The sequence below is a fragment of the Loxodonta africana genome, chromosome 11 (genome assembly GCF_030014295.1).
Source record: "Loxodonta africana isolate mLoxAfr1 chromosome 11, mLoxAfr1.hap2, whole genome shotgun sequence".
Lineage (NCBI taxonomy): Eukaryota > Metazoa > Chordata > Mammalia > Proboscidea > Elephantidae > Loxodonta > Loxodonta africana.
Window position 1 is genome coordinate 21,834,334 of NC_087352.1, and position 142,792 is coordinate 21,977,125.

The window sequence follows — 142,792 nt, forward strand, 5'->3', positions numbered from 1 at the left end:
CTTAAGCGCTGCACCACCAGGGCTCCCCTAGATCCCTAGATGTCTTCTTTTTCCAGGTTTGGAAACCTTTGAATGTCTTTGGAGTGGAGAAGGGTTGCTTTCTGCCTATTTTAAGTTAATGTTTCCAACAGTTTAAGCTAAAAGCTTAGAGTTGTGTGGGACGCTTAGATTGGAAGCCGCGATGTTTTATTCGTAATAATTTACAAGCGGTTTAAGTGGAAGTATTTATGGAGCGAATGAGGCGGTGGAGACTCAGAGGTCAGGGCCCAGAGACGTCGGGGGGAGGTGCGTGAGTGGTTGGAACAAGAGTGTCTTCAATTGGAATTTAATTTAAGCAGTTTAATTAAGAGGGGCTAGAGTTTTAGAGTTACATGTATCAGGGATGCGAGTGAAAATGTGAAGTGCAAAACTGTGCCTGTGCGGATGCAGTTCCATCCTGATGCCCCTCAAATCATTTTCATTTCTATCCTTTCATGCACCGCACTGGCAAAAACTCAATCCTATGCTCAGTTGCCGGGACTTTCAATTTATGGGATGTGCAGCCTGGAGGGCTAAGTCATGTGGTATTTTAGGTTAACAACTTTTGCTTAAAAATCACAATACCTTTTTTTTTTTTAACCAATAACTTTAAAAAATAGATACAAATTATTTTATGTTTCTTCATTTTATTCCTAACTTCAGGTGAATAATGAACTCAAATACCATTGAGCTAAATTTGGTGGCATCATATTTTGCTTAAATCTTTTATTTCTGTAGTTCCAAATTTCCTTGACATTTATTCTGAGTAACAAGAAAGCTTATTTTTTAACTTAAAGTTGTTATCAATTTTCTTTGATTTATATTTTGAAATATTCTGTGAGTTCTGAATAACAAAGCCTGTAAAGTGCATTTGTATTCCCTTTCACCTAAAGAATAATTAATTTTACAGTATTTTAAAACGAATTTGATAGGGAGGTCTATTCTTCTTTATACAAACCATGAAGAAAGTAAAAGTAGATTATAAGTTTCCAGTAGCCCCATATTTACCCTCAATAATTTGTAAGGCATGACCGGTGAATTAAGATCTAGTATGAAGTATGCATGCTGAGCAAACAAACCGAGAAGCTGGACTATATGAAGAAGATTGCAACAGCAGGCTTGGAGGAAGACTCACTAACAACCTGTGATATGCAGATGACACAAATTTGCTCGCTGAAAGAAAAGAGGACTTGAAGCACTTACTGATGCAGATCAAAGACCACAGATTTCAGTATGGATTACACCTCAACAAAACAAAAATCCTTACAACTGACCCAATAAACAACATCATGATATACGGAGAAAATACTGACATCGTCAAGGATGTTGTTTTACTTGGAACCACAATCAATGCCCATGGAAGCAGCAGTCAAGAAATCAAATGACGTATTGCATTGGCCAAATCTGCTGCAAAAGAACTCTTTAAAGTGTCAAAAACCATAGATGTCACTCTGAGAACTAAGGTGTGCCTGACTCAAGCCATGGTATTTTTTTAATAGCCTTATATGCATGTGAATGCTGGACAATGAATAAGGAAGACTGAAGAAGAATTGATGCCTTTGAATTAACTGAGTTGGCAAAGAATATCGAACATACAATGGACCCCCAGAAAACAAATCTGTCTTGGAAGAAGTACAGTCAGAATGTTCCTTAGAAGCAATGATGTCCAGAGTTCATCTCAAGTACTTTGGACATGTTATTAGGAGGGACCAGTCCCTGTGTAACCAAACACGGGTTCTTGTCCTGTCTTATTAGCTGATCAAAATAAGGCAGACACCACACCACCAGTTGCAAAGGAAACAGAAAGTGGCAATTTATTCTTCGCACAAACTAGGAGCAATGTGGGACCTAGCAGCTGAAAGACCAACTGCTCCCTGTCTGAGGGGTTTGGGGAGCTTTTTATTTCCAGTGGTATCTGGGGGTTGGGATTGGTGCCCGGAACTCTCTGCCCTTAGCCTCGCCATGTCCACATTTGAAGGTCCGGATGCTGAATCACGTCAGTGAAGCTCAGGTCCAAGGACAGACTGAGAACACAGCGCTTCAGGTCCTGCGCATGCCCCAAAATCCTGGTTCACGCATGCGTCGGATTCTGACGCTGACTTCAAACTGTGGTTAGGGCCCCAGCGTGGTCGGGCTACGTCACAGTTAGAAGCCTTGGTCTGGTGGGTTACGAGGGTGGGGGGACTGCAGCGGAGTGGGGGAAGCCACAGTGGAGGCTTCACTTGGAGTAGGACATCATGTTTGGTGACATGAAGTACAGGGTCAGTGAAAAAGAGGAAGACCCTCAAGGAGAAGGATTGTCACAGTGGGTGCAACAATGAGCTCAAACATAGCAGCGATTGTGAGGATGGCACTGTACCAGGCAGTGTTTCATTCTGTTGTCCATAGGGTCACTGTGAGTTGGAACTAACTTGACAGCACTTAACAACAGCAACTTCAACAATGAAATATGTGTTTTTCTCAAATCCAAACTCATGGAAGATTACTTCCAGTAAGAATTCTTCGATGAGATAAAAGTCTTTTGGATAAAAAGGCTATTCACATAAATTACACTTACAAGGTCTCACTGCAGTATTTTGTGATGGTTCATACGTTTGAAGCATTGGTTGCAGTCTTTGTGATGTTCATCACATTTAAATTATCTGATATATAGTAAAGACTGAACATCATTAAAGTCTTTGCCACAGTCATAAAATTTGTAAGATTTCATCTGGAAATTAATATTCTGATAATTCCCAAGGATTGAATTATGAATGATAACATTGCCGCACACAGTCTATTTTTAACGTGTCTCTCAGGTATTTACTTTGTGTTGTTTATCAAGCTTGACTGTTGGATAAATACATTGCCCCACTCATTATAATTTTAAGATCTCCCCCAGTAGGAATTTCCTAGTGTTTTGGATTTCGGACGTATGATCTTGATCAGCAGCTCCGTGGCTTTCATTCTGTACAGTCACAAACAACAGATTCAACACATTCATAAGAGTAACATCTCTACGAGATCCTCCCCTGAGACCACAGCTACCCAAGGAATTCTTTCTATACATGGGTGTCTTAGGCTGGGTTCTCTAGAGAAGTAAAACCAGCAAAGCATATATAATTATATATAGAGAGAGAGATTTATATCTAGGAAATGGCACATGGAATTGTAGAGGCTGGAATGTCCCAAGTCTGTGAATCAGCTTTTCCTGATTCACATAGCTGCAGGGGCTGGTGAATCCAAGATTGGCAGATCAGAGAGCAGGGGTTTTGCTCACAGGCTGTGAAGATCAACAAATCCCAAGATCAGCGGGCAAGACAACAGGTAAGCTGCTAGCTCAAGTTCCAAGAACCAGAGGTCAGTTGAGCAGGAGCCAGGTGCAGGATCCAGAGTGAGCAAAAGCCCACAAGCCTTGCCAGAAAGTCCACTTATATTCAATCCAGGCCACATCCCCAAGGAAACTTACCTTTGACTGATTGGCTACTCGTAGCAAGTTCCATCATGGAGGTGATCACATTAGAGCAAATCTCATCATGGAAGTGATCACATTATCATACGACTGCCAAGCTACATCATAACTGCCAAACCACTAAGAATCATGGGCCACCCAAGTTGACACACAACCTTAACGATCAGAGTGGGTTTGAGTGGGGAAGTGTCAGTCCTGCCCACATGCCCACTGCTGTAGTAGAACTTAGGGGTGTCTCTGGGAAGGCACTTGAAGACAGGAAGGAGAACTCACATTTGGCCTCTGTGGTGAAATGAGTTCTTTTATGTAGCCTTTTGTCTTGGTTCATTGGAAAAAACAGCTTTTCCCCCTAAGCGCTGAGGAGTTACCTTTGCCCTAGTCTTCTACTCCAGAGAGTTTGTTATGCTTCTTTGATAAGATGTAAACAACTTGGTTTTATACTTTTTATCTGGCCCTGGGCTACAGACTGCCTATGATTAGTATGCACCTTGGTCAATATGCTACATAAATGAAGTGACTACAAACTATGCAGTGAAGTTTCTGAAGCCTACTACACAAATGAAGTGTGTGTGGCCTACTCAGAGGGGATTGGTCACTTCATCACCCCCTGATGGGAGGGCCATGCCTTGAAATCAATGTGTGTACATATGCAGCCAACCCCACAGAGGTTTTTCAAAGAGGAAGCAGGAAGAAGCAGAGATGGGAAAATGCAAGGGAGAAAAGAAGCAGAGAGGAGGCAGGGAACTTGCTAAAATAGCAGTAACATAGGTCAAGGGCTGTAACACTGAAGACAGTGACAGGCCTGGAAGGTGCCCTGTGGCACAGTCAGTGATGACAATCGACAAAGCCAAGAGGAGCCTGTCCTGAGGGAGCCAAGAGGAACCTGTCCAGAAGAGCCAAGAGGAACCCGTCTTTAGGGGGCCAAGAGGAGGTTTTCCTAAGGGGTGTGAAAGGAACCTGTCTTGAAGGGGCCTAGAGAGGTATGTCCTGAGGGGGCCAATGAAAACCTGTCCTAAGGGCCAAAAGGAACTGTCCTGAGGGGGCCAAGAGGAGGCCTGCATGGCTGAGAGGGGGCATGCACAGTAGAGAGAAGGGCCTGCTTACTTCCACAGCCCAGAGTAGCTGAGAGAGCTGTCCTGCACTGAGTAAGGGAATGACGTGCTCTACTTTTCAGGGGAACCTTCCAGACTTTGCCTGTGTGCTTCCTGATCCTGAGTTGTAGCCTGTTGATCCTGATTGTGAATTTTAAACTGTTCTTTTCTTAATACACTGCTTAACTTTAAGAATGGTCCATGACCTATCTGTGGCCATTGCAATGGATTATAGAACCCAGAAGAGAAATAGTGTTGTGGGAGGGAAGGCTGGTGGCAGAATTGGTTAAAAGTTTGGAGAATGGAGGTATGACTGATGTCCACCTCATGGGAATCAGCTTTGGGCTGACACTGGTCATTATGCCCCCTGAAGTTAGACAGGTTCTGATGCTACTGCTGCTGTTGCTACTACTACTAGCATTTTACAGATTCTATGAATCTCACTGCATCTCTCCTGTGGCAAAAGTTACAGAAGGGCCTGCTTACAATTCAATGTTCTTCTGCCTGGGGGTATGGTGGTGGCATGGGAAGGGGTATGTTGATGCCATCAAAAAGCATATTTTCAAAACAAGCATGTGTTTTGTGAAGGTAGTCTTGTCTGTGCCACAAGAGCAAAGAAGGAAGAGGAAAGAAAGGGAATTGCTGCTTCTCAGGTGAATTTGGTTTCCCAGGTCAGGGCTCTCTCTTCCTCCTGAAAGTCCTTGAATTTAGAATGTGACTATCTTTCCTTCTCCACATATGATGTGTCTGCCTAACATGTTTGTTTTCAACTACTTTGTTTCTTTGCTTTATTTTGGCCAAGAAGAGCTTTATAGAATATTTCTCTACTATGCTGTTTTTTATGCTGTAGAGGTTTCTCTCCATTCTATCTTCTTTTATTCCCTGTAGAACTCTCTATGAATTAACATCCTGGAACTATTGAAAAGGTCCCTTTAGGGCAAATTGATCTGGGAAGGCCTTGATACACAAGATTCCTATCAAAGAGAGGGTAAGGTGTTGGTATCATTGAGAAGGGATGGAATGTAGTTTAGGGCCCTTCTGGAGGTGTGATCAGCTCTAGGTTGAGCAGGATTGAAGAAACTCCATACTTAAATGGAATGGTATTAATGGACCAGAATGAAATTCTGAAAAAGATGAGTAATAAGGAAAACTTGCACTGACAGATTTTAAAATGATAAGACATCTAAAGAAAGCGATTCACACTGTTACTGGAAACAAAATAGTGGAATTCAATGCATTAGAATAAATAATTACATTAATGAAGATCAGTGAAATATAATGTATGCCTTTAAAACCAGATGACTCATTTATTTGGTGCATAATTAAAAAGTAAAATGGAATCAACCTAGAGATAAATATAGAAGGTTCTTGAAGTAATCTATACCTCAGTCATCCAACTGAAGAGGAGTTATGTATTGAGTAACTTTTCTGTAGCATTCATTATAATACAAAATACTGTTTTAGCACCATTTATTTAAAAGACTTCCCTGGCTCCATTGAATTGCCAGTCTCCTTGGTCAAAGACCAGTTGAATGTATTGGTGTGTGTTTATGTCTGGGCTCTGTATTCTGTTCCGCTGATCTATTTTTCTGTGCTTTCCCCAATACTGTACTATCTTGATCACTGTAGATTTATATAAAAAGCAGGTTTTTATAAATTTCCAGTGGTTTTTTTCTACTTTTATTTCTTGATTAACATGGCAATATTTTGTTCATTTTATATTTTCTCAAATCTTCATTTATCTGTAACATTTATTGTTGCATATTATAGATAATAACTTATAGAAGGACATAGTCCTTCTACCTTACAACCTAGTACCAGAGGATAGAAGAAGGGTAGATGAACTGGGGTAAAATGCAAGAAGTTTTACAGATTCCTCAGCCTGGTATCAGGCTGGTCCCTGATACTCTGGCCCTGGGTGGCCAGGGATGTTTTGACCAGGCTCAGTGTAGCCGGGGATGAGATCTGATCAAACTCTGAGTGGTAAGGATCGGAGAGAGGAATAACCACGGAAGTGGCTGGCGACAAAGAATGGAGATGTGGGACGATGCAGTGCAATAGGTTTCTCATATATGGCCTTTCTGGTCCTGGGTTTGTAATTGCGTCACAAACGATTGGTTAGGTAACACTCTGCTCTGTGATTGGCCTATTTTACGCACCTTGCCAGGACTGGTTGATTTACTATTCAAATAGTGGTGTGAAAATCCACCCAATAGGATTCTCTGACTTGTGGTACTTGAGAGGACTATTCAGTTTGTGGTTCTTTTGGGAGGTCCACAACTTCAAAATGACAAGGAATTTGCTTATATAGGTGGCCAACCCCACACACAAATTGAGGGGGACTTTTTGTGGGTTTTTACTATCTGGAGCGAGCAAATTCTTTGGATCCAGCGTTCCTGTGCTGAGAACTTCGTAGACCCAGAAGAGAAAGCTGTAACACTGAAGGCAGCGAGAGACACAGAAGGGGGCCTAGTGGCAGAGAAACAGCAACAAGCACAGAAGAGCTGAACAGAAGGGAAATGGCAGCAACAGTAGGAGCAGCAGGAGACATGAGACAGGATTAATGTAGGGTGTATCTTGAGTCAACCTCTTTTGAGATAAAAGAGATCAAACAAGCAAGTGAACAAGTGCAGATGGGGGAAGCTAGATGCGAAGCCACATGGTGATCTCCAAGGAACGAGGAAGCAAGCTGAACACACAAGGGCCTTCCCCCAGAGCTGCAGAGAGAGAAATCCTTCTCCTAGTGCTGGGGCCCTGATCTCAGACTTCTAGCCTCCTAAATTGTGAGAAAATAAATTTCTGTTTGTGAAAGCCACCCACTTGTGATATTTTTGTTATAGTAGCACTAGATAACTAACATAGAATTTCGTACCAAGAAGTGAGGGTGCTGCTCTAACAAATACCTACAATATAGAAGTGGTTTTGGAATTGGGTAATGGGTGGAAGCTGGAAGAGTTTTAAGGTGCCTAATAGTAAAAGCCTAGATTGCCTTGAAGAGACTGTTGGTAGGATAGCATCTCTAGATAACTAAGAAACCACCAACCTTTTGGTTAGTAGCCGAGGGTAAACTGTTTGCACCACTCAGAAACCTTAACACCTATGATACATTCTGAATAAAACAGTAGCAAAATGTGATGCTAGTGGACAAATGTGAAGGCAACACATACACAATGTATTTTGGTTCTTTTGATTAAGCCCTCCCCAATAATTGCTTTGACTTCAGTTTGCAAGAACAAGACTAATGTTTCATTCACCTTTGATAGACAACAGCTATTGCAATCCAAATGAGGTAATTATCAATAGCCTTCAAGTATTTCTACTATGTAAACTGTCCTTATTAACTTTATCAATCTGCCTCCATGAAAATGTCTGACTCTCAATGTCCTGGTCTGCTCTGTTTCATGGTCTCTTGGTAGGATAATCCTTTCCTATAACTCACAAGAACACTCTGTTGGAGGTGGCTCCGAACACACTTATCATAATGATTTAGTCATTGTTTTACATTGATTCTTCACTCATCCCCATACTCTCATTCAAATGGTCACCATAACGTATTTTATGTTTGTGCCCTGGGTGGCACAAACAGTTAAGCATTCCACTACTAGCCAAAAGGTTGGCAGTTCGAAATCACCCAGAGGCACCTCAGAAGACAGACCTGGTGTTCTGCTTTCAAAAGGTCACAGCTTTTAAAACCTTATGGAGCAGCTCTACTCTGCATACATGGGGTCACCATGTGTCAGCATCGACTTGATGGCAACTAACAGCAACATATATGTTAAAATTCAGGGTCCTTGTTCTTTGAGGGAACATGAATATGAATGATCCCCATTGTAAAGAATAATGTGGTAGAGTCTGAACTCCTCTATCTTCAGGAGGGGGAGGAGAGAGAATCACCATCAGCATAAGCCCTAGGTGGATTCCTATGAGTTAGAGATCAGACACACCTCCTCTCTCCAAACTTTATACCAATTCTGACACCAGCAGTCCCTCCCACAACACTCTCTACTTCTCTGCTGGGTTTGATAATTCGTAGCAATGACTACACAGAACTTACAGACCATACAGTTATGAGGTTTATTAGTGAAGTAATAGGTTACAATGGACATGTCCTCATTCCTCTTCAATTTGTCATTCCCTGCATGGTAGACCATGTGATTGTCTGATCCAACACCAGTCCATTTCAGCTCACTAATGCCTACGATACTGATTTTTATGCATTCCATTTCATTCATGATGACTTACAATTTTCCTAGATTCATATTTCATACATTCCATTAACCAATTATTATTGAATGTCTGCAGCTGCTTCTTCTCATTTTGAGCATGCCACATCAGCAAATGAAGGTTCAGAAAGCTTGACTACATCCATGTCATTAAAGTCGACTCTACTTTGAGGAGGCAGCTCTTCCCCAGTCATATTTTGAGTGCCTTCCAACCTGAGGGGCTCGGCTTCCAGCACTACATCAGACCACGTTCTGCTGCTATTCATAAGGTTTTCGATGGCCAATTTTTTCAAAAGTTGACTATCAGGTCCTTCTTTCTAGTCTGTCTTAGTCTGAAGCTTAGCTGAAACCTGTCCACCAAGGGTGACTGCTGATATTTGAAATACCAGTGGCAAAGCTTCCAGTAACACAGCAACACACAAGCCACCACAGTGTGACAAACTGACAGACACATGGTGTCAGTGAAAGGATAATATCCATAAACCTACGAGGAAGACCAGTTAATACAACTATTATTACTCAAAAAATTATTTAAATTTATGCACCAACCACTAAGGACAAAGATGAAGAAACTGAAGATTTTTACCAACTTCTGCAGTCTGAAATTGGTCAAACATGCAATCAAGATGCATCGATAATTACTGGCAATTGAAATGCAAAAGCTGGAAACAAAGGACTGGTAGTTGGAAAATATGGCTTTGGCAATAGAAACGATGCCAGAGATCTCACGATAGAATTCCAAAAGACCAACAACTTCTTCACTGCAAATACCTTTTTGCAACATGAATGGTGACTATACCCATGAACCCTGCCAGATGGAATACACAGGAATCAAATAGACTACATCTGTGGAAAGAGACAATGAAAAAGCTCAGTATCAGTCAGAACAAGGCAGGGACCTACTGTGGAACAGATCAATTGTTCATATACAAGTTCAAGCTGAAGTTGAAAAAAATTAGAACAAGTCCACAGGAGTCAAAATACAACCTTGAGTATATCCCACCTGAATTCAGAGACCATCTCAAGATAGGTTCAATGCATTGAACACTAATAATAGAAGAACAGACAAGTTGTGGAATGACATCAAGGACATCATACATGACAAAAGCAAGAGGTCATAAAAGACAGGAAAGAAAGAAAAGCCAAAATTGATGTCAGAAAAGACTGTGAAACTTGCTCTTGAACGTGAAGTAGCTAAAGCGAATGGAAGAAATGAAATAAAAGAGCTGAACAGAAGATTTCAAAGGGCAGCTCTAGAAGACAAAGTATTATAGCGAAATGTACAAAGACCTGGAGATAGAAAACCAAAAGGGAAGAACACACACAGCATTTCTCAAACTGAAAAAACTGAAGAAAAAATTCAAGCCTCAAGTTGCAATACTAAAGAATTCTTTGGGGAAAATATTAAACAACAAAGAAAGCATCAAAAGATGGGAGGAATACACAGAGTCACTGTACCAAAAAGAATTGGTCAATGTTCAACCATCTCAGTAGGTAGCATATGATCAAGAACCGATGGTACTGAAGGAATAAACCCAAGCTGCACAGAAGATAGTGGTGAAAAACAAGGCTCCAGGAACTGAAAGAGTACCAACTGAGATGTTTCAACAAATGGATGCAGCACTGGAAGTGCTCATTTTTCTATGCCAGGAAATTTGGAAGACAACTACCTGACCAACCAACTGGAAGAGATCCATGTTTGTGCTCATTCCAAAGAAAGGTGGTGCAGGAGAATGTGGAAATTATGGAACAATATTATTAATATCACACACAAGTAAAATTTTGCTGAAGATCAGTCAGAAGGGGTTGCAGCAGTACATTGGCTGGGAACTGCCAGAAATTCAAGCCGGATTCATATGAGGATGTGGAACAAGTGACAACATTGCTGATGTCAGGTGGATCCTGGCTAAAAGCAGAGAATACCAGAAAGATGTTTACCTGTGTTTTACTGACTATGCAAAGACATCTGACTTTGTGGATCATAACAAATTATGGATAACATTGCGAAGAATGGGAATTCCAGAATACTTAATTGTGCTCACCTGTACTTAAACCAAAAGGCAGTCGTTTGAACAAAACAAGGGGATGATGCGTGCTTTAAAGTCAAGAGAAGTGTGCTTCAGGGTTGTATCCTTTCACCATACTTATTCAATCTGTATGCTGGGCAACTAATCCAAGAAACTTGACTATATGAAGAAAGCAGCATCAGGATTTGATGAAGACTCATTAACAACCTGTGATATGCAGATGACACAATCTTGCTTGCTGAAAGTGAAGAGGACTTGAACCACTTACTGATGATGGTCAAAGACCACAGCCTTCAGTAGGGATTATGCCTCAACATAAAGAAAACAGAAATCCTCACAACTGGACCAATAGGCAACATCATGATAAATGGAGAAAAGATTGAAGTTGTCAAGGATTTCATTTTGCTTGGCTCCACAATCAATGCCCATGGGAACAGGAGTCAAGAAATCAAAAGACTCATCGCATTGAGCAAATGTGCTGCAAAAGATCTCTTTAAAGTGTTAAAAAGCAAAAATGTCCGTTTGAGGACTAAGGTGTGCCTGACCCAAGCCATGGTGTTTTCAGTGACCTCATATGCATGTAAAAGCTGGCAATGAGTAAGGAAGAGAGAAGAGTTGACGCCTATGAATTATGGTGTTGGAGAAAAATATTGAATAGACCATGGAGTGACAGAAAAATGAACCAATCTGTCTTAGAAGTAGTATAACCAGAATGCTCATCAGAAACAAGGATGGCAAGACTTCAACTCATGTACTTTGGACATGTTATCAGGTGGGACCAGTCCCTGGAGAAGGACATCATGCTTGGTAAAGTGGAAGGTCATTAAAAAACAGGAAGTCCCTCAACAAGATGGACTGACACAATGGTTCCAACAGTGTGCTCAAGCATAACGATTGTGAAGATGGTGCAGGACTGGGCAGTGTTTCGTTGTGTTGTACAAAGGGTCAGTATGAGTCGGACTCAGCTCAATGGCACCTAACAACAGCAGGTTACAATTCAGGATCAAGACGACACAGAAAACAGTTCTTCATTCAAGACAACTTCTCAGATGTGCCTGCAGGTAGGCCTCCCTTGGACCTTCTGTCTGGACTCTTCCCTGCTCCAGCAAGTGTTAAAAAGCTCTTTTGTTCTGTTGATAAGTGCCCAGAGGCACTCCACTCTACCAGTAAGCCTCCGTTTAAAGGCACTCCTCTCTCTTGATCCACGAGCTGGCAAGCCAAGCTCCACCACCAAGTGCCCAGAGGCACCCCTCTCTGCCAGGAAGCCTCCTGCCCAAGGGTACTTAGCTCTCTCACTCCATCGGTTGACATGCCCACTGTAGCTGCCTTGCTCTGTGGGCTGGGAAGCCCAATGCTGTCTTTCACTGGTCTCCTGATTCTGCTACCTCCATTTCTCTGCCACTGCATCTTGCGCTGTCTCCGATATTATGGTTCTGTCTTCTGGGTCTAGAAGATTCTCAGCACAGGGAACCCAGCTAAAAATGATGCACTCCACTCCTGGCTCCTCTTTCTTAGTGACAATGATGTCACCTCTCTGCTTTGGAATTGGTTCTTTTAAGACTAACCAGATGGCAGAAATGATCAATCCCTTCTTTAGGGTTCCATCCATCTTATTTGCATGATCCTAGCCCTGAAATGATTCCATTCACCTTATTTGCATTAGTAGCAGGCCATCCAATCCCCTTTGTGTGCCACAAACACCTTATTTGCATAGACCCACCCAATCATTATGTGGGAGTCACAAAGACTATGTCTAGAAGGGTCGTATTAAGTCATTCACTGCACCACACCCACCTAATGAAGGAGACCTTTCATTCATTACTTCCCTGAGACCATCACGTCACGTAAAAGGCCAGAAATGAAGGTATAATGGCAAGACTTGAAACTTTAGGTATAAAGTCATGAATAGTAATGTAGCCTTTTTAAGAAATCTCAAATAATTGAACAAAAATATTTTACTGAATGAAGATAAATGGATCTTTCCACACATCATTTCTCCTTTGACACACATCTGAGTCTGAAGAGATTTTCTTACCTTTAATTACACTGTAGAGTGTAACATCTGAGGCTGATTTATCTTTAAAGACCAGAGACACAGTTCTCCATAGTATGAATTCTGCTGTGTACTGTATCTTTATACAAGATGCACATTATACACTTTTTGCCAACTGCCCAACCCTCCCCATTATCGTCTGAAGTGTACTATGTCAATTTTATTTTTTACGTGTTGCTGACGCCAATTTCTATTTCTGGTCACATGGGAACTTCACTTAAGGTAGGCATTGATTTTATATTACTTGAAGTTTAACCAGAAATATTTACCAGTAGATCAAAGATGATAATCAAAAGTTAACTTTTGTAATGTCCTGACAAAATATCCGTCATTCTCGTGAATGGAGCAGTAAGCAGCCATGTTGAAACCAAAGATTATAAATGCACAAAGAATTATAAAGTAAGAAATGATCCTAAGACTAAAACCAAAAGAAGGTGTTGTTCACATTTTATTGCCTTCATAAAACTTAAAGTGAAACATAAGTTTGGATAATCAGTCTTTGAATTCAACAAATAAGTCTCTAGGAGAAATTGTGTTTCCATTTTAAAAAGAGGCCATTTTAGTGTATTCAATTATCATTATTCTCTGACTCCTGGAAGCCTTCAAAGTCAGATTCCTCATCACTATCCTCACTGAAGTATCTCAGAGCTGCTAGCAGATACTTTTTTGTGTCTTCTGAACTGATGCCACCATCATCGCTGCCTTTGGCATCTTTATCTTTGTCATTGGTATTCGGTCATTCCTCATTCTGCTGGTATATAATCCCAGCCTTTCTGAAGTTGTTTCAGATGGATTCTGGAGTTATTTCTCCCCAAACAGAAGCCACCCACTTGCAGATTTCTGTAAAAACTGCTTGCTTCAGTCATCCTCATGGTGTGAACTTGTGAGTCCGAAACTGTATCCATCCATCCTACTGTCTTCTGACAAAAGTCTTGAATGGGTTGTTAACAGCTGCAGCTTGTAGGTAAAGCCACCAGGCATGACTGCTAGGTGGGCACCAGTTAACATAACTGTGAATGTTTCTTTGTGGGCAGCTATGGCATCAAAATTTAGCAAAAACTTCAAAAAGCATACCCCCTGCCTAGCCCTATAACATTTATCTACCAGTACTTTCCAAGCCCTGGTGGAGCAATGGTTAAGTGCTCAGCTACTAAGTGAATAGTGGGCTTTGCGGGGGAAAAAGATTTAACAGTCTTCTTCTGTAAAGATTACAGCTTTGTAAACCCTATGGAGTTCTGCCGTGTCCTACAGGATCGCTGTGAGTGGGAATCAACTTGATGGCAGTGAGTTTGGTTCTTGGGTACCCATACTTTCTTAAAGCCCACTTTCTCCACAGTTCGTTCATGTGTTCTTATTACGATGCACCACCAAACTGGTGGGCGGTTTTTGAAGGGAGTGGTAATTCACTTAAAAATCATCACTGCCTTTAAAATTTCATGCTACTCACAGTGCAACGAAGGAATAGTGAAGCAAACCTCCTTGTTCCCAGTGGTTGTACGTAATGGTTTTTGTAACTGAAGCAGCTACAGTCATGGTGGCCAGAATGTCAAAAGACATTGGAACCTTGTCCATATTAATTACGTTCATTGCAGAGCTACTGAGTTCAAAGATTTTCTTTATTGATGAATTTGCAGAAGTCAACCATCTTTTGCTCCCAGTCACTGGAAGCCGCTGGCCTACAGTAGTTTTCATTCTCACAGGAAGGCCATTTGTTTTCATGAATTTAAAAATCCAAATAAAATCCACCTTGAAATCTGGGATTCCTCTTTCATTTGCTGGAAGCTTCACTTTGATGTGAATTGCAACAGTAGATACAGCTTGATTTTGTTCTCTTTGAGAAAGAATGCACTCTCTGAAGTCATTCTCCAGCTGAGGCTATTTCGCTTTGGGTCCACGACGTGCACGTTTTCACGGGTGCGTTTTCTCTAACTCCTATTTTTTTCTTTCTCTGTTTGCTAACGGACAAATCTCCAACCTTGAACTCTCTCGCTGACAGCCTGTTGCTCATTTCTTCCACCTTTACAACAACTTTCAGTTTGTAGTCAGTGGTGTTAAGACTTGCTTTTAATTCCTGGTATAATTCTAAAGCATGCAGGAAATAACGTATAGACCTGTGTTAATTTAACCTACATAGAAAACTTAAAGTCCCACACCTATGGTTAATATACTTCATTTTAGAATAAGACCTGTACCACAACCTATAAAATAAGGGTATTATGAGATCTTACCCAAAACTTCAGAAAATTAAAATTGTCATTGTTGTTTAAGAAATAGAACTATAAACTGAAAAAAGATGCACAATATAATTGGTAACTGATTCTAGCAGAGATTGCAAGATTCACATGTGAGGTGCACAAGAAGCAAGGGTCCTTTTATAGGCCTATGCTCTCAAGCATGTGACTTCTGATCATTGATCAAAAACAGATACTAAGAAGACATAATTAAGCTCATAATTAAACAATGAAATAAGCAGACTTAACCTAAAGGAGCCTTGGTGGTACAGTGGTTAAAGCACTCAGCAGCTAACTGAAAGGATGGCAGTTTGAACCCACCAGCTGCTCCACGGGATAAAGATGTGGCAGTCTGCTCCCATAGACTGTGTCTTGGAAACCCGACAGGGCAGTTCTACTCTGTCTTACAGGGCTGTGATGAGTCAGAATCAACTCAATGGCAACGGGTTTTGGAACACAACCTGATAATTTCACTTCAGATCATCCAGTAAGGTTTTTGCATTCAACTGTTGAGCTAATGCACTATAATTATCAACTTAAATTCACAGAAACAAACAGTTTTGATTGTTTATTTTAGGACTACTGAGGTACTAACAAACTTGATCCATGACATCTTGAAATTTGGTCAAGAATATGATCAAAAGCAGTATTTTCAGAATACTTTGATACACGCAGAAGATTAATGAAAATAAATGGAATGATATGATTTATCTGTAATATGGGAAGATGGGTGAATGAGGCCAAAATTCAATTCTGGAAATGTCAGGAGACATGTGCAGCACATGCATGGGCATACTATGCCAGAACTGTTTTACTTAATTCCATCATTTCTGCGTGTTACATTTGTTAAGTTTATCTCCAGAATGAATGCTCAAATGATTTGCAACCTGCAAATTTTAAATAATCACCTTGCCTTACATAGTTCACTTACAATTTCACTCCCATGTGAATTTTCTGGTATTTAGTGAGGACTACCACAAGACCTCTGTCAGCTGTTTCACTGTGGTAGCTTGCATATTGTTGTGATATTGGAAGCTATGCCATTGGTATATCAAATACCAGCAGGGTCACCCATGGTAGACAGGTTTCAGCAAGCTTCCAGGCTAAGAAAGACCAGGAAGAAGGACTTCTGAAAAAACTGGTCATTGAAAACCTTATGAACAGCAGTGGAACAGTGTCTGATACAAAGCTGGGAGATCAGCCCCTCATGTTGGAAGGCACTCAAAGTACAACTGGAAAAAAGTAGCCTTCTCAAAGAAAAGCCAGCCTTCATGATGTGGATGGAGTCAAACTTTTGGGGCCTTCATTTGCTGATGTGGCATGACTCAAAATGAGAAGAAACAGCTGCAAACATCCATCAATAATCGGAACGTGGAATGTACTAAGTATACCAGAAAATTAGAAGTTGTCAAAAATGAAACAGAATGAATAAAGATCGATATGGAAATGGACTGGTATTGGCCATTCTGAATCTGACAATCATATGGGCTACTATGCTGGGAAAGAAAAATTGGAGAAATGGTGTCACATTTATTGTCAAAAAGAATACATCAAGATCTATCTTGATACAAGGCTATCAGTGACAGGATAATACCCATATGCCTACAAGAGATCAGTTAAAACAACTATTCAAATTTATGCACCAAGCACTAATGCCAAAAATGAGGAAACTGAAGATTTTTACCAACTTCTGCAGTCTGAAATTCATCAAACATGCAACCAAGATGCATTCATAATTACTGATGATTGGAATGCAAAAGTTGGAAACAAAGGATTTGTAGTTGGAAAATATGGCCTTGGTGATAAAAATGACACCGGAGATCACATGATAGAATTTTGCAAGACCAAAGATTTATTTGTTACAAATATCTTTTTAAAACAACATAAACAGTAACTATACATGTGGATCTCAGCGGATGGAAAACACAGGAATCAAATCGATTCCATCTGTGAAAAGAGATGATAGAAAAGCTCAATATCATCAGAACAAGGCCAGGGGGTGACTGTGGAACAGAGCATCAATGGCTCACATGAAGTTCAAGTTGAAGAAAATCAGAACAAGTCCACGAGAGAAAAAGAACAACCTTGAGTACATCCCACCTGAATTTAGAGGCCACCTCAAGAACAGATTTGATGCACCGAACACTAAGGATCAAAGACCAGACTAGTTGTGGAATGACATCAACGACATAATACATGAAAAAAGGAAGAGCTTGCTATAAAGACAGGAAAAAAGGAAAAGACCAAAACGGATGACAGAAGAGACCCTGAAACCTGAACTTCAACTTCGAGCAGTTAAGGCAGAAGGAAGAAACGATGAAGCAAAAGAGCTGAATCAAAGATCTCAAATGGCAGCTTGAGAAGACAAGGTAAAATATCAATGAAATGTGCCAAGACCTGGAGTTAGAAAACCAAGAGAGAACATGCTTTGCATTTCTCAAGCTGAAAGAACTGAAGAAAAAATTCAAGACCCAAGTTGCAATACTGAAGAATTCTATGGGCAAAATATTGAACGATGCAGGAAATACCAAAAGAAGATGGAAGATGGTCACTGTACCAAATAGGGCCCTGACAGAAACTCAAGCCCAATTCAGAAGAGGATATATGGAATGATGGATATCATTGCTGAAGTTGTTACCACAAATTGTGGGTTTGAGCCACCTGCTGCAAAGTCCATTCTGAGGAGGTAAGCAGTAAGAGGGCTTTATTGAATATCAGTATTCAAGAGACAGAAGGGGTTAAATTTCTCCCAAATTCTGTCTAATTTTAAAGAGCTAGCAGGAGAGTTTTATAGGCAGAAGGTCAGGGTTACCTAATGTTTTGAGCACGCAGTCTACAGATGGTTTATACATCACAAAACAACTACAAGAAACTCTTTATTAAACTAAAGATATGCCTGTCAGGCATCTGGACTCTAATCAGTATGTTTGTAACAGGCTGAAAAAATTGATAAGAATCTCTCGGCTAGTGGAACTGTTCTGCCAAGTCCACTCTGGCTGAGATAGGGAGCAAGAAAGAAAGTTGTAGATTAAAAATGTCAGGAGGCTTTTCTAGTTGCCGTCTTACAGGCTGAAGGCCGTTTCTCAAGAGAACAAAGAAGAGAAGAGAGACCAAGGCCACAGGAGCTGAGAGAGCTCCGCACCCCTTTGGAAGAGACCAGTGTAGCTGGTGCAATAGAGATGTTTTTAGAGATTACTTAAAGCATCACTATGGCGTTAGTTATGTCAAGTTCTCAGTCACCCGTTGTGAATAGGAGAAAACACGTTGTAGGGTATTAGGGTGCTTGTCAAGAGTGGAACAGGCTGTTCAGCCATATCTTGAACAGAACCTGCACCATTTTCTAAAGACTAGAGATTAATCACAGCTTATACAGCTATGCTAAAACAAACGAGGAAATATATTCTAATATTAAAACACTGGAGAAAATGTATTTTCGCTACTTCAAAGTGAGATGGATTTTGGCTGAAAGCAGAGAATACCAGAAAGATGTTTACCTGGGTTTCATTGACTATGCAAAGGCATTTGGATCATAACAAATTACGGATAACACTGCAAAAGATGGGAATTCCTGTATATTTAATTGTTCTGATGTAAAGCCTGTACAGAGACCAAGAGGCAGTCATTGGAACAGAACAAGGACATACCACATGGTTTAAAATCAGGAGGAGTATGCATCGGGGGTGTATCCTTTCACCACATTTATTCAATCTCTATGTTGAGCAAATAATGTGAAAAACTTGACTATATGAAGAGGAGCTGAACTACTTCTGATGAAGAGCAAAGACTACAGCCTTCAATATGGATTATAGGTCAATATAAAGAAAACAAAAATCCTCACAACTGAATCAATAAGCAATATCCTGTTAAATAGAGAAAATACTGAAGTTGTCAAGAATTTTGTTTTACTTGGATCCACAAGCAATGCCCATGGAAGCAGCGGTCAAGAAATCAGACGACGAACTGCACTGGGAAATCTGTTGCAAAAGCCGCCTTAAACCAAAAACCAAACCCAGTGCCGTAGAGTCGATTCTGACTCATAGCGACCCTATAGGACAGAGTGGAACTGCCCCATAGAGTTTCCAAAGAGCGCCTGGCGGACTTCAACTGCTGACCTTTTAGTTACAGTTGCAGCACTTAACCACTATACCACTAGGGTTTCCAAGAGGCTCTTTACAGTGTTGAAAAGCAAAGATACCACTTTGAGAACTAAGATGCACCTGACTCAAGCCAGTATTTTCTTTTTTAAATTTTTATTGTGCTTTAAGTCAAAGTTTACCAGTTAAATCAGTCTCTCGTACAAAAATTTATATATACCTTGCTATATATTCCTAATTGCGTTCCCCCTAATGAGACAGCACACTCCTTCCCTCCACTCTCTTTTCATGTCCATTTCAAGCCAGTTTTCAATCACCGCACATGTATGAAAAAGTTGGACAAAGAATAAGGAAGACCAAATAAAAACTGATAGCTTCGAATTACGGTGTTGACACGGAATACTGAATATACCGTGGACCGCCAGAAGAACAAAAAATCTGTCTTAGAAAGTACAACCAAAGTGGTCCTTGGAAGCAAGGATGGTGAGACTTTGTTTCACATACTTTGGACATGTTATCAGGAGGGACCAGTCCCTGGAGAACGACATCATGCTTGGTAAGTTAGATAGTTGAGAAGAGGAAAACTCTTGATTAGATAGGTTGACACAGTGACTGCAACAATGGGCTCAAACATAGCAAGGATTGTGAAGATGGTACAAGACTGTGCAGTGTTTCTGTTGTACATAGGGTCAGTATGAGTGGGAACCGGCACCTAACAGTGAGCACCGAGCCCCAGTTAAAGGTTTATGCCACTTTTTACATTTGTAAGCTTTCTCTCCCATATGGATTCTCAGATGAATTGTAAAATTTGAATTCTGACTAAAGTCCATGCCACATACATTTATAGGCTTTTTTACCAGTATGGATTCTCTGATGTGTAGCAAGTTGTGAGGCAGAATTACAGACTTTGCCATACACATTTGTAAGGTCTCTGCACCAAGCGAATTCTCTGATGTTGTATAAGGTTTGGTCTTTGGGTAAAAGCCTTCCCACATTTATTACATTTATAAGGTTTCTCTCCAGTATGAATTCTCCGATGTTGCACAAGTTCTGTTCTTCGGATAAATGCCTTCCCACATTCAATACACTTGTAAGGTTTGTCTCCAGTATGAATTCTCTGATGAATTGTAAGGCCTGAATTTCGACTAAAGAACTTACCACATACATTACATTTATATGGTTTCTCACCAGTATGGATTCTCTGATGTCTAGTTAAGCTTGAGCCTTTTGTTAAGGATATTCCACATACATTACATGTGTAAGGTTTCTGTCCAGCATGAATTTTCTGATGTTCTGCTAGTTTTGATCTTCGGGCAAAAGTATTACCACATTCAACACATTTGTAAGGTCTCTCTCCAGTATGAATTCTCTGATGGGCTGTAAGGCCTGAAAGTCGACTAAAGGTTTTGCCACATGTATTACATTTATGTGGTTTTTCACCAGTATGTGTTTTCTGATGTGTAGTCAGGTTTGATCCAAAGTTAAAGGCTTTGCCACAAACATTACATTTGTAAGGTTTGTCTCCAGTATGAATTCTCAGATGATCTTTAAGATATCCATTTTGACTGAAGACCTTCCCACATACATTACATTTATGTAGTTTCCTTCCAGTATGGGGTCTTTGATGTTTAGTGAGGTTTGAGCCACTGTAAAAGGCATTGAGAATTTTGTTATGGGTTGTAATCACTCCTTGGCCATTTCTTTTATCATTTCCCCACTGACCCTCAAACTCATGCATATTTTCCCCTGACTTGCCTGAAGTCAAAATCCTCGATGCCATGACTTTCATGTCTTTCCAACACCACTCTTTGGAATAATTCTCCGTTATTAATGATCTCTTTTGGTGATAATTCCTGGACCACAGATACTGAAAAGATACAGATATAAAGAAAAACAGGATTTCTATTAAAACCTGTTGGGAAATATTTTACATTTAAAAACATAATTTTCTGTCAACAAGAATACTTACAATTAAGAGTTTTGAAACTTCTACCTACAGGACTTCAAATGATTAGGGACACAGAATAGGATTTCTCATTTAGAATAGGCATTTGCAACAGTAACAACTGGTGTTTGGCAGTTATATTTCATAATAGATACTGAAAAAAAAATCTGTAAATAATAATCAAAGTTAATTCACAACACAAACTAGTAAAACATTAACAATCCAAGAAGTATGCAACAAGTAACAGCTAAAACAGAAAACTATAGTCTGTGGAATTATCAGGGATTCTCCTCTAAGAGGATTAAAGAAAAATTCCAGGAGGAGGATGCAGTAAGAGAAAGTCTGTTGAGAATACCCGAATTCTGAAATATCATGTTCATGTAAATATATAATATTAACGGAATAAATACAATGATTGGCTCTTAATGGGTAAATATCTAAATGAACCAAAGCACAGAACGGCTTGTATAGAAGGGTTGTGTTAGTAGCAGCAGTTAAGTGTAAAAACATTTTTTGGTAGTTCCACTGAGACTCATGGGGAAACAGGTGGTCAGCAACACAAGCATCCAAAAATGGGCAGAAAGCAACAAAGCAGCACCAGGATATGAATCAATAGGGAATAGGTGAACATTATGCTAAAAAACATTGTAACGAAAGAAGAGGAACATATCAGTCTTCAAATGTTAAGAATGTAACTTCCACAGAGAACCCCTAAGGGAGCAGGAGAGCAGTGAGATGCAGACCTGAAATTCTCATAAAAAGACCAGACTTAATGGTCTGTCTGAGACTAGATGGACCCTGGTGGTCATGGTCCCCACACCTGTTAGCCCAAGACAGGAACCATTCCCAAAGCCAACTCTTCAGACAGGGACTGGAGTGGACAAACGATGCTGGTGAAAAAAGACCTTCTTGGATCAAGTAGACACATGAAACTATGTTGGCCTCTCCTATCCGGAGGGGAGATGAGAGGGCAGAGGGGGTCAGAAGCTGGCACAATGGACACGAAAAGAGAGAGTGGAAGGAAGGAGAGTGCTGTCGCATTAGGGGGAGAGCAATTAGGAGCATATGGCAAGGTGTACATAAATTTTTGCATGAGACTGACTTGATTCGTAAACTTTCACTTGAAGCACATTAAAACTTAAAAAAAAAAAGTTTTTTTACTGATTAATTAGCTGAAAAGAACTGCTTTAGGTGAAGGGAAGGACAACACTCAATACATGGAAGGTCAGCTCAACTGGACTGGACTGGACCAAAAGCAAAGAAGCTTCCGGGATAAACTGAATACTTCAAAGGTCAGCGGAGCAAGGGCGGGGGTTTGGGAACCATGGTTTAAGGGGACTTCTAAGTCAATAGGCAAAATAATTCTATTACGAAAACATTCTGCATCCCACTTTGAAATGTGGTGTCTGGGGTCTTAAATGCTAACAAGCGGCCATCTAAGATGCATCAACTGGTCTCAACCCACCTGGAGCAAAGGACAATGAAGGACACCAAGGTCACACGAAAACTAAGAGCCCAAGAGACAGAGAGGGCCACATGAACCAGAGACCTACATTATCCTGAGACCAGAAGAACTAGTTGGTGCCCGGCCACAATTGATGACTGCCCTGACAGGGAGCACAATAGAGAACCTCTGAGGGAGCAGGAGATCAGTGGGATGCAGACCCCAAATTCTCATGAAAAGACCATACTTAATGGTCTGGATGTGACTAGAGGAATCCCAGCGGTCATGGTCCCCAAACCTTCTGTTGGCACGGGACGGGAACCATCCCCGAAGACAACTCATCAGACATGAAAGGGACTGGACAGTGGGTGGGAGAGAGATGCTGATCAAGAGCGAGCTAATAATATCAGGTGGACACTTGAGACTGTGTTGGCATCTCCTTTCTGGGGAGGGGATGGGAGGATAGAGAGAGTTGGAGGCTGCCAAAGTTTTCCCGAAAGGAGAGACTGGAAGGGCTGACTCATTAGGGGGAGAGCAAGTGGGAGTAAGGAGTAAGATGTATATTAACTTATATGTGACAGACTGACTTGATTTGTAAACGTTCACTTGAAGCTCAATAAAAGTTAATTAAAAAAAAAGAATGTAACTTCCAAACCTTTATTAGTTTTGTGGAAAATGCAGGCATTAAAAGCAGGTAAAACACAAAAAATTGGCTAAGTTTCTTGTAAAATAGAAGATATTTATGTATTAGTTTGCTACTCTAAGATGTGTAAGATGAGTCTAGACAACAGAATTAACAGAATAATGCATTTGCAGCAAAAGAAAACCTCATTAAAATGTAAACAAAACTCAACAAGCTATGTTTAAAGAAAACCTGAAATATACTGTAGAAAAAGCAACATATTTCATGTAACAAATTATGGCATGTTAATTTTATGGTATTTGTCAGATTAAGGACAGTCACTTAACACAAAAGATATATTCTAAAGAAACCCAAAATTCCTAATGTAAAAAATTCAATTAATTTAAATGGGAAAAGTAAACTTTCATAGTACGGTGCCATGAACTGCTATTACATGGACCTTCTAGCTCTTGTCTTGTAACTCCCACAAATTAATGGGGTTGTCCCACCATGAGGATTGGATGGTTTTCTAATGCAAATAAAGTGCATGGAACTGTTGTAGGGGACTGGTCAGTTTTGTTATCCTGCTAGGCTTAAAAGAAGCCAATCTCATAGGCTGGGGGGGACCTCAGTGCCATCAAGAGCTAGGAGTGGAGCGTGTCCTTTTATACCCATGGTGTCATGGATTGAATTATGCCCCCGAAAAATGTGTGTATAAACTTGGTTAGGCCATGATTCCCGGTATTGTATGGCTGTCCTCCGTTTTGTGATTGTAATTTTATGTTGAGAGTATCAGGGTGGGATTGTAACACCACCCTCACTCAGGTCACCTCCTTGATCCAAGGTAAAGGGAGTTTCCCTGGGGTGTAATCGGCACCATCTTTTATCTCTCAAAAGATAAAAGGGAAGCAAGCAGAGAGCGGGGGACCTCATACCACCAAGAAAGCAGCCCCAGGAGCAGAGCGTGCCCTTTGGACACTGGATCCTTGCACCTGAGAAGCTCCTCGACCAGGGGAAGATTGAGGAAAAGGATCTTCCTCCAGAATTGACTGAAAAAGCCTTCCCCTGGAGCCAAAGCCTTGAATTTGGATTTGTAACCTACTAGACTGTGAGAAAATGAATTTCTCTTCGTTAAAGCCATCCACTTGTGGTATTTCTGTTATGGCAGCACTAGATGACTACGGCAGAATTTGGTACAAGAGTAGGGTGCTGCTCTAACAGATACCTAGAATGTGGACGCAGTTTTGAAACTGTGAATGGATAGAGGAGCGGCAGTGGCAGTGGACCAGCGCAGCAGAGAGCCTGCAGCATCAGAGAAGCGACAGCCAGAGAACCAACAGCGCAGAGCCAGGAGACCAGCACCAAACAACACTGGAGCCGACCCATGGAGCAAGACAGCTGAGTGCATGTCCGCAGAAGGCTTCCTGGCGGAGTGTGGTACCTCCGGGCACTTATCGGTGGAGCTAGGCTTGCCAACCCATGGAGCAGGAGAGCTGAATGTCTGTGTGCAGGACGCTTCCTGGTGGAGTGGTGTGCTTCAGGACATTTATTAGTGGAGCTACAGAGCTTTGGAACAATTGCCCCAGTAGGGCAGATGCCGGCATGAGGCCCAAGGAGTCGAGAGGCCAAGAAACCAGGAAGCAAAAGCTGAAGAGACAGCACAAGAAGCCAAGCTGCCTCAGTCTCAGAAGATATGGCTATGACCTGAGGGTTTCAAAGGGTGGAGCCACAGCCTCTGGTGTTTCTAAGGATGGAGTTGCCGCTCAGATGGACTAGGAGAATGGTGCTCCTAAAGCCGAGGGAGCAGAGTTGCTGTACCAGTGTGCCTGGAAGGTGGAGCTGAAGCCCAGGGCCAAAGGGCCTCCACTCAGAATCTGGAGAGTGTGGCCAATACCTAGAGTCCGAAGGGCAGGGTTATTGTGTAAATTGTCTCAGGGAACACAGCATTATTTTCAAAGCTTTGAAGGCTAATGTAATGTGTTCTGACTTGCTTGGTGCTTGTTATGCCTTCTTTCCCTTCAGTTTCTTCCATTTGTAATGGAAATGTCTAGCTTGTGTTCTGCCATTGTACCCTTGGAAGCTGATAAGCTGTATTCTAAATTTCACAGATGAAGAAGAATTTTTGGCTTTTGGACTTGGAGTTAAGACTTTTGCTATGATATGATAGGCATGAATATGTTTTCCATGTTGCAAGAATGTGATTAATTTGGGGGGCCAAAGGGTGGAATGTCATGGATTGAATTATGTCCCCCAAAAATGTGTGTATCAACTTGGTTAGGCCGTGATTCCCAGTATTGTGTGGTTGTCCTCCATTTTGTGATTGTAATTGGATTGTAACATCACCCTCACTCAGGTCACCTCCCTGATCCAACGTAAAGGGAGTTTCCCTGGGGTGTGACCTGTACCATCTTTTGTCTCTCAAGAGATAAAAGGAAAGGGAAGCAAGCAGAGAGTGGGGGACCTCATATCACCAAGAAAGCAGCACCAGGAGCAGAGCACATCCTTTGCACACAGGGTCCCTGCACCTGAGAAGCTCATCAACCAGAGGAAGGCTGAGGAAAAGGACCTCCGTCCGTGGTTGACAGAAAAAGCCTTCCCCTGGAGCCAAAGCCCTGAATTTGGACTTGTAACCCACGAAACTGTGAGAAAATAACTTTCTCTTCATTAAAGCCATCCACTTGTGGTATTTCTGTTATGGCAGCACTAGATGACTAAGACACATGGTCTCTGCGCTGAGAACATCCTAGACCTAGGAGACAGAGAGCTGTAAAACCAGAGATGGTGTGATACAGCAAGAATGGCGGCAGTCCAGTGGCAGTGAAACAGCAACAGCAGTACAAGGAGACTGGTGTGAGAAGACATGGTGGTCTTCCTGGCCCACAGAGTGAGGTCACTACAGTGGGAGTGCTGATCCATGGCGCAAGAAAGCTGAGCACTTTGAGCAGGAAGACTGCTGGTAGAGTAGGGTGCCTCCTGGCACTTGCTGGTAGAGCTAGGCTTGCCAACCCATGGAACGATAGGGCTGAGCACCTTCAGGCAGGAGGCTTGTTGGCAAAGTGAGGTTCCTCCTAGCACTTACTGGCAGAGCTATAGAGCTTTGTTAACACTTGCCCAAGCAGGGCAGAGGGCAGGCCTGAGCGGAGACCAAGGCCAAGAGCGAGGATCCAGGCCAAAACTGGTGGCAGCAGCCAAAAACTGTTCTGATCAAAGAACTGTACTCTGAGTTGTTTCTGTTACCTCCAAATTGATCCTGATTCTAAACTGTAACCTGTTACTTCCCTAATAAACCCCGTAACTGTGAGAATGGTGAGTTCTGTGTGGTCACTGCAACAAATTATCAAAACAAGAAGGGAAGTAGACACTGCTGTGGGAGAGATGGCTGCTGTCCGAATTGGTAAAAAACTTGGCCAGCTGATGTATGTCTGACATCCACCTCACAGCAATTAGCTTTTTAGGGTGCTGGCAGAGTTGGGTGCCTCTGAGCACTTGTCTGTGAAGTGAAAGAGCTGTAACAGTTACAAACAGGGGAGGGGCCAACATGAGGCCTTTCCTGAGGGGGCCAAGAAAAGCCTGTCCTGAGGGGGCTGAGAGGAGCCTGTCATCAGGGGTCATGTGGCTTCTTCTCAAAGGACTGAGAGGAGGCCTGTAGAGCCAAAAGGGGGTGTGCATGGCAGAGAAAACAGCCTGCTTGCAGAGAGGAGCCGAGAGAGCTGTGCTGCACTGAAGAATGGAGACTTTGCCTACGTGCTTCCTGAGCCTGAGTTGTAGCCTATTGATCCTGATCCCATGTTACTTACCTAATAAACCATTTAACTGTCAATAGGGTCTGTGAGTTCCATGTGGCCATTACAATGGATTACAGAACCCAGGAGAGAGGTAGAGTGCCCCGAGGAGGACGGCTGGTGTCAGAACTGAAAAAAAGGATGGAGAATGCAGGTATGTCTAACCTCACCTTAGAGGAATCATCTTTGGGCTGACTTGATGGTGACTCTCATTCTCCCTGAAGTTAAACAAGATCTAACACTATTGCCACCACACTGCTGCTACTGCACTGCAAACAAGATACAATGAAGAGACGCATAGGAACAGGTCTAGGAGGAGTTCTGACCTAACCTGTGCAAAGGAGTGGTCCCCATATAAGGGTTCGGTGTCCCCAGGGACTGTCCCAGGAAACACAATCCTCCCAGGAATAGATGTTCCTGAGAACCAACATGCCTCTCGAACTTCCAAGTACAAAGCCTTTTATTGGCTTCACTGTATAGTCGTGCCTGAGGCCTCAATGCATAGTCATGACTGATATATTCATGCATGACTGATTAATTCAAGTCCCCTCCCTTTCTGAGGTTAGTTGGTAACGTGGGGTCTTGTGGCCCTCACGCATACGCACAAATTCTGAAGTGTTGCCTGCCATTTTTAGATAACAAAGACACCCTGCCTACTCAGAAAATTCCAAGGGTTATCTTTCATGAACCAAACACAAAGGTCAAATTGAGTTCTTTGTCTAACCAGAGCCTGAACAGACAGGGAGGTCTTGTAAAAAGCCTTATGTAGTTTCCCGAGCCTCATATGTAACGGAAGAACAGGCAATGTTGTGCTGTCTCTTGAGAAAGTCTCCCACGTATATGGAATAAGAATGACAGGTGGATAGATATTTGAAGACAACGGAGGCCTCAGCTCTGACCTATATGAATGAACTGAGAAATGAGGATGAGATGGAATCAAGTACAGAAAGTGAAACCAAGAGGGCAAGAGGACACTGAAATAGCCCTCTTTGTCCCTCTCAAGGCCAAGGAACCAAAGGCCTCACAGGGACCACATAATGGTGTGTTGCAGGTCATAACAGATTTTGCCTTTGTCTCTGCTGGTGCTAGAACAGCACTGGGGAAGGAACTCTTACACATCTGAAAAGAGTGACAGGTGCAGGGGGGCAGGCAGGACAGCGAAGAAGAAAAGTTTACTTTGAGACATTACAAGAAATAAGCTCATGTTTTCCCATTTGAGGGGGTTTGCAAACAATATTTACCGATGTGGTTTCTTCTCTAACTATCTGAGCTCTTACCTATGTTCATATCTTGATACGTTCTCCCCTACCTGGGTCGTTCGCTTTATCCATCTTGTTGTCCATAGTCCAGGGCTCTGTCCCTTTCTTCCAAATGGAGATAAAATTCATCTCAGGAGAGAGTCCTGCTTATAAGAAAAAAAAAATGATATGCTATAGCTTGTCCAAAACAAAATCCAAGCTATGGATTCAGCTTAGAACATCACAGATGACTCTAGAAAATTATTTCAAAAGTTTTCATCCACTGACTACTTCCTTCGAAGTGCTTAAGGAAGATATTAAATATGGAGATATGCAGCTCCCTTCCAAAAACTACTGAATCGAAAGCACAGAAGGAAAGTAACAGAATTGGATATATTAAAAGCCGTAAGGTACATGTAGAAACTTGAAGTGGTGTATGTTTTTGCTGTGTATATTCTCAATAAGAACAAAATAAAAATTTTATTAAAAAAAAAAAAATGCTCCTAGTAAAAAAAGCCATTTAGCCGTTTACTTATGTTTACATTTTAACTGTTGTTCCTAGATTAACGTGATTAAAAAGTTAAGCTTTTGAAAAATGTATAATTAAGCATTTTTAACATGAAAGAGAATAAAAACATTATTTGTTAAGGGAAAGGAAAACAAATAACGTATCCTTTCACCAGCTTTAGCTAACATGTATTATAAACGTTTATCAGAAAATACTTCTTTTGCCAATAAATTAATAAATATAGAAAAAACAAATAAATAAAGTAAGCCAGGTTTTGTGCTCACGGAAGCTCAATGAAGCTCTAGTGTGAAACAGGCAGATCATCTGAAGAAAGAAGACTGAAGTCCAGATACTGCATTATGAAGCTTTTTATTTCCAAATCAACAGAGACTGCAGCACACAGCAAGCAATACAATGCCCACCAAGAGACTCAAAACGGAAAATGCAGAGGCACACACGTCAGATCCAGGTATCTAAAGGCAAGTTATGCTCACCTACGGAGACGAGGTTCCTGAAGTTCTCCAACATCACGTCCCTGTACAAAGCCCTCTGAGCAGGGTCCAGGCGTTCCCACTCCTCCTGAGAGAATTCTATGGCCACGTCTCTGAATGTCAACATTCCCTTGCAACAGAAAACACACCTTACCAAATACACAAGAAAAAGATCTAATTCTCAAGAAAATGACAGGAGAAATGTATACAAGTCAATTCTGTTGATGTGAGCGTTTTGACAGATCCACATATGATAACATTATGCATGTTGTAGGTCCCTAATTCTGTTCTGTCATATGTGTCCACCAGAGGATATGAACTCTGTTCAACCATTTTTTGTGGGCAATAAAAGAAAGGAACTTGCCTCAGTTCTAACTGCTACTAAGTGGCAGAGCCAGCACCTGAACACAGGTGGACTGGCTGCAGCACTGAATGTAAAGAATCAGTTACGTAAGAGATACAGCATTGAAAGGATGTTCACAAAGGGATCCCAAACAGCTCTAAGGAAATTTATGAGAGGCATTATGGAGGAAATGTCCATACTTATCAGAATAACTCTCTTTCAGGACTGGAAATTAACTGGAACTTGCAAGTAGATATCCTGATGTGCTTGTTTGAGGCGACTACTTGGGTCCAGGAAATGAATGGAAATGGAGGCGGAGATGGACTGAATCTAGATATGTTCCTCTTTCACCCCCTGAGGCACAGTAAAAACTGTTCTGTCTGCCAGCAAGAGAGACACAGATTGGAGGTGGCTGTGGGGCAGGCTCCTAGGGGGAAGGCCCTACACATAGTTGGCATGTCAGGCTGATGCAAATACAGTACTATTAAAGAACCAGAAGAGATTCTGCATCAATTTGGACTGCTGAGTCGTATTTCCTCAGACAAAGGAACATGCTTTCATCTTCAGAGTAACAGTTTGATAGAAAATTGGAACAGGGAATTGAAACACTGCTTCTCTAAAACAGAGAAGAAGGCAGGAAGGGTTGGCTTACATATCTTCACAAGTGTGTGCTCACACTCAATATGAGGACAGAAAGAGAGAATCTCCAATGGATAGATTCTTCTGACTTTTCTGGTAGATCTGGCCAAGAAAGGATGGCGGAGGATGCTGGTATGACTATACAATTCTTCCCCACATCATTTCTATTTTTGTCTCTTTTCCCTATATAACCTCAACTTTTTTTCCTCCTATCTGATGCTGTGGTCCAGGACCTGGGCTGCAGCCAGAGTGAATAATGGAAGCAGGGATGATTCCTAAGCAAAAACTCTGACTGTGAGTGGACTGAGGGGGAGGCAGTTTCTGGAGCAGCACTGCTGCTGGCAATCTAGACCAGGACAGTGGCTGCACCTAAAGTCCCTTCCAAAGGTGGAAAATTTGTATATAAATAGAGAAAAGGAAAAAGGGTAGCTGTGTGTAAAGGAATGAATGAATGGGTTAGACAATGAGGGAAATACAAAATTATATTAATGCTTTGAAAGAGACTTAGAATAAGAGGTGATGTTGTCCCTTAGCTCAATTATATGATGCCTGAAAGGGTGACCAGGCCATTCCTGCTTTTGGAACCTGACAAGATCAGATGAAAGCATGTTACAAATCTGCAAGACATGGGAGTAGTTTTACTGAGTCTAAATACTAATGCCAAATAGCTGACGGGAACTCTAGCAATATGTCAGTTTCTTTTGACTCATTTTTTGGATTATGGTGTAACACTGGCACTGCTGAATAACGATATTGATGGTTCAATGTACTGGGAAATTGAGTTAAAGCCTCCTCCACAGATAATAAGTAACTATGCTGAGGAAGAACTAGATGGAGATAAATGTACAAACAATGGGAATGAGGGGAGGGAAAAGAAATCCTCCAAATGTTAGGTATATAAAGGAAACCTATGGCCAAAGGTCAGCGGGTGGTTGTGAGGTAATGAATCAGCTCTTGTTGTTGAGTGCCCAGAGGATTCTGACTCCCAGTGACCCTTTAAAAGAGGAGTACTGCCCCATGGGGTTCCCTTGGCAGTAATCTTTATGAGAGCAGATCACCATTTCTGTTACACAGCCACTGGTAGGTTTGAATCACTGACCTTTCAGTTAACAGCCAAGTGCCTCACTATTGCACTACCAGGGTGCTTTATTCCTGACAGATAAACCCACTGAATTTCCTGAGTAACTGAGGTGCCTTTATCATCTAAAATCTGAAAAGGCTGCTGCTGGCGTCTGAGGTGTTGGGAAGAGTTGGCAGTCTGGACACGCCTTTAACCTGTGAGATGTGGCCTAGCTTTGGACGCGCCTTTAACCTGTGAGATGTGGCCTACCTCTGGACACGCCTTTAACCTGTGAGATGTGGCCTAGCTCCGGACGCGCCTTTAACCTGTGAGATGTGGCCTAGCTCCGGACACGCCTTTAACCTGTGAGATGTGGCCTAGCTCCGGACACGCCTTTAACCCGTGAGATGTGGCCTAGCTCTGGACACGCCTTTAACCTGTGAGATGTGGCCTAGCTCCAGGCAATTGGGATCACCGTAAGAAGTGACAGATGTGCAGCCAGTGTTGGAACAGAAGTGAATCAGCGAAACAAAAATGACAGGGGATTGCTCTGCACTGATCAACATATCTGCTATCAGAGAAGTGAGAGCTGGGATTTGATTTTCCCAGCAGACGCGCTGTGAATGATTTAAAGACCCTCATAGTGTAGACATTTAGGTGGATTCCATATTTTCAATCTGATTATGGAATAAAGGATCACTGATGGCTGTTCTGAGACTTTCCATTCCATTCCAAATCCTTAATATTTTGGAACCAAAAACACACCGATTCCCACGTTGAGCTTCAAATTTATTATAAAACCAGGCACAGCAGGTTTCCCACCATAAATCTACTTTTTCAGAATTTTCAGCTTTTCCTCCAGATTAACATGGCACATAAGTGTATGATTTCTTTAATGCTGCTTCACAGAGAGCTCACAGGGCTTCCAGATGTGAACCCAAAACCTTCCCTGGTGCCAACCCTAACTGCCCCAATGGAGCCTCTTCCTTTCTCCAGCCCAAGCCTGGTATGAAGCTCTTCCCATAAGACTCCCTGAACAGAGCCTTTTCACAAGTCCCATGTCACTAGGTTGCACCATGAGATGGAACCTGCATGAAGGTGAGAGGGGATGGAAGGAAGGCCAATGATGAGTACAAATGAACGTCAGGCAGGACACGTCAGACAGAGGAGATGAGAAAATTCTCAGGACAGCATTTCAGGAACCAGACAGAGGAACCAACAAAGAATATGACTTACCTGGGGAAGGGCCATTCCAGATGCCTCTTTCTTTCCTCCTATTCCTCCTGGCTTCATTCTTGGGCAGGACCAGCATTGAGAGGTCAATCCTGAGTGTCAAAAATACGCTCTTAAATTCTTAAAATCAGCACACCCCCTTCCTGTGCCATAATCACAGATGGGGAGGACCTCACTTGGGGAAAGATGGTCCCTGCTGCCCACTGCCCCAGGAGGTACTCGGGGACAATAACCTCCTACACAGAGACCAAAGGGTGTTTATAGCCCTCCCTCCTGGTGAAGCCCACACGCAGCAGGGGGATGAGGGGTGCGCAGATCCCCCCACATCCAGGTCCCAGACCAGCCCTGATAACACACCCCATGCACAACAGAGCCTTCCCACCTCCCCTGGATTAGGGACTAGTTTCACCCTCAGAAAAGGAGGACCCAGAGTCCTGGTGCTCAATGCTGTATGCAGATTAGAATCACCTGGGGCACTTTAAACATTCCTGAGCTTGTACACCACCCAGAAGATTTGAAGGGGAATCTCTAAGGAGGAGTCACAAGTGATGTATTTGCAAAACGCCTCAGTAATCCAGAGTGAAGCCAGGGCTGAGCCCAATCAGAGCAGGCAAGGCCAGCACGTGCATCTTCTACCTGTGGCTCTGCGCTGCCTAGAGGCCATGATGTCTCATGGACCCAGCCAGTGCAAAGGCAGGAGCAGAGAGAAACTTGCAAAACATGTACCATGGGCCAGGGGCTGGGGGTGAGGCTGTAGCTGAAATGTTAAATGGGGTCAGAGAAGACTGCCCTGAGAGGGGGTGTTACAACAAAGAACTAAGAAATAAAGGGTGTGTACCAGGTGCGTGCATGGGACCAGGGAGATCCAGGCAGAGGGACTGACCAAGTGAAGGCCCTAAGGCAGTAGTGATCCTGGCTCCAGGAAAAGGCTTGTGTGGCTGAAGCAGAGGAAGTGACCAAGGAGTCAAAGAGGACATGAGGTCCTAAGGAAGCAGATCAGGAAGGGCCTGGAGTCCTCAGCTGTTTTTCTTCCACACCTCAAGAGAATTTTGGAAACCGTGCATTCCCTCATTCATTTTAACAAAATGCAAAATTTTTTTCCTTCATTTTATCCTAAGTAAACCACTTATGAATACTGCACTGTCCTATCTATTTAAAAAACAAATTCCAAGATATTTACTGGAGCACCCCTTAACTGAGACCTGGAAGAATGCAAGGTAAACACGTTTAGGGTTTAAGGTGGAGGAGACGTCTGTGAGAGGCCCCAGCAGAGATGTCGAGGAGCTGGTTAGACACGTGAGTTTGGAGTTCAGGGGAGAGGTCCGGCTGGAGGTAAAAATGGGAGACATCAGGGTGTTTAAAGCTGTGAGATGAGACGACATGGGAAGGCCCTGGGTGTAGACAGAAAAGAGAAGAGCAAGAAGGACTGTACCCTGGGATGCTACTTCCTTTAGAGGCCAGGCAGTCCAGGAGAAACCAGAAGAGGAAACTGAGGCGTCATGAGGGAGAAAAGTCAAAAATGAAAGAAATACACACGCAGGTAGATTTTTAAAGAATACTGTGTGATATCCTGAAAACCAAGAAAAATGATTTCCCAAAGAAAGGGAGTGATCAACTGCAACGTGTTGTGACTGAATGAGGGTTCAGCTTAGGAAAGAATCTCTGAGCAAATTTCTTCACCGTGAATAGATGGGCCTTGTTGGAACAATGTTTTAAATCAGTCCAGCACAGCCTCTGACATCTGCACAGAAAGAACAAAAGGGATGAGAAGGGAACATCTACTTACAACTCAGAGCTCACTATTCTACCAGATTGCACAGGAAAAAAAATTGAGTATTAGATTAACTGCTTAAGCTAAGTTTTCTCTATTAATGTCAAAGTTCGTTAACATGCCTACAAAGCATACAATGAAATAGTCTAACATTATTACTAGGTACCAAAGAATGTTCCCAATACATGACAAAGACTAGAACTCATGCAGTTCTAATAACCTGGACCTTACCTAGTAAATTTCAAAGGAAAAACAATTTTGGAAAAAAAATTAATGACGGCTAGGGTCAAAGTTAGGTACTAGAAAAAAAAAAAAAAAAGGGTCAAAGTTAGGAGCCCTGGCGGAGCAACAATTAAGCACCGGGCTGCTGACCAAACAGTTGGTGGTTTGAGAATGTTCACGCATTGTAAAGAATATAATCAATGTCACTGGATATCTTGTATAGAAGTTGTTGAATGGGCATCTAAACTGCTATGTAAACCTCCACCAAAAACACAATAAAATATTAAAAAAAAAAAAAAAGGTTGGCGGTTCAAACCCACCCAGGGGCTGTGCTAGAGAAAGACACAGCAATCTGCTTCTGTAAAGATTACAGCCAAGAAAACCTTATGGGGCAGCTCTACATTTTCACAAGGGGTTGCTATGAGTCAGAATTTACTCCACGGAACCCAATAATGACAATTATTTAAAGAAAAGTTGAAATTCAATAAACTAAGATTAATCACAATAGTGCTGAAAAAGAACAATGTAGTATGAAAATGAGTAAATCCATTAAAAAAACAAACACTTCTAATGTTCCTATAAAAAGGCACCCTGTATGGACAGACAGACCCCCCTGGAGGGCACAGGGTGAAGCCAAACTGAGACAAGACACTGCCTTCTGGCTGAGTAGCAGTTGCAATCGGGGTTATCCTTTGATGCAAATAATGATAAAATGAACAAACCTTAAACACAGGAGTTTTTGCCCTTTTCATTCTCATCTGCGTGATTTAAACAAACTTTAGATTACAAAGCCACAAATATATTACAACTTAATCAATAATGCCCCATCAGCTCACCACTCATCTGGATCTGAGTCCCCTCTTTCTCCATGACTATGTGTTTCCCGTTCTCATTCTTAATGCCATTTGTCTTTCTGGCTTTCCTTTTCTCTTGTTCCTCTCTTTTTTTTTTTTTTTTTAAACGTTGTGTTTCCTCCTCACTATCTCCTCTCCTGCTGTTTCTCCCCTTCTCTCTAGTCCTCCTAAACCTGTTCAGCCCCACTGTTTCATCTAGTTGCTCTTTCGCCCCAACCTCTCTGATGTGACCTCATCTTCATGTATTTCTTTCTCTCTCCCTGCATCTCTGTCCCCTTTTGCTCTGTTAAGCTCCCTCTGTCCCCACTCTCTGGCACCCCCAACTGGCTGAGTTCCCTCCCTGCTGTTTCTCCCTCTTATCTCCATGTCACCCCTTGCACCCCAAGTCACTCTGTCTCACATGGTTCCAACTGTTTTACCCCGCCCCCTTCTACTCCCACTCTGTTGAAATGCCTCTCCCTTTTGTCTTCCCACTCCTAGTACTGTGGGCCCCTCTCCTCTTTGTTCCCTTCACTCTTGGATGATTATCCTTTTTTGCAGTTATCTTTTTTATTTTATTCCCTGCTACTTTTCTTAGTTTATTCTCTTTCACTGTTAAGAGTCTCTCTGCAAGTCCTTCCCCAGGCCTCCATTTTGCCATCTGTTTATGGTTTTCCATAATGTTTGTTTTCTAACTTTCAATACTTGTAGTTCACTCACAGTTGCTCTGTGACTTTGTCCCAATCCCCTTGCCCACATGTACACAGGGATGGAATGAAGTGCCCGCTGCCCAGAAAAAGCACTTTCCAGTGGGTGGGACCAAGACCAAACAGCGGGTGCCACAGGACAGACACGGATCTCCTCTACCGACACGGGTTTCAGGAAGGAAGCGGTGACAGTGAAGGGGAAGTCGAAGAGACAGCAGGACCCAACTAAAAGACGTAAGGTTGAGCTCAGGAGAGGTGGGATCTCAGAGTCCCAGGGCCAAGGAGAGGATGGGTGGCCCAGGCTGCCCTCCAGAGGCGACACGGAGGGGGGAGGGGCGGGAGGTCGCCAGAGAATCTCCCTGTTAGGACTTGACCCGACACAGAGGGGCGGGGTCAGGGAAGGGTTTTAAGCAGGAAAAAAACGCGGCAGGTGGTGTCTGCACGGCCCGAAGGCAGAAAGCCCAGGGCGGGGATCCTAAGCGCGATTTTACACCGAAACTGACGCGGACGCCCGGCCGGCGGCGGAGCGACCAGGGCTCGGAACGTCTCACGCCCGCTTCGGGATCTCAGGGAAAGGACAGGTGCAGGGACTTTAATGTCCAGAGTGACACCCGGGCCTGGGTATGGAGGGCAACAGCTGGTCTAAACCAGAAAGACGCACTCTCACGCACCTGGGTCTTGGAGCAACGCGCTTCCTCATCTGCAGTAAACTGCGCAGGCGCCCGCCGGAAAAGGCCGGCACCGTGGGGGCGTGGCCAGGGCGGGGCGAGGAGAAGAACAAGTTCCGGCGGGAACACGGTGGGTCGGCTGGACAGGGTGTGTCCGTGGGCCGGGGCTTTTCGGCGACTTGATTCCGGTAGATCTCCGTTTCCGGGTTTAAAGCTTTTGAGTGTCTTTGGTCTGTGCATAAGGGATGCTCTCTGCCTATTTTAACTTCATGTTTCAGACAGTTTAAGGAAAAGCCAAGAGTATGAGGACCACTTACATTGGAAAATGCGATTTTCCTCAAGTTGGAATGGCTTAAATCGAAAGTTTTTACAAGCTAGTGGAGGCGCGTTTCCTAGGACAAACGCGACGGAACTTAGGGGTATGGGCTTGGGACCTTGAAAGAGGGAGGCTGATGTGCAGAAGCGGTTGGACTCAGGAATTGCTCCGGATATTAGAATTTAAGCCATTTAGTTAAGAAAGCACTGGAATGTCAGCGTAGGAGATCCAAACTAAAATGTGAAATGCAAAACTGCCTGTGCGAATGTGTAGTTTCATCCCGACACCCTACGAGTGCCTCATTTCCATTTCTATCGCTCATGCACCAGGGAGGCAGAGACTCTTACCGTGATTCCTGAGACTTTCTCTGGGCCAGACCTGGCGTAGGGGCATAAAAGACAGTCATGTAGTAATTTGGGTCACCAACCTTTGCTTATAAAATACTAATAACGGCTAAAATAAAAAAAAATAGTAAATATTTGCAAGAATGAGAGGATACTGGAATTCTTTTGCTGGCGTGGATGCAAAATGGTACGGAGTAGTGGAAAACTGGAAATTTCTCAAACATCTATGAATAGAACAACCTTATGACCCAGAAATCCCACTGCTTGGAGGTGAGATAGTGGCTCCTGGATGAGGCCTGGGCCGAGCCAGGTGGCAGAAACCAAAACAAAAAAGTGTTGCTAATCAATGCAGTAGGACTCATGGCGCTCCAGTGTGCCACAGAGAATGGCTCTCTAAGGTTTCTATGGCTGGGACTTCTGGGGAGCAGATCAGGCATGTCTTCCTTAGCACCTTGGTACTTGGTAACCCTTGAATGTCTTTGGTGTCCTGTGGAAAAGGCTTGCTTTCTGCCAATATTTAAGTTACTGTTTCAGACAGTTTAAGGTAAAAGCTTAGAGTTGTGTGGTACCACTTACAAGCTACGATGTTTTCCTCTTGACAAGTTGAAAATGGCTTAAGCTGAAAGGTTTTTTGTTTTTTTTTTTTCCGCAAGCTGGTCCAAGGAGTGAGGCAGAAGCTACTCGGGGCGCAGAGACTGGGCTGGAGGAGGTGTGATGTGTGGCGGTGGTTGGATCCAGGAGAGTTTGCAATGGTGACAGTTCAAGCAATTTGAGTAAGAGGAACTTGAATTCTCTGTGTCACTGTTAGGAACCCTCGAGTTGGTTCTGTGTTGTTGTTAGCTGCCATCAAGTTGGTTCCGACTCATAATGACCCCATGTACAACAAAGTGAAACACTGCCTGGTCTTGTGCCATCCTCTCAGTCCTTGCTATATTTGAGCCCATTGTTGCAGACACTGTGTCAACCTATCTTGTTGAGGGTCTTCCTCTTTTTCCCTGACCTTCTACCTTTCCAAGCATAATGTTCTTTTCCAGGGACTGATTCCTCCTGATAACATGTTCAAAGTACATGAGATGAAGTTTCACTGGTCCAGATGTGAGAATTTTTTTCTTTTATGTTGAGTGGAATCCATACTACAGGCTTTAGTCTTGGTCTGCATCAGTAAGTGCTTTAAGTTCTCTTCATTTTCAGCAAGCAAGGCTGTGTCATCTGCATATCACAGGTTATTAATGAGTCTTCCTGCAATCTTGATGCCATATTCTTCATATAGTCCAGTTTTTTGTATTATTTGCTTGCATACAAATTGAATAAGTATGGTAAAAGGATACAACCCTAACCCACACCTTTTCTGATTTTAAATCACTCAGTATTCCCTTGTTCTGTTTGAACACTGGGTCTTGATCTATGTCCAGTTTCCTCATGTGCACAATTAAGTGTTCTGGAATTCCCATTCTTTGCAATGTTATCCATAACTTGTTATGATTCACACAGTTTATGTAACATTATGAAATTGATAAAGAATAAAATGAGAGTTTCTCAGAGTGTAAGGTGGTGGTGAACACTGATTTCATAGACACAGGAGGGAAACGGGGGGGCGGGGGATGAGAAAATGTCAATAGTTAGATTGTGGTAGTGCTTACATGACTATATATTTGTCAAAACTAGTATGCTTGTACACCTAAAAAGTGCACATTTTATGTTAGGTAAATTGTCCATGCAATACCAGTACCAGGTGCCCTTGAGTTGATTCCAACTCATGGTGACCCCATGTGTGTCAGAGTAGAACTGTGCTCCAGAGAGCTTTTAATGACTGGTTTTCCAGAAGTAGATCACCAGATCTTTCTTTTAAGGCACTTGTAGGTGGACATAAACCTCCAACCTATTGGTTAGCAGCTGAGCACATTAACCATTTACACCATCCAGGGACATACCTCAATAAACCGTACTAAAATAAAACCTGTTACATAATTACAAATACGCCCAATGGAATTTGATGATATAGGGTGGTTACCGGTAAAAATGGCATGGGGGCTGTGTCTAACCTCCTCTAACTTCACAAGGGGGAAGGAGAATCAAGATCAACAGCCCAAGGCTGATTCCTAGGAGGCAGAGGTTAGACATGCCTCCTCTCTCGACCACCTTTACCAGTTCTGACACCAGCTGTCCCTCCCACAGCACTCTCCCCAGCTGGGCTCAATAATTTGTTGCATTGGCCACACAGATCTTGCAGACAATACTCATGATTATGTGGTTTATTAGGGAAGTAACAGGTCATAATTCACGTTCAGGGACATTCAGGATACAGTTCTTCCCTCAGGTCAGGACAGCCTCTTGTTAACCATGCCCGCACGGCACACTCTCTCTGGCACTTGACCTCTGCCTCCTTGCACAAGAATTACAAAGCACTTTTAGCTCTGCCAGTAAGTGCCCCCATGCACCCAGCTCTACCAGGCAAGCCTCAGTCCCAGGGCACTCAGCTCTAGCTTGGTAGGTCAGCATATCTAGCTCCACCAAGTGCCTGGAGGCACCTTACTCTGCTCCCAAGCTTCCTGCCCAAAGGTATTCAGCTTTCTTGCACCATGAGCTGGGAAGTCCACTGCGCAGTCTCCTACTGATCTCTCTTGCCGCCGCTTCTCTGCCACCACTTCTCGCCATCCTCAGTGTCACAGCCCTTTCTGTCTCTCATTCTCCTGGTTCTAGGAGCTTCTCAGGGCAAAGATCCTAGGTCCAAAGGACACACTCTGCTCTTGTCCCTTCTTCCTTGGTGAGGGTGATATCCTTTCCTCCTACCTCTAGGATGACTCATTTTAAGCCTAGCAGGATGGCAAAACTGACCATTCCCCTTGGTGGGCCATAATTACCTTATTTGCACAGTCCCACCCAAGCACTTGAGTGGGAGTTACAAGACCATGGTGAGAAAGTTCACACAAAAGTGATCCATTGGAGAGGCGGAGCCAAGATGGCGGACTAGGTAGACGCTACCTCGGATCCCTCTTGCAACAAAGACTCAGAAAAACAAGTGAATCGATCACATACATAACAATCTACGAACCCTGAACAACAAACACAGATTTAGAGACGGAAAACGAACAAATATGGGGAAGCACAAATACGGGGAAGCAGCGATTGATTTAGGAGCCTGGAGCCAGCGTCCCAGTCAGGTAACCTTGGCGCCTGATTTAGGGCAGGGCCCAGGGGAGCTGACGGCGCAAACAAGGGGCGCAGCCCTACCCCCCTGAACTCACCCCGGGAGGGGGCCCAGCTGGTCCTCGTGGGCGGCGTGGAGACACAGCCGATGGGAGAAGTCCCCGGGAGGCAGTGACTGGTCTTGGAGCTGGGAGTGCAGCGTCCCAGCCGGGGAATCTTGCCGCGGGGCTTTTGACTGGGCGCTGTCACGGAGCAAGCACGGGGAGCAGCTCCACTCCCCTGAACTAACCCCGGGAGGGGGCCCAGCCGGTCTGCGAGGGTGCGCGGCGACGTGGCTGGCGGGACGAGAAGTTCCTGGGAGGCAGCGACTGATTTTGGAGTCGGGAGTGCACCGTCCCAGCAGGGGAACCTTGACGCTGGGTGTGGGACTGGCAGCGGAGGATCTGACCGCGGCTTCAGTGGGCCAGATCCCTGGGGGACAATCTCCACACAGCCAGCACACATAGGCGACACGCCCCTCGGGAATCTCAGATAAAATAGTCATTCCAAGCAAGACAAGCAACTCTGGCTATATACTGAGGTGCTACTCTCCTATCCCTCTGATCCCTCCCCCACCCTCCCCAGGTGGCGTCATTAACATTGGAATTTCCTGAGCCAGAGGGAGAACGGGTCCAGCTCCGCGGCGGCTTTGCTTCCCCCCCCCCCCTTTTTTTTTCTTCTTTTGGTCTTTTCCTAACCCACTCTTCCGGCCTGAGAGAAGGAAACACAAAAAACCCAGGGACCAAAAATCCACCCCTAATTGGACTAAAAACACAGAACCAGCTACAGTCAAGCATATATGATCCAAATCTCAGACTTTCATCCTTACAGGGAACAAGGTGGTGGTTATAATCCAAAGGCAGTTCTGATAGGGATCTGACTACATTTTTTTTTAGCGGATTTTCTGGAAAAACTGGTTTCCCAGTGATGGCTCGGAGACAGCAGTCCATATCAAACCACATAAATAAGCAGACCATGACAGCTTCTACAACCCCCCAAACAAAAGAATCAAAATCTTTCCCAAATGAAGATACAGTCCTGGAATTATCAGATACAGAATATAAAAAACTAATTTACAGAATGCTTCAAGATATCAGAAACGAAATAAGGCAAACTGCAGAAAAAGCCAAGGAACACACTGATAAAACAGTTGAAGAACTCAAAAAGATTATTCAAGAACATAGTGGAAAAATTAATAAGTTGCAAGAATCCATAGAGAGACAGCATGGAGAAATCCAAAAGATTAACAATAAAATTACAGAATTAGACAACGCAATAGGAAGTCAGAGGAGCAGACTCGAGCAATTAGAATGCAGACTGGGACATCTGGAGGACCAGGGAATTAACACCAATATAGCTTAAAAAAAATCAGATAAAAGAATTAAAAAAAATGAAGAAACCCTAAGAATCATGTGGGACTCTATCAAGAAGGATAACTTGCGTGTGATTGGAGTCCCAGAACAGGGAGGGAGGACAGAAAACACAGAGAAAATAGTTGAAGATCTCCTGACAGAAAACTTCCCTGACATCATGAAAGACGAAAGGACATCTATCCAAGATGCTCATCGAACCCCATTTAAGATTGATCCAAAAAGAAAAACACCAAGACATATTATCATCAAACTCGCCAAAACCAAAGATAAAGAGAAAATTTTAAAAGCAGCCAGGGAGAAAAGAAAGGTTTCCTTCAAGGGAGAATCAATAAGAATAAGTTCAGACTACTCAGCAGAAACCATGCAGTCAAGAAGGCAATGGGATGACATATATAGAGCACTGAAGGAGAAAAACTGCCAGCCAAGGATCATATATCCAGCAAAACTCTCTCTGAAATATGAAGGCGAAATTAAGATATTTACAGATAAACACAAGTTTAGAGAATTTGCAAAAACCAAACCAAAGCTACAAGAAATACTAAAGGATATTGTTTGGTCAGAAAACCAATAATATCAGATACCAGCACAACACGAGGTCACAAAACAGAACATCCTGATATCAACTCAAATAGGGAAACAACAAAAACAAATTAAGATTAATTAAAAAAAAAATGCTCATAACAGGGAATCACTGAAGTCAATATGTAAAAGATCACAATAATCAAAAAGAGGGACTAAATACAGGTGGCATAGAACTGCCATATGGAGAGTGATACAAGGCGATATAGAACAATACAGGTTAGGTTTTTACTTAGAAAAATAGGGGTAAATAATAAGGTAACCACAAAGAGGTATAACAACTCCATAACTCAAGATAAAACCAAGAAAAATGTAATGGCTCAACAAACATAAAGTCAAACACTACGAAAATGAGGATCTCACAATTTACTAAGAAAAACGTTTCAGCACAAAAAACTATGTGGAAAAATGAAATTGTCAACAACACACATAAAAAGGCATCAAAATGACAGCACTAAAAACTTACTTATCTATAATTACGCTGAATGTAAATGGACTAAATGCACCAATAAAGAGACAGAGAGTCTCGGACTGGATAAAGAAACACGATCCGTCTATATGCTGCCTACAAGAGACACACCTTAGACTTAGAGACACAAACAAACTAAAACTCAAAGGATGGAAAAAAATATATCAAGCAAACAATAAGCAAAAAAGAAGAGGAGTAGCAATATTAATTTCTGACAAAATAGACTTTAGACTTAAATCCACCACAAAGAATAAAGAAGGACACTACATAATGATAAAAGGGACAATTGATCAGGAAGACATAACCATATTAAATATTTATGCAATGACAGGGCTGCAAAATACATAAATCAAATTTTAACAGAACTGAAAAGTGAGATAGACACCTCCACAATTATAGTAGGAGACTTCAACACACCACTTTCGGAGAAGGACAGGACATCCAATAAGAAGCTCAATAGAGACACGGAAGACCTAATTACAACAATCAACCAACTTGACCTCATTGACTTATACAGAACTCTCCACCCAACTGCTGCAAAGTATACTTTTTTTTCTAGCGCACTTGGAACATTCTCTAGAATAGACCACATATTAGGTCATAAAACAAACCTTTGCAGAATCCAAAACATCGAAATATTACAAAGCATCTTCTCAGACCACAAGGCAATAAAACTAGAAATCAATGAGAGAAAAACTAGGGAGAAGAAATCAAATACTTGGAAACTGAACAATACCCTCATGAAAAAAGACTGGGTTATAGAAGACATCAAGGAGGGAATAAGGAAATTCATAGAATGCAACGAGAATGAAAATACTTCCTATCAAAACCTCTGGGACACAGCAAAAGCAGTGCTCAGAGGCCAATTTATATTGATAAATGCACACATACAAAAAGAAGAAAGAGCCAAAAGCAGAGAACTGTCCCTACAACTTGAACAAATAGAAAGTGAGCAACAAAAGAATCCATCAGGCACCAGGAGAAAACAAATAGTAAAAATTAGAGCTGAACTAAATGAATTAGAGAACAGAAAAACAATTGAAAGAATTAACAAAGCCGAAAGCTGGTTCTTTGAAAAAATTAACAAAATTGATAAACCATTGGCTAGACTGACTAAAGAAATACAGGAAAGGAAACAAATAACCCGAATAAGAAACGAGAAGGACCACATCACAACAGAACCAAATGAAATTAAAAGGATCATATCAGATTATTACGAAAAATTGTACTCTAACAAATTTGCACACCTAGAGGAAACGGATGAATTCCTGGAAAAACACTACCTACCTAAACTAACACAATCAGAAGTAGAACAACTAAATAGACCCATAACAAAAAAAGAGATTGAAACGGTAATCGGAAAACTCCCAACAAAAAAACCCTGGCCCGAATGGCTATACTGCAGACTTCTACCAAACTTTCAGAGAAGAGTTAACACCACTACTACTAAAGGTATTTCAAAGCATAGAAAATGACGGAATACTACCCAACTCATTCTATGAAGCCACCATCTCCCTGATACCAAAACCAGGTAAAGACATTACAAAAAAAGAAAATTACAAACCTATATCCCTCATGAACATAGATGCAAAAATCCTCAACAAAATTCTAGCCAATAGAATTCAACAACATATCAAAAAAATAATTCACCACGATCAAGTGGGATTTATACCAGGTATGCAAGGCTGGTTTAATATCAGAAAAACCATTAATGTAATCCACCACATAAATAAAACAAAAGACAAAAAGCACATGATCTTATCAATTGAGGCAGAAAAGGCATTTGACAAAGTCCAGCACCCATTTATGATAAAAACTCTAACCAAAATAGGAATTGAAGGAAAATTCCTCAACATAATAAAGGGCATCTATGCAGAGCCAACAGCCAAAATCACTCTAAATGGAGAGAGCCTGAAAGCATTTCCCTTGAGAACGGGAACCAGACAAGGATGCCCTTTATCACCACTCGTATTCAACATCGTGCTAGAAGTCCTAGCCAGGGCAATTAGGCTAGACAAAGAAATAAAAGGCATCCGGATTGGCAAGGAGGAAGTAAAATTATCTCTATTTGCAGATGACATGATCTTATACACAGAAAACCGTAAGGAATCCTCCAGAAAACTACTGAAACTAATAGAAGAGTTTGGCAGAGTCTCAGGTTATAAAATAAACATACAAAAATCACTTGGATTCCTCTACATCAACAAAAGGAACATCAAAGAGGAAATAACCAAATCAATACCATTCACAGTAGCCCCCAAGAAGATAAAATACTTAGGAATAAATCTTACCAAGGATGTAAAAGACCTATACAAAGAAAACTACAAAGCTCTACTACAAGAAATTAAAAAGGACAATACTTAAGTGGAAAAACATACCTTGCTCATGGATAGGAAGACTTAACATAGTAAAAATGTCTATTCTACCAAAAGCCATCTATACATACAATGCACTTCCGATCCAAATTCCAATGTCATTTTTTAAGGTGATAGAGAAACAAATCACCAATTTCATATGGAACGGAAAGAAGCCTCGGATAAGCAAAGCATTACTGAAAAAGAAGAAGAAAGTGGGAGGCCTCACTCTACCTGATTTCAGAAGCTATTATACAGCCACAGTAGTCAAAACAGCCTGGTGCTGGTACAACAACAGGCACACAGACCAATGGAACAGAATTGAGAACCCAGATATAAATCCATCCACATATGAGCAGCTGATATTTGACAAAGGCCCAGTGTCAGTTAATTGGGGAAAAGATAGTCTTTTTAACAAATGGTGCTGGCATAACTGCATATCCATTTGCAAAAGAATGAAACAGGACCCATACCTCACACCATGCACAAAAACTAACTCCAAGTGGATCAAAGACCTAAACATAAAGACTAAAACGATAAAGATCATGGAAGAAAAAATAGGGACAACACTAGGAGCCCTAACACAAGGCATAAACAGAATAGAAAACATTACCAAAAATGACAAAGAGAAACCAGATAACTGGGAGCTCCTAAAAATCAAACACCTATGCTCATCTAAAGACTTCATCAAAAGAGCAAAAAGACCACCTACAGACTGGGAAAGAATTTTCAGCTATGACATCTCCGACCAGCGCCTGATCTCTAAAATCTACATGATTCTGTCAAAACTCAACCACAAAAAGACAAACAACCCAATCAAGAAGTGGGCAAAGGATATGAACACACACTTCACTAAAGAAGATATTCAGGCAGCTAACAGATACATGAGAAAATGCTCTCGATCATTAGCCATTAGAGAAATGCAGATTAAAACGATGATGAGATTCCATCTCACTCCAACAAGGCTGGCATTAATCCAAAAAACACAAAATAATAAATGTTGGAGAGGCTGCGGAGAGATTGGAACTCTTATACACTGCTGGTGGGAATGTCAAATGGTACAACCACTTTGGAAATCTATCTGGCGTTATCTTAAACAGTTAGAAATAGAACTACCATACAACCCAGAAATCCCACTTCTCGGAATATACCCTAGAGAAACAAGAGCCTTCACACAAACAGATATATGCACACCCATGTTTATTGCAGCTCTGTTTACAATAGCAAAAAGCTGGAAGCAACCAAGGTGTCCATCAACGGATCGATGGGTAAATAAATTGTGGTATATTCACACAATGGAATACTACGCATCGATAAAGAACAGTGACGAATCTGTCAAACATTTCATAACATGGAGGAACCTGGAAGGCAGTATGCTGAGTGAAATCAGTCAGAGGCAAAAGGACAAATATTGTATAAGACCACTATTATAAGATCTTGAAAAATAGTATAAACTGAGAACACATACTTTTGAGGTTACGAGGGGGGGAGGGAGGGAGGGAGGGAGAGGGTTTTTTACTGATTAATTAGCAGATAAGAACTGCTTTAGGTGAAGGGAAGGACAACACTCAATACATGGAAGGTCAGCTCAACCGAACTGGACTGGACCAAAAGCAAAGAAGTTTCCAGGATAAACTGAATACTTCAAAGGTCAGCGGAGCAAGGGCGGGGGTTTGGGAACCATGGTTTAAGGGGACTTCTAAGTCAATTGGCAAAATAATTCTATTATGAAAACATTCTGCATCCCACTTTGAAATGTGGCGTCTGGGGTCTTAAAAGCTAACAAGCGGCCATCTAAGATGCATCAATTGGTCTCAACCCACCTGGAGCAAAGGAGAATGAAAAACACCAAGGTCACACGACAACTAAGAGCCCAAGAGACAGAAAGGACCACATGAACCAGAGACCTACACTATCCTGAGACCAGAAGAACTAGTTGGTGCCCGGCCACAATCGATGACTGCCCTCACAGGGAGCACAATAGAGAACCCCTGAGGAAGCAGGAGATCAGTGGGATGCAGACCCCAAATTCTGATAAACAGACCATACTTAATGGTGTGGATGTGACTAGAGGAATCCCGGCGGTCATGGTCCCCAAACCTTCTGTTGGCACAGGATGGGAACCATCCCCGAAGACAATTCATCACACATGAAAGGGACTGGACAGTGGGTGGGAGAGAGAAGCTGATGGAGAGTGAGCTAATTATATCAGGTGGACACTTGAGACTGTGTTGGCATCTCCTGTCTGGAGGGGGGATGGGAGGATAGAGAGAGTTGGAGGCTGCCAAAGTTTTCCCGAAAGGAGAGACTGGAAGGGCTGACTCATTAGGGGGAAAGCAAGTGGGAGTAAGGAGTAAGATGTATATTAACTTGTGTGTGACAGACTGACTTGATTTGTAAACGTTCACTTGAAGCTCAATAAAAGTTAATTAAAAAAAAAAGAAGTGATCCATTGCACTGCAGAAGTCAATGCCTGGCTTCAAAACTTCAAAGAACAGACTGACTCACTTATTAGAGGCTAATTTAAGTTGAAGCCAACGCTCATTTACCATTCCAAAAATCCTTGGGCCCTTAAGAATTATGCCAAATCTACCCTGCCTGTGCTCTATAAATGGGACACCAGAGCCTGGATGGCAGCACATCTATTTACAACATGGTTAACTGAATATTTTAAGCCCACTGTCGAGAATTACCATTCAGAAAAAAAAAAGAAGAAAGCCTAAGAATTATGTGGGATACTACCAAGAGGAAAAACCTATGAATGATTGGAGTACCAGAATGAGGGGGAGGGTGGAGGCAATAAGTTGGGGGGGGGGTAGAGAGAATAACAGAAAACACAAAGAGAATTGTTGATTTGTTGGCAGAAAACTTCCCTAACATTATGAAAGATGAGTAGATAGCTATCCAAGAAGCCAAATGAATGCTATACAGGAGAGACCCCAAAAGAAAGTCACCAAGATGTACCATAATCAAACTTACCAAAACCAAAGACAAAGAAAGAATCCTGAAGGCAGCTAGGGATAAACAATAAGTCAGCTACAAAATAGCAGCCATTAAGACTAAGCTCAGATTGCTTAGTAGAAACCATGCAGACAAGAAGGCAATGGAATGACATATATATAGCCTTGAAGGAAAAAACTGCCAACCAAGAATTAAATATCTAGCAAAATTTCACTCAAGTATGGTGGCAAATTTAGGTCATTTCTAGATAAACAGAAATTAAGTGAATTGTAAAAACCACAGCAAAATTACAAGAAATATTAAAGGAAGTCCTCCAGTTAGAGAACCAACAACATCAGACAAAAATACAAGATTAGGACATAGGATAGATCAACAAGATATCAACCCAGATAGGGAATTCACAAAAACAAATCAAAGCTAAAAGACTGAAAAACAGGGAACTAGAGACATCAATGTGTAAGTGACAATGTCAAAACAAAAAAGACAGAATAAACGGTGTAGGCACAGAATTTCCATATAGGGAGGAAGTCAAGGCAATATCAAAAAATAAAAGACTTGTTTAAACTTAGAAAAATGAAGGTAAATTTCAAGGCAACCACAAATAAAGCTAACAGACTTACAGATCAAAATAAAAAAACAAAACATAAGGACTCAGCAAACACAAAAGCAACAATAATGAAAGAAATAAAAAGAAAATATATAAACAAGAAGAATTCAGCACAGAAAATTAACCAGAACAAAGAAACCATCAACACCACACACACACACACACACACACACACACACACACACAAATCAAAATGCTAGCAGTAAACTTACACCTATCAATAATTACACTGAATGTAAATTACCTAAACACACCGGTAAAGAGACAGAGTAGCAGAATGGATTTAAAAAATGAACCTTCTATATGCTGTCTACAAGAGACACACCTCAGACACAAAGATATAAACATAAAAAAGTCAAAGGATGGAAAAAAAAATATATATGCAAAAAACAGCCAAAAAAGAGCAGGTGTGGCAATAATAATCTCTGATAAAATAGACTTTAAAGCAAAATCCACCATAAAGGATAAGGAAGGGCATTATATAATGATTAAAGCATCCATACATCAGGAGGACATAACCATAGTAAATACATACGCACCCAATGACAAAAAAAAAAAAAATTGTCATTGAGTCAATTCCAACTCATAGTGACCCAATATGACAGAGTAGAACTCCCAATAGGATAAGTTCCAGGTACATGAAACAAACTATCAGCACTGAATAGAGAAATAGACAGTTCCACAATAATAGCAGGAGATCTCAACACCTTTGGTGAAGGACAGAACATCTAGAAAGAAACTCAATAAAGATACAGAAAATCTAAATGTCAAAATCAACCACCTCAACCTCATAGACATATATAGGATACTCCACCCAATAGCAGCAAAGTATACGTTCTTTTCCAAAACACATGGAATATTCTCTAGAATAGACCACATTTTTTGGCCACAAGGCAAGCCTTAAAGAAATTCAGAACATCAAAAACATCAAAATAATACAAAGCATCGTCTCTGATCATACACTTAACTGAACAGCAGCCAAGTATACTTTCTTTTCTAGTGCAAGTGGAACATTCCCTAGAATAGACCACATATTAGGTCATAAAGCAAGCCTTAGTAGAATTCAAAACATCAAAATATTACAAAGAATCTTCTCTGTCCATAAAGACATAAAAGAAGAAATCAATAACAGAAAAAGCAGGGAAAAGAAATCAAACACCTGGACACTGAACAATACCCTGCTCAAAAATGACTGGGTTATAGAAGACATAAAGGATGGAATAAAGAAATTCATAGAATCCAATGAAAATGAAAACACTTCCTATCAGAACCTTTGGGACACAGCAAAAACAGGGCTCAGAGATCAATTTATATCAATAAAGGCACACATACAAAAAGAAGAAAGGGCGAAAATCAAGGAATTATCCCTACAACTTGAACAAATAGAAACAGAGCAACAAAAGAAACCCTCAGGCACCAGAAGAAAGCAAATAATAAAAATTAGAGAAGAATTAAATGAAATAGAGAACAAAAACAACTGAAAGAGTTAACAAGACCAAAAGCTGGCTCTCTGAAAGAAATTAACAAAATTGATAAACCACTGGCCAAACTGACAAAAGAAATACAGGAGAGGAAGCAAATAACCTGAATAAGAAATGAGATGGGCGATATGACAACAGACCCAACTGAAATTAAAAGAATCATATTAGGTTACTATGAAAAATAGAGCACTCTAACAAATTTGAATACCTAGAAGAAATGGATGAATTTGTAGAAACACATTATCTATCTAAACTAACACAAACAGAGGTCGAACAACTAAATAAACCGATAACAAAACAAGAGATTGAAAAGGTAATCGAAAAATTCCCAACAAAAAAAAGCCTTGGCCCGGAAGGCTTCACTGCACAGTTCTACCAAATTTTCAGAGAAGAGTTAACACCACTACAGCTAAAGGTATTTCAGAGCTTAGAAAAGGATGGAATATTCCCAAACTAATTCTGTGAATGCAGCATATCCCTGATACCAAAACCAGGTAAAGACAGCACAAAAAAAAGAAAATTACAGACCTGTATCCCTCATGAACTGAAAAGCAAAAATTCCTCAACAAAATTCTAGCCAATAGAATTCAACAACATATCAAAAATATAATTCACCATGACCAAGTGGGATTCATACCAGCTATGCAGGGATGGTTCAACACTAGAAAAACAATTAATGTAATCCATCACATAAATAAAACAAGACAAGAACCACATCTGGGTTTATGTAGGGATGGTTCAATATTAGAAAAACAATTAATGTAATACACCACATAAATAAAACAAAAGACAAGAATCACATGATCTTAGCAATTGATGCAGAAAAGGCATTTGACAAAGTTCAACACTCATTCATGATAAAAACTCTCAGCAAAATAGGAATAGAAGGATAATTCCTCAACATAATAAAGTGCATTTATACAAAGCCACGAGCCAACATCATCATGAATGGAGAGAGTCTGAAAGCATTCCCCCTGAGATCAGGAACCAGACAAGGATGCCCTCTATCACCACTCTTATTTGACATTGTTCTGGAAGTCGTAGCCAGAGCAATTAGGCTACATAAAGAATTAAAGGGCATCCAGATTGGTAAGGAAGAAGTAAAAGTATCTCTATTTGCAGGTGACATGATCTTATACACAGAAAACCCTAAAGTATGCTCAAGAAAACTACTGAAACTAATAGAAGAGTTCAGCAGATTATCAGGATGCAAGATAAACATACAAAAATCAGGTGGATTCCTCAACACCAACAAAAAGAATATTGAAGAGGAAATCACCAAACCAATACCATTTACAGTAGTCCCCAAGAAGATAAAATACTTAGGAATAAATCTCACCAGACAAGAAAAAGACCTATATAAAAAACTACAAGATGCTACTCCAAGAAACCAAAAGACACATACGTAAGTGGAAGAACATACCTTGCTCATGAATAGGAAGACTTAACATTTTAAAAATGTCTATTCTACCAAAAGCAACCTATAGATACAATGCAATTCTGATCCAAATTCCAATGACATTTTTTAATGAGATGGAGAAACAAATCACCAACTTCCTATGGAAGGGAAAGAGGCCCTGGATAAGTAAGGCATTACTGAAAAAGAAGAACAAAGTGGTGGGAGGCCACACACCACCTGATTTTAGAACCTATTATACTGCCACAGTAGTTAAAACAGCCTGGTACTGGTTCAACAACGATACATAGACCAATGGAACAGAGTTGAGAATCCAGACATAAATCCATCTATATATGCCCAATTGATACTTGACAAAGGCCGCAAATCAATTACATGGGGAAAAGATAGTCTTTAATGAATGGTGCTGGCATAGCTGGATATCCATCTGCAAAAAAATGAAACAAGACCCATACCTCACACCGTGCACAAAAACGAACTCAAAATGGATCAAAGACCTAAATATAAAATCTAAAACGATAAAGATCATGAAAGGAAAAATAGGGACAACGCTAGCAGCCATAATACATGGCATAAACAGTATACAAAACATTATTAGCAATGCACAAACACCGGAAGAGAAACTAGATAAATGGGAGCTCCTAAAAATCAAACACCTATACTCATCCAAAGACTTCACCAAAAGAGTAAAAAGATTACCTACATGCTGGGAAAAAGTTTTTAGTTATGACATTTCCGATCAGTGTCTGATCTCTAAAATCTATATAATACTGCAGAAACTCAACTACAAAAAGACAAATAACCCAATTAAAAAATGGACAAAGGATGTGAACACACACTTCACTAAAGAAGACATTCAGGTAGCTAAGAGGTACATGAGGAAATGCTCATGATCATTAGCCATTAAAACAAAACCCAAAATTAGAGAAACACAAATCAAAACTACAATGAGACATCATCTCACTCCAACAAAGCTGGCATTAATCCAAAAAACACAAAATAATAAGTGTTGGAGAGGTTGTGGAGAGACTGGAACACTTATACAGTGCTGGTGGGAATGTAAAATGGTACAACCACTTTGGAAATTGATTTGGCACTTCCTTAAAAAGCTAGAAATAGAACTACCATACGATCCAGCAATCCCACTCCTTGGAATATATTCTAGAGAAATAAGAGTCTTTACACGAACAGATATATGCACACCCATGTTCACTACAGCACTGTTTACAATAACAAAATGATGGAAGCAACCAAGGTGCCCACTGATGGATGAATGGATAAATAAATTATGGTATATTCACACAATGGAATACTATGCATCAATAAAGAACAAAGATGAATCCGTGAAACACTTCATAACATGGAGGAATCTGGAAGGCATTATGCTGAGTGAAATTAGTCAGTTGCAAAAAGACAAATATTGTATGAGACCACTATTATAAGAACTCAAGAAATAGTTTAAACAGAGAAGAAAATATTCTTTGATGGTTACGAGAAGGGGGAGGGAGGAAGGGAGAGGAGTATTCACTAATTAGATAGTAGACAAGAACTATTTCAGGTGAAGGGAAAGACAACACACAATACAGGAGAGGTCAGCACAATTGGACTTAACCCAAAACAAAGAAGTTTCCTGAATAAATGGAACGCTTTGAAGGCCATAGTAGCAGGGGCGGGGGTTTGGGGACCATGGTTTCAGGGGACATCTAGGTCAACTGGCATAATAAAATCTATTAAGAAAACATTCTGCGTCCCACTTTGGAGAATGGCGTCTAAAATCTTAAATGCTAGCAAGTGGCCACCTAAGATGCATCAATTGGTCTCTACCCACCTGGAGCAAAGGAGAATGAACACCAAAGACACAAGGTAATTATAAGCCCAAGAGACAGAAAGGGCCACATAAACCAGAGACTACATCAGCCTGAGACCAGAAGAACTAGATGGTGCCTGGCTACAACCAATGACTGCAATGACTGCCCTGACAGGGAACACAACAGAGAACTCCTGAGGGAGCAGGAGAGCAGTGGGATACAGACCTCAAATTCTCATAAAAAGACCATACTTAATGGTCTAGTTACCGGAATAAGGTTCTTGTCTCTCACTAGTCAAGAATGAGCAGATAAGGCACGTAGTTTTCCACACTAGCAAAGCTTTATCGAAGAGGCTTACAAGCAGAGACGAGGAGGGCATAGAGCAACGCTTACCCTCATCTCACAGAACAAAAGATGGGCCAAGTTTTTAAAAGTTCTTGGGCAGGAGAAGATTCATGTTTATTCATAGACACAGGTGGGGATATGTTAACTAAGGTGCGCATGCAGCAGCTTTCCAAGATGGCTTCTGTCCTGGAGGCCTCTGGGATTCGTAGCAGGACTTATTATGGGGTGTCACACCTGCACAGTCTCTTGCTCCCTGGGTTCAATTCCCCGGCTGGGGCTGTAGCCCCTCACTGCCCCTGGTGGGAGGTCACACAGCGGTCACAGGTAGATGTTCTGCGCATGTCCCTGGGCCTGGTTTTCCCCAGCTGTTTCTGAAAGGCAACTTTAAAGAAGTTTGTGGGCTGTTTTTAGATACCCTGCCCGAATGTTCTGGGGAATGGCTTTGTTTCTGTGCCCTGGCCCATTTATTGTTACTTTGTTTGCAATTTGGGGGCACCTCTGTTCTGTCTTACTAAGTCTCTAGGTTCCACACTCAACCCCCGCCCAGTACTTCTCTTATAGTATAGCCTATTTCTCTTTTACTTGCTTCTCCTCTAACCACACCAATCTCTTTGCTGTTCCTCAAACAGGCACTCTCCAATCCCAGGGTCTTTGCTCCCTGTATTAGTCTGACTGAGACTAGAAGGGCCCTGGAGGTCATGATCCCCAGACCTTCTGTTAGCCCAAGATGGGAACCATTACCAAAACCAACTCTTCAGATGGGGATTGGACTGGACTATAGGATAGAAAATGATACTGGTGAGGAGTGAGTTTCTTGGATCAAGTAGACACATGAGACTATGTGGGTGGCTCCTGTCTGGAGGGGAGATGCGAAGGCAGCAGGGGTTAGAAGCTGGCTGAATGGATACGAAAATAGAGGGTGGAGGGAAGGTGTGTGCTGTCTCATTAGGGGAGAGCAACTAGGAGTATATAGCAAGGTGTGTATAAGTTTTTGTATGAAAGACTGACTTGATTTGTAAACTTTCGCTTAAAGCACAATAAATTTTTTTTTTACATGGGCAAAGGATATGAACAGACACTTTACCAAAAAAGATATCCAAGTGGCTAACAGATACAAGAGGAAATACTCACAATCATTAGTCATTACAGAAGTGAAAATCAAACTATATTGAGATACCATCTCACTCCAAAATACTGGCACTAATCCAAAAAACAAAAAATAACAGGGACCCGGGGCCAAGATGGCAGACTAGGTGGACGCTACCGCAGATCCCTCTTGCAACAAAGACTTGGAAAAACAAGGGAATCGATCACATACATAACAATCTACGAACTCTGAACAACAAGCACAGACTTAGAGACGGAAAACGAACAAATACGGGCAGACAGCGACTGTTTTCAGAACCAGGAGCCAGCGCACCAGGCAGGTGACCTTCGGAGCCCGATCTGGGGCAGAGCCCAGGGGGGCAGACGGCACAGAAAGGGGGCCCACCCCTTCCCCCCCGAACCCATCCCGGGAGGAAGTCTAGCAGCTTGGCGCGGGCGGCGTAGAGGCGCAGACCAGAGGGAGAAGCACCCGGGAGGCAGTGACTGATCTGGGAGGGGGGAGAACAGCGTCCCAGCTGGGGTGCTGTCCCGCCGGGAGTTAGGCGAGAAGCCGACGGGGCGCGAGCGGGGGGGGGGTCAACTATATTTCTCTAAAGTGACCCCAGGGTGGGGCCCACATGTTCGTGCGGGAGGACGCACACCCAGTCTGCGCGTGTGGCGCGGCACACCAGAGGGAGAAATCCCCGGAAGTGTCTGGTCTCAAAGCAGGGAAAGCAGCATCCCAGACGGGGAGCCATTCCGCTGGGATCTGGGCGCGCGCGCGCGCAGGCGGGGCGTGAGCGCGGGTCCATTTTTATTACCCTGAATTGACCCAGGGGGCGGGCCCACCTGGCCGTGCAGGTGACGCCAACCCAGTTCGCGCGAGAGGTGTGGCGCACCGAAAGGAGAAGTCCCTGGGAGGAAGTGACTGGTTCCGGAACGGGGAAAGCAGCGTCTCAACCCGGAAGTCATCCCGCTGGGATTTGGGCACGTGCACGGGCGGGGCGTGACCGCGGGACCCAATTATAATCGCCTGAATAGACCTTGGGGGCAGGCCCACCCGTTCCTGCGGGAAACGCCCACCCAGTGCCCACGAGCGGTGCCGCGCACCGGAGGAAGTCCCCAGGAGGAAGTGACTGGTTTCCGAGCAAGGAAAGCAGTGTCCTAACCAGGGACCCGTCCAGCCCGGATTTTGGCGAACGGGGGCGGAGCGTGAACGTGGTGTTCAGCTCTATATTCTGTGGTGCTACACTCCTAGCTCTCAGATCCCTCCCCCACCCTCCCCAGGCGACCCCATTAACATCCAAATACCCGGAGCCAGAGGGAGAATTCAGATAGGGATCTGACCGCATTTTTTTTTAGCCGACTACTTGGAAAATCTAGTTTCCCAGTGATGGCTCGGAGACAGCAGTCCATATCAAACCACATAAAGAAACAGACCATGACAGCTTCTCCAACCCCCCAAACAAAAGAATCAAAATCTTTCCCAAATGAAGATACAATCCTGGAATTATCAGATACAGAATATAAAAAACTAATTTACAGAATGCTTAAAGATATCACAAATGAAATTAGGATAAATGCAGAAAAAGCCAAGGAACACACTGATAAAACTGTTGAAGAACTCAAAAAGATTATTCAAGAACATAGTGGAAAAATTAACAAGTTGCAAGAATCCATAGAGAGACAGCATGTAGAAATCCAAAAGATTAACAATAAAATTACAGAATTTGACAACGCAATAGAAAGTCAGAGGAGCAGACTCGAGCAATTAGAATGTAGACTGGGACTTCTGGAGGACCAGGGAAACAACACCAACATAGCTGAAAAAAAATCAGATAAAAGAATTAAAAAAAATGAAGAAACCCTAAGAATCATGTGGGACTCTATCAAGAAGGATAACTTGCGAGTGATTGGAGTCCCAGAACAGGGAGGGGGGACAGAAAACACAGAGAAAATAGTTGAAGAACTCCTGACACAAAACTTCCCTGACATCATGAAAGACGAAAGGATATCTATCCAAGATGCTCATCGAACCCCATTTAAGATTGATCCAAAAAGAAAAACACCAAGACATATTATCATCAAACTTGCCAAAACCAAAGACAAACAGAAAATTTTAAAAGCAGCCAGGGAGAAAAGAAAGGTTTCCTTCAAGGGAGAATCAATAAGAATAAGTTCAGACTACTCAGAAGAAACCATGCAGGCAAGAAGGGAATGGGACGACGTATACAGAGCACTGAACGAGAAAAACTGCCAACCAAGGATCATATATCCAGCAAAACTCTCTCTGAAATATGAAGGAGAAATTAAGATATTTACAGATAAACACAAGTTTAGAGAATTTGCAAAAACTAAACCCAGACTGCAAGAAATGCTAAAGGAGATTGTTTGGCCGGATGACCAATAATATCAGGTACCAGCACAATACAAGGTCACAAAACAGAACGTCCTGATATCAACGCAACTCAAATAGGGAAAGCACAAAAACAAACAAATTAAGACTAATTCTAAAAAATAAATAAACAAAATAATACACAACAGGAAATCATGGAAATCAATAGATAAACGATCAAAATAATCAAAAAGAGGGACTAAATATAGGAGGCATTGAACTGCCAGATGGAGAGTGATACAAGGCGAAATAGAAGGATACAAGTTAGGTTTTTACTTAGAAAAATAGGGGTAAATAAAAAGGTAACCACAAAAAGGAATATCAATCCCATAACTCAAGGAAAAAGCCAAGAAAAACGTAACGACTCAATAAACACAAAGTTAAACATTATGAAAATGAGGATCTCACAAGCTACTAAGAAAAACGTCTCAGCACAAAAAAGCATGTGGAAAAATGAAATGGCCAACAACACACATGAAAAGGCATCAAAATGACAGCACTAAAAACTTACTTATCTATAATTACGCTGAATGTAAATGGACTAAATGCACAAATAAAGAGACAGAGAGTCACGGACTGGATAAAAAAACACGATCCATCTATATACTGCCTACAAGAGACACACCTTAGACATAGAGACACAAACAAACTAAAACTCAAAAGATGGAAAAAAATATATCAAGCAAACAATAAGCAAAAAAGAAGAGGAGTAGCAATATTAATTTCTGACAAAATAGACTTTAGACTTAAATCCGCCACAAAGGATAAAGAAGGACACTATATAATGATAAAAGGGACAATTGATCAGGAAGACATAACCATATTAAATATTTACGCACCTAATGACAGGGCTGCAAGATACATAAATCAAATTTTAACAGAATTGAAAAGTGAGATAGACACTTCCACATATATAGTAGGAGACTTCAACACACCACTTTCGGAGAAGGACAGGACATCCAGTAAGAAGCTCAATAGAGACACGGAAGACCTACTTACAACAATCAACCAACTTGACCTCATTGACTTATACAGAACTCTCCACCCAACTGCTGCAAAGTATACTTTTTTTTCTAGCGCACATGGAACATTCTATAGAATAGACCACATATTAGGTCATAAAACAAATCTTTGCAGAATCCAAAACATCGAAATATTACAAAGCATCTTCTCAGACCACAAGGCAATGAAGCTAGAAATCAATAACAGAAAAACTAGGGAAAAGAAATCAAATACTTGGAAACTGTACAATACCCTCCTGAAAAAAGACTGGGTTATAGAAGACATCAAGGAGGGAATAAGGAAATTCATAGAATGCAACGAGAATGAAAATACTTCCTATCAAAACCTCTGGGACACAGCAAAAGCAGTGCTCAGAGGCCAATTTATATCGATAAATGCACACATACAAAAAGAAGAAAGAGCCAAAATCAGAGAACTGTCCCTACAACTTGAACAAATAGAAAGTGAGCAACAAAAGAATCCATCAGGCACCCGAAGAAAACAAATAATAAAAATTAGAGCTGAACTAAATGAATTAGAGAACAGAAAAACAATTGAAAGAATTAACAAAGCCAAAAGCTGGTTCTTTGAAAAAATTAACAAAATTGATAAACCACTGGCTAGACTGACTAAAGAAAAACAGGAAAGGAAACAAATAACCCGAATAAGAAACGAGAAGGACCACATCACAACAGAACCAAATGAAATCAAAAGAATCATATCAGATTACTACATAAAATTGTACTCTAACAAATTGGAAAACCTAGAAGAAATGGATAAATTCTTGGAACAATACTACTTACCTAAACTAACACATTCAGAAGTAGAACAACTAAATAGACCCATAACAAAAAAAGAGATTGAAACGGTAATCAAAAAACTCCCAACAAAAAAAAGTCCTGGCCCAGATGGCTTCACTGCAGAGTTCTACCAAACCTTCACAGAAGACTTAACACCATTACTACTATTGAAGGTATTTCAAAGTATAGAAGAAGACGGAATACTACCCAACTCATTCTATGAAGCTACCATCTCCCTGATACCAAAACCAGGTAAAGACATTACAAAAAAAGAAAATTTTAGACCTATACCCCTCATGAACATAGATGCAAAAATCCTCAACAAAATTCTAGCCAATAGAATCCAACAACACATCAAAAAAATAATACACCCTGATCAAGTGGGATTTATACCAGGTATGCAAGGCTGGTTTAATATCAGAAAAACCATTAATGTAATCCATCACATAAATAAAACAAAAGATAAAAACCACATGATCTTATCAATAGATGCAGAAAAGGCATTTGACAAAGTTTAACACCCATTTATGATAAAAACTCTAACCAAAATAGGAATTGAAGGAAAATTCCTCAACATAATAAAGGGCATATATGCAAAGCCAATGGCCAATATCACCCTAAATGGAGAGAACCTGAAAGTATTTCCCTTGAGAACGGGAACCAGACAAGGATGCCCTTTATCACCGCTCGTATTCAACATCGTACTTGAAGTCCTAGCCAGGGCAATTAGGCTAGACAAAGAAATAAAGGGTATCCAGATTGGTAAGGAGGAAGTAAAGCTATCACTATTTGCAGATGACATGATCGTATACATGGAAAACCCTAAGAAATCCTCCAGAAAACTACTGAAACTAATAGAAGAGTTTGGAAGAGTCTCAGGATATAAAATAAACATACAAAAATCACTTGGATTCCTCTACATCAACAAAAAGAACACCGAAGAGGAAATAACCAAATCAATACCATTCACAGTAGCCCCCAAGAAGATAAAATACTTAGGAATAAATCTTACCAAGGATGTAAAAGACCTATACAAAGAAAACTATAAAACTCTGCTACAAGAAATTCAAAAGGACACACTTAAGTGGAAAAACATACCCTGCTCATGGATAGGAAGACTTAACATAGTAAAAATGTCTATTCTACCAAAAGCCATTTATACATATAACACACTTCCAATCCAAATACCAATGTCATACTTTAAGGGAATAGAGAAACAAATCAGTAATTTCATATGGAAAGGAAAGAACCCCCGGATAAGCAAAACATTACTGAAAAAGAAGAAGAAAGTGGGAGGCCTCACCCTACCTGATTTCAGAACCTATTATATAGCTACAGTAGTCAAAACAGCCTGGTACTGGTACAACAACAGGCACATAGACCAATGGAACAGAATTGAGAATCCAGATATAAATCCATCCATGTATGAGCAGCTGATATTTGACAAAGGACCAGTGTCAGTCAATTGGGGAAATGATAGTCTTTTTAACAAATGGTGCTGGCATACCTGGATATCCATTTGCAAAAGAATGAAACAGGACCCATACCTCACACCATGCACAAAAACTAACTCCAAGTGGATCAAAGACCTAAACATAAAGACTAAAACGATAAAAATCATGGCAGAAAAAATAGGATCTACCCTAGGAGCCCTAATACAGGGCATAAACAGAATACAAAACATTACCAAAAATGATGAAGAGAAACCAGATAACTGGGAGCTCCTAAAAATCAAACACCTATGCTCATCTAAAGACTTCACCAAAAGAGTAAAAAGACCACCTACAGACTGGGAAAGAATATTCAGCTATGACATCTCAGACCAGCGCCTGATCTCTAAAATCTACATGACTCTGTCAAAACTCAACCACAAAAAGACAAACAACCCAATCAAGAAGTGGGCAAAGGATATGAACACACATTTCACTAAGGAAGATATTCAGGCAGCCAACAGATACATGAGAAAATGCTCTCGATCATTACCCATTAGAGAAATGCAAATTAAAACTACGATGAGATTCCATCTGACACCAACTAGACTGGCATTAATTCAAAAACACAAAATAATAAATGTTGGAGAGGCTGCGGAGAGATTGGAACTCTCATACACTGCTGGTGGGATTGTAAAATGGTACAACCACTTTGGAAATCCATCTGGCGTTATCTTAAACAGTTAGAAATAGAACTACCATACAACCCAGAAATCCCACTCCTTGGAATATACCCTAAAGATACAAGAGCCTTCACACAAACAGATATATGCACACCCATGTTTATTGCAGCTCTGTTTACAATAGCAAAAAGCTGGAAGCAACCAAGGTGTCCATCAACGGATGAATGGGTAAATAAATTGTGGTATATTCACACAATGGAATACTACGCATCGATAAAGAACAGTGACGAATCTCTGAAACATTTCATAACATGGAGGAATCTGGAAGGCATTATGCTGAGCGAAATGAGTCAGTTGCAAAAGGACAAATATTGTATAAGACCACTATTATAAGATCTTGAGAAATAGAAAAAACGGAGAAGAACACATACTTATGTGGTTACAAAGGGGGGAGGGAGGGAGGGAGGGAGAGGGCTTTTTATTGATCAATCTGTAGATGGGAACTGCTTTGGGTGAAGGGAAAGACAACACTCAAAACAAGGAAGGTCAGCCTAATTGGACTGGATTAAAAGTAAAGAGGTTTCCGAGATAAAATGAAAGCTTCAAAGGTCAGCGAAGCAGGGGCTGGGGTCTGGGGAACTTGGTTTGAGGGGACTTCTAAGTCAATGGGCAAAACAATTCTATTATGAAAACACTCTGCATCCCACTTTGAATTGTGGCACCTGGGGTCCTAAATGCCAACAAGCGGCCATCTAAAATACATTAATTGGTCTCAACCCACCGGGAGCAAAGGCAAAGGAAGAACACCAAGGCCACACGACAACTAAGAACCCAAGAGACAGAAAGGGCCACTTGAACCAGAGACCTACATTATCCTGAGACCAGAAGAACTAGTTGGTGCCCGGCCACAATCGATGTCTGCCCTGTCAGGGAACACAACAGACAACTCCTGAGGGAGCAGGAGACCAATGGGATACAGACCCCAAATTCTCATTAAAAGACCACACCTAATGGTATGATTGCGACTAGAGGAATCCCAGAGACAATGCTCCCCAGAACTTCAGATGGCACAGGACAGGAACCAACCCCGAAGACAAATCATCAGGCATGAAAAGGACTGGTCAGTGAGGGGGAGAGAGATACTGATGAAGAGTGAGCTAATTAAATCAGGTGGACACAGGAGAGTGTGTTGGCAACTCTTGACTGGAGGGGGGATGGGAAGATAGAGAGAGAGGGAAGATGGTAAAATTGGCACGAAATGAGAGACTGTAAGGGCTGACTCAATAGGGGGAGAGCAAGTGGGAGAAGGGAGTAAGATGTATGTAAACCTACATGTGACAGACTGATTGGAATGGTAAATGTTCACTTGAAGCTTAATAAAAAAAAAAAAAAAGTATATAAAAAAAAATAACAGAAGTTGGAAGGGTTGTGGGGAGATGGGAACTCTTATGCACTGCTGGTGCAAATGTAAAATGGTATAACCTCTTTGGAAAACTATATGGCACTTCCTTAAAAAGCTAGAAATAGAAATACCATACAACCCAGCAATACCACTGCTAGAAATATACAGTAGAGAAGTAAGAGCCATCACATGAATAGACATAGGCACACCCATGTACACTGTAGCTCTATTCATGATAGAAAAACCTGGAAACAATCTAAATGCTTATCAACAGATGAATGGATAAACATATTACCGTACATACACACAATGGAATACTATGCAATGATAAAGAGCAATGATAAATCCGCTAAACATCTCACAGCATGGATTAATCTGGAGGGCATTATGGTAAGTGAAATAAGTCAGTCACAAAGGGACAAAGGTTGTATGAGACCATTACTATAAGAACTCAAGAAAAGATTTACACATAGAAAAAAAGCATTCTTTGATGGTTACGGGGCAGGAGGAGGAAAAATCACTAACTAGGTAGTAGACAAGTGTTGATTTTGGTGAAAGGAAGGCCAATACACAATATACAGGAAGTCAGCACAACTGGACCAAAGCAAAAGTACAGAAGTTTCCTAGACACATACAAATACTTTGAGGGACTGAGTAGCTGGGGCTGGGGGATGGGGACCATAGTCTCAGGAGGCATCTGGGTCAATTGGCATAATATAGTTCATAAATAAAATGTTTTACATCCCCCTTTGGTGAGTAGCGTCTGGGGTCTTAAAAGCTTGCAAGTGGCCATCCAAGATACATCTATTTGTCCCATCCCATCTGGAGCAAAGGAGAATGAAGAAAACCAATGACACAAGGAAAATAATAGCCCAAAGGAGTAAAGGACCACATGAGCCAGAGACTCCACCAACCTGAGACCAGACGAACTGGACGGTGCCCAGCTATCACCAGTGAGAGTTCTGACAGGGATCACAACAGAGAGTCCTCGACAGAGTGGGAGAAAAATGTAGAACAGAATTCAAATCCATGAAAAAAGACCAGACTTCCTGGTCTGACAGAGATGGGAGGAACCCTGAAACTATGGTGCCTGGTGACTCTGCTAACCCAGAATTGAAACCATTTCCAAAGCCCACTTTTCAGTCAAAGGTGGTTGTTGTTAGGTATCATCGAGTCGGTTCCAACTCATAGCGACCCTAGGTACAACAGAATGAAACACTGCCCAGTCCTGCACCACCCTTACAATCGTTGTTATGCTTGAGCCCATTGTTGCAGCCACTGTGTCAATCCATCTTGTTGAGGGTCTTCCTCTTTTTTGCTGACCCTCTACTTTACTATGCATGATGTTCTTCTCCAGGGACTGATTCCTCTTGATAAGATGTCCAAAGTATGTGAGATATAATCTCACCACCTTGTTTCTAAGCAACATTCTGGTTGCACTTCTTCCAAGACAGGTTTGTTCGTTCTTTTTGGGAGGCCATGGTATATTCAATATTCTTCGCCAACACCACAGTTCAAAGGTGTCAATTCTTCTTCACATGCATATGAGGCAACTGAAAACACTATGGCTTGGGTCAGGCACACCTTAGTCTTCAAGGTGACATCTTTGCTTTTCAACACTTGAAAGAGGTCTTTTGCAGATTTGCCCAATGCAATGACTCTTTTGATTTCTTGACTGCTGCTTCCATGGGTGTTGATTGTGGATCCAAGTAAAATGAAATCCTTGACAACGCCAATCTTTTCTTCATTTATCATGATGTTGCTTATTGGACAAAGATTAGACGGCCCTATAAAACAAAGAATAATTCACAGAGGAAGGTGCTTCTTGGTTCAATCGAATATACGAGACTAAATGGACAACTCCTGTCCAGAAGCAAGACAGGAAGCAGGAAGGGATAGGAACTGGACAAATGGAGACAAGGAACACAGGGCAGAAAGGGGAAGCATGCTGTCACATTGTGGGGATTGCAACCAATGTCACAAAATGATATGTGTATAAAGTTTTGAATGTGAAAGTTTTGAGCTGTAAACTTTCACCTAAAGCACAAGTTAAAAAAAAAAAAAAAAGAAGAAGAAACAGTCGTTGGAAAATACAGCCTTGGTGACAGGAATAATTCTGAAGATAACCTGATAGATTTCAGTGAATGACTTGTTCATCAGAAACATTTTTTTTCCAACAATAAAATGTCGACTGTACACAAGGACTTTGCTGGATATATCACACAAGTATCAAATCAACTGCATCTGTTGAAAGACGTGATGAAAGAAGCTCAATATTATCAGTCAGGCAACAACTGTGGAACAGACCATAAATGCAGGTTCAAGTTGAAGCTAAAGAAAATCAAAGCAACTGCACTAGAGCAAAAGTGCGACCTTGAATAAATCTCATGTGAGTTTAGAAACTATCTCCAGAACAGATTTGACCCATTGAACACTAATAACCGATGATCAAAGAGTAGGAGGACATCATAAATAAAGTAAAAAAAGTCACTGAAAATACAGGAAAGAAAGAAAAGACCAAAATCGATGCTAGAAGAGACTCTGAAACTTACTTTTAAGCACAGAATAGTGAAAGTGAACATAGAAATGTTGACATAAAAGAGCCAAACAGAATATTTCAGAGGGAGGCTCAAGAAAACAAGGTAAAGTATACTAATGACACATGCGAAGACTTTGAGTTAGGAAACCAAAAGGGATTCAGAAGAGGACATGAAACGAGGGATGTCACTGCATACATATATCAGATAGATCTTGGTCCAAATCAGAGACTATCAGGAAGATGTTTACCTATGTTTTATTGACTACTTGAAGGCATTTGACTATGTGAATGATAACAAATAATACATAGTATGACCAAAAATGGTAAGTTCAGAGCACTTAATTGTACACATAGGGAACCTGCACGTGGATCAAGATGCATTCTAAAAGAATAAAGGGACATTACGTGAATTCAAATTTGAAAAGGTATGTGGGAGGGTTGTATTCTTTCACCTTACATATTCATTCTATATGCTGAACAAATAATCCAAAATTGGACTATATGAAGAAGAACCCGGCATGAGAATGGGGGAAAGACTCATTAGCAACCCGTGATATGTAGATGACACAATTTTCCTTGCCGAAAGTGAAAATGACTGTAGGCACTGATGAAGGTAGAGACTACAGGCTTCAATATGGATCATACCTGAAATTAAAAAAAAAAAAAAAATGAGAATGCTTACAACTGGATCAATAAACAACACCATGATAAATGACAAAGAAATTGAAGTTATCAAGGATTTCATTAATCAGCAAAAGACCTCCTTTAAAAAAGCAAACATGTCACTTTGATGACTAATTTGTGCCCGACCTATTGATGGTCATTTTAATCACCTTGGAAAACCTGATGGCGTAGTGGTTAAGTGCTACAGCTGCTAACCAAGGGATCAGCAGTTCGAATCTGCCAGGCGCTCCTTGGAAACTCTACCAGGCAGCTCTACTCTGCCCTATAGGGTTGCTATGAGTCGGAATCGACTCGACGGCAGTGAGTTTTTTGGTTTAATCACCTCATATGCATAGGAAAGCTGGACACTGATACGTCAAGACAGAAAAAGAACTGATACATTTGAATTGCAGTGTTGGCTAAAAATATGCAATATACCATGGCCAGAATGGTCCTTAAAAATGAGGATGGCATGACAATGTCTTGCTAACTTTGGACATATCATCAGGAATTTTTATTTTTATTCACGTACCCTGTCATTGGTGTCTCAAAGGGGATGATCATGAGTGTATTTGATGATCAATGCTGCCACGCTACTCTTGACACTGTGACATTCCACGAAAAGCCTTGAAGTGTAATCCGTTTCTCTTACATAAGGCCTTTCTGAACTTGGGTTTATAATTCTGCCATAAATGACTGTGCTGGGCCACAGTCTTGGAAGGGATTGGTCCATTACTATGCAAATTGAGTGATTTGTTGTCTACCGATGGGATTGGTCAGCTTGTGGTCTGGCTGGGAGTGTTATGTCTTAAAACTGAATATAAAGTTCAATCCCACATAGGTTGATGGGGCCCTCACTACCATCAAGAACAGTCTGGAGCAGAGCACATCTTTTGGACCCAGGGTCCCTGTGCTGAGAACCTCCAAAGCCCAGAGAGAAGGGCATTGAGAGAGAAAGAAAACCTCCTAAAAGAGCTATAACATGGGTCAAGAGCTGTAACTGAGGTGAAGATGACATGAGACTACTGCATGAGATGGTGGCAGGAACCAGGAGACTAGTGTGATGTTGCTGTGGTGGGCTTGCCAGCACACATAAAAGGAGAACTGTTTTTCAGGCAGAAGGCTTGCCGAAGAACTAAAGAGCTGTAATACTTGCCTGAGTAGCACAGGTGGGATATTGGCTGGCGGGGCCAAGACAAGGGTGGCCTGCTTGTGTGTATGGCCTAGAGCAGCTGAGAGCTGTCCTAATTGATAAACTGCATCCGGTCTCCTAAGTCATTCCTGTTACTTCCAAGTTGATCCTGATCCCAAGTTGTAATCTGTTACTTCCCTGATAATCCAAGTGACTGTAAGTATAGTCTGTGAGTTCTGTGTGGCTGCTGCAATGAATTATCAAACCCAGCAAAGAAGTAGAGTGCCCTCAGGTGGATGGCCGGTATGAGAAACAGTGAAAAAGTTGGAGAGTGAAGGTATGTCTGACCTCCACCTCATAGAAACCAGCTTTGTGCTGATCCTGATTTTCATCACTACTCCTGAATGTAGACAAACCCTAATTCTATTCAGTATTGCAATTCAAGCCTTGAATTTTTCCTTCAGCTCGAGAAATGCTAAAGCACTTTCTTCCCTTTTGGTTTTCTATCTCCAGGTCTTTGCACATTTCATTATAAAACTTTATTTTGCCTTCTGGAGCCACCCATTGAAATCTTCTGTTCAGCTCTTTTACTTCATCATTTCTTCCTTTTGCTTTAGCCACTCTACGTTCAAGGGCAAATTTCAGAGTCTCTTTTTGACGATGAAGGAAAAGCCATTTATTTCCAATTTGTCATTCATGGCATAGTATACCATATGATTGTCTGATTCAAAATGGCCAGTACCTGTCCATTTCTGCTCACCAATGCCCAGGATATTGATGTTTATTTGTTCCATTTCATTTTTGACAATTTCCGATTTTCCTAGATTCATACTATGTACACTCCACGTTCCGATTACTAACAACTGTTTGCAGCTGTTCTTCTCATTTTGAGTCGTGCCACATCAGCAAATGAAGGTCCCGAAAGCTTGACTGCATCCACGTCATTAAGGTTGACTCTACTCTCAGGAGGCAGCTGTTCCCCAGTCGTCTTTTGAGTGCCTTCCAACATGAGGGGCTCATCTTCTGGCACTGTATCAGACAATACCCCACTGATACTCATAAGGTTTTCACTGGCTAACTTTTTTCAGAAGTAGACCATCAGGTCCTTCTTAGTCTGTCATAATCTGGAAGGTCAGCTGAAACAAGTCCACAGTGGGTGTCCTCCTGGTATTTGAATACCAGTGGCAATGCTTCCAGCATCACAGCAACACGCAAGCTCTCACAGTAGGACAGACTGACAGATGTGGGGGGGGGATTTATGATAGAAATGGATATTATAGATAACGGAGTGTGAAACTCCACCTTCAGTCAATAAATACTTAATCGGATACGCTAAAAGGGGAGCCAGAAGTTTCCCGAAAGAAATACAGGCTGTTGGTTTGAATGCAGTAGTTCTGTGTATAGAGTATGGAGTCCTTGGGTCAAAAACCTGAGCTCCCAGGAATTTTGCATTTGAAAAGACATGCAGATCTACCCAGAACTGGACTTTGCTTTTGGCTGCAGGTGCTGAAAGTTCTAACAGGAACAGAAGATTCTTCAAGAGCAAGAAGCACGCTTGTCTCCTCAGAAAACAGAAGATTTGCATTTGAAGGAAGGACCTGCACACACAAAAAGTGACTGCTTGCTTTTTGAATTTTGAGCAAGCAGTTTGCCTTTGGATGCATTCAGGTAGGAAAAGGTAGTGCCCTTCAGAAGATTCTTCAAGACCAAGGAACATGCTTGTCTCCTCAGAGAACTGGTTTGATAGGGAAGGGCAATTTAAACATTGGCTATCTAAAATAGGGGGGATAAAGGTATAAAGTGGCTGGCCTACAAGCTTTTGTCGGTGTGCTTACACTAAAATTGAGGGGGTTAAGGGAAGATCCTCACTGAATAGACTCCTCTCTTCCTGATGAGTCTGGGAAGAAAGGGTGGGGAAGACACTGATAGGATTATGTGATTCAGCTTTGAGTGTTGATTGTTAACAGCATCGTAATTGTAAAATCTGTAATTGTAGAGGCTGGAAATGTGAGAGTGGACTAAGGGGGAAGCACTGCTGGAGTGGAGTAGTGGCGAAACCCAAAGTACCTTTTGCTATGCTGATCCATCATGAGGCTCAGAGCAAGGGAATAATCTTCACTCAGTTAAATTTTCCCCAGGCCAGAAAGCGTGATGTTGAGATGACTTTTGGAAAAAAACCTAACCATATCATATGGACACCTGTTGCAGACCTGAGTGGCTGGTACCTGAGTAACCAACCTCAGCCTGAGGACTCTCTGCGCTACTGAAGGGCTTACTGTTAGTGACTGTTTTGGACTGGTAAAATGACTGGCAGGGATAAGTTAATCGTTCATGTATGAAAGGGCCAACGGCTAGAAGAGCCAGGGGTGGTCTGTGGTGCAGTGAATTACTAAATACAGCCCTTCTAGCCATAGTCTTTGTAACTCTCACCAAATGATTGGGTGGGACTATCCAAATAAAGTATATAGAACCCTAATGAGTGGACTGTTCAGTTTTGCCATCCCACTAGGCTTAAAATGAACCCATCCCAGAGGTGGGATGAGAGGATCTTACCACCACCAAGAAAGAAGAGCCAGGAGTGGAGCACAACCTGGGATCCCTGTGCTGAGAAGCTTCTGGAACCAGAAGGCCAACAGAGAGACTCAAAGAGACAGCAAGCTGTAACACCGAAGAAAGAAGCGGCAGCAGAGAAACGGTGGCAGCAGAGACAGGAGTCAAGCAGGAGATGGCGTAGTGGCCTTCTCGGCCCATGGAATGAGAAAACTGAGTGCCTTTGCTGGCAGAGTGGGGTGCCTCCACGCACTTACAGGCAGAACTAAAAGAGCTTTGTAACACTTGCCCAAGCAGGGCACAGGCTGAGGGGACAGAGAGGTGTCCCTGCAGGCAAGGCCGAGAAGAGGCTGTCCTGGCTGAAGAGCTGTATCCTGAGCCTTCCTGAAGGTGAATGGTAACCTGTAACTTACCTAATAAATCCCATAATCGTGACTATAGTCTGTGAGTTCTGTGTAGCCACTGCAATGAATTATCAAACTCAGCAGACAAATAGATAGTGCTGTGGTGGGGATGGTTGATGTCAGAATTGGTAAAGATGGAAGAGAGGCCGCAAGTCTGACCTCTGCCTCATAGGAAACAACCTTGGGCTACTGATCTTGAATCTCCTGAGTCATTGTTAAATCAGAGGCCAGACACCACCACCATGCCATTTTTTACACTTCCTCTATAGCTGGCACCCTGAATTCAGACTTCTAGCCTCCTAACCTGTGAGAAAATAAATTTGTTTGTTAAAGCCAATCTACTTGTGGTATCCAGCTATAGCAGCACTACATAATTAAGACAGAATTTGGTACCGGAAGAGTGGGGTGCTGCTCTAACAGATACCTAAAATGGAGAAGCAGTTTTGAATTGGTTAACGGGCAGGGGCTGGAAGAGTTTTAAGGTGTCTAATGGCACAGTGGTTAAGCGTTTGGCTGCTAACCAAAAGGCTGGCAGTTTGATTCCACCAGCCGCTCCTTGGAAACCCTATGGGGTAGTTCTACTCTCTTCTATAGGGTCACTGAGTCAAAATTGACTTGATGGCAACAGGTATAACTGGTAGCAGTAAAAGCCTAGATTGCCTTAAAGAGACTGTTGATAAAATTATGGATATCAAAGACAATTCTGGTCAGGGTTCAGAAGAAAGCGAGGAGAGCTATAGACAAAGTCCCTATCATTTTACACAATACATATGACGCCAGAAACAGAATGTTGCTAGACATATGGACATTAAATGTGCTTCTGGTGAGGCTTTAAAAGAAAATGATTAACGTGAGATTAGAGAATGGAGGAAGGGTGATGCTTTTTATGCAGTGGCAAAGAACTTATCTGAATTATGTTCAAATATTTGGCGGAAGGTAGAACTTGTGATGAACTTGGATTATCTGGCTGATGAGATTTCTAAGCAAGATCTTAAAGGGCCTGCATGGTTTCTTCTTGCTGTTTATAGTAAAATGTGAGAGGAAAGAGATGGACTTAAAAATGAACTGTGTAAAATGAAAACAGAACTTAAAGATTTGGAAAGTTCTCTTGTACAAACTAATGTCACATGTCCTAGAATGTACACCAAGGACCTGTCTATACTAACTTTGGTTAAAGAGATTACGCCTGTGATTGATAGTTCTAACCAACTATCCCCAGCAGAAAACCCATCAGTTTAGACTGAAGGGGACAGAGAAAGAATGAAAGGAAAGAACATTGTCTGCTCCTTGGATTTCAACAGGCAGAAAGCAGGCCCAAGCAGCTCTATCTGTTGTCCTCCAAGAAAAGAAAAGGACTATCCCTGGAGCAGCTGGGAGATTAGTAGAACTGCTGGAGGTAGCATGGGAAGCTGGGCTCTCTTGGTTTCAAAGGTTGGGCCACAGCCTCCTAGGTTTCAAAGAGTTGGATTTTTGCCAGCTCCATTCCATACTGTGGGGCTGCTGTTTAGGTGCACTGGGAGGATAGGACAGCCTTCTCAGGGGTCGAGGCAGCCGTGCCCAAGGGACAGAAGAACAGGGTCTGCTGGGGCTGAGGTGCTGGTGTCGCCATTCAGATGGACTAGGGGAATGGAGCCACCTAAAGCTGAGGGAGCAAAGTTGCCGTCCCAGTGGGCCTGGAAGGTGGAGTTGAAGCTCAGCGTGGAGAGGCCTCCACCCAGAATCCAGAGGGTGTTGCCAATACCCAGAGTATGGAGGGCACAGCCACTGCACAGATGGTCTCGGAGAAGACAGAATTATTTTCAAGCCTTGAGAGCTAATGTGATTTGTTCTGCTGGGTTCAGGACTTGCTTTGTGCCTGTTATCCCTTCTTTCCCTCCAATTTCTCCCATCTGTAATAGAAATGTCTCCCTTGTGCCCGTTCCACCATTGTACTTTGGAAACAAAAATATTGTACTTTGGAAACAAAATTATTCTAGATTTTTCAGGTTAACAGATGAAGAGGAATTTTGCCACAGGATGGAATATGCATAAAGTCTCGACCATATTTGATCTGGATGATTCACAAGATGAGATATTGGACTTAAGAGTTTTGAGATGATGTGATAAGGTGAATGTGATTTGCATGAAACAAGAACATGAATTTTAGGTGGCCAAAAGGTGAAATGCTATGGACTGAATTGTGTCCCCTCAAAATATGTTGTAAATCCTAACCCCTATGCCTGTGGTTATAATCCCATTTGGGAATGGGTTGTCTTTGTTATACGAATGAGGCAGGATTAACGTAGGATATATCTTGAGCCAATCTCTTTTTAGATATAAAAAAGATTAAACAAGACAGCAGAGGTGGTGTAAGATAAATGCCAAGACATGGAGATATCCAAGAAACCAGGAAGCAGAAGCTGAAGAGTCAACGACCTTCCTTCAGAGTCAACAGGGAGAGAAATCCTTCCCTCAGAGCTGGTGCTCTGAATTCAGACTTCTAGTTTCCTAATGTGTGATAGAATAAATTTGTAAAAGCCATGCACCTGTGGCATTTCTGTTATAGCACCACTAGGTAACTAGACCATGTGTCTAGGAGGTTCTCAGTGCAGGGAGCCTCACCCAAAGGATTCACTCTGCTCCTGGCTCTTCTTTCTTTTTGGTAGTGAGGTCTGCCCTCTGCTCTGGAATTGGCTATCTGTTTAATACTAGTGAAATGGTAAAACTGACCAATCCCCTTGTTAGAGTTCCATACAACTTACGTGCATAGTCTTGCCCATTCAGTGTGGGAGTAACAAAGCTCATGGCTAGAAGGGCCATACTAAGTAATTCACTGCACTGTAAACACACCCCTTACACTAATACTGTGTAATTAACGTAACAAAGTAAACACACTGCCAAATGGGATTATAATCACAGGTATAGGGGTTAGGATTTAGAACACGTATTTTGGGGGGACATCATTCAATCCATAACATTCTACCATTTGCTCCCCCCACCCAAATTCATGTCCTTGCCACAGTCAGAACACATTCACCCCATCACATCACCCACAAAGTCTTAAATCAACTCCAAGTCCTAAATCTCATCTTTTGAACCGCTGAAATCAAATATGGGTGAGACTTTATGCATACTACATTCTGTGGCAGAGCTCCTCATCTGTTAACCTGTGAAATCTAGAATACAAGTTATCTGTTTCCAAAGTACAATGGGGGAACAGGCACAAGGTAGACAATTCTATTACAAATGGGTGAAACTGGAGGGAAAGAAGGGATAACAGGCGTGAAGCAAGTCCTGAACCCAGCAGAACAAGTTACATTAGTTCTCAAGGCTTGGAAAATAATCTTTTCTTCTGTAAGATCATCTGGACAATGGCTCCACCTTCTAGACTCTGGGTATGGATTCTGGGTGAAGGTCCCCCGGCCCTGGGCATTAGCACAGCCTTCCAGGCCCACATGATGGCAGCCTCGCCCCCTCAACTGTGGGCAGCAGCTCCATACTGTTGGCCAAACTAAATGGTAGCCCAACTTCCAGAACCTCCAATAGTTGTGCTGATAGTCAAACTTTTCCAGGGATAGTTCTTTTCTTGGAGGACAACAGATATAGCTGCTTTGGCTTGTTTTCTGCCTGCAGAAATCCAAGAGGCAGACAGCATTCTTTCCTTTCATTCTTTCTCTGTCCCCTTCAGTCTAAACTGATAGGTTTTCTGCTAGGGTAGTTGGTTAGATCCATCAATCACAGGCTTAATCTCTTTAACCAAAGTTTGTATAGACAGGTCCTCGTTGAACATTCTAGGGCACATGACCTTAGTTTGTACAACAGAATTTTCCAAATCTTTAAGTTCTGTTTTCATTTTGCACAGATCATCTTTAAGTCCATCTCTTTCCTCTCACATTTTACTATAAACAGCACGAAGAAATCATGCAGGCCCTTTAAGATCTTGCTTAGAAATCTCATCAGCCAGATATCCAAGTTCACTTACATGTTCTACCTGACATTTGAACATAATTCAGTTCTTTACCACTGCATAAAAAACATCACCCTTTCTTCATTGTCACATTTATCATTTTCTTTTAAAACCTCATCAGAAGCATATTTCATGTACACATTCCTAGAAACATCCTCTTGAAGGTGCCGTATGTATTCTCTAAGATAGAAACTTTTTCTCTGGCTCTCTTCACTTCCTTCTGAGCCCTTACCAGAATTTCGACATGCATAATTCTGTATTTATTAAATATATTGAGTCAAAATTAATAACCTTCAAAAAAAAAAAAGCACCAGGCCCAGCAATTTCCCTGGTGAACCCTAACATGTATTTAAAATTAATGAAACCAATTCTCTATAATCTCTTCCTAAACATAGGAGATGAAACATTTTCTAACTTCTTTAATGAGGCCAGCATTCATCTAATAACACAGCCAGATTAAGACATTACAAGAAAACTATAGACCGATATCTCTCATGAGATCTATGGCAAGGGAGACCCAGAATAGCTAACACAACACTAAAGAAGAAACACAGCACTGCAGGACTAACACTACCAGACTTCAACACTTTCTATGAAGCTACAATAAGCAACAGTCCTATTGATGAAAAATGTAAAACCCCCCAAAATAGTAGCATATGGACAACAGTATATGAAAAGGATAATACACCACGACCAAGTGGGACTTACTTCACATATGTAAGGGTGGTTCAATCTCTGAATGTCAATTAAGGTAATCTAGGATGGCAACAGGTTAAAGAAAAAAAATCATATGTTCATATCAACGGTCGGAGAAAAGTCATTTGGGAAAGCTAAGGGTCCCTCTAACTCAGAGTCCTTCAGAAGGAACCAACACTGCAGATTTCTTGATTTTAGGTTTCTAAGGTTTCTTTTTTTTTAGCACGAGAAGTGAAAATAAATCTCTGTAGCTTTACCACCCATTTTGGGTAGTTTGTTACAGCAGTCCTAAGAATCTAATACAGAATCCATCCTGTCCTGTGGATCGGCTACCAGTGGAAATTAATAAAAGGTTTGGGACATGAACATGTCGTTTCTTGTTTATCTACAAGAAAAATTACCAGTGTATGTTAACTCTTAAGGGGAAACTCGTGAACGCTGATCTTTTCAAAATTATTTCAATGAGTACTCCAAGCAGAGACAATTATTATTCTTGGTATTTTATTTCCTAACATTTTTTTTCATTGTTTTTCACATGTATATCAAGTCTGATGGAAGCCATGGATATTTAGCACAAAAATATGCATTCAGATTTATAATTCTATAGTGCATGTCATGGGTGGAATTGTGTCCCTCGAAACTGTGTATCAATTTGGCTGGGCCATGATTCCTGGTATCGTGATTGTCCACCATTTGGCCATCTCATGTGATTTTCCAATGTGTTGTAAATCCTCCCTCTATGATGTTAATGATGGGGGATGTGTGGCAGTTGTGTTGATGAGGCAGGACTCAATCTACAGGGTTGGACTGTGTTTTGAGCAGGTTTCTTTTGGGATATACAAGAGAAGTGAGCAGAGAGAAAGGGGGACCTCGTACCACCAAAAAAGCAGTGCCAAGAGCACAGCATATCCTTTGGATCTGGGGTTCCTGCACAGAGAAGCACCTAGTCCAGGGGAAGATTAATGAGAAAGATCTTTCTCCAGAGCCAAAAGAGAGAAGGAAAAGCTTCCCCTGGAGCTGAAGCCCTGAATTTGGACTTTTAGCCTACTTTACTGTGAGGAAATAAATTTCTCTTTGTTAAAGCCATCCACTTGTGGTATTTCTTTTATACCAGCATTGGATAACTAAAAATAAAAAAAAGTAAGGCAGTGCATATTCATGACAGTTCTTCAAGTGCAAATTGTATGTACAATTGTATATAGTTTGATTCCATGATGGATAGGAAGTGTTCCATATGCCTTTTAACTGTGAGAAATTAACAGTATATTGTTAGTACTGTTATGAGGTACATTACTGAGGTAGGACTTGATTGTGTTGGTAGAAGGAACATGATTCCCTCATCGTTATGGAAAAAAAAAATTCAATTTTTTAATTAAAACTTGAGATCCATGAAACATTCTGAATAAAACAGGACCAAAATACAATGCCAGTGGTTAAATATGAATCCAACCCCTAGATATTTTATTTTGGTTCTTTGGATTAAACTCCCTCCTCCGATAATTGCTCTTTCCAAGAGCAAGACTAATTTTTCATTAATCTTTGATATAAAAAAGCTAGAGCAATGACCAGGTGATGCTGTGACAAAACCTGCTAACATTGTGTGGTGCCCACATGTTGTATCCTATTTCTAGATAGCCAGGAAGCCATTAGAAAAACGAGAACAATATGCATTACTCCATGTACATCACATTCTTCCAATCCTCTGTACTCCTCTGCTGGGTTCAATAATTTGGTACAATGGCTACACAGAACTCACATTCCATTTGCAGTTCTGTGAGTTTTATTATGGAATAACAAGTGACAATACAGGATCATTAAAAAGTCTACAACTCAAGATCAGAATCTGGAAGCATGTAGGTAAAAGCTCCCTTCTTAAGTGCAGGACAGCTCTCTCATCTACTCTTGGCAGAGTTAAAGGTTTTGCCACGCATATTACATTTGTAAGTTCTCTGTGCCAAACGAATTCTCTGATGTTCTATAAGGTTTGCTCTTTGAGTAAAAGCCTTCCCACATTCATTACATTTGTAAGGTTTTTCTCCAGTATGAATTCTCTGATGTTCCACAAGGTGTGTTCTTCGGATAAATGCCTTACCACATTCAATACATTTGTAAGGTCTCTCTCCAGTATGAATCCTCTGATGAGTTGTAAGGCCTGAATTTCGACTAAAGAACTTGCCACATACATTACATTTATATGGTTTCTCACCAGTATGGATTCTCTGATGTCTAGTTAAGTGTGAGCCTTTAGTTAGGGATTTTCCACATACATTACACGTGTAAGGTTTCTCTCCAGTATGAATTCTTAGATGAGCTTCAAGCTGTCCATTTTGACTGAAGACCTTCCCACATACATTACATTTACATAGTTGCTTTCCAGTATGAATTCTCTGATGGGTGGAAAGGCCTGAATGTCGACTAAAGGTCTTGCCACATATATTACATTTATGTGGTTTTTCACCAGTATGGGTTTTCTGATGTCTAGTCAGGTTTGATCCAAAGTTAAAGACTTTGCCACAAATATTACACTTGTAAGGTTTCTCTCCAGTATGAATTCTCAGATGATCTTCAAGGTGTGCATTTTGACTGAAGACCTTCCCACGTACATTACATTTAAATAGTTTCTTTCCAGTATGGATTCTTTGATGTTTAGTGAGGTTTGAGCCACTGTTAAAGGCATTGAGAATATTGTTATGGGTTGTAATCACTCCTTTGTCACTCCTTTCGTCATCTCCCCATGGACTCTCAAACTCATGCATATTTTCCCTGAATTGCCTGAAGTCAAAATCCTCAGTGCCATGACTTTCATATCTCTCCAATATTACTCTTCGGAATAATTCTCCGTTATTAATGACCTCTTTTGGTGATAATGCCTGGATCACAGATGTAGAAAAAACATCTAAAAGATACAAAGAACCATAGGCTTCCTATTAACACTAGTTGGAAAATACTTTACATTGAAAAACATAATTTTCTGTCAAAGACAATACTAATAATGAAAAGTTTTGAAACTTCTACCCAAAGGACTTCATATTTTAGGAACATAAAATTAATAGAATTCCTCCATAATTAAGAAAGGATGATTTCATGTAATTCAAATGATTTTCAGGGAAGCTGAGTTTCAAATACTGTATGACCATACTACCTATGCTATGTAAAAACACACGAGCCCTAAGAGAATGCCACCATCCTAAAGACAACACAAGTTGATATAAAGGTATGTGGCAGCCTCTTATTTAAAAAAAAAAAAAATTAAAGCATGTTGATGCATAAATATTGTTTACAATTAAATGCTAAGGCACAAACCTATGCAATGTAATGGTAAGTAATCCTGAACAAAGTTCTCTAAGGAAGAAGATAAATAAGTGGCAATTCAGGATTCCAAAACAAAAAGAGCACAAGTAAGGTAAGGAAGAATTTAAGTAAACACTGTTGTAAGAATAACAAAACTATAACCATGTAGAATAGGCATTTGCAACATTAACAACTTGTACAAAGCTGTTATATTCCATAATAGATACTGAAAAACAATCACCTGTATATCATAATGAAAATTAATAAACAACAATCTAGTAAACCATGAATTCAGCAAGTTCACAATAAGTAACTGCAAAAATACAAAATTATAGTCTGTGGAATTATCAAGAATTCTTCTTTGAGAGAATTAAAGGAGAATTCCAGAAGGATACAGTAAGAGAAAGAGAATACATGTTGCGAATACCTGACTTTTAAAATAGCATGTTGAAGTAAAGACATTAAAATAAGTATAGTGACTTGTCCTTAATGGGTAAATAAATAAACCAAAGAACAGCATGGCTTGTGTATGAGGGCAGTGTTAGTTGTAGCTGTTAAATGTAGAAACATTTTCTGACAATTCCACTAGTACCCATGGAAAAATACATTGTGCAGAAAGGTGGGGAGCAACCTAAGCAGCCAACGATGGCCAAAGAACAACAGGACAGCACCAGGATGTGAGTCAATAAGGAACAGGTGAACGTTTAACTATTCAGTTTTAAAGAAAGTCAAGGAACATTATCAGTTTCAAATGTTAAGCAAAGAAGGTAATTTCCAAACCTTTATTAATTTTGTGGAAAGTGCAGGCATTATAATAAGCAGGAATGAAGAAATACAGGAAGTGAAAGAAATTGGGTAAGTTTCTTGTAAAATACAAGATATTTAAATATTAGTTTGATATACAAAGATGTACATGATGAATCTGGACAAGAATAAGGCATTTGCACCTAAAACCCTTATTAAAATGTAAACAAAACCCAATAAACTATGCTTAGAAAATTTAAAATATACTATGGAAAACACATTTTATGTAACAAAGTATAGCATGTTAATTTTATGGTATTTGTCAGATTAAGACAGTCACTTAAAACAAAGGATATATCCTACAGATACCCAAAATCCCTAATGTAAAAAATTCAATTAATTTAAATGGGAAAAGTAAACTCTAATAGTGAGGTGCAGTGAATTGCTACTATATGGCCCTTCAAGCCATGGTAAGGAGTCACGGTGGCTCAATGATTAAGCACTCGGCTCCTAAACAAAAGGATGGCAGTTCAAATTCATCCAGCCGCTCCAAGGGAGAAAGACAAGGCTATCTGCTCCCATGAAGATTACAGCCAAGAAAACCCGGTGGGACAGTTCTACTCTGTCACATGGGGCTGCTATGAGTCAAAACTGATTCAATGGCACCTAACAACAACTAGGCATGGTCTTGTAAGTCCCACAAAATGATTCATGTGACTATGCAAATAAGGTGCTTATGGCTCACCAAGAGGATCGGACACTTTTCAAAATGCAAATCAGGTTCACTGAACCCTGGTAGGGGATTCGTAAGTTTTGTCATTCTGCTAGGCTTAAAAGCAGCCAATCCCAGAGGTTGGGGGAAATCTCACTACTGTCAAGAAGAAGAGCTAGGAGTGGAGTGTGTTCTTTGGACCCATGGTCCTTCACTGAGAACCTCCTAGACCTAGGAGACAGAGCTTTAGTACCAGAGATGGCACAAGGTGGTGGGCAGTGATGGCAAGCAAAGGAAAGACCAGCAGCAGAGAGACAGCAACTCCAGAACCAGGATACCAGTGCAAGAAGGCACCGTAGTATTCCTGGACATGCAGTGAGGTGGCTATAGTGGGTGTGCTGACCCAGAGCCAGAGAGCAGAGGAGGCTTGCTGACAGTGCAGGGTGCCCCCAGGCACTTGTTGGCAGTGCTAGCCTCGCCAACCCACGGAGCAAAAGCGTTGAGTGCCTTCCGACCAAGGCTTATCGGTGGAGTGGGGTGCCTCCAGGCACATATCAGCAAAGCTAAAGAAATCTGTAACACCTGCCCAAGCAGGGACAATGCCTGAGAGGGGATGAGGCCAAGAGCGAGGGCCCAGGCTGAAAGCAAGGGCTCAGCAGCAGCAGCCAAGAAAAAGCTGTACTGACTGAAGAACTGTATCCTGAGTTGTTCCTGCTACCTCCAAGTTGATCCTGAATTGTAAACTGTTATTTCCCTACTAAAGCCCGTAACTTTGAGTATGGTCTGTGAGGTCACTGCTATGAATTACCGAACCCAACAAAGAATTAGAGACTGCCATCAGAGGGATGGCTGATGTCAGAACTGGTGAAAAGATTGGAGAGTGCAGGTATGTCTGACTTCCACCTCACAGGAGCCAGCTTTTTAGGGTGCTGGCGGAGTGGGGTGCTTCCGGCCACTTGTCTGCTGAGCAGGGTAGGGGCTTAATAAGGTTCCTGCCCTGAGGAAGCCAGAAGAGCCTGTCCTCAGGGGGTTGAGATAAGGCCTGCACTGATGAAAGGGGGTTTGCAAGGCTGAGAGAATGGCCTGCTTGCTTGCATAGCTGAGAGGAGCTGAGAGAGCCGTCCTGCACTAAACGACATGCTTCCTGACCCTGATCCCAAGTTGTAGTCTGTTGATCTTATCCCATATTACTTCCCTAATAAACTGCAGAACTCTGAGTATGGTCTGTGGGTTCTGTGTGGCTGTTGCACTAAATTATCGAACCCAGCAAAGAAGAAGAGAGTGCTATGGGGAGGATGGCTCGTGTCAGAATTGGTAAAGGTTGGAGAGTAGAGGTATGTCTAAACTCTGCCTGATAAGAATCAGCTTTGGGCTGTCCCTGATGGTAATTCTCGTTCTCCCTGCAGTTAGATAAGATCTGACACTACTGCCACCACACTACTGCTACTGCATGGCAAACAAGGAAGGATACAAATGAAGACAAACATAGGAACGGGTCTAGGAGGAGTCCTGAGCTAAAGGGAGCAGTCCCATATAAGGCTTCAATGTCCCCAGGGACTGCCCCAGGAAACACAATCCTCCCAAGAATAGATTTTCTTGAGAACCAGCATGCCCCTGGAAATTCTGAGTTCAAAGTCTTTTATTGGTTTCACTGCATAGTCATGCTTGAGGCCTCATTGCATAGTCATGATTGATACATTCATGCATGACTGATTAATTCATGCCCCACTCCCTTTCAGAGGTAACTGATAAGGAGGGGTCTGTGTAGTCCCCAACTGTTTGCACAAATCTTGACGTGTTACCTGCCACTTTTAGATAACAAACACACCTCACCTACTTGGGAAATCCCAAGGGTTATCTTTCACGAACCGAACACAAAGGTCAAATCGAGTTGTTTGTCTAACAGTGGCCTGTATGGACAGGGAGGTCTTATAAAAGCTTCGTATAGTTTCCTGGGCCTCTTATGCAGTGGAAGAACTGACAATGTTTTGCTGCCTCCTGAGAAGGTCCCCCAAGAGCGTGGAATGAGAATGAAAGAACAATGGAGGACTCAGCTCTGATCTGTATGAACTGAGAACTGAGGATCAGATGCAATCAAGTACAGAAGGAGAAACTAACAGGGCAAGAAGATGCCTTTGAAACAGGCCTACCAGTCCCTCTCAAAACCAAGCCACCAAAGGCCTCACTCAGAGGGACCATAAATGGCGTGCTCTAAGTCATAATGGATTTTGCCTTTGTCTCTGCTCGAGCTGAACAGCACTGGGGAATGAACTCTTACACGTCTGAGGAGAGTGATACGTGGAGGGGGCAGGCAGGAGAATGAAGAAGAAAAGTTTCCTTTGAGACGTTACAAGACATAAACTTGTGTGCTTTTCCATTTGGGGGATTTGTCAAACAATATTTAATGGTGTGGCTTCTTCTCTAACCATCTGAGCTCTTACTTATGTTCACATCTTGATACCTCCTACCTGGGGCATCTGCTATATACATCTTGTCCAGAGTCCAAGGCTCTGCCCTTTTCTTCAAAATGGAGAAAACATTCATCTCAGGAGGAGAGATTCCTATTCATAAGAAAAAGAAACACGATACGCTATAGCTTTTCCAGAATAAAACCCAAGTCATTTATTCAGCTTAGAACATCAGATAATTCTAGAAAATTATTTCAAAAGCTCATCCACTCACTGCCTCCTTCCAAATACTTTAATATATTAAACATGCAGATATGTAGCACTTTTCCAACTACTGAATCAAAAGCACAGAAGGAAAACCATAGAACCGTATATATTAAAAGCCACAAGGTACATGTAGAAAACTGAATACGTGTTTTTTGCTGTGCATATTCTCAACAACAAAAAGAATTATATTTAAAAAAACAAAACTCATTGTCATAAACTTGATTTTGACTCAAAAGGTTCTTAGAAAAAGCCACTTAGCTATTTACTCTTGTTTGCATTTTAACTATGCTTCCTAATGTAAACAAAATTTTAAACTTTTGAAAAAAGGTATAATTAACTGTTTCAATACAAAATAGACTAAAAACATTACTCACTTATTAGGCAAGTGAAAGGAAAACAAGTACTCAAGGACTTCATCTTTTCACCAGAATTAGTTAACTTGTATTATAAAGACTTGCAGCAATGAAGTAAATTAATAAAATATATTTTTTAAAAATAAACTAAGCCATAAGGTTTTGTGCTTACTCAAACCCTGGAAACAGCAATGTTCTAGCATGAAGTGGGCAGATCATATGAAGAAAGACAAAAACTAAAGTCCAGATATTGGTTTATGAAGCTTTTCGTTTCTGAATCAGCTTCAATCTTATCTTAGAAACAGAGATTTCAGAGGACACCAAGCAGGGCTGGGGCTTCCAACAGACACACTAGGGAAAATGCAAAGACACACAGGGCAGATGCCACATCTGGAGGGAGGTTATGCTCACCCAGGAAGACCAGGTTCCTGTAGTTCTCCAACATCACATCCCTGTACAAAGCCCTCTGAGCAGGGTCCAGGCAGGCCCACTCCTCCTGAGAGAATTCTATGGCCACATCCCTGAATGTCAACAGTCCCTGCAATAGAAAACACATGTCACCAAGCGCAGAAGGGAGAGTTCTAATTTTCAAGCAATTGATACAAGAAAGGTATACAAATCAATTCTGTGGATGTGAGCATTTTGACACATCCACGTATAATATTGTGCAAATTATATGTCCCCTAATCTTGTTTTGTCATATTTTCCCATCAGAGGATATGGAATCCAGTCAATCTTTTCTTGTGGACAATAAAAGAAACTTGTCTCAGTTCAAACTGCTAATTAGTGGCAGAGACAGCATCTTAACACAGGTGGACAGGCTGCAGCATTGAATCTAAAGAATCAAACAGTTAAGTAACAGATGCAGCATCGAAAGGATGTTCACAAAGGGATTCCAAACAGCCCTCTGGAAGTGTGTAAGATGTATTATGTAGGACATGTCCATACTCATCAGAAGAACCCTCTTTCAGAGCTGCAATTAACCATAGCTGGCAAGTAGATATCCTGATATGCTTGTTTGAGGCAACTGCCTGGGTCCAGGAAATGAATGGAAATAGGGGTGGTGCAGCAATGCAGAGATGGACTCAATCTGGAAATATGACTCTTTCACCACTGAGGCACAAAATGCCAATAAGAACTGTTCCGTCTGTAGGAAGACAGACATGGACTGGAGATGGCTGTGGGGCAGATTCCTAGGGGGACTGCCCTACACATAGCTGGCACATCAGACTGATGCTGGTAGCCCTGGCATGCTATACTTACTCTGAACTGGGCTTTGCTTACCCTACGGTAGATGCAAATGCTCAGGGTACTGTTAAAGAACCAGAAGATTCTGCATCAATTTGGACTGCTGAGTCGTATTTCTTTAGAGAAAGGAGCATGCTTTTATCCTCAGGGTAATAGCTTGATAGAAAATTGGAACAGGCACAGCCTCCACCAAACTGAACCCAGTACAAGTAGATGGTGCCCGGCTACCACCACTGACTGCTCTGACGGGGTCACAATAGAGGGTCCCAGACAGGGCTGGAGAAGAGGGTAGAACAAAATTCTAACTCACAAAAACAGGCCATACTTACTAGTCTGACAGAGACTGGAGAAACCCCAAGAGTATGGCCCCCAGACATCCTTTTAGCTCAGTAATGAAGTCACTCCTGAGGTTCATCCTTCATCCGAAGATTAGATAAACTCATAAAATAAAATGAGACTAAAGGGACATACCAGCCCAAGGGCAAGGACTATAAGGCAGGAAGGGACTGGAAAGCTGGTAATAGGGACCCCAAGTTTGAGAAGCAAGAGTGTTGACATGTCGTGGGGTTGTTAACCAATGTCATAAAATATGTGTACTAACTGTTTAATGAGAAGCCAGTTTGTTCTGTAAACCTTCCTCTAAAATACAATAAAAATAAAGACAGAAAATTGGAACAGGCAATTGAAACAACGCTTCTCTAAAACAGAGAAATAAAGGCATGAACGGCTGGCTTACACATCTTCACAAGTGTGTGCTCACACTCAGTATAAGGAAGGAAAGGGAGAATCCCCAATGAACAGATTCCTCTGACTTTTCTGGTGGATGTGGCGAGGATGCTGGTATGACTATACAATTCTTCCCCACATCACTTCAATTTTTGTCACTTTTCCCCACATAACCTCATTTCCCCCCCCTCCATCTGATGCTGTGGTCCAGGACCTGGGCTGCAACCAGGGTGAGTAATGGAAGCAGGGATGATTCCTGAGCAAAAACTCTGACTGTGAGTGGACCGAGGGGGAGGCAGTTTCTGGAGCAGCATTGCTGCTGGCAATCTAGTCCAGGACAGTGGCTGCACCTGAAGTCCCTTCCAATGGTGGAAAACTTGTATATAAATAGAGGAAAGGAAAAAGAGTAGCTGTGTGTAAAAGAATGAATGAATGGGTTAGACAATGAGGGAAATACAAAATTACATTAACTCTTTGAAAGAGGCTTAGAGTAAGAGGTGATGTTGTCCCTTAGCTCAATTATATGATGCCTGAAAGGGTGACCAGGCCAGTCCTGCTTTTGGAGCCTGACAAGATCAGATGGAAGTGAGTCGCCGATCTGCATGGCCTGGGAGGAGTTTTACAACACGATGTGATGGTGGACTGAGGCTAAAGATTAACGCCAAATGGCTGATTGGGACTCTAGCAACATATCAGTTCCTTCTGACTCTTATTTTTCAGATTATGGTGTAACACTGGCACTGCTGAATACCAATCCCGATGGTTAAAAGTATTGGGAAATTGAGTTAAAGCCTCCTCCAGATGTAGTAAGTAACTGGCCTGAGGAAGAGCTGGATGGAGATAAATATATGAATAGAGGTAGAATGAGGGGAGGGAAAAGTAACCCTCTAAATGCTAGGCATATAAAAGAAACACGGCCAAAGGCCAGTGGATGGTTGTGAAGTAATGAATCACTTTGTTGTCACATGCAGAATGGATTTTGATGCATAGTGACCCTCTAGGACAGAGCAGAACTGCCCCATGGAGGCTTCCTATAGATGGCTAGGTCATTTTTCTCAGGAAGCCGCTGGTGGATCTGAATAGCCAACCTTTCGATTAGCAGCTGAGCACTTAACCACAGTGGCACCAAGGCTCCTTACTGAATTATCTTACAGACTGCTATCTGGCCTTTATCCTTGGTTCCTGACAGATGTCATTGCTGTTGGATGCTGTCAAGTTGATTCTGGCTCATAGGATACCATGTGACAGAGAAGAACTTCCCCATATGGTTTTTTTTGGCTGTAATCGTTATGGAATCAGATCACCAGGTCTTACTATCCTAGAATTGCTGTGTGGATTCGAACCATTAATATTTTTGTTAACAGCTGAGTGCTTAACCATTATGCTATCAGAGCTCCTTTTTCCTGACAGATAAACCCACTGAATTTTCTGAGTAATTGAGGTACATTATGAATTGAACTGTGTCCCGGAAAAATACGTGTCAACTTTCTGAGGCTGTGTGGTTGTCCTCCATTTTGCAATCTGATGTAATTATTCTGTATTTTGTGATGTGCTGTAAATTGCCTCTTATGCACATGAAAGCTGGACAATGAATAAGGAAAGCCAGAGAAGAAATGAATTTGAATTATGGTGCTGGCAAAGAACATTGAATACACCACAAACTGTCAGAAGAATTAACAAATCTGTCTTGGAAGAAGTACAGCCAGAGTGCTCCTTGGAAGTGAGGATAGCAAGACTTCATCTCACATACCGTGGACATGTTATCAGGAGGGACCAGTCCCTGGAGAAGCACACCATGCTTGTTAAAGTAGAAGGTCAGTAAAAAAGAGGAAGACCTTCAAGGAGATGGATTGACACAGTGGCTAGAACAATGGGCTCAAACATAGCAAGGATTGTGAGAATGGCGCAGGACAGGGCTGTGTTCCATCCAGTTGTATACAGGGTTGTTATGAGTTGGAACTGACTCAATGGCACCTAAGAACAACAATAACAACATATGTTAATGAGGTAAGATTAGGGTTGGGTGTTTCTTGAGTCACCTTCTTACAAGAAGGTTTGATATAAAGTCACGCTATTACTCAAGTCACACCTTTAAAAGGAAAGAGAAGCAACCGGAGACAGAGGGACTTCATCACCACCAAAGAAGAAGAGCCCGGAGCCGTGCACATCCTTTGGACTCAGGATCCCTATGCTAAAAACCTCTTAGACCCAGGAGACAGAGAGCTTTAATACAGGAGACGGTGTAAGATGGCGAGAAGTGATAAGAAAGAACCAGTAGCAACAGAACCAGGAGGCCGGCAGTAGACAGCACAGTGGGTGTGCCAACCCATGAAGCGAGAGAGTTGAGCACCTTCTGGCAGGAGTCCTGCCGGCGGAGTGGGGTGCCTCTGGGCACTTGTTGGAACTAGGTAGCCAAGAATAAGTTGCCGTCACTACCTACCAAGACTAAGCAGGAGGCCCAACGTCTATTCAGTCTATTTGAATTTTGTAGAATACATATTCCACATTTGTGAATACTGCTGGCTCCCATGCATAAAACTACTCAGAAGAAAACTGTGTTCAAATTGGGACCAAAGAAACAGGACACTAAGTCTGAATTTCAGAAAGTGGTCTCATTCTCCCTGCCTTTAGGCCCTTATAACCCATATTCAGACATGATTTTGGAGGTGTCTGCCATATATGCTTATGCAGACTGGAGCTTACGGCAAAAACCTGAGAATGCCGCCCCATGGTGACTGCTGGGATTCTGGATTAGAAAGTTTCCACACTCTGCGGTTCGATCTACACCATTTGAAAGGCAGTTACTTGCCTGCTATTAGATGATGGTTGACTGCCTCACTGACAGAAGGACATAAAATCATGAGACCTGAAACACCCATGATGTCAGAGAAACACTCTAATAAAAAGGCAGTGCCCAAAATAGTTCTGTAATAAAATGGATATGGTTCACATAAGAACAAGCTACTAGGGGAACACTGGGAGGCAGATACCATATCCATGAGCCGGTAGTCTCTGTCCCTGTGGGTCCTACCCTGGAACCACCTGAGAAGCTGCCCAGAGGCCACTGCTACATGGACAGTGCCCTGTGAACAACTCTCTGCTGACCAGCAGAAGCCTGCTTGGTTTACAGATGTCATGGACATCATGTGATGTGGAAAGCTGCTGCATTAAGACTAGCAAATAGAAAGACTGTGATTGAAGATGGTAAGAACAGGTCACCCCAAAGGGGTGAATTGCACGATGTCTTCTTAGCCATGATGGAAGACTGAGCAATGTTGAGAGCCCATATGTTTAGATTTTTACAGATTCGTGGCCAGTGGCCAATGGCCTGGTTATATGATCAGGCAATGGGCAGTGGAAAATTGGACTATTAAGGGGACACCTGTGTGGAGTATGGACCTATGGAAAGCACTCTGGGAATTTAAGAGGGTGCATTAGAGTAGGACAATCGATGCTAATCAGAAGAATCCCCTTCCTGGATCAGAAGGCGATTGGAATCAGCAAGTAGACATGTTTTCATGCTCACCTGAGGGGGCCAATTGGATCCATGAAATGAGCAGACATGGGAGTGCTGCGGCAATGCAGGGATGGGCTGAATCTAGACACATCCCTCTTGCACCCTCTCAGCCACAAAATGCCAATAAGGACTGCTCTGTCTGCCAGCAAGAAAGACAGAGGTTGCAGGTGATTATGGGGCAGATTCCCCGGGACGAAGGCCCTGCACATAGATGGTAAGTTGATTATACTGGACAAATGACACCAGTGGCACCAGGTGGCTACAAAGGTTCCTCGCAGGAATATTCTGGTGTGGGCTTTGCATATCCCGTGACAGACGCAAATGCCAAAAACACCATCTAAGTACTGGAACAAAAGGCACTGTACCAATTTGGGCCACCGAGTTATATTTTATCAGATCAAGGAACACACTTTACAGCCCATGGGGAGTTATCAATGACCCAAGAAACATATTAAATGGACATACACATTCTGTATACCACCCTCAGAGTAATGGTTTGACAAAGAGAACTGGAATTGGCAACTGAAACATTTGTTATCTAAAATGGAGGGAGATAAAGGCATGAAGGGCTGCCTCACACGCCTTTATGAGTGTATGTTTACACTCAACATGAGGGGGGCAAAGGGAGGATCACCACTGGACAGGTTCCTATGCTTCTCTGGGGGATCGGGGAAGAGGGGTAGGGGAAGACACTAGTGTCACTGTACAGTTCTTCCCCACATCACTTAAAATTGCTTTTTAACTGCCAGATGCTGTGATCCTGGAACCAAAGATACAGGTTCGGATACTGGAAACGGGTGATTCCTAAGCAAGAGACTATAACTATACCCCTGAACCTGTATGCCAGAATTCTCAAGGGCCTGACAGGATGGATTATACTTTCCCCTCATCTAAAAAAAGTAAGGAAGACGGTGAATACTGCTGTATTGCACAGTGGTAGAGACAGCCCGCTTGTGTTGTACCTATGTAACCCTACCCAATATGAATGAGAGAGGATTAAGGGCAAAGCACTTGCTAGACTGGTTTTGCTACCAACAATGTGGACTAGCACAGCAGTGGAACCAAAGTTTGGTTAAAAATAAATGGCAAATTGAAGGGAAGGAGAGATAACAGCTGAAGGAAAAAGAGTGAATAAACGGGTTATACAGCGAGGGAAATCTAACATGCTGGTAGCTCGAGAGAGACTCAGAGCAAGGGAATAAACTTCTCTCATGTTACATTTTATCAGAGGAGGGAGAAGGTGAAGCCAAGATACCTTTTGGGGAACCAGATCAAATCAGGTAAATAACTGCGGCAGACCTGAAGGGCTGGTACCTGAGTAACCTTACCCTGAAGACTCTTTGCTCTACTGAAGAACTATTTGTTAATGACTGTTTTGGACTCGTAAAATAATTAGGAGGGAGAAGTTGATCCTTTAAGTATGAAAGGGCCAACAGCTAGAAGAGCCAGCGGGTGATCTGTGGTGCAGTGTATTACTTAATATTTATGGGGCAGTTCTACTCTGTTCTACAGGGTCGCTATGAGTTGGAATCGACTCGACAGCACTGGGTTTTTGGTTCTAGCCATAGTCTTTGTGCCTCCACACCATGATTGGGCAGGACTATGCAAATAAGGTGCTTGTGGCCCACAAGCAGACTGGACAACTGGCTGCTGATGCAAATAGGGTAGATGGAACCCTTGTGGGACTAAAAAAAAAAAAAAATTTTTTTTTTTCATGCAAATCAGGTGCATGGACCCTGAACAAGGGGATTAGTCAGTTCCGCCATTCCATTAGTCTTAGAGGGAGACTTCAAGAGAGAAGGAGGAACTGTAACATGGAAGAAAGCGAGAGATGGCAGCATGGTGCAGCAGTAGCAAGAGTGACAGTGGCATGAAAGGGCAAGAACCAGGACACTGGTGCAAGATGGTTTAACTCTTGCCCGAGAAGGACCCCACCAATGCCAGGCGCAGGTAGTAAAAAGAAGCTGTCCTGATCGGGGAACTGCATCCCAAGCTGTTCCCGTTACTTCTAAGTTTATCTCAGTCTCGAGCTGTACTCTGTTACTTCCCTAATAAATCACTTAACCGAAGGTACAGTTTGTGAGTTCTGTGAGACGTTTCAGTGAATTACAGAATCCAAAGCCAGGAGGGAGAGTAATGATGGGAGGGTGAGTAGTTGATGTTAGAGATGATGGAGTGGTAGACCAGTCTAGAAACGTTGGATATTTGGCACATCTTTAACTTCTGCCTCATATGAACCAGCATCGTGCTGACCCTTATAAAAGATACCATTTGTTTAACGCAGGAGACAGTGAGCTGTAACACCGAAGATGGTGCAAGATGGTCAGAAGCAATGGCAAAGATCTGGTAGTAGCAGAACCAGGAGACCAGCACAAGGCAGTAGAGTGGGTGAGGTGACCCACAGAGCTAGAGAGCTAAGAGCCTTCGGCAAGAGGCTTGCTGGCAGAGTAGGGTGCCTCTGAGCACTTATTTTGGAGCTAAAGGTCTTTGTAACACTTGCCTGATCAGGGCAGAGGCTGGGCGAGGGCAGGGGGGTGGGGGGCAGGGGAAACAGAGAGACAGACCCTCTCCGCACCTCCCACCCAGGCCTGGTATGAAATCCTTCCCATGAGACCCCAAATGGAGCTTCTTCACAAGTCCCATGTCACTGGTCACACCATGAGATGGAATCTGTGTGGAGGTGACAGGCGACTGAGGTCAGGCCCAGGGTAAGCACAAGCAAACGTGTCAGGGAGGACACATCAGGGCCAGAGGAAATGAGCAAATTCTCAGGACAACATTTGAGGAAGAAAAGGACAGAGCCACCAACCACCAATATGACTGTTACCTGGGAAAGAGCCATTTCAGACACATCCTTCTTTCCTCCTCTTCCTCTCTGCTTCATTCTCAGGCAAGATCACTCTTGAGAGGTCAACCCTGAATGTTGAAAATATGCTGTTATATTCTTAGAATCAACACACACCCTTCCTGTGCCATGACCACAAACAGGGGAGGACCTCACTTGGGGAAAGATGGTCCCTTCTGCACACTGCCCCACGAGGGACTCAGGAACAATCATCTTCCACACAGAGACCAACAGGTGAGTTTATCACCCTCCCCTCCTGGTGAAGCCCACACTCTGCTGCATCGGGGGGCGAGGGGTGCACAGATCCCCCCACATCCAGGTCCCAGACCAGCCCTGACACCACACCCCACGCACAGCAAAGCCTTCCCACCTGCCCTGGATCAGGCACTAGTTTCACCCTCAGAAACGGAGGACCCAGAGCCCTGGTGCTCAATGCTGCATGCAGATTAGAATCACCTGGGGCACTTTAAACATTCCTAAGCCTGTACACCACCCTCTGAGGAAGGGTCACAGGTGATGTATCTGCAAAGCATCTCAGCAATCCAGTGAAGCCAGGGCTGAGCCCACTCAGAGGAGGCAAGGCCAGCACCTACACCTTCCCACATGTGGCTCTGCTCTGCTCAGGGACCATGATGTCACATGGATCCAGCCAGTGCAAGGGCAGAAGCAGAGAGAAACCTGCAGAACACCGTTATCATGTGCCAGGGGTTGGGAGCGAGGGTGTGGCTGAAATGTTAAATGGGGTCAGAGAAGACTGCCCTGAGAAGGTGATATTACAACAAAGAACTAAGAAATGAAGGGTGTATACCAGGTGCATGCAAGGAATCAGGGAGATCCAGGCAGAGGGACTGACCAAGCGAAGGCCCTAAGGCAGTAGGGATCCTGGTCCCAGGAAGAGGCTTGTGTGGCTGAAGCAGAGGAAGTGAACAAGGAGTCAAGGAGGACATGAGGTCAGAGAGGTCCTAAGGAAGCAGATCAGGAAGGGCCTGGGGTCCTCAGCTGTTTTTCTTCCACACCCCAAGAGAATTTTGGAAACCATAAATTTCCTCACTCATTTTAAGATAACATCTAATTTTTGTCTTCATCTTATCCCAAATTAAACACTTAAAATGATGCACTGTCTTGTCTATTTAAGAAAAAATTATCCAAGATATTTATCAGAGCCCCAGAAGGTCGGACTAGCCCTTAACTGAGGCCTGGAGGAGTGCAGGGGAGACACACTTAATGTTTAAGGTGGGGGAGATGTCTGTGAGAGGCCCCAGCAGAGATGTCGAGGAGCTGGCTGGACACGTGAGTTTGGAGTTCAGAGGAAAGGTCTGGCTGGAGGTAAAAATGTGAGATGTCAGGGTGTTTAAAGCTGTGAGATGAGACGACATGAGATGGCCCTGGGTATAGACAGAGAAGAGAAAGAAGGACTGCACCCTGGGGTGCTACCTCCTTTAGAGGCCAGGCAGTCCAGGAGAAACCAGAAGAGAAAACTGAGACGTCATGAGGGAGAAAAGTCAAAAATGAAAGAAATACACACGCAGGTAGATTTTTAAAGAATACTGTGTGATATCCTGGAAACCAAGAAAAATGTTTTCCCAGAGAAAGGGAGTGATAACTGTGCAACATGCTGTGACTGAATGCGGGTTCAGCTTAGGAAAGACTCTTTGAGCAAATTTCTTCACCGTGAATAGATGTGCCCTGTTGGAACAACGTTCTAAGTCAATCTAGCACAGCCTCTAGCGTCTGCACAGAAAGGACAAGAGGGATGAGAGGGGAACATCTACTCATAACTCAGAGCTCACTATTCTACCAGATTCCACAAGGGAAGAAAATTGAGTATTAGATTAACTGCTTAAGTAGGTTTTCTCTATTAACGTAAAAGTTCATTGACATTCCTACAAAGTATACACTGAAATAGCCTAACATTATTACTAGGTACCAAAGAATGTTCTCAATACTAGACAAAGAGTAGGAAGCATGCAGTTGTAATAATCTGAACTTGACCTAGTAAATTTTAAAGGCAAACAATTTCCTGGTGGAGCAGTGCCTAAGAGGTTGGCTGATAACCAAAAGGTCGGCAGTTGAAATCCACCAGCCATTCCTTAGAAACCCAATGGAGTTCTACTCTGTCCTGCAAGGTTGCTATGAGTTGTAACTGAATAGATAGCAATGGGTTTGGTTTGGATGAGCCTGACCTAGTAAATTTAAAAGGCAAACAATTTCGGGGAAAAAAAAAATTCATGACAGCTAGGATCAAAGTGGAAACCACGTGGCATAGTGGTTAAGAGTTCAGTTGCTAACCAAATGTCCAAAGGCCAAATTCACCAGGCACTCTTTGGAAACCCTATGGAGCAGTTCTACTCTGTCCACATTGTGAAGAATATAATCAGTGTCATCGGACAGCTTGTGTAGAAATTGTTGAATGGGCACCTAAACTGCTGTGAAAACCTTCACCAAAAACACAGTAAAATATTATTAAAACAATGAAAAAGAACATTGGCAGCTTGAATTCACTCAGTGGCTCCAAGCAAGAAAGACTGGCAATCTGCTTCTGTAAAAATTACAGCCAAGAAAACAGGGCAGTACTATGCTGTCACAAGGGGTCACTATGAGTCAGGGTTGACTCCATAGAACTCGACAACAACAAACAATTATTTACAGAAAAGTTGAAATTCAGTAAACTAAGATTAATTATAATAACGCTGAAAAAGAACAATGAACTGCGAAGATAAAATTCCTTTAAATAAAAAACAAAAACTTTTAATGCTTCTTTGGAAAGGCACTCTGTATGGACAGAAAGGCTCTCCAGAAAGGCAGAGGGTGAAGCCAAATTGACTGAGACAAATCACTGTCCTCTGACTGAATGGCAGTTGTAACGGGGGTTATCTTTTGACGCAAATGATGATAAAGTGAATAAGTCTTCAAGAGTTTTTGTCCTTTTCAATCTCGTCTGTATGATTCAAACAAATTTTACATTATAAAGCTGCAAATACATTATAGCTTAATCATCAGTATCCCATCAACTCACCACTCATCTGGATCTCTTTCTTCATGACTATTTCCCACTCTCGCTCTGAATGCCATTTGTCTTTCTGGCTTTCCTTTTCTCTTGCCTTTTTTTTTTAAACATTGTATTTCCTCCTCAGTTTCTGCTCATTTTGTTCTCCATTATCTCCTCTCCAGGGCCCTGGCGGTGCAGCAGTTAAGATTTGGCTGTTAACCAAAAGGCTGGCAGTTCCAATCCACCAGCTTCTCCTTGGAATCCCTATGGGGTAGTTCTACTGTGTCCTGTGGGGTTGCTATGAACCAGAATCAACTTGACAGCAACAAATTTGGTTTGGTTTTTATCTCCTCTCCTGCTGTTTCTCCCCTTCTCTCTAGTCCCCCTCCTATACCTGTTCAGCCCCACTCTGTTTCACCTGGTTGCTCTTTCTCCCCAGCCTCTCTGATTGTCCCTCATTTTCATGTTTCTCTTTCTCCCTGCATCTCTGTCCCTCTCTGCTCTCCCTGTTAAGCTCCCTCTGTCCCTACTCCCTGGATCCCATGCTTGCCGAGTTCCCTCCCTGCTGTTTCTCCTTCTGATCTCTGTGTCACGCCTTGCACCTCTGTCTGTCTCTCCACCAAAGTCATTCTGTCTCCCGTGACTCCAACTCTTCTATCCTCTGCCCCCTTATATCCCCATCTGTTGAAATACCTCCCCCTCTGTCTTCCTACACCTAGTACTGTGGGCCCCTCTACCCTTTGTTCCCTTCACTTAGATGATTATACTTTTTTCTAGTTATATCTATTTTCTCTTCTTCCCTGCTTTGTTTTTTCAGTTTATTCTCTTTCACTCCTAGGGTTTCCTGCAAGTCCTTCCCCAACCCTCCATTCTGCCATCTGTTTATGTGACTCCAACGTGTTTGTTTTCTAAATTCCAACAGTTACATTTCTCTTGCAGTTACTCCATGTCTTTCTCCCGATCGTCTCATCAACAGGTGCTCAGGGATGTAATGAGCTGACAGCTGCCCGGCAAGTGCACGCTTTCCAAGGGGTGGAATCGGGGACAGAAGAACACGGGGTGTTATAGGATAAACCCGGGTCCCCTCTCCTGACACGGGGCTCAGGAAGAAAGAATGACTGAGAAGGGGAGGCCGGCGGGGGGGCGGGATCCGGCCCGAGGAAGACACGCGGACGGGGTCTCAGAGTCCCAGGACCACTAGAGGGCTGGCGGCCCTCGTTGCCCTCCAGGGGCGACACTGAGAGGGGAGGGGCGGAATGTCGCCAGAGACTCTGCCGGTGAGGACCTGACCCAGCCCAGGCAGGCGGTGGTCAGGAAAGGGTTTTAAGCAGGAAAACCACGCGGCAGGCGGCGTCTGCACGGCCCGAGGGCAGAAAGGCCGGGGCGGGGATCCGCCTCAGCGCGATTTTACACCGAAAAGGACGCTGATGCCCGGCCGGCGGCGGAGCCCGAGGGCCGGAACGTTTCACCGCCACACTGAGATCTCCGGGGGTGGGAAGGGCAGGCGCGGGGGCTTTAACATCCAGAGCGATCCCAGGGCCTGTCCGTGGAAGACGCTGACCGCGTACAGCTGGTTTAAATCAGAAAGACTTGAATTCACTAACCTGTGTCTTCCCGAGAGACCCGCTTCCTCGTCTGCAGTAAACTGCGCAGGCGCAGACCGGAAAAGCCAGCGAGAGGGGCGGGACCAAGGCGGGGCGAGGAGACGGGCCAATCCTCTGCGGAGGTCGCGCTAGGTGGGCGCAGCCGGGGCTTCTCTCCGCCTCGCTTCCGGTAGATCTTCGTTTCCGGGTTTTAAACCTTTGCACGTCTTTAGTTTGGGGAGTACGGGGATGCGCTCTATTTTACCTTCATGCTTCAGACAGCTTAAGGTAAAAGCCAAGAGTTGTGGAGACCACTTACAGTGGAAACTGCGTTCTTTTCCTCCTAAAAACTTGAAATCGGTTTAAGTGGAAACTGTTTTACAACTTGGTGGAGACGCGCTTCCTAGGATAGAGGCTAGAGCGACTTAGAGGTATGGGCCGGAGGCTTAGAGGGAGGTTATTGTGCAGAAGTGGTTGGACCCCGGAACCGCCCCTGATTTTAGAATTTAGGCCGTTTAATTAAGAAAGCACTGGGGTTGTCAATGTACAAGATCCAGACTAAAATATGAAATGGAAAATTGCCTTGTGAATGTGCAGTTTCATCCTGAGGCCCCATCAGAGCATCATTTCCATTTCTATCCCTCATGCACCTAGTAGGCAGAGACTCACCCTGTGCCCAGTTACGGATACTTTCTCAAGGCCAGATCTGGGGTGTGAGGCCTCAAAGACAAAGGCATTGGGTCACCACCCAGAACCCAGTGCCCTGGAGTTGATTCCGACTCATAGCGACCCTATAGGACAGGGTAGAACTGCCCCATAGAGTTTACAAGGAGCGCTTGGTGGATTCCTACTGCGGATCCTTTGGTTAGCAGCCGTAGCACTTAACCACTAGCCACCAGGGTTTCCGGGTCACCACCTTTGCTTATAAAATATCAATAACGCCTACGGAAAAAAAAACAAAACAACGGAAAATAAATACTGGTGAGAATGCAAGGAAATTGTAACTCTTGCATCTTGCTGGTGTAAATGCAAAATGGTACAGAGTAGTGGAAAACAGTATGGCCATTCTCAAAAATCTTAAAATAGAACAACCATATGACCCAGAAATTCCACTGCTTGGAGGTAAGATAGTGGCTGGTGAATGGGGCCTGGGCAGAGCCAGGTGGCAGGAACCGAAACAAAAAAGCATTGCCAATCCAGTCCAACTTAGCCCTCCCAACCCCCCACCCCAGTGTATCGCAGAGAATGGCTTTATAACGTCTTTATGGCTGTGACCTTTGGGGAGCAAATCGCCAGGCCTCTCTTTCTGGGCACTTTGGTACGTGGTAACCCTTGAATGTCTTTGATGTCCTGTGGCGAAGACTTGCTCTCTGCCTATATTTAAGTTACTGTTTCAGACAGTTTAGGATAAAAGCTTAGAGTTGTGTGGAACCACTTACATTACAAGCTACGATGTTTTCCCATTGACAAGTTGCAAATGGCTTATGTCGAAACGTATTTTTTATAAGCAGCTCCAGGGAGTGAGGCAGAAGGTACTCAGGGCCCAGAGACTGAGTGGGAGGAGGTCTGATGCGCAGTGGTGGTTGGATCCAGGAAAGTCTCCTGCAGTGACAATTTAATTAATTTGATTTAAGAGGAACTTGAGTTGTCTGTGTTGGTGTTGTTAGGTGCCGTTGAGTCAGTTCCGACTCATAGCGACACTGTGTACAACAGAATAAAACACCGCCCGGTCTCACACCACCCCCACAATCTTTGCTATGTTTTAGCCCATTGTTGCAGACACTGTATCAATCTATCTAACTGAGGGTCTTCCTCTTTTTCCCTGACCCTCTGCCTTAGAAAACATGATGTCCTTCTCCAGGGACTGGTCCCTACTGATAACATGTCCAGAGTATGTGAGATAAAGTCTCACTGGTCCAGTTGTAAGAATTTTTATTTCTTTTATGTTGAGGTATAATCTATACTAAAGGCTGTATTCTTGGTTTTCATTATTAAGTGCTTCAAGTTCTCTTCGTTTTCAGCAAGCAAGGTTGTGTCATCTGCATATCACAGGTATGTAATGAGTCTTCCTCCAATCCTGATGCCACGTTCTTCCTATAGTCCAGCTTCTCAGATTATTTGCTCAGCATACAGATTGAATAAGTATGGTGAAAGGGTACAACCCTGACCCACACCATTTCTGATTTTAAACCACTCAGTATCCCCTTGTTCTTTCTGAACTCCTGCCTCTTGGTCTATGTGCAGGTTTCTCATGAGCACAATTAAGTGTTCTGAAATTCCCATTCTTTGCAATGTTATCCATAATTTGTTATGATCCATACAATTGCTTATATGACATTATGAAATTGATAAAGTAAATAAAATGAGAGATTCTCAGAGTGTAAGGTGGTAGTACTGATTTCGTAGACAGGGGAGGGAAATTGGACTATCTCAATAGTTAGATTGTGGTAGTGCTTACATGACTATACATATTTGTAAAAACTCATAGACTTGTACACCTAAAAAGTGCAAATTTTGTTTTAGGTAAATCATCCATTCAGTACTAGTACCAGGTGCCCTTGAGTCGATTCCAGCTCGGTGACTCCATGTGTGTCAGAGTAGAGCTGTGCTCCATGACTGATTTTCCAGAAGTAGATCACCAGATCTTTCTTCTGAGGCACCTCTAGGTGGACATGAACCTCCAGCCTCTTGGTTAGCAGCTGAGCACATTAACCATTTGCACCACCCAGGGACATACCTCAATAAAACATACTGAAATAAAACCTGTTACATGATTACAGATACACCCAATGGAATTTGATAATATAGAAATAGGATGGTTACCTGCAAAAATGGCACGGGGGTGGCTTCTGACCTTCTCTGACTTCACAAGGGGAAAGGAGAATCAAGATCAGCAGCCCAAGGCTGATTCCTACGAGGTGGAGGTCAGATCCGCCTCCTCCTTCCAACATGTTTACCAGTTCTGACACCAGCCATCCTGCCTATGGAACTATCGACTTCTCTGCTGGGTTTGACAATTTGTTGCAACGGCCACACAGAACTCATAGACAGTACTTATGATTATGGAATTTATTAGGGAAGTAACAGTTACAGTTCAGGTTCAGGGATGCTCAGGATACAGTTCTTCCATCAGGACAGCCTCTTCTTAGCTGTCCGCAAGGGCACGCCTCTCTCTGGTCCTTGGCCTCTGTCCTGCTTGTGCAAGTGTTACAAAGCTTATTTTGCTCGGCCAATAAGTGCACTGAGCCACCCCCCCTCCACCAGTAGACTTTGACCCCAAGGCACTCAGCTGTAGCCCAATGGGTTGGCAAATCTAGCTACACCAAATACCAGGAGGCACCCTACTCCACCAGCAAGTCTCCTGCCCAAAGGCACTCAGTTTTTCAATCTGTGGGGCAGGAAGCCTACCGTGCTGACTCCTGCCAGTCTCTCCTGCCACCACTTTGCTGCCACCACTTCTTGCTGCCTTCAGTGTTACAGCTCTCTATCTCTCAGTCTTTTGGTTTCAGGAGCTTCTCAGTGCAGGGATCCTGGGTCCAAAGGACACATGGTAGTCTTGTCTCTTCTTCCTTGGTGGTAGTGAGATTCTCTCCTCCCGCTCTGTGATGGCTCATTTTAAGCCTAGCGGGATGGCAGAACTCTCAATCCTCTTGGTGGGCTGTAATTATTTGCACACTCCCACCCGACCACTTGAATGGGAGTTACAAGACAATGGCGAGAAAGGCCACGCAAAAGTAATCCATTGCACCACAGGCGTCAGTGCCTGGCTTCAAAGTTTTCAAAGCACAGGCTGACTCTTGTTAGGGGCTAACGCAGCTGGTCACTTTAAGTTGAAGCCAATGCTCGTTTACCATTCCAAACATCCTAGGACCCTTAAGAAGTACACTAAATATATTCTGCCTGTGCTCTATAAATGGAAGAACAAAGCCTGGATGGCAGCACATCTATTTACAACATGGTTAACTGAATATTTTAAGCGCACTGTTGAGAACTACTTCTCAGAAAAAAGATTTGTTTTAAAATATTACTGCTTATGGACAATGCACCTGTTCTACCAAGAACTCTGATGCATATGTACAAGAAGGTTAATGTTTTCATGCCTTCTAACCCAACGTCCATTCTGCAGTCCATGGATCAAGAAGAAATTGTGACATTCAAGTCTTACTATTTAAGAAATACATTTCATAAGGCTATAGCTGCTATAGACTTGATTCCTCTGATGGATCTGCACAAAGTAAACTGAAAACCTTCTGGAAAGCATTCACCATTGTAGATGCCATTATGATTCATGGGAGGAGGTAAAAATATCAACATTAACAGGATTTTGGAAGATGTTGAATCCAGCCTCATGGACGACTTTGAGGGGTTCAAGACTTCAGTGAAGAAAGTACCTGCAGATGTGGTAGAAATAGTGTCTTGGTCATCTAGTGCTGCTATAAACAGAAATACCACAAGTGGATGGCTTTAAAAAAGAGAAATTTATTCTCTCACAGTCAAGTAGGCTAGAAGTCCACATTCCGGGCGCTGGTTCCAGGGGAAGGCTTTCTCTCTTTGTCAGCACTGGACGAATGTCCTTGTCATCGGTCTTCCCTTGGTCTGGTTGCATCTCAGCGCAGGAACCTCAAGTCTGAAGGGTGCGCTCTTCTCCCGGCACAGCTTTCTTGGTGGTATAAGGTCCCCCTGTCTCTCTGCTTCCTTCTCTCTTTTATATCTCAAAAGAGATTGGCTTAAGACACTACCTAATCTTGCAGATCTCATTGATATAACTGCCGCTAATCCATCTCATTAACGTCATAGTGATAGGATTTACAGCACATAGGGAAATCACATCAGATGACAGAATGGTAGACAGTCATACAATACTATGTATCATGATCTAGCCAAGTTGACAGATACTTTGGGGGGACACAATTCAATCCATGACAAATAAAAAGAACTAGAATAAAAGTGGAGCCTGAAGATGTGACTGAATTGTTGCAGTCTCATGATAAAACTTTAATGGATGAGTTACTTCTTATGGATGAGCAAAGAAAGTAGTTTCTTGAGATGGCATCTACTGCTGTTGAAGATGTTGAAATGATTTAGAATATGACATAAACTTAGTTGATAAATCACCGGCAGGATTTGAGAGCAGTGACTCCAATTTTGAAAGAAGTTGAAATCAAAATGCTATCAGACAGCATTGCGTGCTACAGAGAAATCTGTCATGAAAGGAAGAGTCAGTTGATGTGGCAAACTTCATTGTTGTCTTATTTTAAGAAATTGCTGCAGCCACACCATCCTTCAGCAACCACCACCCTGATCAGTCAGCAGCCATCAACATTGAGGTAAGACCCTCCACCAGCAAAAATATTATGACTCACTGAAGGCTCAGATGATGCTTAGCATTTTTTAGCAATAAAGTATCCTTTAATTCAGGCATGTACATTGTTTATTTAAACATGATACCATTACACACGAGACTACAGTACAGTGTAAACATAACTTTTATATGCACTGGGAAACCAAAAAAATTCATGTGACTTGCTTTCTTGGGGTGGTCCAGAACTGATCCCCCAATATCTCCAAGGTATACCTGTACACAGACCAAGAGATGGTCACTGAAGCAGAAAAAGGAGATACTGCATGGTTTAAAATAAGGGTGTGCTTCAGGGTTGTATCCTTTTACCATACTCATTCAGTCTGTATGCTGAGCAAATAATATGAGAGACTGGACTATGTGAAGAAGAACGTGGCATCAGGATTGGAGGAGGACCCATTAACAACACGTAATATGCAGATGACACAACCTTGCTTCTTGAAAGAGAAAAAAACTTGAAGCACTTACAGATGAAGATCAAAGACTACAGACTTCAGTATGGATTGAACATCAACATAAAACAAAAATCCTGACAACTGGACCAGTGTCTTATTCATCTAGTGCTGGTATAACAGAAATACCATAAGTGGATGGTTTTAACAAAAGAAGTTATTTTCTCACAGTCTGGTGGGCTAGAATTCTGAATTCAGGGCGCCAGCTCCAGGGGAAGGCTTTCTGTCTCTGTCAGCTTTGGAGGAAGGTCCTTGTCATCAGCTTTTCCTTGTGTGGGAGCTTCTCTGAGAGGAACCCCGTGTCCAAAGGATATGCTTTGCTCCAAGTGCTGCTTTCTTGGTGGTATGAGGTTCCCCCACACTCTGCTCACTCTCCTTCCCTTTTATCTCTTGTAAGATAAATGGTGGTGCAGGCAACGCCCCAATGTAAGCTCCCCTTACATTGGATCAGGGATGTGACCTGAGCAAGAGTGTTAAATCCCACTCTAATCCTCTTTAACATAATCTAATCTTGCCTCATTAACAACAGGCAGAGATTAGGATTTACAACATTTTTTTTTTTTTTTTAGGAAAACTACATCAATCACAAAATGAAGGACAACCACACAATACTGGGAAGCATGGCCTAACCAAGTTGACACATATTTTGGGGGGGCATATTTCAGTCTGTGACAACCAATAAACAACATGATGATAAACAGAAAAGATTGAAGTTGTCAAAGATTTCATTTTACTTGGATCCCCAATCGATGCCCGTGGAGGCAGAAGTCAAGAAAACAAATGGCGTATTCCACTGGGCAAATCTGCTGCAAAACTCTTTAATGTGTTAAAAAGCAAAGATGTCACTTTGAGGACTAAGGTGTGCTTGACCCAAGCCATGGTATTTTCAATTGCCTCATGCATGCGCAAGCTGTACAATGAATAAGGAAGACCAAAGGAGAATTGTTGTTAGGTACCATCGAGTCAATTCTGACTTGTAGCGACCCTATGAACAACAGAACAAAACACTGCCCGGTCCTGCACCATCCTTAAAATCGTTGCTATGCTTGAGCCCATTGTTGTAGCCACTGTGTCAGTCCACCTCATTGAGGGTCTTCCTCTTTTCTACTGACCCGGTACTTTACCAAGAGTGATGTCCTTCTCTAGGGACTGATCCCTCCTGACAACATATCCAAAGTATGCAAGATGCAGTCTTGCCATTCTTGCTTCGAAGGAGCATTCTCGTACTTCTTCCAAGACAGATTTGTTCATTCTTTTGGAAATCCATGGCATATTCAATATTCTTCACCAACACCACAATTCAAAGGCATCAATTCTTCTTCCGTCTTCCTTATCCATTGTACAGCTTTCACATGCATATGATGCAATTGAAAATACCATGGTTTCGGTCAGGTACATCTTAGTCTTCAAGGTGACATCTTTGCTTTTCAACACTTTAAAGAGGTCCTTTGCAGATTTGCCCAATGCAATGCTTTTTTTTGATTGCTGTTGCTTCCATGGGTGTTGATTGTGGATCCAAGTAAAATGAAATCCTTGACAACTTCAATCTTTTCTCCATTTATCATGATGTTGCTTATTGGTCCAGTTCTGAGGATTTTTGTATTCTTTATGTTGAGGAGTAATTCATACTAAAGGCAATGGTCTTTGATCTCCATTAGTAAGTGCTTCAAGTCCTCTTCACTTTCAGCAAGCAAGGTTGTGTCATCTGCATAACACAGGTTGTTAGTGAGTCTTCCTCCATTCTTGATGCCCTATTCTTCATATAGTCCATCTTCTCAGATTATTTGTTCAGCATACAGATTGAATAGGTATGGTGAAAGGATACAACCCTGACGCACACCTTTCCTGACTTTAAACCACTCAGTATCCCCTCATTGTGTCCAAACAACTGCCTCTTGATCTATGTAAAGGTTCCTTGTGAGCACAATTAAATGTTCTGAAATTCCCATTTTTCGCAATGTTATCCATAATTTGTTATGATCCACACAGTCAAATGCCTTTGCATAGTCAATAAAACATAGGTAAACATCCTTCTGGTATTCTCTGCTTTCAGCCAGGATCCATCTGATATCAGCAATGATATCCCTGGTTCCACAACCTCTTCTGAATCTGGCCTGAATTTCTGGCAGTTCCTTGTCAATATACTGCTGCAGCTGCTTTTCAATGATCTTCAGCAAAATTTTGCTTGTGTGTGATACTGTCTGATAATTTCTGCATTCGGTTGGATCACCTTTCTTGGGAATAGGCATAAATATAGATCTCTTCCAGTTGGTTGGCCAGGAAGCTGTCTTCCATATTTCTTGACATAGACAAGTGAGCACTTCCAGTGCTGCATCTGTTTGCTGAAACATCTCAATTGATATTCCATCAATTCCTGGAGCCTTGTTTTTTCGCCAGTGCCTTCAGAGCAGCTTAGACTTCTTCCTTGAATGCCATTGGTATCTGATCATATGCTGCCTATTGAAATGTTTGAACATCGACCAATTCTTTTTGGTATGATGACTCTGTATTCCTTCCATCTTCTTTTGATGCTTCCTGTGTTGTTTAATATTTTCCCCATAGAATCCTTCACTGTTGCAACTCGAGGCTTGAATTTTTTCTTCAGTTCTTTCAGTTTGAGAAACGCTGAGTGTGTTCTTCCCTTTTGGTTTTCTATCTTCAGCTCTTTGGACATGTCATTATAATACTTTGTCTTCTCAAGCTGCCCTTAGAAATGTTCTGTCTAGTTCTTTTACTTCATCATTTCTTCCTTTTGCTTTAGTTGCTCAATGCTGAAGAGCAAGTTTCAGAGTCTCCTCTGACATCCATCTTGGTCTTTTTCTTCCTGTCTTTTCAATGAACTCCTGCTTTCTTCATGTATGATGTCCTTCCACAACTCCTCTGGTCTTTGGTCATTAGTGTTCAGCATGTCAAATTTATTCTTGAGATGGTCTCTAAATTCAGGTGGGATATACTAAAGGTCATATTTTGGCTCTCGTGGACTTGCTCTGATTTTCTTCAGTTTCAGCTTGAACTCGCATATGACCAATTGATGGTCTGTTCCACAGTCGGCCCCTGGCCTTGTTCTGACTGATGACATTGAGCTTTTCCATCGTCTCTTTCCACAGATGTAGTCAATTTGATTCCTCTGCGTTCCGTTTGGTGAGGTCCATGTGCATATTCACCATTTATGTTGGTGAAAAAAGGTATTTGCAATGAAGAAGTCATTGGTCTTGAAAAATTCTATCATTCGATTTTTCCGGCATTGTTTCTATTTCCAGGGCCATATTTTCCAACTACTAACCCTTCTTCTTTGTTTCCAACTTTTTCATTCCAATCACCAGTAATTATCAATGCATCCTGATTGCATGTTCGATCAATTTCAGACTGCAGAAGCTGACAAAAATCTTCAGTTTCTTCACCTTTGGGCTTAGTGGTTGGTGTGTAAATTCGAATAATAGTCATATCAACTGGTCTTCCTTGTAGGCATATGGATATTATCCTATCACGGACAGCGTTGTTCTTCAGGATAGATCTTGAAATGTTCTTTTTGACAATGAATGCAACACCATTCCTCTTCAAGTTGTCATTCCCAGCATAGGAAAATATATGATTGTCCGATTCAAAATGGCCAGTACCAGTCCACTTCAGCTCACTAACGCCTAGGATATCGATGTTTATGCGTTCCATTTCATTTTTGATGATTCCCAATTTTCCTAGATTCATACATCGTACATTCCATGTTCCACTTATTAATAGATGTTTGCAGCTATTTCTTCTCATTTTGAGTCCCGCCACATCAGCAAATGAAGGTCCTGAAAGCTTTACTCCACCCACATCATTAAGGTTGACTCTATTTTGAGGAGGCAGCTCTTCCCCAGTCGTCTTTTGAATGGCTTCCAACCTCGGGGGCCCACCTTCCGGCAGTATGTCAGACAGTGTTCCGCTGCTATTCATTAAGGTTTTCACTGGCTAATTTTTTTCAGAAGTAGACTGCTGGGTCCTTTTTCCTAGTCTGTCCTAGTCTGGGAGCTCAGCTGAAACCTGTCCTCCATGGGTTACTCTGCTGGTATCTGAATACCGGTGGCATAGCTTCCAGCATCACAGCAACATGCAAGCCCCCAGAGTACGACAAACTGACAGACACGTGGGGGTTAAAAAATATATATATATGATGGTAATATTTTCTTATAGACCGTCTCTAATCTTTTGCTTCTAATGTCTGTTTCAGAATAAGATGTATTTTCTTTGTTATTTTTTGTTGTTAAACATCCACATCCTACTTCATCTGGATTTCTGTCTTCTCTGAAAGTTGTTTATTCACAACCTGACAGAAAATATATTTTGATATACTAACTCACAATATTTTAATGTTTAAAATAATGTTAAACCTTCTATCTAGGAATCATTTTTTAAATTCCCCGATGTATGAATTAAATTTAAGATTTTAAGTAATAAACCCTACACCACTTACCACAAAATTGAACCATCTTCACATTGGTGGATTAAACTCCGTTTAGCAATTTTGTGTCTTCTCAGGAAGACTAAAACATCCCCCCCAAAACATCCCAGTGCATTAAAATTGCTAATCCTTCATCTATATTTTTCTCTTTGTGTATTAGATATACATTTGAATTTAATAATTCAGTATTACATTTTCATTATTGCTATGGATTGTATCGTGCTCCCAAAAATATGTGTTTGTGGTGAAATGAGTTCCTTTATGTGGCCTTTTGCCTTGGTTCTTTGGACAAACAGCATGAGAGATTTTTCTCCTAAGCCCTAAGGAGTTACCTTTGCTCTGATTTTCATCCCTGGAGGGTTTGCTACATTTCCTGGGTAAGCTGTAAACAACTTGATGGTTTAATATGTTTTGTTTGGCCCTGGGCTGCAGCCTGCCTTGTGGTTGATATGCATCTTGGAGGAATTGGTCATTAGACTATGCAAATGAAGTAACTATAGAGTATACAAATGTAGTGTCTGTAGCCTACTATGCAAATGAAGTCTGTGTCCTACTGAGACCCCTCTCAGTTTGTGGCCCCCACTGGGCGGTGCAGTGCCTTGACAAGGAGTTTTGTATATATGCAGCCAAACCCACAGAGGTTTTTCAAACAGAAGGAAGAAAGAAGAGAGAAGAAAGAGAGAGGGGTCAAGGAGCCTCTGGAAAGAGTTGTATCCTGGGGCTGTAATACTGATGATAGTGAGAGTCCCAGAAGGGGCTTAGCAGCAGAGCTGGCAGTGAAAGGCTTGGAAGGCGCCCTGTGGCAGTCAGTGGTGACAAATGGCAGGGCCAAGAAAAGCTTGTCCTCCAGGTGCTGAGAGGAGGCCTTTGTGATGGAGAAAAGGGCCTGCTTGCTTGCATGGCAAAGAGGAGCTGAGAGAGCCGTCCCTGTACTGAAAAAGGGAGATTTTGCCTGTATGCTTCCTGATCCCGAGTTGTACCTTAAACCACTTACCTGTAAGTGTGGTATGTAAGTTTTGTGTGACCATTGCAATGGATCATCAAACCAGAAGAGATGTAGATGGTGTTGTGGGAGGGATGGCTGATGTCAGAATTGGTAAAAAGGTTTGGAGAGTGGATGTGTATCTGACCTCCACTTCATAGGAATCAGCTTTGGGTTGATCCTGATCATTATCCCCCCTGAAGTTAGACAGGTTCTGATGCTACTGTGTCTAGTACTGCTGCTTCAGTGTGTCATAAATCCTAACCCTGATACCTGTGGGAGGAATTCTATTTTGGAATGTTTTTTTTTTTCTGTTTGTTTGCTATATTAATGAGACGGTGTAGTGTAGTGTAGAAAAAAAAAAAAAAAAAAAAACCTCTTGCCATTGCGTCCATTCAGACTCACAGCAACCAAATAGGATAGAGTAGAACTGCCATATAGGGTCTCCAAGGAGCAGCTGGTAGATTTGAACTGTCAGCCTTTTGGTTAGCAGTCTTAACGTTTAACCACTGTGCCACCAGTAGGGTGTGTCTTAAATCAATCTTTTTTGAGAAATAAAACAGAAGATTACGCAAACACAAATGGAAGGGAAGATACAACTCACAGGATTGCCAAGGAATAGAAGTTGAAAAAAGACAAAGACCTCCCACAGGGGACACAGAGAGAGCGTTCCTCTAGAGCCTGCACTTTGATTTCAGACTTTTAGCCTCCTAAGCTGTGAGAAGATAATTTTTGCTCATTAAAGCCACTCAACTTGTGTATTTATGTTGAAAACAATTGTTCTTTTTTTTAAATCAGGTTATAGAAGCGTGACAGAATGCTGGAGGCAGACTTATTCTTTAAAGTACTCTCTCAGAGATTACATAACTTGGGAGTGTCAAATTGTTCCAAATTTTCATAGAACTTGCCCTTAAATCAAATTTGCTGCAATATTGGGATATTTTTAACTGCATTATAATTTCAAAGTGAAACTGATTAATCAGGTTTGATCTGTTTCTGAGTTTAAGGTTAAGTCATAAATTTTCCTAACATAAACAGCTTATCCTGAATACACTGAATAGAGTTTACCATATTTCCCTTTGTGATTTAATACTTCTTTTAAATACAGATTTTTAGAAATTTCCAGTGACTATTTTTATTTTTTGATTAATGCGACAATGTTTTTATTTTCTAAAACCTGTATTTTTATTATTGTGTATTAGTTGTAATAACCAATAAATTTTATTCAATGAGAGGTTATTTTGTCCTTAATTTACAAGGGTGAACAATTGCTTCATTAACTTATCAATTTCATTTTCTAAATCGCATTTTATCTTTTTATTTAAAATAGCCACATTTACAGAAATAAAAATATATTTACAGAAATTAATAATCCCCATATATTTTGCCCATTTCCCCCAATTGTTAACCATATTTTCCATTGCTGGGTTTGTGTGTATACATTTACTTATACATAAAAATGTATACATACACATGTGCATATAAGTATCTTCATCATGCCACCACAGCCACCTCAGCAAATGAAGGTCCCAAAAGCTTTATTCCATCCATGTCATTAAGGTCAACTCTACTTTGAGGAGGCAGCTTTTCCCCAGACGTATATTGAGCGCCTTCCAACCTGGGGGCTCATCTTCCAGCATTATGTCAGACAGTGTTCTGCTCCTATTCATAAGGTTTTCACTGGCCAATTTTTTCAAAAGTAGACTACCAGGTCCTTCTTCCTAGTGTATCTTAGTCTGGAAGAAACCTGCCCACCAAGGGCAACCCTGCTGATATTTGAAATACCAGTGGCAAAGCTTCCATTATCACAGCAACACACAAGCCATTATAGTAAGGCAAACTGACAGACACATGGCGTGACTGAAGATGAGAAGAAACAACTCTAAATATCCATTAATAATCAGAACGTGGAATGTACTAAGTGTGAATCTAGGAAAATTGGAAGTCATCAGAAGTGAAATGGAATGCATAAAAATTGATATACTTTTTTTTTTTTTTTTACTAGGCATTAGTGAGCTGAAATGGACTGGTATTGGCCATTTTGAATCAGACAATCATATGGTCTACTATGCTAGGAATGACAAATTGAAAAGGAACGGCATCACATTCATTGTCAAAAAGAACATTTCAAGACCTATCGTGAATTACAATGCTGTCAGTGATAGAATAATATCCATATGTAGGCATACAGATATTATTCTGTCACTGATAGTGCTGTAGTTCATGACAGATCTTAGATGCCTACAGGAAACCCTGGTGACATAGTGGTTAAGAGATTCAGCTGCTAATCAAAAGGGCAGCAGTTGGAATCCACCAGGTGCTCCCTGAAAACCCAGTGGGACAGTTCTACTCTGTCCTATAGGGTTGCTATGAGTCAGAACTGACTTGATGGCAATGTAATTTCTTTTTGTTTTATGCTTACAAGGAGGACCATTTACTACTACTACTATTCAAATTTATGCACTGTGATCTTTAAGGTTGTGTGTCAACTTGACTGGGCCATGATTCTCAGTGGTTTGGCAGTTATGATGTAGTTTGGCAATCATATGATGACATGATCACTTCCATGATGAAATTTGATATAATGTAATCACCTCCATGATAGGATCTGCTGTGAGCAGCCAATAAGTTCAAAGGGAGTTTCCCGGGGGGTGTGGCCTGATTTGAATATAAGTGGACTTTCTGGTAAGGCTCGCAGGCTTTTGCTTACTCTGGATCCTGCAGCTGGCCCCTGTTTGTCTGACCTTCAGTTCTGGGGACTTGAGCTAGCAGCTTAGCTGCAGCCTTGCCTGCTGATCTTGGGATTCATCAATCTTCGCAGCCTGTGAGCAAGATCCCTGCTGTCTGACCTGCTGATCATGGGTTTGCCAGCCCTTGTGGCTACGTGAATCAGGAGAGGCCTCTATCCTGACCCACAGACTTAGGATGTTCCAGCTTCTACAATCATGTGAGCCATTTCCTTGATATAAATATATATATATTTATACATTTTACTGGTTTTGCTTTTCTAGAGAACCCAGCCTAAGACATACACCAACCAGGAATGCTAAAGATGAGGAAATTTAAGATTTTTACTTCTGCAGTCTGAAATTGATCAAACATACAGTCAAGATGCATTGATAATTACTGGTGATTGGAATGCAAAAGTTGGAAACAAAGACAAAAGATCAGTAGCTGGAAAATATGACCTTGATGATAGAAGTGATGCTGCAGATTGCATGACAGAACTTTGAAAGACCAATGACTTATTCATTGCAAATACCTTTTTTCAACAACATAAACAGTGTTTATACACATGGACCTCACCAGATGGAAAACAGGAACCAAACTGACTACATCTGTGGAAAAAGATGATAGAAAAGCTCAATATCATCAGTCAGACAAACACCAGGGGCCAACTACAGAACAGACCATCAATTGCTACTATGCAAGTTCAAGATGAAACTGAAGAAAATGAAAACAAGTCCATGAGAGCCAAAATACGATCTTGAGTATACTGCACCTGAATTTAGAGACCATCTCAAGAACAGATTTGATGAATTGAGCACTAATGACCAATGGCCAGAGGAGTTATGGAATGACATCAAGGATATCATACATGAAGAAACCAAGAGGTTATTAAAAAGACAGGAAAGAAAGAAAAGACCAAAATGGATGTCAGAAGAGACTCTGAAACTTGCTCTTGATCATGGAGTAGCTAAAGTGACTGGAAGAAATGATAAAGTACAAGACCTGCACAGATTTTAAAGGGCAACTTGAGTTGACATAATAAAATGTGCAAAAATCTGGAGTTAGAAAACCAAAAAGGGAGAACATGCTAGGCATTCTCAAGCTGAAAGAACTGAAGAAAAAGTTCAAGCTTCATGTTACAATTATGAAGGATTCTGTGGGCAAAACATTGAACAATGCAGGAAGCATCAAAAGCAGAAAGAATACACAGTCACTGTACTAATAAGAATTGGTCAACGTTCAGCCTTTTCAGGCGGTAGCATATAATCAAGAACTGATGGTTTTGAAGGAAGAAATCCAAGCTGCACTGAAGGCACTGGCTAAAAACAATGCTCCAGGAATAGATGGAGTTCCAACTGAGATGTTTCAACAAACCGATTTAGCACTGGAGGTGCTCACTTGTCTATGCTAAGAAATTTGGAAGACAGCTGCCTGGCCAACTGACTAGAAGAGATGCATATTTGTGCCCATTCCAAAGAAAGGTGATCCAACAGAATGTAAAAACTATCAAACAATATCATTAATATTACATGCAAGTAAAATTTTGCTGAAGATCATTCAAAAGCAGTTGCAGCAGTATATCAACAGGGAACTGCCAGAAATCCAAGCCAGATTCAGAAGAGTATGTGGAATGAGGGATATCATTGCTGATGTCAGGTGGATCTTGGCTGAAATGAGAGAATACCAGAAAGATGTTTACATGTGTTTTATTGACTACACAAAGGAATTCAACTGTGTGGATCATAACAAATTATGGATAACATTGCAAAGAATGGAGATTCCAGAACACTTAATTGTGCTCATGAGGAACCTGTGCATAGACCAAGAGGCAGTTGTTCAAGCAGAGCAAGGGGATACTGCATGGTTTAAAATCAAGAAAGGTATGCATCAGGGTAGTATCATTCCACGGAACTTATTCAATCTGTATGCTGACCAAATAATCCAAGAAGCTGGACTATATGAAGAAGAATGTGGCATCAGAATTGGTGGTTGTTTAATTAACAACCTTTAACACGCAGATGATACAACTTTGCTTGCTGAAAGTGAACAGGACTTGAAGTACTTACTGATGAAGATCTCAGACAACAGGCTTCGGTATGGATTACACATCAATGTAAGGAAAGCAGAAATCCTCACAAATGGACCAGTAAGCAACATCATGATAAATGGAGAAAATTGACCTTATCAATGATTTCATTTTATTTGGATCCACAATCAACACCCATGGAAGCAACAGTCAGTAAATCAAATGACATATTGCATTTGGCAAATCTGCTGCAAAAGACCTCTTTAAAATGTTAAAAAGATGTTATTTGAGGACTAAAGTGGGCTTTACCCAAGGCATGATATTTTCAATTGCCTCATCTGCACATGAAAACTAGACAACGAATAAGGAAGACTGAAGAATTGATGCCTTTGAATTATGGTGTTGGCGAAGAATATTGAAAATTAAATGGACTGCCAGAAGAATGAACAAATATGTTTGGAAGAAATACAGCCAGATTGCTCCTTAGAAGGAAGGATGGTGAGATTTCATCTCACATACTTTGGACGTGTTTTAAGGAGGTACCAGTCCTTGGAGTAGGACATCATACTTGGTAAAGGAGTGGAAAAGAGGAAAACCCTCAATGAGATGGATTGACAGAGTGTCTACAATGGGCTCATGCATAACAATGATCATGAGTGTGGCACAGGACTGGGAAGTGTTTCGTTCTGTTGTACGCAGGGGCAGGGTCGTTATGAATCAGAACTGACTCAGACAAAACAGTGTCTTTTTTTCTGTCTGAAATATTTGAGAGTAAGTGAAGATACAATGCCCCTTTACTCCTAAATACTTCAATATGAATTTCTTAAACACCATGAAGGGGAAACAGGCCTTGCGAGGCTGCACATGAGTGCACTCATGTGGTCCGTTACTTCACTATAGTTTGCATTCTTACGTAAACCCTTGGCATGGAGCCACTGTTGTCCACCACCACTATAAAATCTCTCCCCTCCACTATGGGGTGGGGAGATCTGCTTTGGCCCTACGGTCTCTAGGGACCACCACCTCACACATAAGTCTTCTTAATAAACTCCTTCACTGCCACACTGAACTTGCCCACCTCTTTCTTTGGTCTTTTGGCACCCTTCATTTTGGGGGGCAAATTTTACTTTACTGGTCATGCCTGGACACACGAGGATACTCTCTTATATAATCACTGTATTGGTATGAATATCTGGAAATTAACATGGATAATTTGCTACTATCTCACCTTGAGGCCCCTTCAGGTTTTCTGAGTTCCCTTAATATCCTTGATACCAAGAGGATAAAGGACCCCTGTTGATGCAATGGTTAACTGCTTAACCGCTATCTTAAATGTTGCCGGTTCAAACCTACCCAGTGGCACCTCGGGAAAAAGACGTGGCAATCTGCTCCCATAAACATTTAGAGCCTAGAGAACCCCATGTAGCAGTTCTGCCATCACATGGGATCACTATGAGTTGGAATCAACTCGATGGCACCTAACAATGGCACTGAAGAAAATGAAAATTTTCACGTTTCTCAGTCTCTTTCAGCCTGAAACACATCCTGGGCAATTTTTTTCTCCATCAGTGGACCTGTGAAACCTAGGATACAATTTATGTGCTCCCAAAGTAAAATGGTGAAACAGGCATGAGATAGACATTTGCATCCCCAAAATAGAAGAAATTGTAGGGAAAGAAGGGGCCATGGTACCAAGCAAGTCCAAAACCCAGCAGGGTTAATCTCATTAGTTCTCAAAACTTGGAAATACTTCTCTGTTCTTCAGGACCATCTGGGCATCAACCATGCCCACCAAACTCCAGGAAGGGGCCTTGCCCTCTGGACTCTGGAGAGAAGCCATTAAGCCCTAGGAATCAGCCCTGCTTCCAGGCACAGTAGGACAGCAATACTGCCCTCTTGGTTTTGGGTGCCCCCTCCTGGTCCACTAAACAATGATTCCAACATTTTGGCCCTGGGTGACCCTATTAACCAGTCCACTGACACAGCAGGCCACCTCCTCAACTTTTATTTTTTTAATAATTTTTATTGTGCCTTAAGTGAAAGTTTACAAATCAAGTCAGTCTGTCACATATAAGCTTATAAACACCTTACTCCATACTCCCACTTACTCTCCCCCTAATGAGTCAGCCCGCTCCCTCCTTCCAGTCTCTCCTTTCGTGACAATTTTGCCAGTTTCTAACCCTCTCTACCCTCCCATCTCTCCTCCAGACAGGAGATGCCGACACAGTCTCAAGTGTCCACCTGCTACAAGTAGCTCACTCTTCGTCAGCATCTCCAATCCATTGTCCAGTCCCTTCCATGTCTGATGAGTTGTCTTCGGGAATCGTTCCTGTCCTGGGCCAGCAAAAGGTTTGGGGACCATGACCGCCGGGATTCCTCTAGTCTCAGTCAGACCATTAAGTCTGGTCTTTTTATGAGAATTTGGGGTCTGCACCCCACTGATCTCCTGCTCCCTCAGGTGTTCTCTGTTGTGCTCCCTGTCAGGGCAGTCATCAGTTGTGGCCGGGCACCACCTAGTTCTTCTGGTCTAAGGATGATGTAAGTCTCTGGTTCATGTGGCCCTTTCTGTCTCTTGGACTCATAGTTATCGTGTGACTTTGGTGTTCTTCATTCTCCTTTGATCCAGGTGGGTTGAGACCAATTGATGCATCTTAGATGGCCGCTTGTTAGCATTTAAGACCCCAGACGCCACATTTCAAAGTTGGATGCAGAATGTTTTCATAAAAGAATTATTTTGCCAATTGACTTAGAAGTCCCCTTAAGCCATAGTCCCCAAACCCCCGCCCTTGCTCCGCTGACCTTTGAAGTATTCAGTTTATCCCGGAAACTTCTTTGCTTTTGGTCCAGTCCAGTTGAGCTGACCTTCCCTGTATTGAGTATTGTCCTTTCCTTCACCTAAAGCAGTTCTTATCTACTAACTAATCAGTAAATAACCCTCTCCCCGCCTCCCTCCCTCCCCCGCCTCGTAACTGCAAAAGTATGTGTTCTTCTCAGTTTATACTGTTTCTCAAGATCTTATAATAGTGGTCTTATACAATATTTGTCCTTTTGCCTCTGACTAATTTCACTCAGCATAATGCCTTCCACGTTCCTCCATGTTATGAAATGTTTCACAGATTTGTCACTGTCCTTTATTGATGCGTAGTATTCCATTGTGTGAATGTACCACAATTTATTTATCCATTCATCCGTTGATGGACACCTTGGTTGCTTCCAGCTTTTTGCTATTGTAAACAGTGCTGCAATAAACATGGATGTGCATATATCTGTTCGTGTCAAGGCTCTTATTTCTCTAGGGTATATTCCGAGGAGTGGGATTTCTGGGTTGTATGGTAGTTCTATTTCTAACTTTTTAAGAAAACGCCAGATAGATTTCCAAAGTGGTTGTACCAATTTACATTCCCACCAGCAGTGTATAAGAGTTTCAGTCTCCCCGCAGCCTCTCCAACATTTATTATTTTGTGTTTTTTGGATTAATGCCAGCCTTGTTGGAGTGAGATGGAATCTCATCGTAGTTTTAATTTGCATTTCTCTAATGGCTAATGATCGAGGGCATTTTCTCATGTATCTGTTAGCCACCTGAATATCTTCTTTAGTGAAGTGTGTGTTCGTATCTTTTGCCGACTTTTTGATTGGGTTGTTTGTCTTTTTGTGGTTGAGTTTTAACAGAATCATATAGATTTTAGAGATTAGGCACTGGTCGGAGATGTCATAGCTGAAAATTCTTTCCCAGTCTGTAGGTGGTCTTTTTACTCTTTTGGTGAAGTCTTTAGATGAGCATAGGTGTTTGATTTTTAGGAGCTCCCAGTTATCTGGTTTCTCTTTGTCATTTTTGGTAATGTTTTCTATTCTGTTTATGCCTTGTATTAGGGCTCCTAATGTCCCTATTTTTTCTTCCATGATCTTCATCGTTTTAGTCTTTATGTTTAGGTTTTTGATCCACTTGGAGTTAGTTTCTGTGCATGGTGTGAGGTATGGGTCCTGTTTCATTTTTTTTGCAAATGGATATCCAGTTATGCCAGCACCATTTGTTACAAAGACTATCTTTCCCCCAATTAACTGACACTGGGCCTTTGTCAAATATCAGCTGCTCATATGTGGATGGATTTATATCTGGGTTCTCAATTCTGTTCCATTGGTCTATGTGCCTGTTGCTGTACCAGTACCAGGCTGTTTTGACTACTGTGGCTGTATAATATGTTCTAAAATCAGGGAGAGTGAGGCCTCCCACTTTCTTCTTCTTTTTCAGTAATGCTTTACTTATCCGGGGCTTCTTTCCCTTCAATATGAAGTTGGTGATTTGTTTCTCCATCACATTAAAAAATGTCATTGGAATTTGGATCGGAAGTGCATTGTATGTATACATGGCTTTTGGTAGAATAGACATTTTTCCTATGTTAAGTCTTCCTATCCATGAGCAAGGTATGTTTTTCCACTTATGTAGGTCCTTTTTAGTTTCTTGCACTAGTACTTTGTAGTTTTCTTTGTAAAGGTCTTTTACATCTTTGGTAAGATTTATTCCTAAGTATTTTATCTTCCTGGGGGCTACTGTGAATGGTATTGATTTGGTGATTTCCTCTTCTATGTTCTTTTTGTTGATGTAGAGGAATCCAAGTGATTTTTGTATGTTTCTCTTATAACCTGAGACTCTGCCAAACTCTTCTATTAGTTTTAGTAGTTTTCTGGAGGATGATTCCTTAGGGTTTTCTGTGTATAACATCATGTCATCTGCAAATAGAGATAATTTTACTTCCTCCTTGCCAATCCGGATGCCCTTTATTTCTTTGTCTAGCCTAACTGCTCTGGCTAGGACCTCTAGCACAATGTTGAATAAGAGCGGTGATAAAGGGCATCCTTGTCTGTTTTCTGTTCTCAAGGGAAATGCTTTCAGGCTGTCTCCATTTAGAATGATGTTGGCTGTTGGCTTTGTATAGATGCCCTTTATTATGTTGAGGAATTTTCCTTCAATTCCTATTTTGCTGAGAGTTTTTATCATGAATGGGTGTTGGACTTTGTCAGATGCCTTTTCTGCATCAATTGATAAGATCATGTGGTTTTTGTCTTTTGTTTTATTTATATGGTGGATTACATTAATGGTTTTTCTGATATTAAACCAGCCTTGCATACCTGGTATAAATCCCACTTGGGCGAGGTGGATTATTTTTTTGATATGTTGTTCAATTCTATTGGCTAGAATTTTGTTGAGCATTTTTGCACCTACGTTCATGAGGTATATAGGTCTGTAATTTTCGTGATATCTTTACCTGGTTTTGGTATCAGGGAGATGGTGGCTTCATAGAATGAGTTAGGTAGTATTCCGTCATTTTCTCTGCTTTGAAATACCTTTAGTAGTAGTGGTGTTAACTCTTCTCTGAAAGTTTGGTAGAATTCTGCAGTAAAGCCGTCTGGGGCAGGGCTTTTTTTTGTTGGGAGTTTTTTGATTACCTTTTCAATCTCCTTTTTTGTTATGGGTCTATTTAGTTGTTCTACTTCTGATTGTGTTAGTTTAGGTAGGTTGTGTTTTTCTAGGAATTCATCCATTTCTTCTAGGTTTTCAAATTTGTTAGAGTACAATTTTTCATAATAATCTGATATGATTCTTTTAATTTCAGTTGGGTCTGTTGTGATGTGGCCCATCTTGTTTCTTATTTGGGTTGTTTCCTTTCCTGTATTTCTTTAGTCAGTCTGGCCAATGGTTTATCAATTTTGTTAATTTTTTCAAAGAACCAGCTTTTGGCGTTGTTAATTCTTTCAATTGTTTTTCTCTTCTCTAATTCATTTAGTTCAGCTCTAATTTTTATTATTTGTTTTCTCCTGGTGCCTGATGGATTCTTTTGTTGCTCACTTTCTATGTGTTCAAGTTGTAGGGACAGTTCTCTGATTCTGGCTCTTTCTTCTTTACATATGTGTGCATTTATCGATGTAAATTGACCTCTGAGCACTGCTTTTGCTGTGTCCCAGAGGTTTTGATAGGAAGTGTTTTCATTCTTGTTGCATTCTATGAATTTCTTTATTCCCTCCTTAATGTCTTCTATAACCCAGTCTTTTTTCAGCAGGGTATTTGTTCAGTTTCCAAGTATTTGATTTCTTTTCCCTGATTTTTCTGTTATTGATTTCCTCTTTTATGGCCTTGTGGTCTGAGAAGATCCTTTGTAATATTTCGATGTTTTGGATTCTGCAAAGGTTTGTTTTATGACCTAATATGTGGTCTATTCTAGAGAATGGTCCATGTGTGCTGGAAAAAAAAGTATACTTTGCAGCAGTTGGGTGGAGTGTTGTGTATAAGTCTATGAGGTCAAGTTGGTTGATTGTAGCAATTAGGTCTTCCGTGTCTCTATTGAGCTTCTTACTCGAAGTCCTATCCTTCTCTAAAAGTGGTGTGTTGAAGTCTCCTACTATAATTGTGGAGGTGTCTATCTCACTTTTCAGTCCTGTTAAAGTGTGTTTTATGTATCTTGCAGCCCTGCATTGGGTGCATAAATATTTAATATGGTTATATCTTCCTGGTCAATTGTCCCTTTAATCATTATGTAGTGTCCTTCTTTATCCTTTGTGGTAGATTTAACTTTGAAGTCTATTTTGTCAGAAATTAACATTGCTACTCCTGCTCTTTTTTGCTTGTTGTTTCCTTGATATATTTTTTTTCCATCCTTTGAGTTTTAGTTTGTTTGTGTCTCTAAGTCTAAGGTGTGTCTCTTGTAGGCAGCATATAGACGGATCGTGTTTCTTTCTCTAGTCTGAGACTCTCTGTCTCTTTATTGGTGCATTTAGTCCATTTACATTCAGTGTAATTATAGATAAGTATGTGTTTAGTGCTGTAATTTTGATGCCTTTTTATGTGTGTTGTTGACAATTTCATTTTTCCACTTACTTTTTTGTGCTGAGACATTTTTCTTTGTAAATTGTGTGTTCCTCATTTTCATAGTATTTGACTTTATGTTTGCTGAGCCATTATGTTTTTCTTGGTTTTTATTTTGAGTTATGGAGTTGTTATACCTCTTTCTGGTTACCTTAATATTTACCTCTATTTTTCTAAGTAAAAACCTAACTTGTATTTTTCTATATTGCCTTGTTTCCCTCTCCATATGGCAGTTCTATGCCACCTGTATTTAGTCCCTCTTTTTGATTATTGTAATCTTTTATATATTGACTTCAATGATCCCTCTTTTGAGCGTTTTTTTCTTTTTAAAATTAATCTTAATTTATTTTTGTGATTTCCCTATTTGAGTTGATATCAGGATGTTCTGTTCTGTGACCTTGTGTTGTGCTGGTATCTGATATTATTGGTTTTCTGACCAAACAATTTCCTTTAGTATTTCTTGTAGCTTTGGTTTGGGTTTTGCAAATTTTCTAGGCTTGTGTTTATCTGCAGATGTTTTAAGTTCACCTTCATATTTGAGAGAGAGTTTTGCTGGATATATGATTCTTGGCTGGCAGTTTTTCTCCTTCAGTGTTGTATATATGTCATCCCATTGCCTTCTTTACTGCATGGTTTCTGCCGAGTAGTCTGAACTTATTCTTATTGATTCTCCTTTGTAGGAGACCTTTCTTTTATCCCTGGCTTCTTTTAAAATTGTCTCTTTATCTTTGGTTTTGGCAAGTTTGATGATAATATGTCTTGGTGATTTTCTTTTTGGATCAATCTTAAATGGGGTTTGATGAGCATCTTGGATAGATATCCGTTCATCTTTCATGATGCCAGGGAAGGTTTCTGCCAACAGATCTTCAACTATTCTCTCTGTATTTTCTGTTATCCCTCCCTGTTCTGGGACTCCAATCACACGCAAGTTATTCTTCTTGATAAAGTTCCACATGATTCTTAGGGTTTCTTCATTTTTTTTTATTCTTTTATCTGATTTTTGTTCAGTTATATTGGTTTCAATTCCCTTGTCCTCCAGATCCCTGACCCAGCATTCCAATTGCTCCATTCTGCTCCTCTGACTTCCTATTGAGTTGTCTAATTCTGTAATTTTACTGTTAATCTTTTGGATTTCTGAATGCTGTCTGTCCATGGATTCTTGCAACTTATTAATTTTTCCACTATGTTCTTGAATAATCTTCTTGAGTTCTTCAACTGCTTTATCAGTGTGTTCCTTGGCTTTTTCTGTAGATTGCCTTATTTCATTTCTTAGGTCATCCGTGATGTCTTGAAGCATTCTGTAAATTATTTTTTTATATTCTGCATCTGGCAATTGCAGGATTGTATCTTCATTTGGGAAAGATTTTGATTCTTTAGTTTGGTGAGTTGTAAAAGAAATCATGGTCTGCTTCTTTATGTGGTTTGATATCGACTGCTGTCTCTGAGCCATCTATAGATATTGTAGTCATTTATTCTATATTTGGTCACTGAGTCTTATCTTGTTTTGTTTTCTTTCAATATACATAGATGGGCTACTAGATTGCACTGTCTTGATTGTTGTAGCCCTTGAATCACTTATGTCCTATTACCAGCTGGTTTGGGCTGTTACCAGATATATAAGCCTAAGAGTCCATTCGCTATTCTTGAGTAGAATCTGATTTTGGGTCATCAAGTGTGTGATGCACCCTGTCACCTATCCACTTAGAGAAGTAGTGGTGATAGTTGTGTGCACCAGATTCTAGTAGCAGCAGGGGGTCACACTCCGGTGGGGGCAGGATGCTGACAGGCTTCCCCCAAGTGTCAGTGAGGTAGGTGTGTCTCAATTCCTAAAGCACCTTGGTGGGTGGGCTCTGCAGCTGTAACTTAGGCCCCCAACGCAAGTACCTCTACAGATTGGTAGGTGTCACACTCCTTAGACCCTTAAGGCAGGAGGCTAGGTGGTCTGGGGGGAGCTTCAGCCCTCAGTTTCCTGTTGTGGGTCATTGAGGGCTCTGTTGAATACGCAGAGATATCAGACCTGGGAAATTTGTCTTTCCAGTAATTCGCTAAAACAATTACAGTCAGATCCCCATCAGAATTGCCTTTGCATTATAATAGCCACCTTGTTCCCTGTAGGGATGAAAGCCCAAGACTGTGGATCACATATGTTTGGCTGGAGCTGGTTCTGTGTTTTTAGTCCAATTAGGGAGGATTTTTGGTCCCTGGGTTTTTTGTAGCTGCTTCTCTCAGGCCAGGAGAATGGGTTAGGAAAAGACCAAAAAAAAAAAAAGAAAGAAAGAAAAACCGCAGTGCACTTCACTCTCTGGCTCAGGAAATTCCAATGTTAATGAAGCCACCTGCGAAGGGGAGGAGAGGGTTCAGATAAATAGGAGAGAGTAGCACCCCGGAATACAGACAAAGTTACTTAACTTTCTTGATGAGGACTGTTTTATCTGAGATTCCCGAGGGGTGTGTAGCCTGTGTGCGTTGTCTGGGTCGAGATTGTTCCTGAGGGTCAGGCCCACGTCCCGTGCTTGTGCTGTCTCAGAAGCCGTGGTCAGTTCCTCCGCTCCCAGTCCAAAACCCAGCGCCAAGGTTCCCTGGCTGGGACGCCGCACTCCAGGCTCCAAAACCAGTCGCTGCCTTCCAGTGACTTCTCCTCCTGTCAGCCGTGTCGCTGCACTGCCTGCATGCACTGGCTGGGCTTTCCCCGAGGTCACTTCTGGGGGCTAGCTAGGGCTGCCTCCCGTGTTTGCGCCATCTCAGGATGCCGTGCTCAGCTGCCCTGCACCCAGTCCAAAGCCCGGTGCCAAGGTTTCCTGACTGGGACGCCGGCTCCAGGCTCCGAAAACAGTAGCTGCTTCCCCGCGGTTGTTCGTTCTCAGTCTCTGTCACTCAGGTCAACTCTTTAGATCTGTGTTTGATGGTCAGGGTTTCTAGATTGTCATGTATGTGATCGATTTAGTTGTTTTTCCGAGTCTTTGTAGCAAGAGGGATCCAAGGTAGCTTCTACCTAGTCAGCCATCTTCCCCCCTCAACTTTTGGTTTTGGCCTCATTCTCTTGACTGACCAAAACAGCAACCACCTTCTGGAGTGAAGGAAGCAGCAGACATGCCCACTGTACTCCTGGCAGTCTTGCTGATCTCTAAACTGCTTCTGGGATTGTTTTTTCTGTTTAGTGGAGGACTGTAGATATTTGCAACCCAGTAGCTTCACTGGCCCCTTTTCTGACTGTAGAATTCCAGAAGGCAGACTCATCATGTCTCTGTCAATATCATTCTAAGATGATAGGGTTTTTTCTTAGATGGTTGGTTGATTCCTTTAGTGCAAACCTAATCTCTTTATCAAACTGTTGCACAGAAACACCCTAGGTGTCCTTTCAGGACATGCTTATTTCTTTCAATCACATAACCCAAATCATCATGTTCTGGTTTCTTTTTGCATATCTCATTTTTCAATCTATCATTTTTCTCTGACATTTTACCATAAGCATCAAGGAAAAACCATGTAGTCCTTTTAAGATTTGTGTATGGAAATCTCCTAAGATAAATATCCTAAGTTCATCACTTTCATGTTCTACCTTCCACAAAATATTCCAATATAATTCAGACAAGATCTTTTGCTACTCATAACAAGTTCCATCTTTCCTCCAATATCCAATAACATGCTCACTTCCTTTTAAAGCCTCATCAGAAACACATTTAACATCCACATCTCTAGCAAAATCCTTTTTATGGTGATAGAAACTTTCTCTGCAGGAGTCCTCATTTCTTTATGAGCCCTCAACAGAATCTTCCTTTAATGTCCATAATTCTAACAACAGTCTAGTCTGTTCAAGGCAATGTAAGCTCTTACTGTCAAGCACATTAAATTCCTCCAGCCTCTAACTAATTACTAAATCCCAAAACCACTTCTGTGGCAAGGTATTTGACAGAGCAGCCTGCCCAATCTCTGGTAACAAACTTTGTCTTAGTTACCTAATGCTGTTGTAACAAAAATAACAACAAAAATCACAAGAGCTGACTTTAAAGAACAGCAATGTATTATTTGACAGTTTTGGAGGCTAGAAGCCCAAATCAGGAAACTGGCTGTAGTGCAGGGTCTGTCCTTGTTTGTAGCATTGGCCATTCCTTGACGTTCCAGCATTTGAGGAATCACTTACATCCATTTCCACATGGCACCTATCTTCCTCATGTCTGACTGTCTATTCTGTTCTTTATGATGGCATCACTCAGAAGTGATTAGGTTTAGGACCCACCCTGTTGTTATATGTCCTAACATAACAACAACAACAAAACCCATACTTCCAAATAGGATCATATTTATAGATACAGGGCTTAGGATTTCTACATTTTTTTGGAGGGGTGGGGGCATGATTCAATCCACAACTACCATAAGAAATTAAGAACATCTTTGATATATTCCCTTTGCTTTATTAAATCTCTCTGAACACATTATTCAAATTTACATACCTGACTGATGCTTCTCAGCCATTACCCTAGAGTGATTATTACTCTGAAACTTTGTACTTTAGAAAATGAAGGATCTTAACGTGTTTACTAGAGATTCTAGTTCTTGCAAAGGGCGTTTCTGAGAGAAATTGGGAATGCTCTTGTAAACCCAACAAAAACCAAACCCGCTTCCATCGAGTCAATTCTGATTCATACCAACCCTATATCTCAGTTATCTATGGAGTGGTAGAATGTTATTAGAAAATGTACCTAGATTAGTTGTAAATATACATTGCAAACTCTATATACTGCAACAACAAAAAATGAAAATGGATACAATTGATATGCTAAGACAGAAAACGTTAATTATGTGAGATGCTCAATTAAAACCTTAGAAGGCAGAAAAGAAAGCGAAGGGGAAAAAAAAACATAGAACAAGTACAATAAATAGAAAACTTATAAATATGGTCAGTATCAATCCAGCTAAGCTAAATCTATAAAAAAAAAAAAAAAAACTATAGTCACTTTTAAATAAAAATGAAAAGACAGAGGTTGTCAGTACATAAAAAAGAAGACCTAACTATATGTTCTTTACAAATAGCCAAGTTTAAACATGAAGACAAAGGCTAAAATAAAGGGATGGACAAAGATATATCATTTTAACCTTATCAAAAGAAACTGCAGTAGCTAACTAACTTTATTAACTTCAGAGACAGCAGACTTCACAACAAGAAAAATTATCAGGTATGAAGAGAGGTGTTACAGAATAATAAAGGGGTTAGTTATACAAGAAAATATAAAAATCCCTAATATGTATGCACCGAACAACAGAGCATCAAAATCATTACATAAAAACTGATAAAAATGTAAGGAGAAATAGACTATTTCTATTATAGTTTTAGACTATGCAGGCAATGTGTTTTTCTTTATATATATGACCTTTTTGACGCTGGGTTTCTAGTTCTGCCAAGATGATTTCCTAGGCCATAATCTTGGAAAGGTATTGGACATTTTATTATGCAAAATAGTTGACTGTGGCCTTCCTAGTGGATTGGTCAGTTTTGCTTAAAAGAACCAATCCCAGTGGTTGAGGGGGACCTCATTACCATCAAGAAGACACAGGAGCTGAGGGTGTTCTTTGGACCCAGGGTCCCTGGATTGAGAACATCCAAGACCCAGGTCACAGAGAGAGGTATTAACACTGGTGATGGCATGAAACGGCACAAGACAGCATGGCTAGTGAAAACCAGGAGCGTGGAGTGATATAATGTGGTGGGCTTCCTGGCCCCCAGACTGAGGTGGCTGCAGTGGGCTTGCCAACTCATGGAGTGAAAGAGCTGAGGACCTTTTGGTAGGAGGTTTGCCGGTGGAATATGGTGCCTATAGGCACTTGGAGGAGCTAAAGTGCTTTAACACTTGGCCAAGGAAAGCTGAGTCCAGGCTAAATCAGGGCTGGTGGTAGTAAGCCTGAGCAGGGCTCAGTGACAGAGGCCAAGAGTGAGACCCAGCTGCAGGCACAGCTGAGAAAAAGCTGAGAACCCTGTTGGTTGGAAGCTATCCTGATTGATGAATTGTATTCTGTCTCCTGAGTTGCACTCTTATTTCCAAGTTGATCCTGATCCTGAGTTATAACCTGTTACTTCCCTAATAAATCCCATAACTGTGAGTATGGTCTGTGAATTCTGTGTGGCCACTGTAATGAATTATCAAACCAGAGAAATAGTGCTGTGGGGTGGGATGGCTGGTGTCAGAGCTGGTAAAAAGGTTGGAGAGTGGAGGTACATCTGACCTCCACCTGACAGGAACAAGCTTTGGGCTGATGGTGACTCTCCTTCCCCCACCTGCAGTTAGATGGCTCCTTATGCCGACCACATACAGACTGCAACACTCCTCTTTCAGTAATTGATGTATATAGCAGGAAGAATAACGGTACGGATAGAACTGATGAGAAAAGCACCATCAATCAACCAGATTTAATTGCCATTTATACAATATACCATCCAACTATTGCAGAAAAATATTCTTGTCAAACTTATATTCACCAAGGTAGACCACATTCTAGGCCATAAAACACACCTGAAGAAAATTAATAGAAATCATACACCATATGTTCTCAGACCACAATAGAAATAAACTAGAAATCACTAACAGATGCAAAAATTCAAAAATATGTGTAAACTATACAACACATTTCTAAATAACACATAGGTCAAAGAAGAAACTCCAAGAGGAATTAAAAATACTTTGAACTAAGTGAAAATAAAAATATGATTTATCAAAACTTGAGTACAGGAGAAGTAGTACTAAGAGGGGAATATACAGCACTAAACACATACAAAGAAAAAAAAATACAGCAAATATCAGTGAAATTGAAAACAACAGAGAAAAACAACAAAACCAAAAGCTGGTTCATTGAAAAGATCATGGCTAACAAAAAAGGAGAAAACTAAACTAATAATATCAGAAATACACTTGTGTCATCAGGAATGATCCAGTTAACACTGTGATGTTTAAGGTTTTGCATTAACTTGGCTAGGTCATGATTCTCAGTGGTTTGGCAGTTATGTAATGGTGTAATCAACTCCATGATGAGATCTGCTATGAGCAGCCAATCAGTTGAAAGGGAGTTTCCCTAGGGGAGTGGCCTGCTTCCAGTATATGAATGGATGTTCCAGTAAGGCTCTTGCTGTGGATCCTGCATCCAGCTTGTTATCATCTGACCTCCGGTTCTTGAGACTTGAGCTACCAGCCTACCTGCCGATCTTGGGATTCGTTGGCCTCCCCAACCAGAGAGCCAGCTACCTGCTATCTGCCAATCTTGGGTTCGTCAGCCCCTGCAGCTATGTGAGTCAGGAGAAGCCTCCAGCCTGACGCCTGACCTTGGGACTTTCCAGCTTGTACAACTCTGTGAGCCATTTCCTTGAGATAAATCATTCTCTCTTTCTCTCTCCCTATCTCTTGCTCTCTCTCTCTCTATAGACTTCACTGGTTTTGCTTCTCTAGAGAACCCAAACTAAGACATTTGGTACCTAGCATGGTTCTAGAGAAACAAAATTTCAAGGATTAGGTTTCTAAATTTGTTTAAAAGTCTGGATGTTAATGACTCTGCTTCTAGTAGTAAAGAGGGCATTGCTAATCCATGGCATGAGGAGGCAATAGAAATATGCAAAATAGCACCACTAATAGATCAAATATTGGTGAGAGGTGAGGTTCTGGGTGATCGCATGTTTGATATTTTCTACAATTTTGTCAGAATGAGAAGGATAAGGAAGCTGGTTGGTTGGTCCTACTTTCACTAGACAAAGTGGAGAAAGAGATGAGCTCAGGCCTTCAGAATACAGTTGAAGCACCACATAACCAAACTCAAAGTTGCCACTTGTTGCCTGAAAGAAAGCCTTATTTCTTGTAGTAACAGAGCTGATATGCCGAAAACCAAACCCAGAGTCTTATCCTAAAATTGGCTGAATTACAACTCCAATTGAATTTCCAACATTGAATAGTATCTGAAGTTAAAGTGAGGGCACTGATTGGGAAGAAATGGGATCCTGAAACTTGGGATGGGGACATATGGGCAGATAATCAGGAAGCTGAGAACCCTGTGCCCCTGAATTCTGTTGAATCATTCCTGCCAACAGAACTAGCTAGCCCTCTCCCTCCCATCTGAAGTGATTACTCCATCTTTTTCTGCTAAGCCATGCTCCCCAGGAAAACCATTAGGCACTTCATTCCCATCTGATGACATTAACCCTGCTGTGTCTGAAGAGTTTTTGAGTCATCCCCCACGGAGGCATATGAGTCATTGCTTGGGGAATCTCCTGAGGGAGATGGCTACATTACTGAATGTTCTCAGAACACATTCTGCCATTGGTTTTTGTTTCCAGACCTATTTTGCTTTTGTTTGTTAAGTGACATTGAGAAGGTTCTGACTCATAGTGACCGTGTGTACAACAGAATGAAACACTGCCCGATTCTGGGCCATCTTTACAATCATTGTTATGTTTGAGCCCGTTGTTGTCAACCTATTTCATTGAAGGTATTCCTCTTTTCCAGTGACCTTCTGCCTTACTGAGTATGATGTCCTTGCCCAAGAACTGGTCTTCTCAGATAACATGTCCAAACTGTGTGAGACGAAGTCTCACCATCTTCACTTCCAAGGAGCACTGTGGCTGTACTTCCAAGACAGACTTGTTCATTCTTTTGGCAGCCCATAGTACATGCAATATTCTTCACCAACACCATAATTCAAAAGCCTCAATTCTTTTTCAATCTTCCTTATTCATTGTCCAGCTTTTGCATGCATATAAAGCAATTGAAAATATGGCTTGGGTTAGGTGCATCTTGGTCCTCAAAATGATACCTTGGCTTTTAAGCACTTTGAAGAGATCTTTTGCAGCAGATTTGCCCACTAAAATATGTCATTTTATTTCTTGACTGCTGCTTCCATGGGCGTTGACTGTGGATCCAAATAAAATGAAATCCTTGACAACTTCAATATTTTCTGTTTATCATGATGTTACTGTCTGTTAGTCCGGTTCTAAGGATTTTTTTTCTTGATGTTGAGGTGCAATCCGTACTGAAGGCTATAGTCTTTGATCTTCATCGGTAAATGCTTCAAGTCCTCTACACTTTCAGCAAGCGAGGTTGTGTCATCTGCATATCATAGGTTGTTAATGTATCTTCTGCCAAGCCTGATGCCACTTTTTTTAAAAAAAATTTTATTCTGCTTTAAGTGAAAGTCCACAAATCCAGTCAGTCTCTCACACAAAAACCCATATACACCTTGCTACACACTCCCAATTACTCTCCCCCTAATGAGACAGCCCGCTCTCTCCCTCGACTCTCTCTTTTCGTGTCCATTTCGCCAGCTTCTAACCCCCTCCACCCTCTCATCTCCCCTCCAGGCAGGAGATGCCAACATAGTCTCAAGTGTCCACCTGATCCAAGAAGCTCACTCCTCACCAGCATCCCTCTCCAACCCATTGTCCAGTCCAGTCCATGTCTGAAGAGTTGGCTTCCGGAATGGTTCCTGTCCTGGGCCAACAGAAGGTCTGGGGGCCATGACCACCGAGGTTCTTCTAGTCTCAGTCAGACCATTAAGTCTGGTCTTATGAGAATTTGGGGTCTGCATCCCACTGCTCTCCTGCTCCCACAGGGTTCTCTGTTGTGTTCCCTGTCAGGGCAGTCATCGGTAGTAGCCGGGCACCATCTAGTTCTTCTGGTCTCAGGATGATGTAGTCACTCGTTCATGTGGCCCTTTCTGTGTCTTGGGCTCATAATCACCTTGTGTCCTTGGTGTTCTTCATTCTCCTTTGATCCAGGTGGGTTGAGACCAGTTGATGCATCTTAGATGGCTGCTTGCTAGCATTTAAGACCCCAGACACCACTCTTCAAAGTGGGATGCAGAATGTTTTCTTAATAGATTTTATTATGCCAGTTGACTTAGATGTCCCCTGAAACCATGGTCCCAGACCCCTGCCCCTGCTACACTGGCCTTCCAGGCATTCAGTTTATTCAGGAAACTTCTTTGGTTTAGTCCAATTGTGCTGACCTCCCCTGTATTGTGTGCTGTCTTTCCCTTCACCTAAAGTGGTTCTTATCTACTATCTAGTGATTTTTTTTTCCTCTCCCACCCTCCCTCTCTCCCCCATCTTGTAACCACAAAAGAATGTTTTCTTCTCAGTTTAAACTATTTCTCAAGTTCTTATAATAGTGGTCTTACACAATATTTGTCCTTTTGAAACTGACTAACTTCATTCAGCATGCCTTCCAGGTTCCTCCATGTTATGAAGTGTTTCACAGATTCCTCACTGTTCTTTATCGATGCGTAGTATTCCATTATGTTAATATACCATAATTTATTTATCCATTCATCCATTGATGGGCACCTTGGTTGCTTCCATCTTTTTGCTATTCTAAACAGTGCTTCAATAAACATGGCTGTGCATATATCTGTTCACGTAAAGGCTCTTATTTCTCTAGGATATATTCCAAGGAGTGGGATTGCTGGATCGTATGGTAGTTCTATTTCTAGCTTTTTAAGGAAGCGCCAAATCGATTTCCAAAGTGGTTGTACCATTTTACATTCCCACCAGCAGTGTCGCTTTCTTCTTCCTATAGTCTAGCTTCTGGGATTATTTGCTCAGCATACAGACTGAATAAGTATGGTGAAAGGATACAACCCTGATGCACACCTTTCTTCACTTTAAACCACACAGTATCCCCTTGTTCTGTTTGAATGACTGCCTCTTGGCCTATGTACAGGTTCCTCATGAGTATTCTAGAATTCCCATTCTTCAAAATGTTATCCATAAATTTTTTATGATCCACACAGTCGAATGCCTTTGCATAGTCAATTGAACACAGGTATACATCTTTCTGGTATTCTCTGCTTTTAGCCAAGATCCATCAGCAATGATAATCCCAACTTCCATGTCCTCTTCTGAATCCAGCTTGAATTCCTGGCAGTTCCCTGTCAATGTACTGCTGCGACTGCTTGAATTATCTTCAGCAAAATTTTACATGTGTGTGATATTAATGATATTGTTTGATAATATCCACATTCTGTTGGATCACCTTTCTTGGACTGGCACAAGTACAGATCTCCTCCAGTTGGTTAGCCAGGTAGCCATCGTGCAAATTCCTTGGCATAGATGAGTGATCACCTTTATGGCTACATCGTTTGTTGAAACATCTCAATTGGTATTCTATTCTATCAGTTCTGGGACCCTTGTTTATTGCCAGTGCCTTCAGTGCACCTTGGGCTTCATCCCTGAGTATATCAGTTCTTGATCATATGCTACTTCCTGAAATGGTAGACTGATTCCTCCCACTCTTCTTTTGATGTTTCCTGCATCATTCACAATTTCGCCCACAGAATCCTTCCAATTTACAACTTGAGGCTTAAATTTTTTTCTTCAGTTCTTTCATCTTGAGAAATGCCCAGTGTGTTCTTCCCTTTTGGTTTTCTAATTCTAGGTCTTTACACATTTCATTATATACTTTACTTTGTATTCTCCAGCCACCCTTCATCATTCTTCCTTTTGGTTAAGCTACTCTTAAGTTCAAGAGCAAGTTTCAGAGTCTTTTCTGATATCATTTTGGACTTTTCTTTCTTGTCTTTTTAATGACCTTTTGCTTCCTTCAAGTGTGATGTCCTTGATGTCATCCCACAACTTGTCTAGTCTTTGGTCATTACTGTTCAATGTGTCAAATCTTTTCTTGAGATGACCTCTAAATTCAGGTGGGATATACACAAGGTCATATTTTGGCTCTTGTGGACTTGTTTAAATTTTCTTCATCTTCAACTTGAACCTGTGTCTGAGCAAATGATGGCTGGTTCTGCAGTCAGCCCCTGGTCTTGCTCTGATATTGAGCTTTTCTAACATCTCTTTCCACAGATGTAGTTGATTTGATTCTTGTGTTTTCCAACCATTGACGTCCATATATATAAATGGTATTTGCAATAAATCAGTCATTGGTCTTGCAGAATTCTATCATGGGATCCCCAGTGTCATTTCTATCACTGGGTCATATCTTCCAAGTACAGATTTTTCTTATTTTCAACTTTTGCATTACAGTCACCACCAATTATCAATGCATCTTGTTTGCATGTTTGATCAATTTCAGACTGCAGACGTTACTAAACATCTTCAGGTTCTTCATCTTTGGCATTAGTGGTTGGTGAGTAAATTTGCGTCGTAACCATATAAACTGGTCTTCCTTGCAGGTGTATGGATATCATCCTATTGCTGACAGTGTGGTACTTCAGGGGAAAAAAAAGTTGCCATTGAGTCAATTCTGACTTACAGCGACCCTATAGGACAGAGTAAGACTGCCCCATAGGATTTCCAAGGAGCTTCTTGTCATCTCTCCTAGTCTCCTCATTCCAGGAGCTTCTCAGCGCAGGGATCCTGGGTCCAAAAGACGTGCTCCACTCCTGGCTTTTCTTTCTTGGTGGTGGTGACATCCTCCCTTTCTGCCTCTGGGATGGCTCATTTTAAGCCTAGTGGAATGGCAAAACTTGGCGGGCCACAATTACCTTATTTGCGTAGTTCCACTCAATCGCTTGGGTGGGAGTTACAAAACCATGGTGAGAAAGGCCATATAAAAGCAAGTCGTCACTCCACACCTACACATGGAGTGCCCAGAGGACACATTTTTACCATGATGGTGAGGAACGAATTTGTGAAGGGCGCCTTGGCATCCTTGAAGACTGCTGTAATTGATGTTTTATGTAAGTCAAATTTGACAATGGGAACTGTCCTAACTGAATTAAGGCACCTAACTACAATGGGGCTGATTGGACCCCATGGTGGTAGCCGCTAAGCGGAGGCACTCAACTGACAAAAATAAGGTGGGCATGGTTACCAGAATGGAAAGCGGAGTCAAAGCACTAATTAGAATAGTCTGACTCATATGGAATTATGGTCTTGGCTACTTATTCATGGTGTCCCTAGGAATGAAATAGATGGGAAAGCTACTAAATATTTCCTGGATCTGTACAAGCAGATGAATTCAAGGACAAGTGAACAGCAGTCTAACTCAAATCACCTGAATAGAGTCACAGCCCATCAATCAATTCCCAGACTTGAGGCAGTTTACAGACCCACAACCCCTTGATTGAAGGGGAGGCTGGGTCCCTTTGAGGAAGGGCCACACTGTGCTTCAAAAAATTTATACTGTTAATCTTTCTCCAGCCTTCCCCAAAGGGATCTACAGCCTTTTATGAGAGTAGCTGTTCATTGGGGAAAAGGAAATAAACTTTTTGAGGATTACTGGACACTGACTCTGAAATGACACTACTTCCAGGAGACTCAAAATGTAATTCTGACCCACCAGTCAGAGTGGTGGCATATGGAGGTCAGGTTATTAACGGAGTCTTAACTCATGTGCATCTCACAGTAGATCCAGTGGGTCCCCAAACCCATCCTGTAGTGATTTCCCCAGTTCCAGGATGCATAATTGGAATAGACATACTTGGCAACCGGCAGAGCCCCTACACTGGATCCCTGACAAGTGGAGTAAGGGCTACTAAGGTAGAAAAGGCTATGTGGAAGCTATTAGAACTGCATCTACCTAGGAAAATAGTAAACCAAAAGCAATATTGCATTCCTGGAGCGATTGTAGAGATTACTGCCACCATCAAGGACTTGAAGGACGCAAGGGTGATAATTCCCACAACATCCCCATTCAACTCATCTATTTGGCCTGTGCAAAAAACAGATGAATCTTGGAGAATGACAGCGGATTATCAAAAATTTAACCAGGTGATGACTCCAATTGCAGCTGCTGTTGCAGGTGTGGTTTCATTGCTTGAGTAAATTAATATATCTCCTGGTACCTGGTATGCAGCTATTGATCTGGCTAATGCCTTCTTCTCCATACTTGTTTTGAAGGAGCACCAGAAGCAGTTTGCCATCAGTAGGCAAGACCAGTAATGTACCTTCAAGTCCTACCTCAGAGGTATATCAACTCTGCAGCGCTATGTAATAATTTAGTCCGCAGGACCTTGATTGCCTTTCCCTTCCACAAGACTTCACACTGGTCCACTACATTGATGATATTATGCTGACTGGACCTAGTAAGGAAGAAGTATCAATGGGTCTAGACTTATTGGTAAGACATCTGTGTGCTAGACGGTGGAAAATTAACCTGACAAAAATTCAGGCGCCTTCCACCTCAGTGAAATTTGTAGGGGTCCAATGGTGTGGGGCATGTTGAGATATTCCTTCTAAGTGAAGGATAATTGTTGCATCTGGCACCTCCTACAACTAAAAAGGAGGCACAACCTCTGGTGGGCCTCTGTGGATTTTGGAGGAAGCATATCCCTCATTTGGGTGTGCTATTCTGGCTTACAAGTAACTAAAAAACCTGTTAGTTTTGACTGAGGCCAGAACAAGAGAAGGCTTTGTCACAGGTTCAGGCTGCCATGCAAGCTGCTCTGCCACCTGGGGCATATATCTAATTGATCGATTAGTACTTGAAGTGTCAGTGGCAGACAGAGATGCTGTTTGGAGTCTTTGGCAGGACCCTACTGGTGAATCCCTTAGGATTTTGGAGCAAAGCCCTGCCATACTCTGCATAACTACTCTCCTTTTGAGAAGCAGCTTTTGACTTGTTACTGGGCATAATAGAGAATGAATGCTTATGTGGCCTGAGCTGCCCATCACAAACTTACTGTTGTCTGACCCACGGACTCATAAAGTGGGATGTGCACAGCAGCACTCCATGATTAAATTGAAGTGGTATATGTGAGATCGGGTCTGAGCAGGACCTTAAGGGACAAGTTCCATGAAGTGGCCCAAATACCCATGGTCTCCACTCATCTCACGTTACCTCCCCTCTCCCAGTCTGTACTTATGGCATCATGGGGGGTTCATTATGATCAGTTGATTGAGGAAGAGACAACTTGGGCCAGTTTACTGATAGTTCTGTGCAATAATATGCAGGCACCACTAAAATGTGGACAGTGGCAGCACTACAACCCCTTTCTGGGAACTCACTGAAGGACAGTGGTGAAGGGAAATCCTTCCAATGGACAGAACTTTGAGCAGTGCACCTGGTTCTTCACCTTGCTTGAAAGGAGAAATGGCCAGAAGTGTGATTTTATACTGATTCACGGGATTTAATGGTTTCGCTGGATGATCAGCGACTTAGAAGGAACATGATTGGAAAATCAGTGATGAAGTACAGGGAAAAGGTATGATGGGCCACAGAAGTAAAGATATTTGTCTCATGTGAATGCTACCCAAAGGGTGACCTCAGCAGAGGAGGATTTTTTTTTTAAGTATTTTTTATTGTGCTTTAAGTGAAAGTTTACAAATCAAGTCAGTCTGTCACATATAAATTTATATACACTTTACTCCATACTCCCACTTACTCTCCCCCTAATGAGTCAGCCTGCAGTCTCTCCTTTCATGACCCTTTTGCCAGGTTCTAACCCTCTCTACCCTCCCATCTCCCCTCCAGACAGGAGATGCCAACACAGTCTCAAGTGTCCACCTGATACAAGTAGATAACTCCTCATCAGCATCTCTCTCCAACCCATTGTCCAGTCCAATCCATGTCTGATGAGTTGTCTTTGGGAATGGTTCCTGTCCTGGGCTGTGACCGCTGGGATTCTTCTAGTCTCAGTCAGACCAATAAGTCCTGTCTTTTTATGAGAATTTGGGATCTGCATCCCACTGCTCTCCTGCTCCCTCAGGGGATCTCTGTTGTGCTTCCTGTCAGGGCAGTCATCAGTTGTGGCCGGGCACCATCTAGTTCTTCTGGTCTAAGGATGATGTAAGTCTCTGGTTCATGTGGCCCTTTCTGTCTCTTGGGCTCGTAGTTATCGTGTGACCTTGGTGTTCTTCATTCTCCTTTGACCCAGGTGGGTTGAGACCAATTGATACATCTTAGATGGCCACTTGTTAGCATTTAAGACCCCAGACGCCATATTTCAAAGTTGGATGTGGAATGTTTTCATAATAGAATTATTTTGCCAATTGACTTAGAAGTCCCCTTAAGCCATAGTCCCCAAACCCCCACCCTTGCACCGCTGACCTTTGAAGCATTCAGTTTATCCCGGAAACTTCTTTGCTTTTGGTCCAGTCCAGTTGAGCTGACCTTCCGTGTATTGAGTATTGTCCTTCCCCTCACCTAAAGTAGTTCTTATCTACTATCTAATCAGTAAATAACCCTCTCCTACCCTCCCTCCCCTCTCTCGTAACCACAAAAGTATGTGTTCTTCTCAGTTTATACTGTTTCTCAAGATCTTATAATAGTGGTCTTATACAATATTTGTCCTTTTGCACCTGACTAATTTCACTCAGCATAATGCTTTCCAGGTTCCTCCATGTTACGAAATGTTTCACAGATTCATCACTGTTCTTTATCGATGCGTAGTATTCCATTATATGAATATACCATGATTTATTTAACCATTCATCCATTGATGGACACCTTGGTTGCTCCCAGCTTTTTGCTATTGTAAACAGTGCTGCAATAAACATGGGTGTGCATATATCTGTTCATGTCAAGGCTCTTATTTCTCTAGGGTATATTCCGGGGTGGGATTTCTGGGTTGTATGGTAGTTCTATTTCTAACTTTTTAAGGAAAACGCCAGATAGATTTCCAAAGTGGTTGTACCATTTTACATTCCCACCAGCAGTGTATAAGAGTTCCAATCTCTCTGCAGCCTCTCCAACACTTATTGTGTTTTTTGGATTAATGCCAGCCTTGTTGGAGTGAGATGGAATCTCATCATAGTTTTAATTTGCATTTTTCTAATGGCTAATGATCTAGAGCATTTTCTCATGTATCTGTTAGCTGCCTGAATATCTTCTTTAGTGAAGTGCGTGTTCATATCCTTTGCCCACTTTTTGATTGCGTTGTTTGTCTTTTTGTGGTTGAGATTTAACAGAATCGTATAGATTTTAGAGATCAGGCGCTGGTCGGAGATGTCATAGCTGAAAATTCTTTCCCAGTCTGTAGGTGGTCTTTTTACTCTTTTGGTGAAGTCTTTAGATGAGCATAGGTGTTTGATTTTTAGGAGCTCTCAGTTATCTGGTTTCACTTCGTCATTTTTAGTAATGTTTTGTATTCTGTTTATGCCTTGTATTAGGGCTCTTAACATTGTCCCTATTTTTTCTTCCATGATCTTTATTGTTTTAGTCTTTATGTTTAGGTCTTTGATCCACTTGGAGTTAGTTTCTGTGCATGGTGTGAGGTATGGGTCCTGTTTTATTTTTTTGCAAATGGATATCCAGTTATGCCAGCACCATTTGTTCAAAAGACTATCTTTTCCCCAACTAACTGACACTGGGCCTTTGTCAAGTATCAGCTGCTCATATGTGGATGGATTTATATCTGGGTTCTCAATTCTGTTCCATTGGTCTATGTGCCTGTTGTTGTACCAGTACCAGGCTGCTTTGACTACTGTGGCTGTATAATACGTCCTAAAATCAGGTAGAGTGACGCCTCCCACTTTCTTCTTTTTCAATAATGCTTTACATATCCGGGGCTTCTTTCCCTTCCATATGAAGTTGGTGATTTGTTTCTCCATCACATTAAAAAATGTCATTGGAATTTGGATCGGAAGTGCATTGTATGTATAGATGGCTTCTGGTAGAATAGACATTTTTACTATGTTAAGGCTTCCTATCCATGAGCAAGGTATGTTTTTCCACTTATGTAGGTCCTTTTTAGTTTCTTGCACTAGTACTTTGTAGTTTTCTTTGTAAAGGTCTTTTACATCTTTGGTAAGATTTATTCCTAAGTATTTCATCTTCTTGGGGGCTACTGTGAATGGTATTGATTTGGTGATTTCCTCTTCTATGTTCTTTTTGTTGATGTAGAGGAATCCAAGTGATTTTTCTATGCTTCTCTTGTAACCTGATACTCTGCTGAACTCTTCTATTAGTTTTAGTAGTTTTCTGGAGGATTCCTTAGGGTTTTTCTGTGTATAAGATCATGTCATCTGCAAACAGAGATAATTTTACTTCTTCCTTGCCAATCCAGATGCCCTTTATTTCTTTGTCTAGCCTAACTGCTCTGGCTAGGACCTCTAGCACAATGTTGAATAAGAGCGGTGATGAAGGGCATCCTTGTCTGTTTTCTGTTCTCAAGGGAAATGCTTTCAGGCTGTCTCCATTTAGAATGATGTTGGCTGTAGGCTTTGTTTTATTATGTTGAGGAATTTTCCTTCAATTCCTATTTTGCTGAGAGTTTTTATCATGAATGGGTGTTGGACTTTGTCAGATGCCTTTTCTGCATCAATTGATAAGATCATGTGGTTTTTGTCTTTTGTTTTATTTATATGGTGGATTACATTAATGGTTTTTCTGATATTAAACCAGCCTTGCATACCTGGTATAAATCCCACTTGGTCGAGGTGGGTTATTTTTTTGATATGTTGTTCAATTCTATTGGCTATAATTTTGCTGAGGAATTTTTGCTTTTCAGTTCATGAGGGATTTAGGTCTGTAATTTTCTTTTTTTGTGATGTCTTTATCTAGTTTTGGTATCAGGGATATGGTGGCTTCATAGAATGAGTTAGGTAGTATTCCGTCATTTTCTTTGCTTTGAAATATCTTTAGTAGTAGTGGTGTTATTAACTCTTCTTTGAAAGTTTGGTAGAATTCTGCAGTAAAGCCATCTGGGCCAGGGTTTTTTTTGTTGAGAGTTTTTTGATTACCTTTTCAATCTCTTTTTTTGTTATGGGTCTATTTAGTTGTTCTACTTCTGATTGTGTTAGTTTAGGTAGGTAGTGTTTTTCTAGGAATTCATCCATTTCTTCTAGGTTTGCAAATTTGTTAGAGTACAATTTTTCATAATAATCTGATATGATTCTTTTAATTTCAGTTGGGTCTGTTGCAATGTGGCCCATCTCGTTTCTTATTCGGGTTATTTGTTTCCTTTCCTGTATTTCTTTAGTCAGTCTGCCCAATGGTTTATCAATTTTGTTAATTTTTTCAAAGAACCAGCTTTTGGCTTTGTTAATTCTTTCAATTGTTTTTCAGTTCTCTAATTCATTTAGTTCAGCTCTGATTTTTATTATTTGTTTTCTTCTGGTGCCTGATGGATTCTTTTGTTGCTCGCTTTCTATTTCTTCAGGTTGTAGGGACAGTTCTCTGATTTTGGCTCTTTCTTCTTTACGTATGTGTGCATTTGTTGACATAAATTGACCTCTGAGCGCTGCCTTTGCTGTATCCCAGAGGTTTTGATAGGAAGTGTTTTCATTCTTGTTGCATTCTATGAATTTCTTTATTCCCTCCTTAATGTCTTCTATAGCCCAGTCTTTTTTCAGCAGGGTATTGTTCCGTTTCCAAGTATTTGATTTCTTTTCCCTGATTTTTCTGTTATTGATTTCCACTTTCATGGCCTTGTGGTCTGAGAAGATGCTTTGTAAAATTCCGATGTTTTGGATTCTGTAAAGGTTTGTTTTATGACCTAATACGTGATCTATACTAGAGAATGTTCCATGTGCACTAGAAAAAAAAGTATACTTTTCAGCAGTTGGGTGGAGTGTTCTGTATAAGTCTATGAGGTCAAGTTGGTTGATTGTAGCAGTTAGGTCTTCCGTGTCTCTATTGAGCTTCTTACTGGATGTCCTGTCCTTCTCCGAAAGTGGTGTGTTGAAGTCCCCTGCTATAACTGCGGAGGTGTCTATCTCACTTTTGAGTTCTGTTAAAGTTTGTTTTATGTATCTTGCAGCCGAGTCATTGGGCACATAAATATTTAATATGGTTATATCTTCCTGGTCAATTGTCCCTTTAATCATTATGTAGTGTCCTTCTTTATCCTTTGTGGTAGATTTAACTTTGAAGTCTATTTTGTCAGAAATTAACATTGCTACTCCTGCTCTTTTTTGCTTGCTGTTTGCTTGATATATTTTTTTTCCATCCTTTGAGTTTTAGTTTGTTTGTGTCTCTAAGTCTAAGGTGTGTCTCTTGTAGGCAGCATACAGACGGATAGTGTTTCCTTATCCAGTCTGAGACTCTCTGTCTCTTTATTGGTGCATTTAGTCCATTTACATTCAGTGTAATTATAGATAAGTATGTGTTTAGTGCTGTAATTTTGATGCCTTTTTATGTGTGTTGTTGACAATTTCATTTTTCCACTTACTTTTTTGTGCTGAGACATTTTTCTTTGTAAATTGTGTGTTCCTCATTTTCATAGTAGTTGAATTTATGTTTGCTGATTCGTTACGGTTTTCTTAGTTTTTATTTTGAGTTATGGAATTGTTAGACCTCTATGTGGTTACCTTAATATTTACCTCTATTTTTCTAAGTAAAAACCTAACTTGTATCGTCCTTTATCACGTTTTTTTCCTTTCCATATGGCAGTTCTATGCCACCTGTATTTAGTCCCTCTTTGACTATTGTGATCTTTTACATAATGACTTCAATGATTCCGTGTTTTGAGCATTTTTTTCTTTTTCAAATTAATCTTAGTTTGTTTTTGTGATTTTTCTATTTGAGTTGATATCAGGATGCTCTGTTCTGTGACCTTGTGTTTTGTTGGTATCCGATATTATTGATTTTCTGACCAAACAATTTCCTTTGGTATTTCTTGTAGCTTTGGTTTGGGTTTTGCAAATTCTCTAAGCTTGTGTTTATCTGCAAATGTTTTAAGTTCACCTTCATATTTGATAGAGAGTTTTGCTGGATATATGATCCTTGGCTGGCAGTTTTTCTCCTTCAGTGCTCTATATATGTCATCCCATTGCCTTCTCGACTGCATGGTTTCTGCTGAGTACTCTGAACTTATTCTTAGTGATTCTCCTTTGTAGGAGACCTTTCTTTTATCCCTGGCTTCTTTTAAAATTTTCTCTTTATCTTTGGTTTTGGCAAGTTTGATGATAATATGTCTTGGTGATTTTGTTTTTGGATCAACCTTAAATGGGGTTCGATGAGCATCTTGGAGAGATATCCTTTCATCTTTCATGATGTCAGGGCAGTTTTCTGCTAACAGATCTTCAACTATTCTCTCTGCATTTTCTGTTATCCCTCCCTGTTCTGGGAGTCCAATCACACGCAAATTATTCTTCTTAATAGAGTTCCACATAATTCTTAGGGTTTCTTCATTTTTTAAAATTCTTTTATCTGATTTTTCTTCAACTATATTGGTGTCAATTGCCTTATTCTCCAACTCCCCCAGTCTACATTCCAATTGCTCAATTCTGCTCCTCTGTCTTCCTATTGAGTTGTCTAATTCTGTAACTTTACTGTTAATCTTTTGGCTTTCTGAATGCTGTCTCTCTATGGATTCTTGCAGCCTATTAATGTTTCCACTATATTCTTCAATAATCTTTTTGATTTCTTCAACTGCTTTATCAGTGTGTTCCTTGGCTTTTTCTGTAGATTGCCTTATTTCATTTCTGAGGTCATCCCTGATGTCTTGAAGCATTCTGTAAATTATTTTTTTATATTCTGTATCTGGCAATTCCAGGATTGTATCTTCATTTGGGAAAGATTTTGATTCTTTAGTTTGGGGAGTTGTAGAAGAAATCATGGTCTGCTTCTTTATGTGGTTTGATATCGACTGCTGTCTCTGAGCCATCTATACGATACTGTAATGATTTATTTTATATTCACACACTGAGTCTTGTTTTGTTTTCTTTCAATATATGTAGATGGGCTACTAGATTGTGCTGTTTTGATTGTTGTAGGCTTTGAATCACTTATGTCCTATTACCATCTGGTTTGTGCTGTTACCAGATATATAAGCCTAAGAGTCCGTTCACTATTCTTGAGTAGAACCTGATTTTGGGTCACCAAGTGTGTGGTGTAGACTGTCACCTATTAACTTAGAGGAGTAGTGGTGATAGTTGTGTGCACCAGATTCTAGTAGGAGCAGGGGGTCACACTCTGGGGGGGCAGGATGGTGACAGGCTTCCCCCAAGTGCCAGTGAGGTAGGTGTGTCTCTATTCCTAAAGCACTTTGGTGGGCGGGCTCTGCAGCTGTACCTTAGTCACCCAATGCATGTACCTCTACAGATTGGTAGGTGTCACTATCCTCAGACCCCTATGGCAGGAGGCTAGGTGGATTGGGTGGAGCTTCAGCCCTCAGTTCCCCGTTGTGGGTCAGTGAGGGCTCTGTTTAATAGGTAGAGATATCAGACCTGGGAAAGTTGTATTTCCAATAATCTGGTAAAACAATTACAGTCAGATCACTATCAGAATTGCCTTTGCATTATAATAGCCACCTTGTTCCCTGTAGGGATGAAAGCCCAAGACTGTGGGTCTCATAAGGTTGGCTGGAGCTGGTTCTGTAATTTTAGTCCAATTTTGGGAAGTCAGGAAGGATTTTTGGTCCCTGGGTTTTTTGTAGCTGCTTCTCTCAGGCCAGGAGAATGTGTTAGGAAAGGACAAAAACAAAAACAAAAAAACCGCAGAGCACTTTACTCCCTGGCCCAGTTAATTCCAATGTTAATGAAGCCACCTGGGAACGGAGGGGAGGGATCAGATAGATAGGAGAGAGTAGCACCCAGGAATATATACAAAGTTACTTATCTTGCTTGGTGATGTTTATCTGAGATTCCTGAGGGGCATGTATCCTGTGTGCGCTGGCTGGGTCGAGATTGCCCACGAGGGTCAGGCCCACGTCCTGTGCTTGTGCTGTCTCAGAAGACATGGTCAGTTCCTCCGCTCCCATACCAAAGCCTAGCGCCAAGTTTCCCCAGCTGGGACGCCACACATCAGGCTCCAAAACCAGTCGCTGCCGTCCGGTGACTTCTCCTTTTGTTAGCCGCATCGCTGTGCTGCCTGCATGCACTGGCTGGGCTTCCCCCGAGGTCAGTTCAGGTAGCTAGGGCTGCGTCCTGTGTTTGCGCCGTCTCAGGATGCTGTGCCTAGCTCCCCTGCGCCCAGTTCAAAGCCCGGTGCCAAGGTTTTCTGGCTGGGATGCTGGCTTGAGGCTCCAAAAACAGTTGCTGCTTCCCCGTGGTTGCTCATTCTCTCGTTAGCCGCGTGAGTGTGCAGCCTGCTTGCTCTGGCTGAGTCTCTACGGAGGTTACCCCAAGGGGCTAGGGGTTAGGGCTGTGTCCTGTGCCTGCCCAGCCTCAGCAAGCCGCAATCAGCCCCGCCACTCGGCACCAGGGAACCGCGAGGGCTCAAGGCTGTGGCACCGGGCGCCGGCTCCAGAGGCAGTTGCTGCTTCAGGAAGCAGCTTTTCGCTCACCTGTCACTCAGGTCAACTCTTTAGATCTGTGTTTGATGGTCAGGGTTCATAGATTGTCATGTATGTGGCCAATTCACTTGCTTTTTTGAGTCTTTTTTCCAAGAGGGATCCGAGGTAGCTTCTACCTAGTCAGCCATCTTGGCCCCCCAGAGGAGGATTTTAACAGTCAAGTGGATAGGATGATGTGTTCTGTGGAAACCAGTCATTCTTTTTCCCCAGCTACTCCCATCATTGCCCAATGGGCTAATGAACAAAGTGGCCATGGTGGCAGGGATGGAGGTTATGCATGGGCTCAGCAACATGGACTTCCACTCACCAAGGTCAACTTGAATATATCCACTACTGACTGCCCAATCTGCCAGCAGCAGATTCCAACACTGAGTCCCTGATATGGTACCATTCCTTGAGATGATCACCCAGCAACCTGGTGGCAAGTTGCTTACATCACGGAATGGGCAGGATTTTGTTCTTACTGGAATAGACATTTTGAATATAGATTTGCCTTCCCTGAATGCAATGCTTCTGCCAAAACTATCATCCATGGACTTACAGAATGCCATAACCACCAACGTGGTATCCCACCCAGCATCGCCTTGAATCAAGGGACCTACTTCACAACAAATGAAGTGTGGCAATGGGCCCATGCTCATGGAATTCACTGGTCTTACCATGTTCCCCATCATCCTGAAGCAGCTGGCTTGATAGAATGATGGAATGGCCTTCTAAAGACACAATTATGGCATGAGCTAGGTGGCAATACCTTGTAGGGCTGGGGCAATGTTCTCCAGAAGGGTGTATATGCTCTAAACAACCTTCCAGTATATGGTGCTGTTTCTTCCATAGCCAGGATTCATGAGGCCAGAAATAAAGTGGTAGAAATGGGAATGGCATCACTCACTATTACCCCTACTGAGCCACTCACTAAATTTTTGTTTCCTGTCCCCTTGACTCTATGCTCTGAGGGTCTAGAGGCATTAGTTCCAAAGAGGAATGCTCCCACCTGGAGACACGTCAGTGATCAACAAGAAAAGAAAGTTACCGTATTGGCTGGTGTAATTGATCCTCATTACTAAGAGAAAATCAGATTGATATTACATAATGGAAGTAAAGAAGTGTATGTCTGGAATAATGGAAACCCCTCAGGGTGTCTCTTAGTACTACCATGCTATGTGATTAAAGTCAATGGAAAACTACAGCAACCCAATTCCGACATGACTATTAATGGCCCAGATTGCTCAGGAATGAAGGTTTGGGTCACTCCACCAAGTGAATAACCATGACCAACTGAGGTGCTTGCTGAGGGCAAAGGGAATATGTAATGGATGGTGAAAGAAGGTAATTTTAAATAGCAACTACGACCATGTGACCAGTTGCAGAAACAAAGACTGTAATTGTTATATTTCTTCCTTGTATGTGTGCATCAAAAGTTTTTCTCTTCACATAAAAATAAGATGTAAATGGGTGTAGTGAGTTTTCAGTTGTATGTGTATTTTATCATTTTACA

General features: G+C 41.7%; 1 protein-coding gene across 1 annotated transcript; it reads right to left on the minus strand.

The window, feature by feature from the left end:
* Positions 1 to 19,327: 19,327 nt before the first annotated feature.
* Positions 19,328 to 95,356, minus strand: LOC100656762 (zinc finger protein 665-like). Its single transcript, XM_064293175.1, has 12 exons — positions 93,790 to 95,356; positions 90,756 to 90,844; positions 82,849 to 82,975; positions 81,878 to 81,970; positions 76,557 to 77,558; positions 40,600 to 40,869; positions 36,698 to 36,721; positions 32,497 to 32,585; positions 29,222 to 29,348; positions 28,291 to 28,383; positions 20,944 to 21,055; positions 19,328 to 20,834 (listed from the first exon to the last, which is right to left on the minus strand). Exons 2-12 carry the CDS (start codon positions 90,810 to 90,812, stop codon positions 20,087 to 20,089), a joined length of 2,742 nt encoding a protein of 913 aa, XP_064149245.1. The 5' UTR covers positions 90,813 to 90,844; positions 93,790 to 95,356; the 3' UTR covers positions 19,328 to 20,086.
* Between the last annotated feature and the right edge of the window lie 47,436 nt (positions 95,357 to 142,792).

Coding starts and splice junctions, on each gene's coding strand:
- LOC100656762 (XM_064293175.1), bottom strand. CDS start 90,812: ATGAAGCAGAGAGGAAGAGGAGGAAAGAAGGATGTGTCTGAAATGGCT. Junction 28,384..29,221: donor CAGGAACCTCGTCTCCGTAG/GTGAGCATAACT, acceptor TCTTATAAGCAG/GACTCTCTCCTGAGATGAAT. Junction 21,056..28,290: donor GGATAAAGCGAACGACCCAG/GTAGGGGAGAAC, acceptor GTATCTTTTCAG/TATCTGTGGTCCAGGAATTA.